Source organism: Falco peregrinus, chromosome Z (assembly GCF_023634155.1).
Source record: "Falco peregrinus isolate bFalPer1 chromosome Z, bFalPer1.pri, whole genome shotgun sequence".
NCBI lineage: Eukaryota > Metazoa > Chordata > Aves > Falconiformes > Falconidae > Falco > Falco peregrinus.
The window spans coordinates 58190506-58316430 of NC_073739.1; the positions used below are offsets into that span (position 1 = coordinate 58190506).

Sequence of the window (125925 nt, forward strand, 5' to 3'; positions counted from 1 at the left end):
TTTCACCAAGATATCAGAAGAGACAGGGCTAGGTTTAGTTTGAGCACAGCAAGGTAGAAATGAAGCAATTGCAAGAATGCCACTAGAAAGCAGGCACTAATGTAGGGGTTGGACAGTAGCCACTAATTTTCCTTGTAATGAAAGTACATTTCATTAAATGCAGGGTTTGGTTTAGTGAAGTACAAGCTATACAGAGATGTGAAGATTACCAAATGAAAACACAATGATTTTAACAATATTTGGTATATCAGTGTGATATTTGTGATTTTATCTCTTAAAAAAAATCAGAATGACTACAGCAAATTTACTTTACAATTCCATTCAAAATGGCACCATAATGTGATCTCATAACTTCTGTTTCTAAGAAGTAATATTAATCCCAGGCTCTTTTCTGTCCTGAAACATTTCCTATACTGGCACTGAAAACCTAAAAGTTCCTCTCTTCAATTCGTTCTGGGTCCTGTTTCAAATTCTGTACTACTTCTCACACCATACCTTGTTTTTTAGTAAATCCTGAGCAGAAACACAGCTATTTAAAAAAAACCCCACCCGAACATCTCAATGATCAGGTAAAAGAAAGCAGTCCTAACAGTGTCGTAGAGAAACCCAGAGGCTACAGTCTACAATTCTAAGGTCAACTACCCAGTTAAATGGTTAGTTTGACTACTGCTCTTCAGATTTACTGAACACCAACATTTGAAAAAGGTTTACACTATATCTACTAAAACCCTAGAAAGTATTTCCAAATTGTTTTAGATACATCATGGCTGGGAGGGTAAAATTCATTCCAGCTCTGTGAAGCTCATGACCCCATAACTTGTATTTATCTGAAACCCAGCATAAACTATAAACGTGACCCAAGGCTTAGACAGGACTCAAAAATTGGGAAATTTTTCATCAGCCTGCCCATGAAAAACATGATCACTCCACCATCACTGATAGTTCCTCAGAAATCAAGTGAGGACGATCATCAATAACATACCCTAGTTCTCCAGTTAAGCCCTGTCCTGCTGCAGCCATTAGCACTCTTCTCTAAAGACCCCTCCAGTGGTTAGCATTTCAGCAGGCCCCTTAAACCAGACAGAAAAAACTTGGTTTGGTGTGCTGCCAACTACAAGACTGGGGCATCCAGAATTACGGGTGGAGTAGCACAGCACAGAACATTATCCTTGGTAAACACCAGACCTCTTGGTGGAAGTGTGGAAGTGAGTAGCCGGCTGAATGGCTTCTCACTGTGATCTGTGTCCAAAGCCTGGAGGGTTCTCATGTCGCCTCTCAAAAGGTTTGTGTTTGATGATTGAGATAACTGTGATAAGATTAAGGAGGGGATTAATATTTCTGACTGTACATATCAGCCTAATCGCTAATGCATTCCCTTCCTTTTGCTTTCAGACTCTGTGTCCTCTTATGGCAGAAGGAAAGCAATCTGGACAGAAAGCATATCTGATTCTGCTTGTGCAATGGATTGGTCAAAGAGGTCAGAGCACGCAGAAATATCCTGAGTACAAACACTACCAAGAAGAGAGAGAAAATGCACTTGCGCAGTGCTGGAAGAAAAATAGCCTGTACATTCTCTGCAATGTTTCTGCATTGGAAACATGAATTTTTCCTTTTTAGATCCCACAAAGAAGCACTGGTTAAATTAAACTTGAGACTCTGCATGACTCCTGCTATTGAAAGTAAAAAAAACATTCTTCTGCACTGCCAGATATCCTGACACATCTAGGAATCAAAACTGTCACTTAGAATATGTCTATACTATATCTAACAGCATGAAATTAAACTTGACTGACTACAGCAATATAAACACATAATAATAAGAGAATTTGAAACAAGCAGCTTGTTACAAACATCACAAGACTTACACTTTTATGGACAGAATGGATTTTTTTCTCCAAACCTAAGAACATAAGGACTATAAATATTAATAGTAGTGTTTATGTTAGGAGGTCTTCAAATACTTTGCAACAGAGACACAGCTCTCCAAATATAACATGCTAGCCAAAACCATGCTAACCAAGTGACGGAGATGGAACACTCCCAAGGCTGAATCCGAACAGCTGCAAATTATATGTCAGATAGAACTGGCCTCATCCTCAGTCTTTAGAGTAATGCATTCACCTGCATCCCACTATCAATTTTTATTGAAAGCATCTGCAAGCTCTTACACACTATTGTCCAAGAGAAAGACAAGTGTTGTTGAAAACAAAACAGTATCCTCAAAGTTTAATCCTCTGGGGATATTTCAATATACTGTTATCTATGTTATTGCCTAAACCACAGGGTATTCCTTTTGCAGTTCTTGTGAAATCCAAGGAAAAAATGGATATCCATCTATCTTCAATTTTCTGGACTAGAAAATGAGTCTGCCTTTTATGTACTCTGGGTCTTGTTTGCATACATGCTGTAATCCTAACACATGTTCTTGTTTCATTTTATAAGGACCAGCGGAAGAGTTTGTATCCACTGGCTTCTTTACTGCTCCAAAAAGCATGCCTCTTCTGTAATCAAAGTTTATGATAAAAATGAAATGAGCCTAAGGAGCCTAATTCATACCTCCTTCTTCCACATCCCACATCCACTCCATCCCGCACTAAGGAGTCTGTATTTGACATTGGTTTAGGTTATTTTCTTCTTAACAGACTACCTGCATGCAGATTGCTAACTTTTAGGATCACAGTCCTGTTTTAAAATAATGGAAAATCAGTAACAATTTGCCAGCAGTGAACAATGCGCCAGACCTAGTTTGGCAACGCAGTAGAACGCATTAGTGGTGAGCAATACAGTCTGAGTTTTTGGATGTACAGATACCAAATAGGTATCGTAATAGAAGCAACCCAAACATTTTTGGAGCATCTTTCACTTTTACGTTTTGCTAACCCCTTTCTTAGGCGATCTCACTGCTCTTGATCGATATGGGACTTTACCTCAATAGAAAACCTGGTGTAATACACACCCCCTTTTTCTTCTCTTCTGCCCTCCCTACAAGACTTACTCCCCTTCCAGGCCCACATAAACACAGTGGTAGCTCTCCTCCATGTCCTGCACCCTCCCTATGTCAGTGCACCAGGGCACAGTCACAATGACGCTGCAGGGTCTCTCTCCACCTGCAGCAGAGAGGGGCATAACATGGTTGGGTGGCATAGAGCAGCTGAACCTAGTTAAGGGTATCCAAAGAGGACAGAAGGCAGTATCGTTAGGGTACTGTGTCTAATAACTTTGTACCTCATTGATCAGTGCATATATTTAATTTAACTGTAGTATATGTTATAGATCTAATGCAACTAGCACTAAGCCACAGTAGCGTTGATCAAAGGGTATCGGCAGGAAAGGACTTCTGCGCAGAGTGGACTAACGCCAACACCAGATAAGGTCAGCCACAGCTTCACCTGGCCAGGCTCACAAGCCCCTGTGGATGAAACACTATGGCCTCTCCAGGTAGCTTGTTCCAGTGCTGGGCCAAAGAAGTTACCGGCCTGCACTCTGACACACTTCTTGTCACTGAAGTCCACGAGTTTTCTGTATGTCTGATCCTCAAGTTTCTCAAAGTCTCTCAATAGAAGCTCTGCCTGTAGGCATGTCATCCTCTTCCACTAAATTGTACTGCCACAAATTGGACATCTCATCGCAACAGACCCAGCACAACCCTTCCTAGAGAACTGGAACTCCACTTGAAACCACTATCTGTGTTTGTAAAATCATTAGGAGGAAGAGATCAAAACTTCTCCAGGGCCCTGGCATTTGAATTCATCCTAAGTCTAACATTTTCACCAACAGTGAGGAGGGAGGCAGGAATAAAACAAGATCCACTCAGGTCCTGAGAAACAATTCTGTTTCTCGCCTTTCTAAACAGCTGGTTTAGGGTTTTGCTACTGGAAAATTCCTTTAGTGTCCTTAAAAAGCATGGGCTTACCACAGTGCATTGAATTTTGCCATCTCAGAAGCTGCAACAATTACACAATTAACTATTATCCTGCAATCTGTAATCAGTAAATTTGAATGTTAACTACTCAGAATACAAGTAATCATCAAGTAGGCATCTGATTTGCATGGATTTCTTCAGTGACAAAATGCAGTATTTATTTTACCATATACGCATAGCACGGAGGAATACAGAAAAAAACCTATGTGTGCGGAATCCCGGGCAGTTTTTAATCTGCTAACAAAAGGTGCAGACGAGACTAATTGCTATTTCCATCTCACCTGTAGTTCCACTTCCAGAGTGATGTCCCTCCGGAGTGAGTGCCAAGCGCTGATTCACTGAGAGCATAGCGCCACCTGCTGCCCAAGTTAGGCTTCAGAAGGAAGACGTTTTTGCCATCTTTCCACGTAATATTGCTAGGTTTAACTAAAAAAAAATAAAAATAAACTACCTCTCTGTATAGACCTTATCCTCTGATTATTAAAGAAGTCTCCAACATATAAAACTTTCAAGGTTTCTGCACCTCAGACATTGTGTGGATGCTCCTACTAGGTGTTTCTGAGCCATTTCAATTATTTTGTCATGTTCACATTCAGTGCTGCCAAGGTGCTTCTCTAGAAAACATGCCTTATAGCTTTTGTACACACAGGTAGTTTAGTCTAGTATAAAGCAAGGGATGTAGAAGGATCTGTGTCTTCAATGTGTAATTTATTACAATGATGCAACAAATAAGTGACTAAGATGCTCTGACAGTAATTCAACCTCAAACAAATATACAGTAGTTATGTCTGTGTGGGTCTGCCTTTGGTTCATAACACATTAGCAGGTGCCTTCCTGTACCGCACCTCTTCCTGATCCACCAGCCTACTCATGTGGATGCATTCTGCTCTCCTGACATCTTAGAAGCTTGGTGTCACCTCTCTTAAAAAATGCTGCTGTGCAGCTGGGAATATTGGGTTTGCATGGCAAGGTTTTTGTAGTGGGAAAGCTTCTGTGAGAAGCTTCCAGAATTTTTCTCCATGTCTGACAGAGCCAGTGCCAGCTGGCTCCATGATGGACCCACTGCTAGCTGAGGCTGAGCCCATCAGCAGCAGTGGTAGCGCCTCTGTGGTGTATTTAAGAAGGTAGCAAAACCCCTGCACAACTGCAGCTGGAGAGAGGAGTGAGACTATGTGAGGGCAACAACCCTGCAGACCCCCAGGGCAGTGCAGAAGGAGGGCAGGAGGTGCTCCAGGCACCAGGGCAGAGATTCCCCTGCAGCCCGTGGGGAAGCCCATGGTGAGGCAGCCTGTGCCCCTGCAGCCCGTGGAGGTTAGCGGTGGAGCAGGTGGATGTTCCCAAAGGAGGCTGTGACCCTGTGGGAAGCCCACGCTGGAGCAGGCTCCTGGCAGGACCTGTCGGGGACACATGCTGGAGCGGTCTGATCCTGAATGACTGCACCTCGTGGAAGGGACCCATGCTGGAGGAGTTCATGAAGAACTGTAGCCCATGGGAAGGACTCACGTTGGAGAAGTTAGTGGAGAACTGTCTCCCGTGGGAGCGACCCCACGCTGGGGCAGGGCAGAGCGTGAGGAGCCTCCCCTGAGGGGGCAGGAGCAGCAGAGAGTGTGTGAGGGGCTGACCGCAGCCCCCACGCCCCGACCCCTGTGCCACTGAGGGGGAGGAGGAGATAGATAAATTCAAGAGTCAAATTAAGCCCGGGAAAAAGGAAGGGATGGGGAGAAGGTCTTTTTAAGATTTCATTTTATTTTCATTATCCTACTCTGATTTTCATGGTAATAAATTAAACTAGTTTTTCCCCAAGCCAAGTCTGTTTTGGCCATAATGGTGATCAGTGAGTCCCTGTCCTTATTTTGACCCACAAGCCTCTCATTACATTTTCTCTCCCCTGTCTGGTTGAGGGAGTGATATAGCAGCTTTAGTGGGCACCTCACATTTAGCTAGGGTCAACCCACCATGCTGGGCTTGGTCCACTTCCAGAAGACAGAGCACCTAACTAGCAGGCTCGGTTCCCGGTTTATGTGCTATGCTGCCTTGTCCTGTTATCAGCTGGAGCTCTGGTGTGATCCTGGATTTTATTTCCCCCAGGAAGCAGCAAAGAGGCAGGATGCCCTGAATGCTTAACATCAGAAAACTTCTGAGGAAATTACTGTCTTGCACTGCTATCATAGCTATCTTGCACAGACAGCCTAGTGGCTCTGTCTGAGTTCCCTCTCCTCCCTCTCACCACCTGAGTTGCACCCTCTCTATATATGCACAAAGAAGCTCTAACATGATTAGAAGTTTTGCACAAGAGACCTTTTAATAGCTCATGACTAAAGGAATGCAGTTGCAGGAAACCAGACAGATAAGGGGCTGGAGACTATAGCGCATAATTATGAGGAAGCCTGCCCAGAAGTGAAGAAGAACAACTGGAGCTGTTTTGAAGGACAACTTTTTTTAGCAGGCCAGAACCACTTGAATGTTTGGTCTGTAGTGGTAAAAGACCTAGAGATCTCCAGAGAAGTGGTCCTAGAAGTGTAAGAAATTCTTCTGCTTGAATAGTCCTTATTTCTCTGTGCTCAAATTAGTGACTCATTTGCTGACTACCTTGCTTCTAATACAGGACAACTCTACCATGTCCTACCCTGCAAAACTGTTGTGCAGTGATGGACAACAGTCTGAGAAACCAGCAGGTAATGAACAAGCACAAATCACTACTCAAAACAGACTGTGCCCTTATTTGCTTCAGCCTTTTCCCCCATCTGATAACTCATTGCAATCACTGCAGACCAAAGAGCCAGGGCTGATAAAACTAAAGACCCCAGAGCTATCTACTTGGAAGCAGTAGTTCTCCACCAGAACAGGAGACTCCATTAGTCTGAAGACCCCAAACCCAGTGACAACACTGCTTCAGACCTCAGAATTCCCAGACAGCTGTGAAGCGAAAAGAAAAATCAACAAAAGACCACAAGGAGTTTTATAGCCAGCCAGTAGACAAGAATATTTCTGCTGTGCTGGTGCTTTCTCCCAACATGTTTTTCACACCTTCTAGGGGCTTAAATACCGAAGCCACAGACTTGACTCAATACCAGAATCATTCAGGTTTTCTTTAATTCAAACAACATAGCAAACACTGAAACACTAATCACACAATAACACACAGTGAGGCTGCCATCGAAACCACAATTCCCTTTACAAAACAATGTGAATATTATATGTGCTGTGTCCACAGTTTGCTTTGTAGGTGGTTCACATACTTACACTCATCATGTGTCTGGCATGTGCATCCATTCACAAACTCTTGTTTGAGGCAGGTTTGGCCTGTGAGTTTTCTTCAAGTTACACCAGTTAAACATCCTGTTTTGGTTAGTTCTCATCCCTAATTACTTATGTATGTCAACATCAGTACCAGCAGTCTCAGTGTGTAGCTCACACACAGCTCCTGTATAATCTTCTTCCATTTTGAAATTCTCTTCAGCCAACAAACATACTTGAAGTCAGCTGGTCCTGAGCTCATAATTCAAGCACTCTGTGGTTACACACAGGATTTGTAGTCTGCTGGGGGTTTTCAGCCTTCTAGATCTAACAGGTACCTGGACACCCCTGATACATAAAGGATGTCCTTAAAAATAAATCTGTACAAAGTAGCCAGAATAAAAGAGAACATACATCTGGCAAAATCTGGGCATACAATCACCCTACAGAAGACTGTGTATAAGCTAGGTTAGGAATTTACAGTGCAGCAAATGACACCCTGCTAGAAGTTTATTCCATTTTCAAACTGCAGAGTCTTCACAGCTTTTCCCTATAGGAAATTCATGTATGTAGCTACTTGTAGTATGGAATTATCTACCTATCTTAGTCATAACTCCTCCTTGTACACAAGTCCCTCAGCTGCAGTACTCTATGCCATTTACATAGAGAGTAAGCTACTGCATGTAAAGTTTCAGGCTCGTCTGCAAAAAATATGACCACGCATACTTAAAGGACATGTTCCACTACTAAACAAAGTCGAACAGCTCAACTGCTTACAACCAGGGTGAAAACATTTAGCTGTAATTTAAGTCAGTTTCAGTTAACTTAGGAATTTAGCTTAGCTTGGAAAGGCAGCAAGTAAAGTATCAACTGGTTTCCAAATAATGGGAAAGTCACACTTCTTGCTAACTGTGATAAATTTATTTCAAAAATTAACCAACGGGCCTTCAGCATACTCTAAAAATGTCTTCAAGAGACACCAATGTGGAATTCCCAGTCTGGTGTCAATTCACACCCTATTTTACTGGGCAGTAACATCCCCATGTGTTGGCCAGACTACAGAGGCCACAGAATTATTACTCAGTGATAAGAAGTCACTATTTCCTCTCTGCTGCTTTGTTATTTCTCAAGTAAGAAGGGGAGTCAAGTGCAGAGACTATATGGTAAATTTCTTTGCACACCTGGAAACACTGCTGGGAGATCTCCAATCACTTTGAAGTGACTGTGGTAGCCACAGCAGAACTGGAAGAACTGGGAGCCAACTTTACCACTTCCTCCTGTAAAAGCTATGGCTGTCCACTGCTGGGAGATCTCCAATCACTTTGAAGTGACTGTGGTAGCCACAGCAGAACTGGAAGAACTGAGAGCCAACTTTACCACTTCCTCCTGTAAAAGCTATGGCTGTCCAGCCCTCTTCCACCATTTTGGTTAGCAAGATGAACCTTTGAGATTCCTTAATGTCCAAAACTGCTTTTGTTTTTTTCTCCTTTTTAACACAAGGGGGGTGATGTGTGAAAGAACCTGTACAATTCTGTTGTAGAAGTCAAGCTCAGCTATATTCATATCATGTTTTATTTTTCACTGCAGAAATTTTTTCCCCCTTCAGACCTCCCAGAAGATAGGGTTAAACCATAACTAATTGACGCTTAACTTTATACCTTAGAGAATGGAAAAGCCGTCACTGACAGAACCAAGGGATGCAGATTCCTTATCTGAATATTGATTCACATTTTCACTGCTGAGTTTTTAAAAATGTCCACAGAAATGCAAATGTACTTCTAGTACTCATACACTAGGTATTTATAAGCTATAAAGTTGTGTAAGTCTTTACAGGCATAGATAAGCGTACATTCTTGTTCTACACAGTTTACAATCTAAGCAAAAAGTCTACAGTAACAAAGGATCAAAATCCAATCCTCTCAGGAGCACGACATCAAACATACAGACAGGCTAAGGATAAAGCATGATAGATTTCCAAATCCAAGACTTTGAGTTGATAGTGGAGCACAGTGATCTGTAAGACTTACTGCTTGTCCAGGTTGTCCTATGAATTAGAGGTATAAAGTCATAAAGCACAGATACTTTAAAACAGCATTTGCTAGTCATAGTACAGTCTGGAAGCATTAACCTTTAATGATAATCTGTTATCATTAAAGTCTTAGTTATCACTCGATGTATCAGCTTACTGACAGTTTTCAAAAAGAAAATTCTCCCCCAAATCATGATATGTCTTTAATCCACTATAATGAGTATAAAAAATAAGGTGTACCTCATACCTGAAATCTACTTCACTGTCAAAGCCTCCTTACACAAATGAGGTGTTTTTTCCATCACTGTCCCCAGCTGTTATGGCCCCATTTCCTTATTTCTACAAATAGCTGCAAACTATTCCTTCCTTCCCAGACTCCTCTTCAGCCTCATTTACTATATCTCATCCTGCTTCTCTCCATTGCCAACATACATATCTGATTCTATAAAACAGGCAAGTTGGAGGCAACTACTAATTCTGTCAAAGACAGAAAAGTTACTCAGGAATTAAATCCCACAGTGCATATTCTTCAGGCAAAGGAAATGACCATGCCACATGTTGCCACTTACATGTCCTACTAAGAACTTCCACTAAGAAAGTCCTCACGTCCCAGACCCCTCCCCACAGACTAATAGGAAATAACACAGCACATACCTTCTATTGGTGTCCTGCTGTCCCCCGAGAACATATGGAACCATTTGTTCTGCCAGTGCATGCAGATGTGTTTCCATCACTGACACCAGGGTTTCTCATTCATGTGGCAGAGGGTGCATGCCATGTTTTTTTAGGGTAGTAATGGGGCATGGTTATGAGGTTCATAAGAGACAAGGTAACTGAAACAGGCTGTCTGGCCAGGAAGCCTGTCATGTCCTTGGCTTTAATAATAATTTAAGTGTGGTTATTTTCTCTATACCCCTGTGAATAAAGATTTTGTTTGGGGGATTAATTAATCTCAAAGAAGTTGCCTCATATTGACAACTGATTTACGCCATGTGCATATTTTCTTTCTGTTAGCTGTCTTCAAGGAACTGAAAATGTCAACTGTGTGTGCTTGGGATCCACTCAATCATCCAGATCTTGTGTTCATTCCCTACCAAGGAAGTACAGAGGAAAAGGACAGACATACATCAGTCTGTGGCTGTCTAACCTCAGACTCCATTCCACATCTCTGCAATGCTAGCCCCATGTCTTTATTGTTTTAAAATTTCCCCTTGTTATGTTCCTTGAATTGACTGGGGTTTGGGGTTTTTTTTTCCCCTAAAGAGCATGAATCACATTGATGTCTTCTCTCCTTGTGCACATGCTGGAAACAATTACAGTCCCAGCTCTGCAATTTCATCAGTCTGCTATGCTCAGCGGAAACCCCACTGAAATCAGCAGGCCTCTGAAGACAGACATACTGGAGGACTGCAGGCTGCGGTCAAATACTCTTCAATTTTGCCTCTCCCTGCTTATCTTCTACTTCTTCCCTGTGAGCTTAGAACCAGTCCCCAGATGCAATATAAAACTGGGTTACATTACAGCACTTCAAACGTAAATAGTGTCTAAAAATACCAATGCAAACTCAGACTGCTTGTGGTTATTAAAGACTCTACAGTCAGGTTTCCTCAGAAAAAGAGGATAGCACATTCATGTCTGTCTACTCCATGCTCCCATCCAATAACTTTTAAGTCCTAGTGGCCAATTTCAAGCAAAAATGGCAGAGAGCTAGATGTCTCAGAAGTACTAAGTTCCTGTAAGTTCATTGAATATACAGATGAGTAAAAGAAAGAAACTATATTCATAGACTTAAACAAGGAAAGGCTACCTGTTCTCTTCATTGATTATCAGAAAATCTACCCAGAGAAGAAAAAAAAAAAAAGCCAAATTATTTAATTACTTTTCTGTGCACAGAATTGCTTATTTAAAGAGTGAAAATAATAAATAAATAGGTCAGTATTTATTAGGTGACTAATAAATATACATACTTATTGGTATAGAAACTACAACCACTGAAAACGGAGCTGAAAGCAAAAATGCTTAGTGTGTCTATAGCCACCAGCATTTTCATAGAATCATAGAATAGGTTGGGTTGGAAGGGACCTTAAAATCATTTAATTCCACCCACATGCCATGGGCAGGGACATCTTCCACTAGGCCAACTAGGCTACTCAAAGCCACAACCAGCCTGGCCTTGAACAGTTCCAGGGATGAGGCATCCACAGCTTCTCTGGGCAACCTGTTCCAGTGACTCGCCACTCTCACAGTAAAGAATTTCTTCCTAATATCTAATCTAAATCTACCCTCTTTCAGTTTAAAGCCATTAGCCCTTGTAAAAAGTCCCTCTCCAACTGTCTTGCAGGCCCCCTTTAGGTATTGGAAGGCTGCTTAATAAGGTCTCACCAGAACCTTCCTTCTCCAGGCTGAACAACCCCAACTCTCTCAGCCTGTCTTCATAGGAGAGGTGCTCCAGCCCTCTAATCGTTTTCATGGCCCTCCTCTGGACTCACTTCAATAGGTCCATGATCTTCTGATGCTGGGGCTCCAGAGCTGAACACAGCACTCCAGGTGGGGTTTCACAAGAGCTGAGTAGAGGGGAAGAATCCCCTCCTTTGACCTCCTAGTCATGCTTCTTTTGACGCAGCCCAGGATTTGGTTGGCTTTCTGGGCTGCAAGTGCACATTGCTGGGTCATGTTGAGCTTCTCACCAACCAGCACCCCCAAGCCCTCCTGAGGGCTGCTCTCAATCTGTTCTCTGCCTAGCCTGTATCTGTGCTTGGGACTGCCCCAACCCAGGTGCAGGATCTTGCATTTGGCCTTGTTGAACTTCATGAGGTTCACACAGGCCCAGCTCTCAAGCCTGTCAAGGTCCCTCTGGATGGCACCCCACCCTTCCAGTGTACCATACTACCAGCTTGGTGTCATCAACAAACTTACTGAGGCTGCCACTCAATCCCACTGTCCATGTCACCAACGAAGATGTTAAATAGCACCAGTCCCGATACCAGTCCCTGAGGAATGGCACATGTCACTGGTCTCCACTTGGACACCGAGCCATTGGGTTGAGTGCAACTCTCTGAATGCGACCATCCAGCCAATTCCTTATCCACTGAGTGGTCCATCCATCAAATCCATGTCTCTCTAGTTCAGAGAAAAGGATGTCATGCGAGACAGTGTCAAATGCTTTGCAGAGGTCCAGGTAGATGACATGAGTTGCTCTTCCCTTATCCACCAACGCTGTAATGCCACCACAGAAGAATATCAAATCTGTCAGGCATGATTTACCCTTAGTGAAGCCATGCTGGCTGTTACCAATCACCTCCTTAATTTCCATGTGCCTTAGCATAGTTTCCAGGAGGATATGCTCCGTGATCTTGCTGGGCACTGAAGTGAGACTGACCAGCCTTTAGTTCCTTGGGTCTTCCTTTTTTTTCTTTTTAAAAATGGGAGTTATGTTTCCCCTTTTCCAGTCAGTGAGAACTTCACCAGACTGCTATGACTTCTCAAATATGATGGATAGTGTCTTACCCATTCGACCTGCCAGTTCCCTCAGGGCCCAGGGACGCATCTCATCAGGTCCTATGGATTTGTGCACCTCCAAGTTCCTTAGATGGCCTCAAACCTGATCTTCTCCTACAGCAGGTATTTCTTCATTCTCTCAGTTGCTGCTTTTGCCTTCTGTGACTTGGGTGGTGCAGCAGGAGCACTTGCTGGTGAAGAGTGAGGCAAAAAAGTCATTAAGTACTTCAGCCTTCTCCATGTCCCAGGTAACCAGGTCTCCTGCTTCCTTCTGGAGAGGGCCCACATATTCCATAGTCTTCCTTTTATCATGACGAGCCTATAGAAGTTTTTCCTGTTGTCCCTGGTCAGGTTTAACAGGACTTTAGTTTTGCTAACCTGATCCCTGGCTTCTCAGACAATTTCTCTGTATTCCTCCCAGGCTACCTCCTTGCTTCCACACTATGCAGGCTTCCTTTCTGTGTTTGAGTTTGTCCAGGAGCTCCTTGTTCATCCATGCAGGCCTCCTGGTGGTTTTGCCCAATTTCCTCTTTGTTGGGACACATCACTCCTGAGCTTGGAGGAGGTGATCCCTGACTACTAACCGGCTTTCTGGGGCCCCTCTTCCCTCCAGGGCTTTATCCCATAGTACCCTACCAACAGATCCCTGAAATGGGCAAAATTCTGCTTTCCTGAAGTGCAGGATAATGAGATTGCTGTGCACCCTCCTCAACGGCCTAAGGATCTGAAATCTACTGTTTCATGGTCACTGCAGACAAGACTGTCTTTGAGCTTCATATGTCTCACCAGCCCCTCCTTGTTCCAGCATAGCATCTCTCCTCGTTGGCTCCTCTACCATTTGGAAAAGAAAGTTATCAATGTGTTCCAAGAACCTCCTGAATTGCTTATGCCCTGCTGTGTAGTCCCTCCAACAGACATTGGGGTGGCTGAAATTCCGTGAGGAGCAGGGCTTGTGAACATGAGCTGCCCCTCTCTGTCTATAGAGGGCCTCATCTGCTTAGACTACCTGGTTGGGCAGCCTCTAGCAGACCCCCACTATAATGTCACCTGTCCCTTCCCTCCCTTTGGTCCTCTCCTGTAAACTCTCCCATTGCTCTTCATTCATCCTGAGGAGGAGCTCCATGCCCTCCACCTGGTCGTTGACATAGAGAGCAACATCGCCTCCTTGTCTCTCCTGTCTGTCTTTCCTGAAGAGCCTGCATCCTTCCATCCCAACACTCCAGTCATAGGAGCCATCCCACCACTGTCTCCATGATGCCAATAAGATCATAACCCTGCAGGCATGCACATGTCTCTTAACTCCTCATGTTTATTCCCTGTGCTACACGTGTTTGCATAGAGGCATTGAAGTTGGGCCCCCATGAAGCTGACTTACCGGCTGGAATGGCTGGAATTCCTTTGTGGTGCTCTTCAGGTGCTCTCCTGCTCACCTGAAATCCCTCTCTGGGCATCTCTTGCTGGCACTGGCATCAAACTGGTAGGAGCAGGATGGACTGAGGTTCCTCTCCCCCTGCAACTTTAGTTTAAAGCCTTTGGGATGGCCAGGCTGGTTAACACTTGCCTGTAAACAGCAGACCTAGTTTAGTATCTTAGAGCTCCACAGCAACTTCAGCAACTCATGTTTGCCCTCTACCTCCCCAACAGTTTACTGATCTCTCAGTTGTGCAAAAGAAACCTATGAAATAATCCAGATTTTCTAAATATGCCTAAAAAGATGAACAGAGGTAGGCAACACGAACAGCTAAGTCAGCACAGTTGAGGAGACAGCCACACCAGGCAAAGGGGAGGTGTATCTAACAGGCAAGCCCAAACCTCTGCGGCCACTTGAGCAGTGAGGTGTAACCATTGCCTCTGACAGGGCCAGAGAGGCTGCACTGCCATTTCCACATACCTCACAGTATGCTGGGAGTGGGAGAGGAGACGTGCAGGCGGTGTGTGCTGTGTTACCTGTTTGGTATCACATAATAAAGAATTGCTTTTTACTTACAGCATGACAAGGTTAAATAACATTCTGCCACGGACAGGCTGCATCAAACTGTTCCATCAGGCCTTCACACTCCAGCTGCATGAATGGGCACAGTGAATGACAAAACAAGGATGTTTTGTGAGTCATTCCCTTCAGGTGCGTTCCACAGTCTAAACAGGCCTGGCACAGTCCCAGCCTTCCGCTCATCCTGCCATTTATTCCCTCTCTTTCCAAGGCACCATCACCTTTTTGGAGGGGGGCGAGGTTAGATCAGCCCCCCAGACCTGCTGACTGTGCAATCACAGAAAGCGTGACCGGGAGCAGAGCGGGCAGCTGGGACTCACCTCTTGAACTGCTGTGCAGCCCAGGCCCACAGCGATTCACCACGTGGGTGAGGTGCCAGGGTCTCCCAGGGCTTCTTGTCAGTAGGAAGAGCCGCTCCTCCAGACTTGCAAAGCGACAGGCCAGAAGAGGAGGACAAACCCTACTGAAGAAGAGGGGTTTGGCTTCTTGGTAATTCTGCAGCAAGACGCCTGTGTTCTTTGCAAAGAGATGCAACCTTCATTATGGAGACACTTTTTTTTCTGTTGTGTGGTTTGGTTTTTTGCTTTAAACTTAAGAGTCAGTTTTGTAACCCAGAGCACGCGACCACAGCCAGCCTGCCGCAGACGGAAGACCGCTGAGGGCGAGATGGCTGACCAGCTCCTCAGTCACGCTGCACCGACAGCGGGCAGGTGCCAGCTCCCTGGCACTTCAGTGTTTGCAAGAACTGTTCCATCAGAGGTGGCTTAAAGCCTGAATTCCTGCCACGGTCACTTCCAGTTTTCAAACGCTCCATCCGTCCCCTGAGCACTTCACAACAGCTTCCACAATTTTGTACTGAGGTCTGCCGAAACACCCAGTTTATTCGGTTAAAGCTCAGAATACTTCACTGCGACTCGGACTCCTGCTCAGTCACAACGCAGTTTGTGACACAGCCGGCAGAAAGCCAGTTCAAACGAAGTTTCTGCTAAGGCTCAAACTGCTCTGCAGCAGTGCGAGAGATGCGTTCGTTTTCCCTTTATAAACACGTAACCCAACCCACGCCCGTTCCGCACAGACATGAACCTGGCCAGAACTGCCGACCCAGCAGCGCCCGGCCCCCGCTCCCTCAGGCGCCCCCACCGCGGCGCAACCCACCCCCCGCCATGGCGGCGGGGACGCACCGCCCGCCCCGCCGGGACCCCGCCCCCGGGCCCGCCCTGGCCGCGCAGGCGCGGCGGCCGCGGAGGAGGCGGGGCCGGGGGGTGCGGGCGGGCGCGCAGGCCGCCCCAGCCGGCTCCGTGATGGCGGAGGCGGGGCCCGGCGGCCTCGTGTGACTGTCGCCGCGGGCTGCCGGGGGTGCGGGGGCCCGCCGCGGCATGGGCAGAGCCATGGGGCTGGCCGGGCTGCTGGCGGGGCTCTTCTTCGTGTCCGCCGTGTTGGTGAGCACCAGCCTTCGGCACGGCGCCCCGCGGAGCCAGCCCGAGCCGGCCGAGTGGGAGCCGGCCTCGGGCGCCGTGCCCGCGGAGGACTCGCTGTGGCCCCCTGCCGCAGAGGCTCCGCACGTCCCGCCGCCAGCTGCAGCTGGCCCCCGACCGCTTCCAGCTGGTACACGGCGCCGGCTCCTCGGCGGGGCCGGCCTGCGGTCTGCTGGAGGACGCCTTCCGCAGGTGAGGGGCCGCGGGGCCGGAGGCGCGGAGGGGGGGGGGCGGCGGGCGGCCGGAGCGGTTACCTCAGAGCCCCGCCGGCGACTGTGCTTCCTCGGCAGGTACTACGAGTACGTGTTCGGGCGGCCCGGCCGGCGGACGCGGGGCCGCAGGCAGCTGGGCGCCCCGGCGCGGCCCGAGCTGTTGCGGCTGCAGGTGGTGATCGGGTTCCAGGACCCCGGCTGCCGCGGCTTCCCGCACCTCTTCTCCAGCGAGGCCTGTGAGTACCGGCTGGCGCCGCACCGTTACCGCTTGCTTCACCGTCCCGTGCCCGGTGTCACAGTAGGGTGTTTTTTAAGGAACTGGAAGTCACAGGCTCGCCGAGGCACTCGGGAGCATTTCACAACAGTGGCAACCAGAAGATAATCTCAGCCCACAGTGAATAATGAAGAAAGGGCGATCTTTGGCTACATGCAGATCTTGCCATACATACATAACCAGGTAAGACCTCTGATTCTTAACGACTGTTACCAGAAAGGCTAGCAGCAGAAATCACAGGTTAGCTAGCATTCAGCTCGTTCGCCTGCTGCTAGCCTTTCTGGTAACAGTCGTTAAGAATCAGAGGTCTTACTGTGTTGTGCTGTACCTGGTTATGCATGGTGAGATCTGCGCGTAGTCAGAGATCGCCCTTTCCTCCAGCACAGGGTGCTGAGCTGAGTGAGGGCTGGCGCTGCTTGTTCAGCTGCTTTCCTTAGAAATAACAGCATTTGAACTGAAGCTGCCAACACTGGCTTACATACATGGTATTTCTGTTTTTTCCAGCAAAACTGGAAAGTGTTTGTTGAACTTCTTGTTATTCATCTTGCAGTATTATATATCCCCTTTCTTTCTATCAGTAGGGTAATAAGAATTTTCTTAATTACAAGAAAGGATTTAAAAACACAGTGGTTACCTTGGATTTGTTCTGCTATGTTGCTTCAGTACTGTGACTGGAATCCAGAGTGGAGAAGTACTCTAAATCAAGTCCTCATCACCAGAGAAATTTTTTAACAGAAATAAGGACGAGTGGGTAATACTGCTTTCTGTCTGGACAGGTTATCACAGAATTCAACATATTCAGTTAATCTTGTTCTGTCTTGAGATAATCTTCAGTACTTGGCAAGGCAGTTTTTTGGTATCCAGGATACAGGTCCTTAGAAAAAGATCCTTTTAATCTTAAGTCATATATCAGCAGCAGGATTAATTCTACCTGACTTGTAATAGAATGTACTGATATTAAATCTACTCAGTCTTTTGGGGACACTTAACCAAGTAGCTTAATTTTTGTGGGCAAGTTTATCATGCATTTCAGTGCAAATAGGTTATAGCAGCAAAATTGCTAACGCTTTAGAATTTTCCTGTCACAGGCAGGTTGTTATACTGCTTTACAACTAGTTGAACTTTGATGTTGTTTGTGAACTTCAGATCTGTGCTAAAGCTGGTTCTTCCCTTCTGTTAGGGAATCTGTCAGATCATTGGATTCTTAGGTGGCACCCTTCAGAACACTCAGAGTTTTTCCCTCTGCTGTAGGAAAGGAGTTTCCTGTTAAAAATGACATGGAGGTTTCCTAATGTAGTAAGCTGAGCTCTCCAGGCTTCAGCAAGATTTTAATTTTCTGTTAATAGGATAGCTTGTTTAGGGAACAAATACTGAAATACGCAGTTATTAGTCACTTGCTGGATTGAGCAGCTTTGCTCCTTTTCTTAATAGAGAGGGTATGGATCAGTTGATGACTATCCTATAGAAAGAGTAATAATAACTGAAAGAGGGTAGATTTAGGTTAGGGATTAGGAAGAAATTCTTTAATGTGAAGGTGGCGAGACACTGGAACAAGCTGCCCAGAGAAGCTGGATGCCCCATCCCTGAAAGTGTTCAAGACCAGACTGGGACTTTGAGCAACCTGATCTAGCGGAAAGTGCCCCTGCCCATGGCAGGGGAGTGGGACTAGATGATTGTTAAGGTCCCTTCCTACCCAAACTGTTCTATGATTCTTCATATGTTCTATGAAGAATATTGGATATGTAATCACAGTACAAGTTAATTGCCCTTCTCCCTGCTGGCTTCTTGCCTGCTTGCGTAAAAGGTTCCAAGCAGCCATATAAAATTTACTGTTCAGTGTTCATTTAAGGTTATATGTTCAGAAAAAAGCCTGCTGTCTTGGAAGTAAATCCCTGACTCAGCTACAATTTACCACAGAAAGACCAGTGGAGATTGCAGTGGTCTTCTAAGTTCTCCTTCTTACCCAGAACTTCCAGTATATACAGTCAGTGCTTATGTTAAAATGGAAGCGTGAGGTACTTTCTTAATGTCCCTGAACGGCTTTTCTCTGGTAGTTTAGATAAATGTTTGAACCGTATAACTTACAACCCACCATTCTTTCATACTGAGGCAGATCCAATAAAACATTGTACAGCAATTTACCCTTCTGACTTTTCCTCTGCTGCTTCAAATGTGTGACTCTGGTCAGTTTATTACTGCTTTGATGTTTAAATATTAATATGGATCCATAGATTTATAGTGTATTTCTATACATATATATGTATGTGATTTTAAAAAAAATAATTAACATATTTAAAATGTATTTGTATTTGTTCACTGAAATTTACCAAATGATCTTAAATGAAAAACCAAAATTATTTTAGCTTTTTTTTTTTTTTTTCTTTTAGCACTTTGTACTATACTTCGGTACCCAAACTAAAGGGAGGATTGTTATGGATACCTTCTGATACCGTTCTTCATTTTACTTACCTGATTTCATTTCACTGTCCCTATACATGTGCTTATTAGATGGTGGGGTGGGTTGGTTGGGTTGTTTGTTTTTCTTTGGAGTTAGAACTTTACAGTAAGCACCTAACAATATTACTTGACAAGGTAAGCATAATCTCTATAAAAGGTAGGTAAAAGGAGGATTAAACTTTTGCAGTTAGGTCTGGCTTAGTTACCCAACTCTTATCACTTATGTCTTAAATGCAAAAATATCATCTGATATGTTTTAAATCAGTTGGGTTAGACTTGGCTGGAATTCTGGCGCATTAACATTGCCATTAATAAGTACTATATTTGTTTTATCATCTTACTGATTAACTGTTTACTGTCTGATTAGTAGCTTGCATTACTTCAGAAGCACATAAGTGAAAAATAGTTGCATGATACCACCATTAAAAACAACAGTAGTCAGAATTTAAAAAACAAAGGGAGATGTGGGACTCATCCTCCTTAATGCTTGTTAGCATTGTCCTGTCAATCATGCTTTCTTAAGGAATAACTTTTTTGTTTGTTTGTTTTTATTTAGATCATTTAACTATAACTGAGCCTGTGGCTGTACTGAAAGCAGATGAAGTATGGGGTGCTTTAAGAGGTAAGCTGATAATTTTCCTATAGAGCTGTTTGTTCTGGGCTGACACGGGCCCCATGGCAGACTAAGAACCAGCTGACCACTGAGCCTTGCCTGTCTTCAGTCCTTAATGGGAAGTAAGCTTGTGCGTAGAGGCCAGAAGGATACCCAGATGCATGTTGGTCAGACCCTCAGTCCAAACGCTCACTATCTCAGATCCAGTAGCATGCTGTAAGTTAACTCTGCTGTGCCTGGAATCAGCCAAGCCAACCAAATCCTGGGTGCTAAAATGCTGTCTGATCTACAGTGTGAACACATTATTCTCTTGGTGCACCTAATAACTGGACATGATAGACACATCACCAGGAAGACCATAATGCTGAAGTTTCAGTCTGCTCTTCTTACTGTTAGTCTAAATTAGCAGATTTTTCATGCTAAATTAGAAACTTCACCAGCTGCAGAAATGACCAGCATGTTAACACCTTTTGATGAAATTCCTACCTTACCCTCAGTAACTTCCATGCTATTCAAGGATTAATTTGGTACAGCTGAGCTGTAGTACTAATATTCAGTATGTGTGTATAATAGAGAGTTTGAGTAGTTCTGTCTTCAGAATTTCTTCAACTGTGGTGCTTAAGCAATCAAGGAACTATGCTAAAGAGAAAGAAAACTCAGCTACAGAGCATTCTTTCTAGCTATATGAGTGTCTGTAAATAGTTCTGGTCCTGTTTTTAACTTAACTAAACCCGGACAAGTGCTAGCTTATACTCCTTTTCTCTTTCTTGGATTTTTTACCAGGCTTGGAAACCTTCAGCCAGTTGGTTTATGAAGATGACTATGGAAGTGTGAGTATAGCTATTAACTAAAACCACAGTCCTGATAACAGACAACCATGTTCTTTATTAGGTACTTTTCTAGAAACAGCAGTTCTACTAGTTTCAGTAAATATTTTTTCAGAAAATGATCTTTGAAAAGCTGATAACAAAATTAAAAGTAAGTATTTCCTATTTGCAAATATGAATATAAAGCAGGAATTCTGATTTTTATATCTCATAGTTTCTTGTCAATGAGTCTGAAATCGACGACTTCCCAAGATTTGCTCATAGAGGAATCTTACTAGACACCTCAAGGCATTATTTACCATTGAAATCTATTCTTACAAACCTGGTAAGTGGGCAGTTTTATATCATTGATAATGAAATCTTTAGGTAGCAACTGGAGCTGGTATGTAAGGACAGCCTGTCTTCTCTGGCTGACTTCTAAAAGGACAGTGATCTCTGCTAAGTAGAGGTCAGAACACACATCAGAGAGTAATTGATAGGCGAGAGAGGAGTTGCGTGAATCTGTAAAGGAGGCTGGGATTTGTGGTACCTTGGGTTTTCCGTATTTTCTGTTGCCTAAACCAGTTCACATATTTCTTGGAAGCATGTTTTGAGACATTCAACTGTCACCAAGCAATACATGGGAGACCTTGCAAGTCCTAGCTTCAGTGCCAGTGGTTGCAGGAAAATCCCAGTCCTTTCAATAACCAGGCTTTGGTAGTCCTGTATTAGGCTGCTAAAAGCAAGCCACTAATGAAGAAGTACAGAGCAACGGGGGAAATCAGAAGCATTCATTGGAAGCTACTGATTTCTTTCACTGTGTCACTTCAAAAAGAAGAAAACCAGACAAAAAAACCCAAGAAAACCTTCCTCTGAAAAGCCTAAGTAAGCACACTAAGGACTGTGTACTCCAACCTTGATGGGAAGGTGGTGAGTTTGTATAAATATAGCAACCAAAGCTGTGAGTTTTTCTGTTTTGTACTCCCCTTTTCTGCTGTTGAAATCCTTGTAGTGTAGCAGGGATTATTTGGTGGGTTGAAATGGAGGAGCCTTTGAGTAGAGGAACATGCAGTTTCCTGTCTTGACTCTGCAGAGCAGGCTTAAGATGCGCAGGAAGAGAGTGCAGGTAAAACCAGTCTTCATTTCTGAGGTCATCCTTGAACTATGGTCAAAACCTGCCCCTCCATGGGTATTTACCACTTTTATTTACCTATAAGGTCAGTCCTTGTTCAGCAAGTAGTGTTTGTGTAGTGTTTCATTTGCAACTGAGGGTGCTTCAAAGACTCAGGTAGTTACTTGTATCAGTATTTATTGTCTTTTCTAAGAGACAACAAAGTCAAAAGAGTAACCTGATTTTTGACACTTGCATTTCTAATCATTCTTGTGTTTCTGTAACTGTTGCTATTCTGTTTTCTTTCCTTAGATTATGCCTGTCACTCTAATACTTTTCTAGAGCTGCATTTTATGGCATTTTGCTCGTTTAAGGACAAGTGTGCTTTTCCTCCCACCTCTGTGCCTGCTTGAATCCAGGCTAACCTAATAAAAAGCAGCAGTAATCCCTTCACTGACGTGTGGTAATTAGATGCTTAAGGCAGCAGTTCAGGTACATTTCTTGTTTGTGTTCAGCTGCTGTACTGTATTTCCAGGAAGGGTGTTGTCCACCTTGTGGCAGAGGTGAAGGTCAGGAGGTAGAATTTTCTATGTGGAAAGATGTTAATTTGATAGAAATGCATGAAGACATGTGGTTAATTAAAATGTAATGCTGTCTGATAAAACAGGTGAGATATTTTGGGGGAGTGGACATAGTATAAATCTTCCTTTGGATTTGGTGGGAATTCCTGAAGAGATTTCATCACTTTTTTAAATGCAGCTTGGTGAAAAAAGCAAGGCAGAGGGGTGGAAATAATTGTATTGTGGCAAGGGGTTGGAAGCAACTGTGTTGCAATTACTGAGTCATGAACAATGTAGAGAACATTTATTCTGTCTGCCCATAGCACACACCACTTCTAGCGACGGACAAACTTGGGTAACTTGGGGTATGTGTGTAACCATCCATCTGGAGTCATAATTTGAAATATGTGTGTTAAATGTTTATCTTGATTATCTTCAAGAAAAGGGAAGTGCTGACACTAATGACTGAAAACACAAGGGGAACACTATCTTCTGCAGGGAAAATGCGTGGTTTATTTTGCATGCATTTGAAATGGATTCTGCAGAAGTCACTAGTAAGTAGGAATGTATGAAATAGTAGGGAACTCGCTTGTGTTCTTTAATTTTTGAGTCCAAAGTATTTAGGTAGAAAAGTTCAAGCTTTTCTGTAAGCTGAAATAGCTGATGTTGCATAGAGAATTACCCAGATATGTTTTGAAGTGGAAGAAATTCATAACCATTTATAGTAGTTCCTCTTCAGCCAGTGTAAGCATAATCAGATCAAGAGCTTGTTAACAGGAGTGGTGCAAATAGATGGCAGAGGAATGGAGTAGCAGTATAAACAGGCTGGTGCATTTTGTTGTGTGCTTCTAGGATTTGTGGAACACTGTATGGCTTATTGGTTGGTTCCCCCTCCTCCCCCCTTCAGTTGCTTTAAGCCTGTAGGATGTACTGGGATAAAGCCAGCTTTTTGCATCAGTTTTCTGTGAGAGTGAAGTGCTTAACTAGACTGTGTTGCATTATTTGTTACAGGATGCCATGGCTTTTAACAAGTTCAATGTTCTCCACTGGCATATAGTAGATGATCAGTCATTCCCTTACCAGAGTATTTATTTCCCTGAGTTAAGTGACAAGGTGAGTAAACATCATTGGAGCAGAGTGGGAGGGCAGAAATCTGGCACTTATTTAATGGAAATAAAATGCAGAGCCTACCAACAGTTCAATACATCTGCCTTGGCTGATTGCAAAACAGTACCAGAGGACCAGTAATCAGTAGGTCCAAACTCAGGATCCTACCTGAGTGTCTATGTGGACCATGTTCAAGTCTTCCTTAATGGATGCATGGTAAATGACCTTCCTAACTCTTGTGTGCAAATTTGCTAGTGATGCTGATCCGCAGTGTCTGCAGGCCTTCAAGCAGTAATGGCATGCAAATAGCTTGATGTGCACACTTCTTGGATTTTTGTTGTTTTGTTTGTTTAACTGGTAGACTTCCTGCCACTCAAACAAATATAAGGGAGTTTCCTGTCAGCTCGAGGCTTGGAACCACTGCAGTAGTACTTTTGCCCTGTCTGAGACCTAGTTAACTTTACAAAACACAACATACCTTATAAGAGCTCCAAAAGTGAAGTTGTTTTCTCAAATAGATATAGTTGCAATGTATCTCTTTATTTCAAGATTCACAGCAAATTTTGCTAATTAATGAAAGCCATCATGAGGTTATTGCTCAGTCATGGTACAGTAGTAGCCAAATGAAGCACGAATAATTAAGTAGACTGGACCTAAGCATGAGATTTGTGATTCTGTTTTAAAATGCTTGCTAGAATCTGACCCTCATAAAAATTACTTAGGCAGTGGTTGAGCAGATGCCATGAAGAGTTTTATAATTCAAAAACTGTAAATGTTGCATGGTGCATTCAGATTATTTTTCCTAGTAATGGCTGTGGAATTCTGTCCTGTTCCTCACTGACAGCTGGAGAGGGAGATGGCCAGTGTCTCAATAGCCATCTTTTTGAAAGGCTTTTTGTTTACCGTTATCTGTTTTTGAATAACTCGGCTGTGGAAACCATTTCCAGATAAATGGAAGCTTAAGGTGCTACTAATCATGAGGAGTCATGATGCTTTTCTTTATGTAGTTTTGCTCTTTGGCAAGCATCTGTTTCACGGAACTGTAGGAACTGTAGCAGTCTGGGCAGTTTGTCATGGTCCCTGACTGTGTGGGAATGGAATAATGCCCAAATTCAGTGTCACAAAACAAATACACCTGCTAAATTGGGTATTGTATCAACTGACAAGCAGAGGTGTTGGAAGAAGACACCATTCTTTCTGACTTGGCAGAATTTTTCCATTAGTCTTTCATGTCATGTAGCAAGGGCCCCTATGTTTTGGAACTAATGATACAGAAGTGGAGGGAATACTAACTTGCCTCTGTACAGAAGAATTGAAAAATGCATCTTTCAAACATCTGATGGAGTAGAAGCTAGCTTTTCTGTTTCTTTCAGTAACTATGAGCTAAGGAGGAATGGACAGTCTCAGGAGATTTGTCTTAGTGTGGAAAAAGGGGTTAATTTTTGTTTGGGGTTCCCCCCTTCCCCCCCCCCCCCCCCCCCCCCCCCCCCCCCCCGCAGCTAGTCAGCTGAAAAGTTCATTGCAGCTGCCCATGTGATAAACCAGAAAAGGCCAACTTGTAAAACTGCTCAACAATCTAAATTATAACATTTTAATCCCAGTTTTATTAGCTGCTGGTATAATGTTTTGTAAACTGTCTCTGAATGTGAATACTTTACAGGGAGCATACTCCTATAACCACATCTACACTCCTACTGACGTCCGTCTGGTGATTGAGTATGCCCGGTTAAGAGGCATTAGAGTTATCCCAGAGTTTGATACTCCAGGACACACGCAGTCTTGGGGAAAAGGTATGTCCAAGAGAATATTAATGGTTAAAAGACTGACGTAATTAGGGTGTAGCAAGCAAGTGAACTTGGTAAAAACCAGCCTTTAAAGTGCCTTGGAAGGCCCTTGATAACAGGTAAGCAAGGGGCTGACTTGGGAATGGTGATGACCTTTACGTATCAGAGGAACTAAAGTGAATGGAGAAAGCTTGACACTTGCTGTGCTGCATGTGTGTGTGAAGGCACAGATATTTTCTGTCTGCCTCAGACTTCATGTTATTGTTATGCCCCCATCCAGTGCTGGGCTTTCGAGTAATTGGGCAGTAGCTAGAAATAATGAGTTGCTGTCTCTAGAGTAGATATTTCTGCTTGGGGAGTGTTCTTTCAAAGTGGTTGATGTTTCTGGATATTAGTAAAGTGGTAATCTGTCAGTGTACAAAACAGAGCAAAGCAGGATGCTTCTTCATGCTCTGTCCTCTGGGTTTCAGACTAATGCTTCTCTTGCTAGAGAGTGCTTGAGTCCTGAAAGCGGTGGTGTTTACATGTACTCGAGGACCAGGGAATCTTGTGCCTTAGTTCAGGGTGCACTGACTGTGATTTGACTGCAATTAATATAATATGGTTTTGGCTAAACTGGAAATAGTAAAGATTTTTCTAGTGCTTCATAGCATTAGCTTTATCCACAGGGTGAGTCTTGTGCTCATCCTGTGGAGATATGACCATAACGTTGCAAGATGCCTCAGGCTCTTTCTCACTAATTTAAACTGCAGAGGAACAAGACAAAAAGTGAATTTGCTGAACACTCATTTCCGAGTCTGTCATCTTATGGAGTCTTTGCTGTTACAGAGCACTAGTAAAAGTCAGCTTCTTGCCTGATGATATGTGAAGTGGTCTACATTCATATTAAGAGCAAGGTTCAGGTCCCTTGCCTAAAAAACAATTGTACCTGATTAACTTCTTGTATAATAGCTTTTTTTTTAATGTGATGCACAGGAGCTAGTCCTGGCTTTGCCTGTGAACCTGGGTAACTATGCTTTGTTTGCATTAAAATTCAAGATACTGCAGAGAAGTCTTAAGGCATGCAAGGAGGGCAGTTGAAGCAATGTATCACTAGGGCCCTGTTTGGGGGAAATGTGCTTAGGGCAGGAAATGCACTGCCAGGAAGCTGATGCAACCACAGTTTACCAAAGAAACTGGACTTAGGAATCTCCAACCTAGAAATAATAACTTTTCCCTATTTTGTTATCCTGGCTTGTGTTCCTTCAGTTACCTTGACCCAAGAACCAGTGCTTAGTTTTGATGTCTGTCTAGCCTTCCTTGTGTAGAGGTAAATTCCTAGCAGATTGACGTAGGACATCTACCTTGAACCATGTACCACCTACTTAGGTGTTAACAAAGCAGAGTAATAAAAAGAGAGGAGAGGCCTTTGGAGCACACTCATTATATTTGGCTTCCTTCTAATTGGCTTCCTTCCTAAATCCATTAAAGCTTTTTTTATTCAAGTAGTCATCCAGAAGCTGTTTTCCAGATATAGTGACTTGTTCCATAAATTAGTATGTGTTAAATCACAAATCTAAAAGTCAGAGTCCTCATTCCAGTTAGAGGGTTCTTCAACCTTGGCCAAGTTGTTTTATTTCATCCTGCTTCTATTTGATTATAATTAGAATGATAAGCACTCAAGTCATAAATATTAGCCTTTTAAATATGGCTAACTGCCTCTTCCCACTAGCAAAGCTGACATACCAACGTGGAACTGAATATCCTCTATTAATTGTTTCTACTAGGTCAAAAAGATCTTCTCACCCCTTGTTACAGTGGAGAACAGCCAACTGGGTCCTTTGGACCTGTAAATCCCATTTTGAATACAACTTATGACTTCATGACTAAATTCTTCAAAGAAATCAGCAGTGTATTTCCAGATGCATACATTCATTTGGGAGGAGACGAAGTGAACTTCGATTGTTGGTATGGTGACAGTTCAAAGAATAAATATCTAGTGCCTCTTAAACTTGCTCAAATCCATCAATTAGGGAACTCAGTTGCATGGGACTGTTTTCACTGCTTAACCCAAAGATCTCCACTCCTACTTCTGTAGCTATTTACAGGCAGAACATTTGTGATTCTTAACAAGCAAGTGATGTTGTGCAGAATTTTGCTTTGATTAGCAGTTTCGCAAATGTTCAGGTACTCTAAAGGATTTCTTTATGAAAATTAACATGGCAGGAAAGAGAACTAGCAGGGTAGAAAAGTACCATGTAAGATAATGAATATTTAAATGCTTTGTGTTAAAGGAAAAGCAGTTCTTTCCATTGAGTTCTGTCTTCCAGAACATCTGCTAACATTAAGTATTACAGTACTGACTCTTTTGTGCTTGTTATCACAAGCACGGCATTTATTAATAGGGTTCTTTAGTTAGTTGCAGATTTTGAATGTTTTGGAGCATCTCTGCTGGAGTAACTAATAATACAGAATTTGGAGCAGATCTAATTGCATGATATTCAAATTGATCTAGTTAGTTTTTGTCTCTTGTAACATCAGATCTGAACACTTGCTTTAACTTTGAAAAAGAAACAATTTCTGACAAATGCTTTGTCACAGAAGTACCTGTTAGCTTTGGGGAATCTTCCCAAATTCTTGATGTCACTCCTGCAGATCCCCTGGTACTATGGCTGCCGTTTCCAGACCTGCTGGCAACCTTCCCACAAAGTTGCAGAGAAGCCAGAAACTCCAGAGCTCTTAGAAGCCTGAGTCAGCCTGCCAGAGGCTGCTTCAGGACAGGGCCTCCAGTAGTTCTACCAGAGAAGTAGGCCTATTGGCAGCTTTATTTCTAATTAGCATGAAGCTGTTTCAGTATATCTAAATCACGTTAACCTGCTGCTTCTGCAGGCTGTGGTGTGCCTAAGGCACCAGCTAGGGTGCTGTGCGTAGGTGGAAATGGTTGGGAAGTCTGGTTTAAAGCAAAGCAAAATTATTCTTGTTTTGTTGTTGTTATTTAAGGAAATCTAACCCTGAAGTGAAAGAGTTCATGAAGAAGCAAGGATTTGGCATCGATTATGCTAAACTGGAATCTTACTATATTCAGAAGTACGTTCTTTTCGTTAATTTTTGCTCTGCTTTTCACAGCTGCCGTCTGAGGGTGGTGGTCAGGTGCAGGTACTGAAGCTAATTTAGGTTAGCCTATACTGTTTTCAAAAACTGCTTTGTATTACGGACTACCGACTTTAATACACTGAATGTTAAGTTCACAGCTTTAAAAGGTGGGACACAACAAGGATGTGTAGGCTAGTTCTGTGGACAGTATGAACGCATGGGGTATGTTAAGCTAGGTATCTGCTGTGATGTCAGCATGCAGGGTGGGAAGGGAAAGTCCTATTGTTTTTGTAGCTATTTATTTCTCTGTTTCTTAAATAACATGGACTCAAGACACCTGTATGAGTTGCTGGTAGTTCTGAACATCACTTTGTGTTACTGCACATGCATACCCTTCTACATGGGAGAACATGCTCTTCGAGGCAGAGCACTGAAGGCCAAAACGAGAAAACCCTGTTTTTTCTTGGTCCCGTATGCAGTGCTGGGAAAAGCCTGATGTGACTTAGGGTGGAAAATGTCACTACGTGATGTGCCTGTACTGATCTCACTGAAGTTCACAAACATGATTTTATTTCTAAATTCTAGGGTTTTGGACATTGTTTCCTCCTATAATAAAGGATACATAGTCTGGCAAGAAGTGTTTGATAACAAAGCAGAGGTAAGATGGGAAAGTAAGTAAGGTACTCTTGCATAATCATATTGTGGGAGGCTTCCAAAGGGGACTGTTGAAGTAGTTATGGTTGTGTCTCTTAAGAGTTAAAGCAAGTCTGCTCACTTTAGCAAGTCTCCCCAGGTATGGGGCCTGCCTTGAAATTATCATTTGTTGAACATGTAAAACAGGTGGAACAGGAACACCAGCACTGAAGTGCTTTCTGCAGGTGAGTACATAATACAACATGTTTTAGAGCATCAGAGTAAAGGGTAGGGAAATTTCTGTAAGTTTTCACACCTTTGTTTTCTCACATAACTGCATCTCATCTAGCAACACCAGGTGCTCAGCTTTTTGGAGCTGGTCAGATAACTGGTGCATGTAGGAACCCTCTTAGGGCATTAACTGTCTATAGTATAACCTAGGCTTCACTCTAGTGTGAGGTTTTTAAAACCAGCAAAGAGCTACTTGCTTTTAGACTGGGGGGTGGGGTGGGGTGGAGAACGGAAAATTACAAAAGATAGCTTCCAAAATGTTCCTCTTGAAAAAAAACAAAACCAAACCATATATTTGAAATCTGTCATCCTTTCCTGGGAACAGCAATTAGGGTTGTCTTTAATGTTTTGGGGTTTTCTTTTGTTCTGTTTTTTCCCCCCTTTTAGCTGAAACCAGACACAGTAGTTCAAGTGTGGATGGAAAACAACTATGCTCATGAACTGAGCAGTGTCACTGCAGCTGGGTTCACTGCTATCCTGGCAGCTCCCTGGTACTTAGACTACATTAGTTACGGGCAAGACTGGAAGAAATACTACAGTGTTGAACCACTTAACTTTCCTGGTTTGTTACATTTTTTCTATGCATGTTCTGTGCATTAAAAGTCTTTGGTTCATAGTAAGGTGTAAATGGAAAGAATAAGGCTATTTAGAGTGGTCATGCAGTCACTATGATCAGATACACTGTAATCAAAGGACTTTAATTTCAGCTAGAACTCTGGAAAATTCTCAAATAAAAATACGCAACTTTCCAATTCTCACAGGGAAAATTGTTACCTTCCTCAAGCATCTGGCAGTGGTGCTTGTATGAGACAGGATGCTGAACTAGGTGGGCAGATGCATCATGCACTGGGGGCAGAGTTGTGCAAAATGTTTGCTGGTAGACATTGAGTACATACATTAGCAAGCTTCTAGAGCGTTAGACTGTTACAGACAAAGACATGTTCTCTCCCTCCAGCTAAAGCTGATACAAACATCTAATGCTTTCCCCAGGGCTTGAATTTTGTGCAAGGTAGCTCTCAGACCTGATTAGGGAGAATACTTGAATGTAGCTTTTTCAAGGAATGTTCTGTCTGTGATAGAATGAACAGTTTTAATCAGGATTGAAGTCTTTGAAGAATGTCAGGAGGCTGAGGAATTTCTTCAGAGGATAAAAGGTAAAATCCTTTCTGACAGAGAAGGGAAATTGGTTCTCTGGGCAAATGGGCCAGTGGTTCTCATATTTAGTAACAAGACTACCAAAACATTAAGTTAGTGCTCAGGATAGATATTTTATATCATAAAACGAACAACTGAACATCAGTCCCCTCTCAGTATTGGAAAAGGAAATTGCTGATACATGCCCATCTTCCAAGCAAATAGAAATTCTAACTTTCTGCTTTGAATTCAGGATCTGAAAAACAGAAAAAGCTTTTAATAGGTGGAGAAGCCTGCCTGTGGGGGGAATTTGTGGATGCAACTAACCTTACACCAAGATTATGGTATGGACTGTTTTATTGTTAAATTTTGGAAAGCTAGCTATATGGAGCATTAATCCAACAGGACTGTATGTTAGTGGTAACCGTGCTCTGTGCTGAATGTAAGCAGCTATAAAAATGGATGCTTCTTTCTGTTTAAGACCTGGTATTAAAAACTTTTATCCATTCCTGGTTATAGACCATACCTACTCTAAAATTTAGTATATCTTTACAGGCCTCGAGCAAGTGCTGTAGGGGAGAGACTCTGGAGCAGCAGGAATGTAACCAACTTGCAGGATGCCTATAAAAGACTGACTAATCATCGATGCCGCATGCTCCGGTAGGATTAATAGTTATAGTAATGCTTGGTTCTCATGCCTTATAACCAATGGAGTTCAAGTACAGGACTGAACACTGGCCTGGAGATGAAGGGAGGAGAGCTAGCTGTCATCCTGTGTGGTTTTTGTATCCACAGAAAAGGTGAGGACAGATACATTAAGACAGGAGTTCTAGACAGGCCTGCAACTAACATTTTCAGAACTTAACTTTCTTCAGTGAAATACTAGAACTCATCTATATCTCTCTTTAAAGGAAAAAACAACACCGTGATTGACTTATTTAAGATAAAAAGGTTATTAAAGTGTATGTGGGAGGAGTACACAGGAGAAAAAATAGACTTTAAAAAAAGTTTTAGATTATTTATTATAAATCATAATTAAAGACCTGCAGCAGGCAATCAAGTGGAGCTGTGCATGAGAGGTGAGCTTTAGCAAGCTATATTCTTTCAGGTATTACCTTAGCATAGGGACTGAAAGAGGTGGATAAGGAGTCTGATAGATTTTAATTCATTTATGGCTACTGTAAACAAGGGCAGTTCATAACATATTTTTCTCTGCAGTTCTTTCCTGAAAAGTACCTAGACAAGTTACTGGTTAATTACTGCTAGTGCTTTGTATATTTGCACTTTTAGAAGTCAGTGATTTCTAGGTCTGAAGTCCAAGTTTGACTCCACTTTTAGAAGTATACAGTCAGAGAGCCTTTTAGGTTTTCCCAAATGCTGCTGCAAAGTTGGACTGCAGCAAGAACATGTCATTTGATTTCTCTGCAGAAGTTTATGACAGGAAACTGAAAATCCCAACAGTGTGAAGTATTTCAAGGGAGATACAAATCAGCTATTTAGAGTACAAGATACAATGGCAGTTAGCACTTAAAACTTAAGCACTCTGCTCATGTTCCTGTAGATATCTTAGCATGATTATGTTGAAATCACTGACTTTGAGCTTACAGTATAGATAGTGATATACACAGAGTGACCAAAAGACTTGTAAATTTTGACTTGTTGGGTTTATTTCAAGGTGGCGAAAAATAACCATATGTAAATTATCTCCCTCAGTCATGAGAAAAGTAGATACATGAAGAAAGAGTTAACAAATACATGTTAAAAACAAGATCAAAGGGCTTTAAAGACTTAGGACCTAGCACTTAACAGGATGGTACATCTCTTGGTGGGGCTTAGAGAAAACATGGATAAAACTGAAAAGTGAAGCGTACAGGGACTGTACCTCTAAGATTAGGGTCTTATAGTTCCTGGGCCTGGTTAACTATTGCTGCATCTCCATCTTCCTTTAATGCTGGCACTTGTATTGCTGTATAAGGAGCTGATCCAGGTGGCTGCAGCTGCTCTGGTAGTGCAAGTGTGAGAGATGGAGAATGCAGGGGCAGACTAAGGGAAAAGTGCACGAGTACACGGAGCAGATCTTAAACTACTTTGTGGTGCTAAAACTGCTTTGTTGGCGTAAAACTTGAAGTGAACAATTCCTGTTACAAACAGACTACCTTAATAAAAGGACATGTCCTCCTGAAAATTATTTCTTTTATATAGGCTTTGAACCTGAAGAACATTAGAGAAACCATTCCCTTACTGCTGATTAAATGAGCCTTCCTTGGAGCAGCAGTTCTGTTGCCTTTTATGTATACAGGGCTTCCTCATCACTGTGTGAACTCAAAGAGCTGATTTAATCAGCCAGGTTGTTGTAGTCTTAGAGTGTGGCCAAAAAGGCTATCTCCTTACTAACATTTTTATACGTGGTATATACAGACCATGGCAGCTGTGGCAGGCCAAGGAGCTTTCCAGGTAGAATGAACAGCTCTGGTTTGCTCCAGAGCTGGGTACCAGGGAGTGAAAGAGCAGGTATATAGAGCTCCCTAACAGTTGGATCACAGTCACTATAAGAACAGTAGCTCTGCCTATCCAAGGTCACTGCTGTTGAAATAGTACCATGAAAGCAGAAGTTGCTATTCAGATCTAAACTCGGCTTCCTGTAGAATACAGCAGCCCAAACTGCAGAGAAATGGTGATCAGAGAAGGGAAACAAAAAGGTGGGCATATATTCCAGAGACTGAGACAACAACCCTGTCATTTACTAAGAGCAGGTCTTGCTTGGGGGCAAGCAGTTCAGCTGAGCCATTTCATTATTCAGTTTCTTCCACAGCAGCTCATAAGTGCGGTTTAAACACCAGTGTGTATTACCCTACAAATCACTATAGCAGTACTGTCTAGCTCTTAAATAGCCAAGAAGCGGAATTTTGACTGTAACCACTTTAACCCTGAAACATCTTTTTAGACTATCTTCCTGCACATCATAAGCTACAGCGTTTTTTTGCTTGTTTGTTTTTAAAGCCACAGAATAATTTATGATAGCATAGCTGGGGAAAATCTTGTTTATTAAAACTGGGTTCCCTCAAAAATTAATGAAAATTACTTAATTAGAGCTGCATATGAAGGAAACTATTTGGGTTGGTGAGTGTGCAAATGTCAACCGATTGATATTTTCATCTTCTTATGACTTTTATTCAATAAAAGCAATAGATTTTGCAGAATGTAGAGACAACTAGCCCCTGAATGTAAGCTTTTAACCTGTTTTCTAATACCCTGGTGCATCTATTTCTTCATTAATCAATCACTATTAACTTCAGTGAAGTACAGTTCTCTGTTTCAATCAATGGTATAGGGCCCTTTTTTCTCCCTAAACAGGCCATCTGTTATTTCTTCAAAACAGTTTTGCTTACACAGAGTAAGATGGAGTGCTGTTATCTGTCCACCTACACAGTGGGCTAGTTGTTTGATTTAATCATACACATTCTACTTTATTTTAACAGCCGTGGCATAGCAGCCGAACCTGTGTTTGTTGGATACTGTGCCCATGAAGCAAGAGGGCAGTAATTACTGCAAAGACTTCTAGTCAACAACCTGAAGTGCCTCTGGGGGGTGAATCAATATATGTACCTGTGTTGTATTTGAACCAACAGTTAAAATTTTCACTTTAAAAATAAAGTTCTTTGACATTCTTGTTGGAGTAAAAATGGTGGGGCAATAGGAGTAAATTAAAAAAAATGGGAGTAAAAATAATAGCTTTCATTAGAAAGAGGGATTCTACACTGTTAAGTCCTGAAACTTGATGCCATGGTTACTAATTCCAGTTTCCTTACACCTTCTAAAGCTGAGGAAAAATAAAGCTAAGATGCTACTTAAATAAAGAGCAAACTATTTTTTTATTTCCAAATATCTTGTAATTTTTCACTTCATTTGTCATTGTAGCACATAATCAGATAATTGCAAATTAGAACTGACTTGTAACACATAGCAATTCAGAAATGTTACAGGTTAAATAAAAAAAAAAAGTCAAAAAAATCCTCCCTCAACATACTCCAAGGTGGTAGGTAGAACTCACCGTTCTGGGAGACTTCTACTTTTCTTCTGTCTTTTGCACAGACCTCAGGCAGAAGTTACACCCAGGCCTGAACTCTGGTACAAATTTGTTTCTAACAATACAGGAAGTAATACTTACAGTTGTACAGTTTAAAATGCTTATTAACCATATTCTTTTATTCAGAAAAAAAAAAAATCAAGACAGACCACCACAACTGTAGTTACTTCATTTATAGACATAAACTTCACAAACTTCGGTTACTGAAGTAAGAAACAGTCCTAATGGCACATTAAGGTCCAATTAATGCTCATTTCTATGGAGAGGATTTGCATCACTTATAGATATGTACAATGATAAGGTAAGAATTTGCAAAGCAGCAAATTGTGGTTGCATCTCTGCTTCAGCTGCTTTGCAATTACAAGTTTGTGCCAGAAGAACAGTGTCTCTTAACCTTCCCTTGGACAGTTAAAAGCAGTCTGCTCATACAGCTGCTCATTCACAGCAGTAAATTCAGCATTTTGCCACAACCAGCTGGTCCCAGAAGACCACACTGGTGTACATAAGCAGGCTCCTGAAAATATTTAATAGGGAGGACAGAAAATACCATCTTCGTTCTACAGAGTAAAGCAAATCACACCAAGCCCATCCTCCTCTGAAGAAGTGCGCTTTGCTCTTGGCTATTCAGGGCTTGGTAACTGGCAAGCTCCAAAGTGAAGGTTGCTGAGCCTGATGTTAGAGAACGCAAAACGGTTGAGTAGCCCTGGACAAAATGGACAACACAAGTCAATTTAGGATAAAGGGAAGCTAAGTTAGCACAGAAAGCTGCTTAGGTTGAGGGGGGAAGGGGAACATCAGAAGTATACTGCAACATAAAAATAAACACAGTAAGTTTGTTTTTATAATATTACTGTATTAAGAGTGCAATACATTTATCAGTCAGCCTAATAACATACTTTTTAAGCAACTACTCTCTGTAAAACCTGTTTTAATAGTGTTTACTACTCCTCTGACTTAACAGTTGAAAACATGCTCATTTAACAATGTGAATCAGGCACACACACTACTAGATTTGTGGGCACTTGCTTCAGGCCTTCAGTAATCAAAATACAATAAAAAACATACAACCATCCACAACAACAGGAAAATTGAACTGAAGCCTGATTATTTTTAAGAATATAAAAAAATATCAATTTGCATTTTACCATTAGTAAGATAATCACATACCATCATTTCTGCTAGTGGAACAGCAGCAACCACAACTCTGTTATCTTGACGACTCTGAATTTCCTGAATACTGCCTCTCCGCTGTGCAAGGTCAGCGAGTGCTACACTGAGATGATCTTCGCTTACTGTGATTTCTAGATTCATCAGAGGCTCCAGTACTTGTATACCAGCTTTTTTCAAAGCCTACATGGAAAGGAAGGATAGTTATGTTTACTCCCACACACACCTTTTTTTTTTTTTGTTAGAAAATTGACATAAGTACTTGCATAACTCAAGCTAACACTGCCTCTCAAATTCTCTACTTCCAAAAGCTATGAAGTCCCCAGCGAGGGCATTACACTGTCAAGACTAGAACAACTTCCAGATATCGATAACACACGTATTTTCCCAGTAGTGTAGCATGCTACTGTGTTCAGCATCTTACAGTTTCACTGTACCTTTTGCATGCAGCGGGAGACACAGGCTGATAACATGGTGTGGGACGTGTCAGGATGCACTGTCAGCGACTGCACTGTCACATCTATATCCTGCACTGGGAATCCAAGCAAAGGTCCTAGGAAAAAAAAAAGAAAGAGATAAAGTTCCCTAGTATGCACATTCATACCACCGTTCGCAAAAATGACGTTATTTTTTAATACATTGCAGTATGTAAAACTTGTCTATTGAAACCAAAGCTCATCTGAAACAGTGAAAGCTTTTGTTTAACAAGAAGCCAGAATATCTTGTATTTTCCTTTTAAACACAATGTTACCACACAAAACCTGATACTAACCCACTACCAGAACTGCAGGGTTAACTATTCCACAAGGGATGAACCACATCTAGTGTCCCGGGTAGGTTATCTCCCTCCAACGCAGGACTTTCAGCCAGACCAAAAACTGTATTAGATCAGATGGGACACCTGAACCACATCTGAGGAAAAACACATCCTATATGGCTAGAATTTTTATTTATTTATTTAAAGCATTTAGTGGCATGAATTTTAGGCTGGAGACAGCATCATTCTGAAGTTTCTTCAAGGAGCATGGATAAAACACACAGTCAACACTCACTCCACAGCCAGAGACAAGAGATGCCTTCAAACTTAACAAAGCAACATGGAAAAAACACCTCATGCTTCTTCTAGAGTAATTCTCATTTATCAGTCCATTACCTGTTAATTTTGTTGTAAGGGCAAAATTTTTCTTTGGCCACAAGTTATTAAATATTTTTAATCACTTTAAATTCTCTAGAAATCCCACACTTTGCAGTTAGGTAAGGCTTTTTATTGTCTACTTTAATGGATTTAACGTATTTGAAAATAAAAACGTCAGTGACTCTAACAGAAGTGGTATGCACATGTTGGCTTCCCAATCCATTTCTCTTACATCACTGCAGTTTACATGATGTCATCAAGCAAACGCCTCATCTCTTATACTAGATTAAAAAGCAAACCAAAAGAACCCCAAGCTCACTGTTGAATGAGAAGAAAACCTTAAAACCAAAGGCATGCTGACTTCCATTCCTGGCACAGAGAAAGGAGCATTTGGCAAATTTGTAGTTAAGGAAATTTTAGAATTTTCCTTTGCATCTAATGTTAATATGTACTATCTTTTAGTTTTCAAGCTGCCCAGGAGTTTTTCCTCCTAGAAACATACTAAATTGCTTTTTACAGAAATGTTAGACCAGTATAGCTGTCGTAACACTTTCTTTACCTTGAATGCATGAATTCATGACTCCATTTTCTATAGCTCCTTGGAGTTCTTTGGGTAGTACTTCAATGACACTTGCAGCATACTTGATGACAGGTTTTGTCATTGCTTTCTCCCCCAACCTGGGCCTCACCTCTAACTCAGCAGTTACAAAGTGTCGTTTATCTCCTACTGTTTTGTCCAATGTATCTGCAGAGGGGAAAAAAAGGCAAAACAACCATCTGTGAAAAAAACTTACTCGTAAAATTCATCTGAAAAGTTCCTCATAAGATCCTTTAAAGTAAATCAAGCTACAAAACCAGAAACAAGATGTTTTTTCCATTCACCCATTTTACCTGTAGCTTGGGCAGCATTTAGGATGGTTTCTCTGTATGCTATCTGAAGAGGTCCCAAATAAGTCTCAATTCCATATTCACGTTTGATTCGGTCATGAATGATCTCTATGTGTAGTTCTCCCATGCCACAAAGAATAGTCTAGTAAGAAGAGAGTTAAGAGAGAAAAGGAAAAACATGCAAAACTCAGGTTTTAACACAAACTGTTTAAACAAGGACTTTCATGCTCTTAATAGTCTCTTAGAAATATTTCAAATTTTAAGGAGCCTAGACTGCTTTAGGTCATCTGACATAAACACCACAGAAATGAGAGGGTAATTACCAGTACAGAGACCACTATAAAAAAATGTCATCTTACATTATCTTTAAGACTGATTCAAACTTTTTTAAATACAGAACTGTCAAAAACATGCAGAGCACAGGATGATTGCCTCTACTTGTAAAGCACAAGTGCACAAGACTCTATTTTAGTTTGATACACAGAACTTTGTACGTATATGACACAAACATTTAGAGTCCTTTTAATGTAAGAAAAGCTCAGTATACAAATGAACTAACTGAAAGGTGGTCTTGACAGTTTTAAAATAAAGCTTGGTTATAAGGTGAGCAGTGGAAGATTCATCTTACTTGTCCTGTGTCAGGATCTGTCTTCACTTTTAAACTTGGATCTTCACGCTGAAGGCAGCTCAATGCGTTATCCAAGTCTGCACGTAAGTATCAAACAAGAGAATTCAGTAACCTGAGGATCACAAGGAATGTCTAAACATCACTTTCCTCATAAGGTCAGATTCTCAGAAGGAATCAAAAGGGCCTCAGAGAAGCACAGATTTTGGCAAAGTCAACTCAAATCACAAGCAACTTGCATCTTCAATTCTCAAAAAAAAATACCGCATGCTACAGAGCGCTTTAACTTACTAAAAATATTACTTTCAGAGTGATATTTTGTAGTTGTATGAAGACAGAACATAACCAATAAATGCTTCAAGTCAGTAAAAAGTAGTAAGAAAAATTTTCAGCTAACTCTTGTATGACTTGCTTAAATATTTGATTACTCCAACATGTGTCCTGGTTTCAGCTGGGATAGACTTCTTCTCAGTAGCTGGGACAATGCTCTGTTTTGAATTTAGTATGAGAATACTGTCAGTAACACACTGATGTTTTAATAGCTTCTAAGCAGTTTACCCTAAGTCAGGGACTTTTCAGAACTGACCTGAACTAGCCAAAGGGATATTCCATACCATAGAATGTCATCCTCAATATATAAACTGGGGGAGTTGGCCAGGGGCTGCCAATCGCTGCTCAGGGACTGGCTGGGCACCGGTCAGCAGGCGGTGAGCAATTGTATTGTGCATCACTTGTCTGCCTTGGGTTTTCTTTCTCTCTTTTTGTTGCCTTTCTTTCATTATTTATTATTATTAAATTGTTTTACTTGAATTATTAAACCGTTCTTATCTCAACCCATGGGTTTTACCTTTTCTTTCTGATTCTCCTCCCCATCCCACTGTGGGTGAGCAGAGTGAGCAAGCAGCTGTTTTGTACTTAGTTGCCAGCTGGGGTCAAACCATGACACATGAAAAGGTTCAAATGCAAATTATTTTTTGTGATTCCCCATTATCTTAACTGCTGAGGAAAGGAGGTACAGAATGATAAACTCACAGCTGAGGCTGCATTTATCTTACACTCTTCGGCGAAAAAACCACCCAGACACCACCCCCACCCCCCCAAAACTAAACATCCAGATTCCCCCAGAACAGGAACACCTTACAACCCAGTGCCTCAGCCTGCAGACATGTTGCTCCAAATCCGCATTCTACCTTGTTCCATTCCATCATCTACACTGGTACTTATCACTCCTCCTCTTCACACTCAACCAAGCTCAGTTTTGTTGGAATGATGATAGAGAGTTTGAAGTATGTATTTCCAAAAAGAGTCAAATAACCAAGTTCTCTGGTACAGATTCTTGGGAAAGGCAGTAAGATTACAAGTCACGCTGCACAGGTGAACCATAACCAGACACACAGAAGTCTTGGTAAGTGAAGACTTCTACACCATAAAGTAAAACTGTGAGTGCCAACTGAAAAAAAAACCAAACCCAAAACCACATTTCAAGGTTATTTGCACTTGGAACACTATGTACAGCACACCAGCGAGTCTGCAACAAAACTAGGCATGACAGGAGGAAACGGAAGTGCCTCCATCTCTTCTCTAAAAATGAGGAACTACTACTTTTTTAGATTCAAAAATTAGAAAAAGTTCTAGTACTAGTACTGCTTGACATAGTAATAGCAAATAATATTGACAACCACAACCTAAAATGTATCTTCTTTGCAAAACGCCAAAAAGGCCCTTAGTAGATCACTGATTGATAAGATTTGTGCAAGTCACTCATGTCAACCAGGTGTGTACGGATTGGGGACAAGCATTGTTCCTTACACATGAGAACATGGTAATGCTTGAATACCTCTTTTGCAAATATGTTAATCATATTCTTCAGTAGTTACGTTGTACCTTGTTGTTTGGCCACTGAAGGAGGTTCAATTGTGCAGAAGAAGACTGGGTCAGGGATCTCAACACCTGCCAGCAGAAGGCTCTCTATGTCACTGCTAGACCTCTTCTCTCCCCCAGCATCCCTTCCAGCTTGGCGTGCTGCAGCTGCTGCTGAAGCCTTTGACGACACTATGGTATCTCCAGTGGCACTCTATAGATCAACACCCAGTGACCCAGGAGACACAGAAGAGAGGATGGTATATGGAAGAAAAATCCCCAAACCAAATAGAAAAACCCAGAACCACAAACCCTGGCCATTTCTCTTCCTCAAAACCACTTGTGCTAAACTCCTTAGTTATAAATAAATAATTATATAAAAAATACATATACTAATATATGTAAATATATAAATAAAATAATAATAATTAAAATATTTATTAAAAAAGTAAAAAAGCCACCTACTGTAACTTCTCTCTTCAAATAACTAAAATTACCTGAAAAGAGGAAAACCTGCACTCAGATTTAAAATAACATTTCTTTGTCCAGTTCACTGCATTTTAAATCTTAACTTACCAGTCAAGATATAAAGCCACAAAGAACGGTATTGGTAAATGAAAATTTATGTTTATGCATGCCAAAGTTGTTTACATTTTAGAAAATCTATGCAAATGAGATTATGCAGCCTGCTCACACAATAAAACACCGAAGGAGTAAACTAAAAGAAGCAAGCATGAAATGAACTTATTTGAACTGAATTAAACTGTTGCTTTCAGGTAACTTATTTGGAATATCACTGTCCTTTCCCACAGGAGGTGTCTCCATGCCACTGCATTGTATTTTAAGTGTTACAATATTGATAGAAGCTCAGAACCCTACTGAAATACACCTTCAGTTTTCAGTTCTTTCCACATAATCAGCACTACATCTCCCACATCAATTACTGACATTTGTACATTGTAGTACCTCATTTTAGAGGGAAGTACACGTACATGTACTTCAAATAAAGCAAGTTTACATATGTCACAATAATCAAAACCACATCTGAGATACAATACCATAGAAGTAGCAAACACACTAGTTGAACAAGCTCCCTTTCAAGTTGCACCAGGGGAGGTTTAGATTGGATATTAGCAAAAAGTTCTTCACCGAAGGGGTTGTCAAGCATTGGAACAGGCTGCCCAGGAAAGTGGCTGAGTCACCATCCCTGGAGGTATTTCAAAGACATGTAGATGTGGTGCTTAGGGACATGGTTTAGTGGAGAACTTGGCAGCCCTGGGTAAACAGTTGGACTTGATGACCTTAAAGGTCTTTTCCAACCTAAATGATTCTATGATTCTTACAGAATTAGTATTTTGCATTACCTGTTTTAACCCAACAGCAAGGGCAATGTTGCCAGGCATTAGTGATGGTATTTCAACCTGCTGATCAGCAAAAGGCAGCAGCAGCCGGCTCATTCTCTCCCTGAAAAAGAAATTCTTGTATTAATCGGGACTTTAACAGACATTCCAATGCTACACTAAACCACACCCCTAACTTACTCACGTGCAATTTTTGTTAATGTTATATACAGCTGACTGAGGTTTTAGTGAACCTGAGTAAATCCGAATGAAAACTAGTGGTCCACGGCATTTATCATGGAGAACTTTAAACGCTAGGGCACACAGGTCATCCTTGTACCACTGTCTGCAAAATAAAAAGTACAACAAAAAGCATTCTTGTATGATTAGTCCACTCAAACTTACATTTACCTAAATTTCCGCTCATTTAAGAAGTGATAAGTTTGTTATTGTAATATTACTAGAGACAGATTTTTAAAAATAATTCATACTAAAAATATTAACCTAACCAGTTTCAGCTCCAGTAGGACATATAAGATATCATGTGACTCGTCCAATACTAAAGATGATCCTAAACCCCAGTTTTGTAAAATGGCAATATCCTCAGATTAAAAATAGATTTTAGAAATCTAATATGCAACTTCGACAACTGGAGATAAATGCATACAATTCCAGTAGCACTGACCAAAGCAGGTTCAGTAGTCCAAGTGTATTTTCATGTTCACACATCTCTATTGGTATTTAATACCTAAAACCAGTAAACATCTTTAAAGATGTGAATGCTTTGTTAATATTTTTCATTTTCTCCTTTTATGCTTTCCAACTTATTTTTTCTGACCCTCCTTTTCTCCCTGTACTTACAGAAAGTCATATGAACGCTCATTAGGTGCAGGCAAGTACATAGTAACAGCATCCAGTAATGGCTGCACTCCTTTGTTCTTCAGTGCACTACCACAGAGTACAGGTACTGCTTTCTGAGCTAGCGTGACTCTGCGGATAGCAGACTGTAACTGCAAAAAGGAATTATCTTCTGTTAACATGTGAACTACAATTTGGCCTTAAATTGCATTGCAGCGATCAGATATTGCTAACAAATCCTCAAAAGTTAAAAAGTACATTTACAACTGTAACTTCACTCATTCAAACTGCTTTCACTGCTTTTCATGAGCTCCAAACCATAAATCCAAATGTTTAGATGCTAAATCACTGCTTTTAAGATTTCTAAACATTTCATGCAGATCTGCACCTGTTCTTGTTTTTCTAACAGTCCTTTTAATTCAGAATGTTGTATCTCCCCATTTTCAACATGCAGTGCCTGAAGATCCAACCAATTCATAGCAGTTGAGATGCTACTTCTGTTAAGAAGAATCAGCAGCTTGTACACAAACTGCACCAAGTCTATCTGGAAATTTCATTCACCTTTCCATAAACTCTTCTGCAGCAGCCTAACTTAAAAAAAGCCCAAACAACAAAACAAAAAACAACAAACCACCAACCACCTTCCTGAACAAAGGTACCCTACTTTTACTCATGCCTAGCATGTCTGAGAATCATAGTTAGCCCATTATCACATAAAATTCATACTAAAGCTTGAATATACTTTGTCCTAAATTCACAGTACTGTAAATTCACTACAAAAGCTAGTGTGATTTTTTTAAAATAAAAAAATACACATCCGCAAAATCATCATCTGCATGTGCCAAAAGGAAGAAAAATGCAGCCCTGAGAATAAGAACTTGCAAGAACTTGTTTATAAATAATGAAATTTAAAAAATACCTTGTCAGCTGGTATTAAGTCTAAATTTTCACTATATTCTCCTAGAACCAGTTCAGCAAATTCATCATCCAGATCTGCAACCTTCAACAGAATATGAATATACATATGGCAGTTTCACAGACAAGTCACAAATCTTAATTATTTAGGATATATAGCTAAACAGAGCAGGAACAAAGCCTTTAAAGACATCAGATCATAAACCCATACCATGGAAAATTATGGAAATGAAGGTTTCAAGGAAGGATGGGGGACAGGGGCAGGAAATAAATCAACTTATAAAGCTGCTGTCAGGTAAAACATCAGTGGGAGAGCTTGTACTTCTCCTCGAGACTGAAAAAACCTGCAGTCATACAGTGACAGCCATGAAGGGTATAACGGAGTGTATTTCAGATGTGCAAACAAGGCGAAGTCTAAAGTATGCAGCAAGTAATCTTTATGAAACAACAAATATAGAGCTGGAAAAACCAGACAAGCCTTCAGGGCATTTTGACCTTCTTCATGTCAAAGGCTTGTAGGTCCAAGAGCTGATCTGGTTTTCAAGCTGTACCACTTAGCTTGACAAATAACTATTCTTTAAACCTCGTTTCATATACACTCTTGCACTGTCACAGACTCGGGACACCCTACGTGCAGCAAGGCATTTTGCCCCTCTAGTGGCTACAATAACCGACGACATGCCGAAATGAATTGCTGATAAAACAATTAGAAGTCTAATCAAGCTGATAGTTACAACATGAGAAAGGACAGCTTTCATTTATTTAAGTGAAAGCGAAGTGTTCAAGATGGCCAGTATTCGAACTACTAAATTTTACAGTGTTTCTGATAAGAAGTGTCCATAGTCTAGAAAGCATATAAAAAAATACTTCACAAACACAAGGTTATTTCAATTATCACACTACTGGTCCACCTCTTCCTGCTTCAGAAAAGGACCAGAAACCAAAGAAAAAAACCCCAACATTGTTCTTACAAACCTTTCTGTCTGACAATACATTTCTGAAGATAAATGGGAGTGTTACTACTCAGCCTCTTAAAACCAGGAAATTTTGAAAAAACATTGTTTATGGGTTTTACTTGAACTCAGAGCAATATAAAATGGATATCTGATTCTGATATTTTAAAGGAATCATAGTGTTATTCAAAGTTGTATGGAGGGCAGCCCTTTCAGCAAAATGGATTGATATCTGAGAGACACAGTTGTTAACCTCCCACATTTTTGCTTATAAAATCATGCATTCAAATGTAATCACTACAACACTTTTAAGCTGTATATAAGCAAACTGAATGTAATAAGGAAAACTTTTTACTTGGAGAGAGGACTTGCTTAGTCTCTCAAGTATAACCAAATCTTCCAGTATCATCATGTCAATTACACAAAATAATGTGGGACCTTAAAATGCCAGTGAAGGGAGAAGAAAAACACTCTGGACAAACTATTTCAAATGTTCTGTACCTTTGAATGTACATCTGTACATTCAACAGGCAAATTATTATTTTACTTCCATTAATCCTTCCATTCTTCACCCCTTCTAAACTGTCAGCTGCGCAAAACCTGGTAGCAAGTAGGTCAAGTTTCTGTTATCTTTCCTAGTTTCAGTAGGACAATATATGCTAAACAAGTATTTATACCGTTCTTTCCTCATCTCTCCCATGGACTTTTTGGATGGATCTGGAACAAGATTTATGGTGTGATTCAGCTGCCTCTCACACAGTATTTAGTGCCACTTTGACCAGCCTGCAACACCCCATCCTGCTTCCAGCTGCCACTCCAGAAAGTTATGGATATCCTGCAGGTTCTGAGTCACATCTACCAGGCCTTGTGTGAGTGCCCCACATATCTTTTGACATCTAAAACAGTACAAGATGCCAAGTTAGCCAACTGACTGTGAAATTTAGCTTTCGTCAGTTCCCTATTTATAAAGCAGGGAGTATTTTCCATTTTACACATGTATTGTACAGCCAGGGAGTCCAATTCTCTATATTCAGCATATTTTGCCACCACATATTAGCATTTACAAGGTGCATTAAGTATCTGACAGATGGAAAGGAAGCGAAGAAAATCTGAAATGAGTTTGATAAGGACAAATGCATAATCTCACACCTAGGACAGAACAAATCCATGTGCTGATACAGAGTGGGGATCAACTGGCTAGCAAACAGCTCTGCAGAAGTCAGCCAGAGGGTCTTGCCGGACAAGTGAGCTTGAGTCAGCAGCATCCCCTTCCAGTGACGAAGGCTAACTGCACACTGGGCTGCACCAGGAACAGTATAGGCCAGGGAGCCTCAAACTTTTTAAACAGGCGGCTGCTTGGTTTCCCCCCCCCCAACCCCCAGCGGAGTGGGGGGGGCAGGGGGGGTCTGTAAATACCGGGGGCCAGACTGAGGACCCTGGGGGGCCGTATCTGGCCTGCGGGCCGTAGTTTGAGGACCGCTGGTATAGCCAGTGGACTGGGGCAAGTGGTTAGTACCCTCTACTCTGCACTTGTGAAGCTGCATCTAAAACACTGCTTCTACGCTCCCCAGTACAAGAGAGACTGACAAAGTGCAGGAAGTCCAACTGAAAACCACTGAGATGGCTGGAGTGCAGCTGGAGGGCCAGAGAGACAGGCCTGTAACTCAGACAGGCTATGGCAGGATGTAAATCCATCTCTTACTACTTGAAATGGGGTGGTGGTGGGCCTGCCTCAGGGACAACAGAGAGTGCCAGATTCTTCTCAGAGGTACACAAGGAAAGACAAAGTACCACTGCTGCAGGTTGCAACCCGGTAAATTCCCTTTGAACAAAAAGAAGTATGTTTCGCTACAAAGATAATCAAGCACTGGGACAGGCTGCCTAGACAGATTGTAACCATCAACCTTAAAGACTTGAAAACTCAAGGGAACAAGGCCTGAGCAACCTGACCTAATGCTGAAGTCAGCTCTGCTTTGAGCAGGTCACTGCACCAGACACCTCCAGAGGTCCCTTTCAGAGGTCCCCTTTTTACAGTTCTAAAAAACAGTGTTAAACATATTATATATTTACTTTAGAACTTTACTTGTTCTATTAAGGTATTTCTGGCATCATGGACTTCTTGGAATAGGTTGGGATCATCAGGCTTCAGCAGCAACTTTCGCTCAAAATTTTTTCCATCATCCAAATCAGAAGTAGATTTCCAAACTATTTGTTCCTTAGTCACAACATCAACCAGTCCTCTGAAGGTCTTGGCTTCCCCAATGGGCAACTGCAAACAGAGTGCTGATTTTAGATAGCTCCAAAAAATGACGAAAGGAATTCCATTCAAAAGAAAGCAAATAAACATTTAATTTCTAGGCTTACCTGTAAAAGCAAAGGTTTCGTCTTCAACTTTTGTTCGATACTTTCAACAGCATATGTAAAACTATATACAAAAAACAGATACTAAGTTACAAAAACTTAATGGCATAATAGGTTTACCATTCCTTATTTACTGCAAAAATTACTCCTACAATTACACAAAAATACACATATGCATAACCAAAGATGTATATAATAAGTATTAACATAACTGGCTTGTCTACACTCAACAGCAAAACTTATTAGATACATTCCATTACAAAGTTTTTATTAATGATTACAATAACAAAATACCTTGCCCTGGTTTTGTCCATCTTGTTCAAGAAGCAAATTCGTGGTATCTGATGTTTGTCCGCTTGTCTCCACACTGTCAGAGTTTGGGCCTAAGGCAAAAGACAAAATGGAAACACTAGTGCCAACAGCTGAACTATACAGTCCCCAATACCGCTGAGGTACTGGGTTCAGAGGACAGAAAGGAACTGTGCTGGGTGTGTTGTGACAATCCCATTGTGAACTTCACATGCAGCTTTGTCTCATCTTACATCTCACCTGCCATCATTCCTCCTCCTTCACTAAGGGCAGACAGGTATACGGTCAAAGGAACACGGGAGAGAAACTAAGCATTACAGGGGATATATACAGAAAAAACTCAGTCATGTAGAGACCTCAGACTTTATTGACAAGCTACTTAAGTGTACCAGGCAAGCATTTCTGTGGCTACATGTACAACTCTAAAAACTACTGTGGTTTTGCTAGTAATCTGTGTACTGCTGAGCCACTTATGATATGCATTGTTATTTGAAAGTTAAAACAGGTACATATGAAAATCAGTTCCGATTCAGAAACAGTCTCTTATCAACATATGGAAATAATGCAAGAATTTCCTACACAGTTTTAGCAAAAACACAAGCAGATCTAATTGTTTTGTTCTTGGGTGTGGTGGGCTGTTACTCAGTTCAGGTTCAGGTTTATATATGACGGCACCTGAATTCTAAGTTAAATAATGTGACTCACACTGATCAAGCATTCTCTCATGCCTCATCTAGGAAAAAGGGATGTCCCATAGAACACCACGATTTCACAACATGTAACTTTTCTACAGGATTGAACATTAAACCATCCCATGCTACGAAGTCAAATTCCACCTTTTCTGCACTATGCCCCAAAGAGCATGTTAAATAGGCTGTTGGGGAGGGAGAAATTCTGGCTCAAATTTACTCATTTTCTACATGAAATCTGAAAATGAGAAATGAACAGATATTTCTTTCCATTGGTACAGGTAGCCAGAGGCATTCAGCTTAATCAATGTGTATAAAGGACAGCAACAAAACAAAAAAACACCAGACTTTAATGGGAATCCCACCTATTTGCCCCTTATTACCATGGATATCCCTGTACAGTACAGAACTTGAAATTAAATGCTCAGCTTCTTGAAGCTGAATTTTGATCAAAGCATCAAAAGAGATAATACTGAGCAACATCTCTGTGCTATCATTATTATTATTTTGGTCTGATTTAAGTCATTACACAGAAAAAAATAAATATCTACCAGTTATTTTTACCTCAACACCAGCTGAAGCATCAAACACCGCTACTGCTCCATCCAGGACTCTCAAGCAACGCTCAACTTCCACTGTAAAGTCCACATGACCTAAAAAACAATCTTCCTTTTACACCATCATAATTCAAACAGGCAACATTAACAGTTTTACATTTTTAAGTTTTACATTACAATTTTTTTTTAAATCATGTCAAAACAGCCCTGTCTTTACCTGCAGAGAAATAACACCCATCAGTCCTTTAAACACAGAAGACTGTTACACTGCAATCCCAGAGCTGAGAGCAATTTAGTGTGGAAATGTCTGAGTTCACTTTAAACAAACTAGATTAGGCACCAGAAAACAAAGCTGAACAGAGCTCAGTATAGGCCTTTTCACTGATGCAATTAAACCAATTAAATATTGCGCTACGACATTCTACGACATCCCACCTCATCTACTCTCCTCTAATAATATGAGTACTGCTAAAGTGTAGTACCTGGGGTGTCAATCAGATTGATTCTGTAGTCCTTCCAGTCAAATGTAACAGCAGCAGACTGAATGGTAATACCACGTTCTCGCTCTTGTACCATAAAATCTGTCACTGTGTCCCCATCATCAACATCTGTGAACAGGAGGCAGGACTACAGTTAGGTACCTAAATTATTCAAAAGCTGAAATTGTCTTGGAATACAGACACTGAGAGAGATTTGGAAACACTGTCCCTTTTATATAAGCTATGAAACTAGTCTTTTTCAGAAAATTGTAATGTCAGCCAATTTACCCAGGCTCCCTTTCCAGGGAACAAATGCTCTGTAAGTCAAAGACAAGCAATTCTAACAACATTTTTGTTGTTCTTAATCATAACTAACACCACAAGAAACTTAAAAACCAAAGCAAAGACCAAAATCACGAACAAACTACAGTTTTAAATAACATGGCTCCACTTACTGTATCAACGTGACTGACATTTTAAAATTTAGTAATTAAAAGGTAATTAAGTTAAAACTAAACTGAAGTCAAAAAAAACCCCAAACAATTAAGATGTTGAGTTTTACTTCTGTTTTTTCTTATTTTCATTAAAAAGAGAAGCAGTTACAAATTTTTAAACAAGCAGGCCACCAAGTTCAACCACTCCACAAGCCTAACATCATCTACCATTCTCATACACAGTAGAGAACAGGAAATTAAATTCAAAAGTCAAGAAGTAGCACAAGCGGAGGCTGCTGTGACCCCTTCAACCTTGACGAAGTTTGTGAGAGTTGTCGAATCAAGGAATTCTTCATGTGCTATGGCTTTCAAAAGAATGGTGACTTTTTGTTAATCTGGTTTCTTTACAGGTTAGGAAAGAACTGAAGGAACAGCTTTACCAGAAAGGCCAATAAGTAGCAATGAAAACATGGAGATAACTCTAATTAAGTGTTAAACAAAACATAATGCACTGAAACTAAAAGAAATATATGAACCTATGACCTCTCAAAATACAAATGCCTTAGAACATAATGGAACGTGCATTAAAATGAAATTTTACAGAGCACAACTTTGGAACAGCTGGCTTTACGCTAAGTGTAGCAACCTCTAACTGCGATGCATGTTACTGCATACTATTAAATCTCTCAAAGCTACTGAAATACAAAAAATACTCCTAACCTCCAAGTGTTCTTATGTATCCAGAATAATACAGCATTCTCTCTGTTGTCGTAGTTTTCCCTGCATCAATGTGGGCCATAATGCCAATGTTTCGGATTCTGCATAAAGTGAAAACATTGCTTTTACTGCGATTTTTTTTTATTCATTGATACTGTTATTTGTATAAACAATTACTACTGACTGAGAATAGCATACCAGATGAATAACATTTTCCCTCTGTTGCATATACAGTATACCTTCTGATACTGAAGCACATTAGTATTGAAATTGTGAAGTCTTGAAGTTTTGATGAGGTAAACAAGAGACAGTCCAAGACTTCTCTGACACCAAAACTCTTACATATTGAAATGTCAGAAGGCTAAAAGTAAGGAAGTACTAATTTTAATTTAGAACATGCACATGACCTATGCACATAATGGGCACGCAACCCCTGACTTTTTATCACATCAGTTCCTCTGACTGCCAGTTACACCCAAAAAATAAGCTAGCATGACATACCTGGATATATGAGGATTAATGACAGAATGTAGAGACTTAATATCTCCTGGAGACAAACAAAACAAAACAACACAACAATCTGTAAGACTGATCCAAATGTAGAAATTATAGATTTTAACAAAACTAAATATATTTCAGACAATTACAGAAAAAAAACGATTTAGAACCACAACTCATGACAATCTGTAATTTTTAACACCTCAGATATGTACATCTACAGATATGTACATGTTCATTTTCAATAAATTTCACTCTCTCTCAGATAAAGATAAATTCTCCAGAACAGCTGTAATTTATAAACAATAGGAAAAAGCCAACACAGAAAAGCATCAGCAGCACAGCAAAATCTTACTGTGCAGGAGCAATAACAAAACATGCCACAGTTCAAGACAATTCTGATGATGACTTTCACCTGAACCAGCTATTAGGTAACAAATTTCAAAAGTCATTTCTTCTTTAAACACTGAAGCTAAGACAGCATAACTCTCAGGGACAAAATGCAAACTGACCTAAGTTAAGAAAACATGGTACTGAGGAGTTTTAAATGCGTATTTTCCTGAAAGATATTTCCTTTCTCATACCCTGTTTAGTTGTAAAATAAGCTGCCAAGCTAAATTTTTATGAAACTAACCATAATTCAGTAAGCCCTGGCAACGCCCCCAGAGAAGGTATCGCTTCCCTTGGCTGACTAGTGTCTCAGCCACTCCTGCAACTGGAGCAAGAGAAGGTTCCAGAAGTCCTGGAACTAAGGCCAATAAATAGGGGCATGTGCAAGCCTCTGGGGTGCTCTCCATACTGAACACCCCTGTTGGCAGGTCTGGGGCTGGATCCAGGACTGGTGATCTCCCTCCCTCTTTAGCTCTAGCTTCTGAGTCACTCTCCCCTGCCTGCAGGTGGGATGTGACAATTCTAGCACGCTTCACAACTCACCTGACTTCTTATACATCTGTATCTTTTCTTTCTCTTATTTTCTAAAGGCTTTATACCATACATCTACTGAGAAAAGAGCAGCAATACGAAACACCTCTTTCCAGTCCCTGAACCTTTTAACTGTTCTGTTTGTGCTTCAGACACCAAATTCTATAAATAATGACCAAAAGATAAACAATAAAACACAATTTAGAAAGTATTCTCACTCATTTTTAGAGTAATCTTTACTATTACGAAAATAAACTTATACCTGGTGGAGAACTGTACTTTCTTAGACTGCAGTCTTGCCATGTTACGCTTACGAGTCTCATTTTTGTCTTGCTGAAACACACACGCTTAAAAGGAAAAAAAACACAAACCCATACAGAATACTTATCACTATAAATAATTACTTCGTAGCTACATTTTTGCCAGCTGTAAAAAACTAAACTGAAAAAAATATCTACAGGAACAGATACTGTTGTTGGGTATTTATATAAGCTCAAAATACCAGCAATTTGGAAACAAGAAGCATGAAGTTGGTAGCACCGTGGTTTAAATCAAGTCCAATCCCAATGTTATTTGGGAAGTCCAGTAAAAATCTGTGATGGCACTAAAACATGCTGTCAGTAGCCACAATATTTTAAATAAGTCCAGTGATTTGTGTCAATAATATAACTTTAACAATGACAAGTGTTAGGTAATTAGAATCGCAGAACACTAAAAAAGGTTTACAGAAAAATTACAAATCCAACTTTCAAATTCTGACTATGTGAAGTCCAGTTCCAACATGAAATTATATCTTCAGTTCAGATTACTGAATTGTAAACCAAAACCAACAAAAGTGTGTTTACTCTGAGTAACCAAACTACTTCTTTTGCTCACAGTGGCAGTATCAAAATTTGAGGAAAGAGTTTACCTCATTGCACAGACTTGATGACTTGAATGCGTTCACCGAAAATTTCCTCACAAACCTCAACATTCTGACTCCTGTACCTAAATCTGTTCCCTGCCAAGACAGGTAAGGAAACATTGTACAAAACATTTACATGGAAGTAATATAGCTACCGGTCATAAACAAGTCATGAAACTTTGCTATTTTTCAAGTTAGATCAGGTTACTATTCTTCACATTGCTGCTTTGCAGGTTAAATCGGTGTCAGATCTGTAAAAAATGTTATTAAGCCCTAAAAATGCCGCTTAATGCATGCCCACAAACACTAAATATATTTCTCAAAGAAATCTGTGAACAATAAAGCTGCAAATTCACCATCGGAGTTTACACTCGCGCTCAGATGAGCTCCAGGGTATCGATTACCAATCACTGGAGCATAAACAGGTCTCCCGATTTTGGAGGAGGAAAGGGGGCAGGGAGAAGCACGTATTTGGGATAGAAACAACACAAAATATTAAATACTATGCGCTTTCAAGCGCTGCCAAAACCACTGCGACACAGAGGCCAAGTGCGAAAGTTTCAGGAATAATCCTAGCCGGCTGCGCTTTTTTTACGGAGGCGATGTCCAGCTCTAGCGACCTTACGCTCCGCGGCAGTTTCGCGGCGAAGGAAGGCGCCTGCGTGCAGGCCGCGCTCCGGCCCCCGCCGCCGCGCCGAGCGGGCGGGAGCGGCGCCCTCACGCTGCCCCTGACGAGCCGACGAGCCCCGCCGCCGCCTCGGCGGCCGCTCCGCAAACCGGCGCTGCCCTCCCTGCCGTGCTGCGAGCCGCCGGCACGTTACACCGCCGGCGCCCGCGTTACCTTCTGCCTCCGGATGAAGAGTTTTAACGCGACCACGCTTGGGCGGTCGCTTTGGGCCCAGACCGGGCGCCGGCCGCGACGGCCACCATGCCGCCGGAAGGCGCGCTCCTTTTTCCCTTCCCCCCCAGCCCCGGCACCTAGCCGCCCTCCCGCCGTTCCGCCTTCCCGCCCCCACCTGACAGACCCAGGCGGCAAGACAAGACCCTCTCCTTCGATCTTTCCCCCTTCGTTTTTCCGCTCTTCGCGGCCCCGCCAAGTCGGAACAGCCGCCCTTGGGGGACGCGGACCGTCGCCCCCTCGCCGGCAGGAAACAAAGTGCCGCGGGGGAGCGTTTCCAGCCGGGGCCGCTTCTCGGGCGGCCCGCCCTTTTCGCCGAGGAGGAGGCGTCTGCGTGGAGGCGTCGGTGGAGCGTGGGGAGACGCCGCGGGGCCTCCGCCATGGTAAGGGCCGGGGTGGCGGGGTGGCATGGGGGCGGTGGGGGACGGGGAAGGGGGTGAAGGCGGCCGAGGGGGCCCCGCGGTCGGGCTGCGGCCCCCGTCGGGCCCCTACCATGTGTCCCAGCGGCGCCGGGCCTCGGCCGCTGCTGCCCGCTCACCGCGCTGCCTTGTGCCCTCAGCCGCAGAACGAGTACATCGAGCTCCACCGCAAGCGCTATGGGTACCGCCTGGACTACCACGAGAAGAGGAGGAAGAAGGAGGGACGCGAGGCTCACGAGCGGTCCCGGAAAGCCAAGAAGATGATCGGGCTGAAGGCCAAGCTCTACCACAAACAGCGGCATGCTGAGAAGATACAGATGAAGAAGACGTGAGTACCCGCCGCTTCTGTGGCGCCGTCCAGTCATCCTGACAGCTGAAGGATGAGATGAGACGTTTCAAAGAGCTACTCATTACTTGGAAAAGTTCTGCTTCTAAACAGCACTCGGGTTGTAGGAGGGTGTGGGTTTTACCTCAGCGAAGACATTTCTGATTTCCTCAGTGGATAATTCTGCTCCTAAAAGCCATCCATAAGATAATGCGTTAATTAGCAATAGCAGTGACTAATGTAGTTATGACACAAACATGAATGCATTTACTTAGGTCTTTTACATCAACTGATGTATTAGTGTAGCAGGAGGCAGCAGGCATTCTCACAACAGTGTTAATAGGAACAGTACAGTAACGTATGCAGTATTTGGGCAGAACATGAAGCTTGTATTCCAGGATAATTGCAGCATAGGTAAACAAAAGCATTTTTCTGAAAATCTCTTGTTCAGAAACTGAAATCAAAGCTGTTAATGGTATTCTCTTTTATCCACCGTGGTGTTCTTGTTGTTTTCCAAGTGTAGATAGTTATTTTCCTCTGCTACTTGTTAAAGTATTTGGCTTGTTAAACAGACCTACAAACTAGTTATTTCCCCCTAAATAGCCTCAAAATTAACAAAACACAACCTCTTTTATGCACATGTGTTCCTGGTATTTGTACATGCTGCCATCAAATCGTGGAAGAGTAGTAGTTTGTTTTTTGTCAGAGGAAAATTTCTATCTCTCAAAGTGCTTGGCTACTTGTTTTAAGTCATTCAGAAATCCTTGAAAGTTGCATGTCTTGTGTTCTTGCCTTGTTGTGAATTGGCAAGCTTTTATGCGCTGTGCAGCCTGTCAGTTGTTACATTAAGTGAAACTACTGGTTTACCTTGAAAATTATTTAGGATTATTCCTCAAATATAAGCATGTACTTGTTTACAAATATTTCTTAAAACTTTGAGCAGACATGAGCTAAGTTAAAATACATAAACACGAACCTTTCTTTTTTTTTTTCCCCCCTGCTTTTAATACTGGTTTTCTTTCCTTGCAGCATTAAAATGCATGAAAAGAGAAACACAAAGAAAAAGAATGATGAAAAAACACCTAAAGGAGCTGTACCAGCATACCTGCTGGACAGAGAAGGCCAGTCCCGGGCTAAGGTTCTCTCTAACATGATCAAGCAGAAAAGAAAAGAAAAAGCCGTAAGTAATTGTATTAAAATTCAGATACTTACAATTACTTGTGACAGTGACCACTTTGTGTTGCTGATGCTCAGGTGTCTTATAGCCTAAGTAAAACCTGAATCCTTGAGTAACTGAGTAATCTAGGACAAAGTAAGCAGATGCAATATCTTGATTTTCATAACTTGTAATTGCTAGTTAAAATAAGTAGCTATGAGTTATATAAAAAGTATGTTTACCACTACACTCTACATAAATTTTATTTTATGTTTTGGTTGTCCCTTTTCATTCAGCAATGCAGCATGTAAGATTACTGACTTTTTTTTCCTCACCTCTTCCAGGGGAAATGGGAGGTTCCTGTGCCAAAGGTCCGTGCACAAGGAGAAACAGAAGTTTTAAAAGTGATACGTACAGGAAAGAGAAAGAAGAAGGCCTGGAAGAGAATGGTTACAAAAGTTTGTTTTGTTGGAGATGGCTTTACGAGGAAGCCTCCTAAATACGAGCGATTCATTCGACCAATGGTAATGTTCTCCAGCCTTGAAGAATATTGAAGTAACGATTATTTTTACTTACTACTTTGAGTTTCTGTGGTGAGGAAACTTTCTTCTGTGATAATGCACTTGATTACTACTGATGCAGAACATTCCTTTTAGTTCCCTTGCAGAAACCTAAACTTCTACTAACTTGAGGGTGGGGAGATGCCCCTGCAGTCACAGTCTCTGTTGAAATCTCTGCTCTTACACCCATAACTGAGATGGTGCCAGTAAGTTAGAGCTACGAGTTGTCTAATTAGCATGGGAATGTCTCTAGCAAAAGCACTTCGAATAGGTTTTAAAGTTGGAGGCTTCTGTTTCAAGCTACTGTGATTCTGTAAGCTGCAGAAGCCAACTTTGTTGTAGGAACTCATGAACTCCCTCCTCCTGGCCTGTTAAATAAGCTTGCAGCACAGTTCAGACCGTAGGCAAGGGGAGTGCTGTGCTGTGTTCTTACACAGCTGCAGGAACAGTGCCTGAACTCTAGCAGCCTGGCAGTGCACAGGAGATAAAACTAGATTCACTAAGACTGTGTAATTTTTCTGTGAATAGCTGTTCCTGTTTCCTCACAGGAATCAACAGAATCACTACGCAGGCTGTGTGTTGGATCGTACTTCATTACTAGTTCAACTAGTTCAATTACTAGGTCTTACACAGAAGCCTTGGATAGATTTTTATTGACACAGAGAAGTTTATGGTACTTGATGGTAAAGTACCCTTTATGAAGCACAGGTCATTAGATGGAAGGTGCTGTAAGAGATGGGTATTTAATATTTCACAATATGTGAAGTGTTTTTCTGTTTTACAAGAAAAAAGGAAAAATTCATAGTCTTAAAAACTAGTAGCACTGTTAAATGTGTTACCATAAATGTCTTATTTCTTCATGAAACAGAAGCCATCTGAGGTAACAAGTATTCTTGTACAAGTATTAAGAATTGACGTCCTGAATATATGCGTGGAAAGCTTTATCTTGCCACTAATCAGGTTTTTAAGCAAACCTGGCATTATGTAGTAGGCATTCAGTATTCAGTATTCGAAGTTGTTTCATTTTTCCCAGTGTCTCAAAACATCTAAAGCTGAGGACATAATGCTTAAAGTGTTAAACTAGATTAGTCATGAGGGCTTAAAGCAAATATTAACTCATTCTGTCACTCCTTATACAACAGGGCTTACGTTTCAAGAAGGCACATGTGACACATCCTGAACTTAAAGCTACATTTTGCCTACCTATCCTTGGTGTAAAGAAGAATCCTTCTTCTCCTTTGTACACAACACTGGGTGTAATTACCAAGGGTACTGTCATTGAAGTGAACGTGAGTGAGCTTGGCCTTGTGACACAAGGGGGCAAAGTCATCTGGGGTAAGTAGTTAAGCTAGCTGCTTTTAAAAGTTTTCAGTCTTCATTGCCTGAGGTATTGTTAAGACAACATCCTATAGTCATAATTGATCCATTGTTAAATGTTAGGTTTGGGCTGTAGCAGAAGCAACTACTGGGCAACTCTAAAAATGCAAGTTTTCCGTGTTAATCTTAGGCTTTCTGTTTACACTTTCAAAATCAAATTAGGTGAAGTTCAGAACAAAGATTCAGTTTGTTTGCCTGTGTCTCAGATTAAGCAATGCTACAAGTCTAAAGACCTATCCACGTGAACAATGAACAACTGTATTATGTTTTTAGTGGAAGTTCTGTGTAGAAGCTTCTTTGTAGGATTAGGCTGACTTCTTTTAACAGAGGGGTTGACATAGACAATAGCAGGACCTCTGATGTTATTTTTTTGTTCACCCAGAACTCTAAATGGTCCATTTATAAAAAGCAACCTGCAAAAAGTTATTTTGAGAACTTAAGTTTTGCAGCTCAGCAGAAGATAGATACAGATTTCAAAATGCATTTCAATTTTGGAACAGGAATTCCCTACACTTAAGAGACTTGTGGATTGAACTTGCAAACATAGAAAAATCTAATTAATTATATGAACTACTTCAAGCTTTTGTAGACATTTAATTCTCTTTTCTCTCTAGGGAAATATGCACAAGTAACAAACAATCCAGAAAATGATGGCTGTATTAATGCAGTTCTACTTGTTTAAGTTGTGTTTGATACTAAGCATCGGACGTGGGCTCCTGCAAAATCAGTGGTTTCAACAAGTTTGCAAGATCTCCGGAACTGTCAACCATTCAAGACCATTGACCCCAGAGGCTGGTGAGGAACTTAAACATGCCAGAAGTGACTGCTCAGGTTTTAATATGTATTATGTTTGCTCAGCTGAACGATGTCCAAATAAAGTGTTTCAGTTTTCATGTTTTGCTGATGTGGTATGGATTTGATTAAAATTTGTTTTTTTCACAGTGTTTTCACAGTAGTTTTTTGGCTTAGATATATTGTGTAAAAGCTTAATTCAGCTCACACTCTACTGATGGGAGATACAGCCACTGTTTCCCGTGATGGCTGCTGTAACAGCTAAAGGTGCAGAAGAACATGCTAACTCGGGAGCTGGAAGAATGCAGCTAGAATCTTACTGCAGACTGACAACAGAAATTAAGCACTCAGTTTGATACTTGCCTCTGTAGAAGCATGGATGTGAGAACGTATTAGGAGCATGGGGCTGCAGGATGGGAAGATAACTAGGAGGGCAGCTATTCTCTTCAACCCCGTCATCCTGCCTTACCTCATGTCTTTCTCCCCTTTGCTTCCATGACTGCATTAATGGAAAGAATAAGGACTGGAGAGTGTAGCACTGTAGTCCCAGCAAGAAAAGAACAGTTTCAGAAGTTTACATTGGGGTTTAAGATGTGAAATTTGAGAATAGTGTGATAGGCCTGATACTACAACTACTTGTAGATATTTTGGTGACTTTAAGAAACATTCAAGAAAAACTAAAGGTGACAAGCATCAACTGATCAATATATATTAAGGTTTTGTCCTTGAAATACAAGAAACAAAAGCTGCTTCTAAGGTGGAGCCTTTCAGCAATCCTGTATGTAACTACACCAGTAATATAATCAATCAAGAATTTGGTGGTAAACAAACAGCACAATCTATCACTACAAATAAACATCCTCGCCATTTTATATTCCTACTCTTAAAACAGTACTTCACTTCAAGCCAAGGAGCTTTTAACACAAAATCCAAGTCAAACCCATATAAGCTGTCTCCAGTTGATGAGGGCACTCCTATCTCTCAACACTGTAAGAAGGAAACTTTTAAACAAAATGCTTAACATATTTCAGAAGCCAGAATGTAAATAGGAGTGCATGGGTGTGGTGGTGTGCCTTCCCCCCACCCCCACCCGAGCTTTGTTTCAGTGGCAGTGCTCAAGTAGCAACTGCCTGAGGCTGTCAAAATGGATGTGTCTTGGAAGTGGATGTGTCCGGTTGTGATGGCTGTATCTGACTCAAAGTGGATTCCAGAGAGACAAGTAACAACAGGAGCCAAGGGCTAATTTGAACAGTGCGCCCACCTAGCAGTGCCAGTCAAGGTCCGAGTCAAGCCAAGTCTGAAAGAAACGAACATCTGTAATCAGAATGCAAATATGACTATTAGTCAATTATCTTACTCCATTAAATAGTGAACAGCCCAAAGCCCGTTGAGCCCTCCTGCATGGCAGCAGGCTGCATGCCAGAATCTCCCCTTGGGTAGGGGCGCCCCTCAAGGTTACTCCCTGGGGCTGCACAGATGATTGGCAAGTGATTAATAGCATGACAGAACTTCGAAATCTTAGCTAAGTGGTATAAGGGATTGATTGTGCACATGTAATATTTTAGACATAAACTGTTGATTAAGGCTGAGACTAAGCCTGGATCCAGGTGCACCTAAACTGCCTGCTGAGAAGTTCAGAGCACAAGGGGGTCCTTTCTGAACCTCAACTCAATGGGAGGGTCTCCCTGACAGTTTTGTCTGACCTGTCTTCTGTGCAGTAAATAATAAGGTGTACCTTGCCATCAAATCTTGTTAAACCACTGTTGCATTTACTATCAAACCATTAAATAAATAAATAAATAAAACCACTGTTTTATACCAATAAACATATTGCTGCTTCTCTTTTACGAGCGAAGTGCGTCATCCTCCATCTGTGACAGTGGGGGTTTTTTTGCATTAACAAAAGTCTAAGCTAGAGGTGGTCACATGCAATAAGCAGGTTGAGTAGCAGATTATAGAATCACTGTTAGTGTAGTTACGGTTGGAAGGGACTCGAGATGGTGTAGTGCAAGCCCCCTGCTGAAAGCAGGGTCAGCTACAGCAGGTGTCCAAGGGCCACATCCAGTCAGGTTTTGAGTTTCTCCAAGGACAGAAACTCCACCACGTCTCTGGGCAACCTGGTTTGGTGTTTGACCACTCTTAGAGTTTAAAATGTTTTATATTTAAATAGAATTTCCTATATCCCAGTTTGTGCACACAGCCTCTTGTCCTGTCACTGGGCCCCACTGAGAAGACTCTTGCTCCACCTTCTTATACCCACCCCCCATATTTATACACAAGGTAAGATCCTCCTGAGCTTTCTTTTCTTCAGGCTGAAGAATTGCAGCTCTCACCCTCTTGTATGACAGTTGCTTTAATCCCTCAATCATCTTCCTGACCAGGTCATGTTTTAGACCGTGAACTCTGGCCAGGAAGTCAAGCTAGCTGCTTTTGTACCGGCTTTCAAACTTCTCTTACACTATCTGACAGAGACAAAACAGATAAGCCTCTGTTTTAAGTTCTTGTTGCTTTACCCTTTACTGCACATTAACAAATAACATGAACAGAATAATTTTCTACAGCTGTCTCAAGAACATCACTACATTTTGTGCTCAAAATACATGACTTGTTGGCTGAATAACACAATTGTTGCACATAAAATGTTTTAATACACCACACTGTAGGGAGCTGGTTACAGCATTTCTAGTTGGCTTGTCTGCAGCAAACTACACCAGTAACTGCTAAGTTTACATCATCTTGCATAGGTCGTATAAACAGCAGAATGCATGCTGTAACATTCAGAAGAGCCTATTCTGCACCCTTTTTCATAAAAGTCTTACACATAAGCTAATTAAGTACAGGAAATTATTTTAATTAATAGAAGATTTTTCCATTAATAATCTTTGACCTTTTAAAGCTCCTTGGTAGCAGGTTGTAACATTATGCTAGTTCTAGTGAACTGAACCACTTTAAAACATTCTTCCTGTACAGCAGAAAGGACTCAAATACTAAAACCCAAGAAAAAAATAATCACAAAATATAAGTTTAATTACTACTTCAAAATATTCCAAAAGCAGCCAAGACAGTACTAAAAAAAGGAAATCTATCACTGTAGCAAGACTTAAGTACAATACTCTAGAATAGCAATACATCTTCAATAAACAGAGTATCACTAGTTTAGAAAACATCTAACAACGCGTTTGTGAACAGAAATCTAGAGGTGTATCATCCTGCAAATAAAATTTTAGAATGGTCATGTAAAGCAGAGAAGCTGAAACTTAGGCCTATTTGTTGCTATGTTTAACTTGGTGCTGATGACACTGTCAATTATCAATTTGATTACAGACATCTACAAATGAAATGGTATTTAAAAAGCAATAAACAAGGGTCAGACATAATTTCAGGTAAGTTAAAAGCACATTTGAAATAAAACATGTACGTTTTCATGTAAAGTGCTATGAAGCATGAGAACAGCAAACAAGAATTCTGCATGAAATGAAAACAGACCAAAAAAGAATGGGGGAGAAGCAAATCAAATCCTGTTAACAAGCAGTACAAGAAACACATTTGAACAAATGTTGGATTCAAACACAAAACAATTTATCATTGAAGTGCAGTGCTCAAGTTACAAATGAATGTTCTTTAAACTCTATTCCTAAACTATATAAAGCTCAAAAATAATACTGCTTGCTTTCACTGTACACATGTAGATCTACAGCATGTTGTAATAGAATTTGGTACAAACTTGTATAAAGTTGATGTTTTAATCATTGGTTGCTGGTGCAGTAAGATCTTAAAAATCTTTTAAGTATTTCATTGTAATAAGACAGACAGGTAGCAGACCAAAAAAAATTGCCCAAGCCTAAAAACCACTGGTTTTCCCAAGGTAAAACACTTCAGTCAATACAACTGCCAGGTAAGTTCCCTTGCATCAATGTAAAAGAAGGTATAGACTATTAAACTGCTGTTCCAATGGGACAGTCAGTACAGCAATAAAAACTATTATTTAAAATCACTGTTAAGATTTTGCTACAGTCTTTACTGCAAGACGATTGATGCCAAAGAAGTTGTTACAGAAATAAATGATGCCCTTTAGTTCAAAGTACTGCTGTGATCACAATTAGAACAGTGTCGAGTTTTCAAGAGTGTACCGGTTATCAGAATTGCTAAATGCATCCCAACTGTCCACATTCTTTACCAAACTGGCTATCAGCTACCATTTCAAGTACCCCACATCTACAGAGGTATCTACTTAAGAGCATACTTAAAGATATGAATATTTAAAGATGTTTAGTATTTAAAACTGACTCACTGAAATGAGATCAGAAATCTGATTGTTCTCAGTAGAAAACAAGACCGTCCCAATCTAATAATCTTGTTGTAATATTTACGTGTTCAGTATGCAAATGTATTAAAAGAAAGATACTAATGGTATCAGTTCCAATTTAACCATGAAAAGTAAAAGCCAGATGACTGACATTACCTTCTCAGAAACACAGTTTTCCAACCTCACAGAGAACACAAGTGATAACCACACTTCTCAAAAATCCACCCAGAAGTAATTGAAATAACTGGGACTTGGTTTTCATAAGCAAAAGAACCCTTAACTTTTTGGAAGTGGATATATTTATATCAATTTGATGAGAAACAGCTGAAGGAGGAATGTGAAATGATCCAAGGAACTGATAAGGCTAACAGAACACAGACACAGTGACCCTGAAGAGTCCAGCAGAACACAGTGACCCTCAGGAGTCAATGCTGTGGAACTAGGATAAAAAAAAAACATTTGCAGACCCACAAATTGCTCAGACAAACTACCCAAAAGCAACCTGTCCTCATCATAATATAATCATAACAGTAAAAGTATTCCCCTTGAGGCAGAAACTTTGAAAAAGTAGCCACCCTGAACCTCTGGAGCATGTGCATTGTACATAAGGTAAAAAGTTATAGCCGATCATGTTGTACAACTCGTGTTTGTTGAACTGTATGTAAACCTCCTAAAACCAGGAAAAGGTGCGCTAGCTTTGCTGATTTACCGCTCAGCACCCATCTCTGTGCAGGCATAAAATAAACAAATGTCTCAGCTCTGTGTGTTAATCAGCTTTTGCATACTGGCCGAAGAACCCTCATTTTGGGACGTTTTTGGTGATCCAGATGAGACAGCCATAAGGCCTTGCCTGGATTGTCTTCCCATCCCCAACAGCGGACCAGACCGGACAGAGCTCCAGCATGCGCCACCCTACTGACTGGGGACTCCTCCAGATGCTCTCTAAAGTCAAGGTGACAAGTGACTCAAAGATAATTTGTAATTTGCAAACAGAGATATTTGCATAAGGGCAAAAGGGGGTGAATTACTTACAAGTAAGTGTAAAATTTAATTATAAATTAGATTGCTTCTGTGGAAGATTAGGTCACATGTAGAGGCTTGGCAGGAGTGCCCTAATTGGCCAGGGAGTCAGAGATGAGTGCACACAAGGGAATTACCGACCTGGGGAGGGTGGGCAATGAGACCCAACAAATCTGAGTACTGGGTTGAAATGGGATCAGGCCAACCCATAATTACACTCTGTAGTCCTTTGGGTTGTATTTTGAAACATCGGAGTAAGTTTGGGGGTGATACGATGACTACAGATAAAGAGATACTGTAATGACTAGTGGCCAAACTATAAATTGGACGATGATGAACAGGGGGCCAGAAAATGGGTCTTTATAATTTAACACCATATTACAATTCATACTCTTTTTTTCATTGAGGGGGGAAGCGGGACAAAGTGCCTTTTACTGATACCTTTATGACTTTGTACAGAGAACTAGATATTCAGAAGTGCCAGCTGGGGGGGAGATATATTGATGCTGTGCGGGCCAGAAAAGGAGTGTATGTGGAGACGCATGTATATGCAGTAAGAATGGGACTGTATGTTGTAGTGGGGAGGAACCAGAGGATGTACAACTGCTGGTGCCCACAGCCCCACTCCTACAGGGTACAAATTCAGAAAAATCACCATTATTTCAAAAAACAAAACAGATGTGTGATAAAAATTTTAGTCCTGTTCCTAGCAGGACCAGGGGGCAAACCCAATGAATGAGTCAAGCACCTCTGAGATAAGCAGTGGGGGTGGAGGGCTTACAAGTTTTTGTACATGCCGTTTACGACCTCTTATTTATTGAGCTGGAAACTGTCAGTTCTTACTAGGAAAACCCTGACAGAATGTGCTCGCTTTTGGGAACTACAACATTGATGCATAATCCCTATATAAGGTGAGACAGGGTCCTAAAGAAAGTCCATCAGATTTTTATGAAAGTTTTTGGCTACCACACACAAAGTAGATAGATTTAAATCCAGATGAGGAAGCTAAATCAGAAAATGTTTAACATGTTATTCATTGGACAACCATCACAAGAAAAAAAGTTGCAGAAGGTTGACAGGACAGGAGGAATGGTCTATCTTGCAGTTGATAGAGGGAGCATATGAAGCGTGTAAAAACCTAGAGGAGAAAACAGATCAAGAACAGACTAGGATGAAATTGCAGACATCTATATTGGCAGCAGCTGTAACCGACACTGCTACAGGTAACAGAGGAACAGGTAGAGGAAGAAAAGGGGAAGAGAAAGAAGGGGGTTGGGAAGAAATCTGCAAGGTCAACAGAAAAACTAATGTCCCCACAGGGCAGGCAAAAGCAAAATCAGTCAGGAAGCACTGATCACGTTGGAGGGTTCAGATAACAAATGGAGACCAGGCAAGAACACTTAAGGCCTCCCCAGCTGATCCCCTGTTCCAGTAAAGCTGGGGAATGATACCATAGATTTTTTAGTAAGACAGTGGGGCCACCCACTCAGTTGCAACAAGTTGTAAAGAGCATCTCAGTAAAACTACGATCCCAATTGTGGGGGCAACAAGAAAAAGGACTTTACAGCTGTTCTTACAACCTATGGAATGTATGATTAGAAATACTAAACTAATTCACAAGTCTCTATATATGCCAGAATGCCCCCTCCCTTTATAGGATGAGACTCACTATGCAAATTGAATGCTCAAATAATTTTCTCTGAGAACTCCATACAGCTCCATATCCCACCTAATAAGGCTTGGCAAGCTCAAGTTTGTTTGCTGACGGATAAAAGTTCAGAGGAGCTTGAAGAGAACATCCCAGATGGTGTATTGAATATGGCAATTCCTCTGGGTATGGGCTTCAAAGATACCAGGTAAAGCAAAAAATTAATTAAAATGGAACTGAAACCAGGAGTAAGACTGGTAAGAGTAATAATTTACTAGATTGGAAATATGTAAAAGATCTGAGCCTCTGAAAAATACTTTTGTACTGTATAGACCGCTTAGAGAATGTCAGTCTGAGTTCCATACACCAGTTCCGTCCATAAGGAAACCTCACTCTCAAGAATATTGACTAGTACAGGATCTAAGAGTAATAAACCAAGTAACAAAAGATACACATCCCACTGTACCAAATCCTTACACCTTGCTGGTCTCGGTACCTGAAACCAATGCTTATTTTACTATGCTGGATCTGAAAGATGTTTTCTTTTGCATTCTGGTGGATGAGTGTTTTCACCTTTGAACAGGGAAACCTTTCTACAAGAAGGCAGACACAGTTATGTTGGACTGTTCTGATACCAGCAGTGCCAGAGGGTTAATGTATAACCTTAGCATATGTATATCCTCAGTATATGTACAGCCTTAGTATAATTATTAGATTGTAATCAAGAAGTCCTTGTACTACTGTAATTGTTAAGATAGTCATCAAGAAGACGTGGTATTGAATGGACAAGATTTATGATCTAACTTGAAAGGAACACCTAGAATGAAAGAAAAAAACGACTGAATCTCACGGAAACCTAGCAGGTTTTGCCAAGCAACATCATAAAAGGATGAAGATGACCGGGTCATGAAGTATTTAGACATTAATTTGGGTTGCAAAAGCAGCCCTTTGACTCAATTCAGAAGAAACTATGCATGTGCAAAAGGAGAGAATTACTGTAAATGAATCCAGGGAAGATAACTGAGTATGTACGTGACTTTGAATAATTTAATGCATATGTATGATTATACAGAATATAAGGAACAAGTATTTGAGTATAAGGTGAGCCCATTACCTGTGCTCCCAGCGCCATAATAAATAATGCTGCTTTTTAAACTTCAAAACAAGTCTCAGTTTCTGTGACTGGTCTTTCAGCAACACTTCCTCAAGGATTTAAAGACAGCCCTACTTTATTAAGTGAGCCATTGGCTGAAGCATAAGAGCAGTGGTGAAGAGGTAGTAACAATGCTACTCTTTTACAGTACATGGACACCATTTTGATTGGAGTTGACACTGAACAAATCTGCATGGAAGCAACGATAAGCTTATTGAACTTTTTGGGACTAACAGGATACTGAGGACTAGCAGGATACTGAGTTTTTAAAAGGCAAGCTCAGAAAACAGAAGTTATTGTTTAAGGGCTCTGGAAATCGGGAAGATCAAAGTTAATATTTATATGGGCTCTAAATATGCCTTTGAGGTTCTACATGCTCACAGAGCTATTTGGAAAGAATGAGGACTAATGAACTTCCAAGGATAATGTTATGAAGTGTGGACAGATCCTAAAACTATCCAAGCAACATTGAAACCAAAAAAGTAGGCATAATCCACTGCAGAGGCCATTAGAAAGGACTGGGAGAATTAATTCAGGGAAGTACAAAAACTGATTTCACTGCAAGAAGGGCAGCCTTGCATGAATAGGTAATTGGAGCCCTAACACCAGACAGAAAATTAACATGAAACCTCTCCGGCACTCAGAAGGAAAACCAATTGGCAGAAAACATAAAATGCTCAAAGAATATGGAAGGATGGTGGGCAACTCTGAACCAAAAAGCCCTCACTACAGCCAAAATGATGAAAATTTTCCTCAAGAAGTAACATCAAGAACCTCACATGGGAGCTGATGCTATGTTAGGTGGCACCAAGAGGTATGCCACAGGGCCAAAAGTTCGGTAAGCACAGACACAACAGTTAGGAGATGCTAGATTTGCTCCACAAATAACCCCAAGATCCACAGGAAGCCACCAGCAGGCAAATTAAAAAGGGGCATAAGCTCTGGAGAATACTGGCCGAGACTTCTCTGAGTTACCAATATGTGGACAATGTAAAGTACCTGCTTGTCCTAATAGATACATTTTCTGGATGGCCAGAAGCTTTCACTTGCCGCAACAACTGGGCTGTGGCAGTGGTTAAAATCTTTAAAAAGTAATCTCTAGGTTTGGAATCCCTGAAAGTTTAATCCCTGACAATGGACCTCAATTTTATTTCAAAAGTAGCCCAGTGAATGTAAAGAATTCTCCAGTTTAAATGGGATCTACATACCCCTGGGAGGCCACAGTCTAGTGGAAAGTAGAAAGGATGAATTAAACCCTTGAAAGGCAAATTTCAAAGTTCTGTCAGGAAACCCAACTTAAACAGGTAGACATCTTAACAACTGCCTTAGCCAGGGTCAGAATTACCACCCAAGTAAGCGAAGAAGGAAGCCCTTTTCAAGTATTTTATAGAAAACCATACCCAGTTAGTAATATAAAAATTGGAGCAGCTAGATGCATATCAAGGGAGAAGGAATAATGTAGGATACTTGCTGTCTAAGTGTTATCATCTTTATACAGTAAAAGCAGCTCCCTCACTCAATCATGGACATTAATCCCCATAGGACCATTAAAAATAAAACTGACTAAGACTAATGAAAAACCAGATTCTTAAATTGAAAAACTGTTCATACTCATGTAAGATTAGCCCTTATTTAAGATATATTTTGAATGTGAAGAGCAGGGACCTAGAGATGAATGGATTTTACATCTTATTGTTGATCTTATCTAGACTTGAAATAACTAATACTAACTTGATTTTACAGCTTATACAACTTTAGAAGAAATCTCAATGTAACCCAGATCACTACTTGTTTGCCTACTTCAAAGTCTGCTGAATCACCTGTGCTGAGGAATCCTCACAACAATATAGGAAAATATGTGATAAAGTGGACCTAATTTAATAAAGCGGTCTTTGGTCTCAACAATCACAACACAATGATGGTAGGATTAGAGAGAATACATAAAGACATTGTAATAGAAGACAGATTAATAGGATATATCAGAAAATATATCTAAGTCTCAAAGAGGTGAATTGATAAGCAGCTGAAGGAGGAATGTGAAATAATCTAAGGAACTGATAAGGCTAACAATACAGACAGAAGACAGTGACCCTCAAGAGTCAATGCTGTGGAACTAGGATAAGAAAAACATGTGCAGACCCACTAATTGCTCAAACTACCCAAAAGCAACCTGTCCTCATCATAATATAATCATAACAGTAAAAGTATTCCCCTTGAGGCAGAAACTTTGAAAAAGTAGCCACCCTGAACCTCTGGAGCATGTGCATTGTACATAGCAAGGTAAAAAGTTATAGCCGATCATGTTGTACAACTCGTGTTTGTTGAACTGTATGTAAACCTCCTAAAACCAGGAAAAGGTGCGCTAGCTTTGCTGATTTACCGCTCAGCGCCCATCTCTGCAGACATGAAATAAATTTCTCAACTCTGCATGTTGATCTGCTTTTGCACACTGGGTGAATAACCCTCATTTTGCAACAATGAATTGAAGTACTCAGCAGACAAATGTTTAGTAAATCTTGCTCTAAAAATGGAAGACAAGTCACAATATACTGTATGCAACCACCCTTTAAGCTACTAGCCCACAACACCCCCAAATTCTTAGCAATGCAAGAGGTGTTTTCTAGCAATTTTTTTTAACACAATAAATCTTAGCAGTAGAAGAGAAGCCATACAGAAGTAAACAGAAGATTTGTCTTATGTGCCTTATAGAAAGTACTTGATTAGTTTTAGAGATGAAGGTTCACTTGAATGTTTATAAACAATCACAAAAGATCTTGAACAATTACCAGTCATGGCATTCAGGAGTACCTGTATGTACACTGATAAGGCTACACAGCTACACGCAATAGTTCCAAGAAACTCAAGAGTTCACTCAGTAATCCTGTGCACTATGAATCTAAAGTTTTCATATAAACTGTTCTTAACAGCTTTAAAAAGAAAGTATAGTACTTCATCAGCTGAAAGAAGTACAAATACATCTTAGACTGTTAAAATATATTATAAATACGATTCAACTGCATAAGCACAAAATGCAAAACCAGATTCTTGCATCACTTCATAAGAGGGATAAAAGTTAAGACAGCATTGCAACTATTCAAGTGAACCTTGTACTCAGAAGTCCTGAACAGCAATTTCAAGACACCTGTATTTTTGAGACACTGCAGGAGACTAGTTCACTCACATTCAAAAAAGCATATAGCAGGACAAATAGTGGTGTGACTTCCCATTCTTAGAACCACTGTTCTTTCTCCTGGATTTTTTAACCCATTATGAGAGGAGCTTCATTTATTGGAAGAAACACACTGCAAACTAAGAATAACTTACTGTTTGACAATTAAGTGAAATATATGATTTTCAGGAGAACCTCTGAAGGAAAACATGTGAAAAGCCTGTTTTATTTTTGTTTGCATTCAAAGTTTAGTTGCTGCTTTTAAGAAAAGCTGTGAACTAGGAAGCTATCATCTCAGAAGTGCACCCAAGATAGGAAGAGAAAGTGGGAATCAAAGTTACTTGCAAGCAGTCACCTGGTAACTCCTAAAGGTGTAGAAGTTTCATACTAATGAATGTCACAACCATCTGAAAAACAACTCACAGGAGTCACACCTGGCAGACAGCATTTTAATAGTTACCCCACAGCACCCGCCTAGTATTTGGAAAATACAAAGCACTGCTTCCATTCAGACCAAAACGAGATAAAAAGTTGTCATACCCTTTTCCTGTAACATAACAATTAACCAAGTAACCACTCAAACACATGCAAGTAGTTAGGAATGCAGTTCAGACTTCTGTATATGTACTGGGAAAACTTAGTTTTACCAAGATGCTCACTTTGGAAACTACAGATTGTTTACTTTGTAGGCATCTCTTAATCTTCACATAAAGAACTTCATTATTAGAGTGCTATGGCAGAACTGCACTGACCATGTTTCTACTGACTCAGCTGTTCCAAGTTATTCTCAAAGAGAGAAGCTGTTTTAATCTGCTGGATTACACCTTCTTGCATATTTTGAGACCTAGAATTACAGAATCTTACATTCTCTTAATCTCAATATGCAAACTGTTCCCTTTGCTAGCACAGTTGTATTTATTCAGCATGTATCCTTTATAAAAGGAGGAGACTGGCTATTTACTTTCACACTCAGATGAAGCTTAACATCTAGTGGCTAAAAATTCAAAAACACTTGAGGAAAGGTGATGAATCCCAAGAGGAAGTCCAACCCAGAATTTTAAACATGTGTCCATGTCCCATATGGTTTAGTTACACCCTAGTGTTTTACACAAAATAATAACTTTCTTATAAATAAACAAATTAACAATCAGTATTTCATTTCTAAGCTGGCTTTCCTTTTTTCTTGAGTGGACCTTTGTAGCCTTTGGCCTTTCTTCGCAAGGTTCTCCGATCAACAATGGGCACCTCAATTTCTGCTTCCTCAGAGCTGCTGTCAGCAGCCCGCTCTGTTGTCTGCGTGTACTGATCCATCTGCTCAGGAGACTCTTCTGAGTGCTCTTCCAATTGGTTCTTCGGTCCTTCCTGTCCAGGAAGCTGCTGAAAAGAAACACCTTCAAGTTCAACCACTATCAAAGAACTCTGACTCAAGCCAACAGGGGCCTCCTGTGAGTTGTGCCCTGCTTCCTCATTTTGATCTTCCAATGAGGAAGTTGTTTTGGGCAACATGTTTTCAGAAACAGATTCATCTACTGCTTCAGTTACCATAGAGCTGGGCAGGCCATTATCAGAGGGCTCTTCCTTCAATGCCAAAGCAGCTGCATTTTCAACAGCGATCTTTTCAGATTCTTGCTGCTCTTCAGTACCCTCCTCCTCTACTAATGTACCTCCTTCTGCCAGCACTTCTGAATCAGTTGCATTTGAAACCTGAGGGTAAAGGGGAAGGGTGCCAAAACAACCAAAGGGAACAATCAGTTGAAGATACAAGAGGCTGAACAACTACTGCCCCTAGCTAGCAACCTCAGAAGGTATTTTGGCATTCAGCAGGTTTTAATACTACATGTACAGTCAATAAGTCAGTTCTTTCCTCCTTTTTGCATGAGACTATTTTGTGAACTGCTTTTGACCCAGAGTTGCTCTCCTATTTTCAAATTATTGAAAGGATGATTCAGGTACAGTAAAAACATTCTGAAATTACTCCCAAGAAAAAAGATGTGTTTTATGTTTTAGACATACATAGTTATTTTGCATTCATAACAATCTGCTTTTGCACTATAAACAAAAAAACCCAGTAAAATCTGTGCCCTAGAAGGATATTTTGCCAGCAATTAATTGCTTGTATACTTCTTCAGGGTAGAATTACTAGACAAAGAAAGAATGTGGTTTTCACTCACATCCAACTAGTATTTTAGTGAGAAAGAGCTGTTTCATTACTGCCAGGGCAAACTGGAACAACATATCTTTTTTTCGTATCACATGCATACATGTCCCCCTTCTGCATATTAAGACACAAAACATTAGTATATTCTATTTACATCATCTGGCCTAGTAATTGCTTCTCCCAAGATTTCATATGATGGTAGGGGCTACTTTTTATCTGTTAGTTAACAGAAGAAAAGCCAGCAAGGTATGTACACTCTGAAGGAAAGATAACTTCACATTTTGCTTCAATTCTCTCACCTTCTCTGATACAGTGTCTTCTGAAGGTTTTGCCTCAGACTCAAGGATTAATGGAACACACAGTGTTAAAGGTTCTTCCCCTTGACCCTCAGGCTGCAATTCTGGTTCACCACATAGAACTTCATTTGCTGTTTCCTCTTCAGACATAAGTGGGGTCTTACCCCCTTCTTCTGTTACCTCACCATTATGAGGTTCTGATGGAGTTTCCTAAAAAAAATATATATTTTTTTTAAATACCACTTTTCTAAATCAACCTTATGTCCAGCCATTGCTCCTCAACACTAGTGGGTGTATCTGTGATCTACATTTGCAGCTTAATGTGAGAAGCAGATAGCTCAGGTACCTAGAAATGCATAGTAAGATGGCGGAGCACCTAACTTGTCCTGCATGAAACTTCTGACCGTAGCTTATATACTGCCAGGAGCCAAACCAAGCTGTTTTTGTGTCTCGAGCATACATCCTGCAATGGTTCCCTGAACCTGACATAGCGCGAGATCTACCTTCTCACCCACCAGTAAGATCACCACCTTGAAGGTATGGCTAGGCACAAAGGGTACTCAGATTTAAATTCAAGCTGTTAACAAGTTGTAGATAAAAGTTGAATTTAAACATCAAAGCAGGTAAGCTTTAAGCAGAGAACCAAAAAGAGCTTACAGCAGTCACTAAAGCATGCCAGCTATTGGCTTCTTTTTAAAAAACTTAATAAGAGATACTGGATCAGATCTTGACGTTACTCCAGTTCTCCAGAATATATGAGTAGAAGAAATCAAATTAAGAAAGTTAGGTTGGTAGACAAGCTAGAAATCCACCTTACTGAAGATCATATAACTATTATTCAGAGAAAGTATAATGAAATACACCCTAAAAGTAATTCTATACTGGCCTTAGTTTCTCAGATATACTTTTCAATGAAGCATCACTATGAAAATCAAAGAGTTGATAGTCACATGGATTAAGTAAGCAAGGACCATATTTAACAGAAACTGTAGTTGTATTCCAAATATCTGCTATCACTATCACATCCAGCTCACCTCCTTCTCACTCTGCTTCTCAGGGGGTGATACATGTAGCTCCTCTTCTGATACAGACAGGTCCTCATCTTCAGCAATCATTTCATCATGCTCCACAATAGCAGAATCCTCTAATATCACTGACAAGCTTTCAGACCTTCCAGATGTGCAGGCAGGAAATTCCAGCCTGCAGGAAGTATTAAGATATATGTTAATCCAAAAGGATTAAAGGATGTAATTTTGGTGATCTCAGCAGGGAAATTCTTTCATGACCAATTATAAAGTACTGCATCACATGCTTGCCATAGGCAGTCAGAATCCAGAAAATTAAATGTCTAAAAATGGCTACCTCCTCATTAAGAAAAAAAAAATAATCAATTAGAAAACATTGCTTTGGCCATTACGAAGTGTAGACATCTATCTCAATTCTGTTTTATGGAAATAAAAGTTAGAAATTTAAAGTTATTTTAAATTTAGAAAGCAGTAATCTATTGCATATTTGGAAGCCACAAAGGAGTGAGAAAGGATGCAACTTCTCACACTCCTACTGTAGAAACAGGCTAAAATCAAAGAGTTAAAGGCAAGTATGTTTGCATATTCAATGAATATACAATATACTACAAAGACCATGACTGGAATTCAAGGCAATAAACACATCATGGCCGAACAAGATAATATTAGCTAGAGATTAAATGAGCAAATACCTAAAAATGAAGTTCTGATGCACCTGATAGGTAGGGTGTAACACTACATCAAATATTCAGTTCTCATTTTTGAGGTAAAACAGATGAACTGGAAGTATTGCATACAAGAAGAGAAAAAAGTACATGTAATAGATTTGCAGTAGGCTGATTCACAATCTCATAGTAAAGGCAGTATTGAAGGGTTTTATCCCAGGTGCCAGTCTTGACATGAAGGCACTCTATAGGAGAAAGTCTCTGACAGAAGACCCTGCTGCATTTGCTATGTGCACAGAAGGACAGAACCAAGCCAATATCATGACCTGTGGCCGTCAGGATTCCTCTTAGCTCTGCTCACAACCACCATGTTACACACCTTCAAAGGAGCAGTGGCACCTCATTGACTTCATCTTGCAAGGCCCAAAATACTGACACTGAGTAACAGGCTAGTCCTCTCACATGCCAACTAGTACCACAGGTTGAGAAATACTTTGCTGTGTCAGTGTTAAACCATGTCATTGGGCCAGCACACCCAAGCTCTGCTTAGTTCCACAGAGCAATTTAAACACAAAGAGGTAGTTGTTTCTAGCTGAAGACCACAACCTCATGTGGAACCTTCCCTCCAAACTGATTATCTTTAAAGAAACCTAGTGGAACAAGTTTGATGGAAAATCAGGTTATCTTCAGTTCTTCAGATGATGTTTTTGGGGTTGCAGTGGGTTTCTTTGGAAAAGAATAAGAGGGGGAGAGACATATATGGGGGGAGGCAGGGAGTGTGTCTATGAGCATACATATACTCACACAGAAAAGGGGAAGAAGGAACAATTTCTTTATTTAATAGCCAAAGTTCTGTTTTCTGGATGGAAGACAGTGCAAATTAGTACTTCAGGCCTTGCATTGTACAAATTATGGCACACAAGTGGTATACATCCTCAGATCCCCACCTGAGAGTTATTACAAAAGGATAATATTCTTTAAAATAGACAACTTTTTTCCAGGATGTAATTTTGGATATTATTGTTTTAAATCAGAATTTGTCTGAACAAAGCACTTTACTTTGAAGACTTGATTGCGCCCTGTAACTCTTTTGTTATCAAGTGAGAAGCAGTAACCAGCTTCCAAACTAAATACTTCTTTTACTGCAATATGCCACCATAACAAGAGGTTGGGAAGGGATACCTCTCCAAAGATCACACATGGCATTGTGGATACATGTCCACTTATACTATCACATGAAACTATGCTGTATGAATGCAGATGTTTTTACTTTCATGCAGACTCTGTTATAATAGAACACTGTTAGCCCTCACTGTTTTCTTACTGTTATTTCCAGTATCTGCTGAGTTTTCAGAGACACTACTTTCTGGTGTAGTCACCCTCCAGGTGTGTCTCTATTTTCCTTAAATCAGACTATTTTTTACCACTTTTAAAATCAAGCAATAAAGTAGGAAGAAAGGAGAAGGAGTATCAGTAGGACATTGAGACACTGATGTAGTTTTGTGATTGCCTGAACAGAATAAGAAGTCAGTAGAATAAGGGCTCCTTTACCTGCTTTTTGACACATGAAGCACTTTCTCATGAACTCGTGTTGAAGTTCCAGGTTCCCAGCTGCTTCCTGCTATCCTGGGACGTGTTAAACTACTGCTTTGTAGCCAAATGGCACCAGGAGCTTTGTTAGAGTCTTGGGGGAAAACCCAAACAAAACAACAAAATAAGTGCCAGTGAACAAATTAGTCTAAGACCTGCATATAATTTTCCCAATATTTCATTAAAGGAACTGAGTGCAAGTAAATTTCGTTGTGGTACTTTTTTCCTAAATACACATGTACAATATTGTTACCAAGACACTCAATTTTATCTGAAGCCCTCTAAAAGTTAAGTCTCAGCACACTGTAGAGCAGGGCATGTTTTCATACACTTTGAAGACTAAAACGCTGATTGAAAGTGTAAAAGAGTCTAACCTATTCATCCATAGTAATCACAATACTGATAATAAAGGTTATTTTTACCTCGAGATGTGCTTGCACAGACATGTACTGATTCTTCACCTTTTTGAGAATCTGCCTGTGAAGCAAAAGCAAAACTAAGGTTATTCCAAAGACTTCTGAATTGATGGAAATATCTTCATCTCCCTGTCTGTGATTGCATCTTTCTAAAGCACTGCTTCACAGTAACGATCCTATGAAAAAGCAACTGAAACCATTCTTAATATCTGATACCTAACTGCCTCTTATTTCTCAGTTTTTTTAATATTTTTTTTTTAAGTTACCTTTATTGCAAGGATGAATATATTTTCTGCATTTTACTTCTGGTCTCAACACAGAAGATAAGACCTGAAAGAAACCTGTCACTATAAACAACACTACCAAGACTTTTCCTAACCATTCTGTTTATAACTGGTATCCATATAATTAAATGCTATAAGTCTTTTACTTCCCCTTTCTGTATAAGCCCAAAGAACTATACTATAGTAGCTGATAAAATTTAACAGGGAAGTTTTATTTTCTATTTGTATTTTATTTTGTAGTCTTTAATTGTGGCATGCCACAGAATATGGCAGCCTATGTAACAAACCCCAGAACTTAGTGAGTGAGCAGTAATGCAGGTTACATGCACTCAGCAGAAGAGGCTGCTTATGTCAAAGTTCCCTCTCTAGAGCTTCTGCCTCTTGTTCTTTGCCACCATCCCCATGATTTAGCTGATGACTCAGCGGTCAAGCACTTTATATTCTGAAGTGGGTATAAGCTGGACACATTAAAATAAGTTATGCACATTGCTCTTTCTTAGCTTCTGGTAATAACCAGCATCCAGGTGTTCTGTTGCCTTTCCAGCCTCACTACTATCCATGAAGGCCAGCAAGAAGTGGCCATATCTACATTCTGACGCTTGAGGTAGTTTCAAGCGAGTTTTGAGTACCTAAGAATTTACAGACTCACGACAAATTCTAGCATTAAAACACACAAAAACAGGGAGCACCAAGTACAAGGTGAAAATGAGACTTGGGGAATGTGTTTTCCTGGCTTGAGGGAAGGTGGGGTATTTTATTTTGTTTGATGGTCCAACAGTCTCTGAAGCATTGCAGAATGGCTTACAGTTAGTTCACGTGCTAAGAAGAGAGCTGCTACCAATTCTACCAAGCTATGACAAGTTGGAGCACTCTGCTATCTAGTCTTTGTCTTCTGGAATAAGGCCAGGGACATGGCTTGAGTTCTTAACTCATGGCAAGAAAAATCCTAAGAACTACTACCCCTCTGGTATTTTCTCCAAGTATATCCATACAGCTATACAACCAAAACATGCAATTTTTTAGATAACTTTGCTGGTATGATCATTACTGGAATCTGAATCTAGAACTCAGTGATGATGGTAAAGACGCTGTTACAAATGAAAGAAAACTGCTTCTTTCATTTGCTTTTTCAGAAATGAAAGAGTTGTTGCTTCCAATCATTTAGAGACTAAAAACATCATTACTTTGCTGTCAGTTTTGCTTTGGGAAATGCTCATTTTCTCCACTAGGAAAAGTGACATTTGACTTAAATCTAAACTTCAGATTTAGAATATAATAGCTAAGAGTATCAATTGAGCCATTTCTTCCTATTTTTAATTAAAGCATTGGCTTCTACAAGACCATGCTCATGTTGATACTACAATCTTTAAGCACACAAATTCATGTTCATGGTATTTGGAGCTACAAGTTTTTCCTCAAGCGCATTCTTGTGTGGCCTCAGAACACAAATGAGAGGGGAACTGCTTTGTAATATTCAAAGACACAAATATATTCATGACTTCATATCTATGTGTAGCTGGAATCTGGTTGATATTTCAAATATGCACGAAGAAAGCTGCAGTCATACATGGACAATGTGTAGCTTTGAATGTGAACTGAACACCTTCCACTGCACTGAACTGTGATTTGAATATGTACTTCTACAAACACTTTTCCTCATTCCTTCTGCTCTTATGATGACTCTACTGTTCAACAGTTTTTCTAGACAGGTGAGTCTGAGCCATTTGAGATCCTCGCAAACGGCTCAGCTCAGATTACAGACTGACAGCTGTGGCACAAATCCTCTACATTCATGGAGTCACACCCTCACCCTTGCAAAAAAAACCAAAGGAAACAACCAGTATTTTTAACCCCAGCTTGGTCATTGGTGTTGCACCAATAGGAAGCTAACATCCACCCAAAAAGCAACAAAAGCGTTTGTCCTTTATATACAGTGTAGACTTGACAATTCAATTATGAGATGAACAGAAACCATTTCTCATACTTTGTTTTTTAGTAACAAAGCAATAAAAAGGTAACTGTGTACCTACATTTAACTGTGTTTCTAGCTCAGTCTTCTGTCCACTTGCTTTAGATACTGTTGCAGTCTTCCTGGCATACTCCTCTGCTTGGACACTCTGATTTTGTTTCATGGAGGCCTCTGCTTTAAGATTTAAAAGAGGAAACAGAAACTTACAGTACCTTTATATAACAATTAACCATTCCAAATACAACCTCACAGATCTTGTGACCAAAAAAAAGTCTTCCTGCTAGTTGCCATGGGCACTGTTCACAGAAGTCACTGTTGTAAAGTGTTTCTTCAACTCTTACAACATGTCAGAAAACTAAACAAAGCATCCTTACCTGCAGTTTCAAAGTTTTCCTTTTCCCTTATAGATGTAATAGAAGTTCTCTGGTACCAAAGTCCTGGTCCCTGCACTTCCCACAAAAGGTTACAATCCTGAGGGTACTTCTCAAGGTATTGCTTACAAGCTGAACAAACATAAGAAAAAAAACACTCTATCATATATACTCAGTTAAGCCTCCATTTCTGAAGTTTTTCTGCAATCAAGTTAATTTGCAATCTTCCATCATACACAAACCATGACAGAAAGACCTGTTCAAGAAAACAGTGAAGTCTGAAATAAACATAATATTGCTTTACACTACTCATCCTTCTCCAAATCCTTTCTTCAGGTTTAAAACACTTTCCACTGCAAACAAAGGTGTATGGGATTTTCTTCTCTAAGCATCTACTTGAGTTTTAAAACTTTACTGGTTACTCTGTCCCTGCCAAACACAAGACCCAACCCATGATGGAAGGGCTCTTAGGCAGAGTATACAGCAAAGTCATTTTGTCACTCCATGTCGTTACAGGCACGAGTGAAAAGCACCCTTTGGGAATGCTAACATGTTACCATTGCATAAGTCATCATCCACTCACAGTTAACTCTGGAGTATTTTTTCTCTGTTCTCCTACCTCTTTTCTCCCAATACATATATGAAACATGCATGTGGAGAGGCATGTTTTGACATTATTCTACAGTAGCTACCAGGAAAACTACTGTTTTTCACTTTATTCACTACTGATGCATAATATCAGTGGACAAGACCCCTGCCATATCATTCCTTGACCAGGGAAGCAGATCAGTCATTAAGTTTTGCTTAAGACAGTTTGCTGGTTCAAGCCAAACAATCCAGATCTAGTCAGATCCAACAGACACTGGTACTTGGAAAAGCAGAACGTTTCCAGTGCCTAACAATGCCAGATGAAAATGTTCACAGAAGAAATCCTGGCAGATGGCCTGGGAGTAAACAAGTCTTCCTTTGCCCTCCCTCTCAAGTCTGCTTCTTGCCTGAACCCAAGTCCCAAGCAGCATCATTTCCAGAATGCAAATGATTTCCTAGATGACCTAACTCTTGGGTTGCTAATGGAAGAGCCATAAATGTTTTCCTTGTACACTACAACTGTGCCTTCTCATAACCAAGTTAAAGCATAGCTTAGTATGTCGTTTTGACCAGAAATTCTAAGAAAGCACAAATTAAATGACCTTGTGAGGCTTAGCTGTGAGCAAGAAAGAGGTGCTACAAATACATTAGATCACACACAAACACCTCAGTCCAGTTCTGGATGCTTTGTGGGGACACAGTGGTAAACTTCATGGTAGCACAAAGCCAATGGAGATCCAATAACCTAATCTCATGTAGAAGACTAGATTTTTAATCAGGAACTAGATCTTAAATCAGGATTATTAGCCTTCACCAAAGAGTAGAACATTTAATACAGCAGCTGAGGATGCAGCCACAAACATGAAGCTTTAGTGACATTACTCATTTGGACATGTAAAGAAAGCACAAAGATGGTAAGAATACATTAAAGAGCTTGCCTGTGTACACAAATGACGACAGTGGATACTGTAGGCCAAGACAATCATCACTAAAGGAATCCACGAAGTCTTCCAATATGATTAGCCCAGAGTCTTTCCCACGATGTTTCTTTCTTACGAAGATTGTGTCTAGCACTGGCAGCTTGTAATTCTGATAATAAGACCGGCAAACACTTCCTGAAATAACAGGAGAGGAAAAAATACCTGTAAGTACTTCAGCACTGACATGCTGCAGCATGGATTTTAGCTTTTTCAAATACATTATATAGTTTGGTATAACTTATAAAAATTACAGAAGTCTGTATACTACCAAAAATAAAATTATATATAAACTATTAAAAATAGTGACTTAAAATTATGTATAACATGCATAAAAAATAATTGCTATCAGTCATTTAGTGTCTCTTTGGGCAAGCTTCACAATGTTGCCAAGATATATCAATAGATTAATATGGTAGAAAAAAGTCTGTAGTACCAGAAAATAGCAGAGATAGTGAGATTTCAAAGTAAGCCTTTCCTCTCTATACATTTCCATAGGATAACTATATTAAACAAAGCTGAAAAAGGGAGGAGGAAAAAAAGGAGACAATGAAATTCTTAAATTGCAGTTTTACATAGATTACATCACTCAGGACAAATACGAGGACTATAATTCAGCCCTTGTTTAAAAACTGAAATAATTTAAATGAAACCACAAAAAATTCTAGGACACTTTACACTGGAATTCTCATACCAGCAACACATTATCCATAGTTAACAAAGAACATATAGGTACTTCAGTATCAGAGATTTAAAGGATAGCTGTGGACTCAGTGGTGAGAAAGGGCTGCCATATTGATGGCATTAAGACAGCCCATCAACTATCCAATCTGGTTTTAGGCCCTCACTTTGTGAGTCAGTGTGAACTACGCCTGAAAATTGCCCTTTCCTCTAACAAGAGCAAAGGGAAGCATACAGCTGTCTATAGAACATAGTCTTTTCAACCTTGTACTTTTGAGACGAATGTAATTTTCATTTTTCAAGCAAGAAAACATGGACAGGGAGGTTAAGTTTACTTGGGTTTGTGGTACCAGTCAAGCTCCACCACTTTTTCCTAACCATCTGCTTCCAGAACTGTCTTTCTCCACACAGACTACTCCTTCGGAGAACACAGCACAATCAGACATGGATGAAATATTGATAATGTCCAGAAAGATTGGCCTTCACTGTTTGCTGACTCAGGGTAAGTAAGCAAGAGGGCGTCATGAGCAATGCAACAAGTGAGCACAAGTACAGCAGAAATTCAATGCCACATAAAGAAGCATCCCCATTCCAGATTAAAAATAGAACCACTACTTTGAATTTCCAGCAGTATAAGGCCACAAAACCACAACTACTACTTTGTGACCACCATACTACAGCTATTTTGACACTGAAAATACTGAGACATACACAAGTTATGCAGTGCATAATTTCTTCAAGAAAAAAATTGCGACAAGATAACAGAACCAGAGAAAACAGCCAGTTGCTTTCCTGTCTCGATCGCCAGACCAGAATGGGTCAGTGACCCAGACAGTTTACTATTTTACTTTTAGCAGTTTGTAAAGGCATACATGTCTGTTAGATAGTGGAAGTCTCCAGCATGTCTCCAATACCATCATTAATCCTGAATTAGTTAATACCCTCCAGAGATGAAACAAGAATGCCAGACTTTCTCCTTGATCCAAATACTGATACCCCATGAAGTGCTATCAATGTGCTAAACAGCCTACTCGAATACTGAATTTTATTCAGCAAAAAGTGAAAATATATTCCAAAATAACTAAAAGGAAATTACAATGTTTAAGAAAAACAGCAAGCCTGTAACATTAATAACAAACCTGCCAGCTCAATTGTAATCTCTGAGGGAATGCATGTGTAGAGGGAAAGGCAATCTTTTTGTCATCACCAGGTACAGCTAAGTCTTATGCCTGTGAGCAAGATTTCTATGCTATCATGCTATAAATGTTTAAGTGATAATGACATCCAATTTGACAATGATTTCAAATAAATATCTGAACCTCTGCACTCTGGATTTAGGTCAACCCTCCTCCCCCGCCCCAAAACACCACAAAAACCAAACCACAGCCCAATTCAACCATGAATAATTTTTCTACAGAAAAAAATAAAAAGCTTTCTGGCATACCTGATTTTTACAGTTTTAAATATATTTTGTAGAATATGAAGAAATCTATGAACTTTTAGATTGCTAAAGCACATAATCATTTCAGCTAGAAATTTTAACTGCAATCTGACTGCTTAGGATTTCAGGAAAACTCACTCCGTCTGCAAGGCTTATGAAGTCTACTAAATACAATATTCTTCAAATAATCTCTCATCTCACCCCCCATGCTCCCAAATCCCACAATACTCAAGTGTTTTACCTGTAAGTTTAACAGAATAGAACCCAATGGCCTCTCCATTTTTCCACATGATCTTTGCATATTCATTGCTACCATGACAGAGAAATGGTGTCTCAGCTGCTCCCATTTCTTGCGTCCGATAGATAATTCTATTCAGAACGTAGAGAACAATCCTCTCTCCAAGAGATTTCACCTAAAGAAACACAGAAGAATGTTTTAGAAGAGTGGTCAGATTAGTTAATACTCACACATCAGGGACCTTACTTTTCAAAACTGCCACCTAACACAGCTGCAGACAGACAAGAGAAGCTTAAAAGTGCTAAAGCAGAATGAAGCTCTGGGGTTTGAAGGCAAGGAGATGCTTGGAAGCCATAGCAATAGGTTAAGTATAAGCACTACCATAATAGAGGATATTTCACAACTTTAGCATCGCTACTAATTCAATGTGTAAAAGCTGAGACAAGTGCTGCAAGTGGGATAGGGGGAAATATTTTTAACTTAAAGCTATTTTTTGATTTAAGAAACATTCACCACACAGCAGTACACCAGCCTCAGACTTCCTAGGCTAGCAGGTAATGGGGAATCCTACAAAGGAGAAGTGAGCCTCATGGGGTAGCAAGACTTGGCACAACTCAGTCACTGCTGATAGTAGCAGACAAAAGGACATGATGCAGTGGAAAATCCTACTGCAACAGTTTGTGGCATGAAACAAGGAACTCAATAACCTTTTCTGTCCTGCAGGATTCTTTTCACACGCAAATTTTAAGTTCACTACTATCTTACCCACTGTGAAGGAAGAATGTGGGAACCATGCTCTCTTCCTAATGCCCAGTCTCAGCTACCCTACCTGTAAAAGATTCAGCTCTCCTGATTTAATCGCCATCCTACTAAGAAGCACATGGAAAACAAGACTACATGCCAAATTCTCTAGAGTAAACTAAAAAAATACAAAAATTCAAGGTGTCCTGATTCCATGATCAGATACCAATTACATTTCTGAAAAAAATATGCATTTCTAGTTCTGGAAAAAAACCTCAAACTCCATACTACATAGGTGTCCATAATGGTAACAGAGGTCAATGAGGAGCAATAAAGCAGATACCAGATAACTTTCCCAAGCCTCACGTATTGCCACTGCAAGCCACCAGCTCCAACTCATTTCTACCAAAACAGGTTGCCAACAGTATTTTTAGCTTACTAGTCTCCCGATAAGATCAACAGCTACTGCTACGGTACAGTGCACCACTAACTTTTCAATACAACCAGGCATAAGATGTTCTAAAGAGTGAACAAAAACTCTTAACATTGTTAAGAATTAAATAGCTTACATACGAAGATAACTGTACAATAGGCACTCTTGCTCTAGACACTATCTTCAAAGTTCTTTCCCCTAGTACCTATTCTTCTGTGTCCTCTGAGTTTACTTTTGACTGGAGACAGCCAACTCATTTCTGAATAAAATGAAGACATGTAACTTCTCACACACTAGCTACTTGTCATTACTTGCCATTATCTTGAAGGATAACTGCTAGGTGGATATTGGAGTGCTTTACCTGTTGAAGGCCCTCTCTGGCAGGGACAGATGTTTTCACAATATCATCAACTGACCACCACTGGTTACCAAGGTACAGGGCCACAGCTTGAAAGAAACAAGGGGAAGTAAAGAGTCAGTGATTCCCACCATTCTGAAAGAAACGTTCATTAAAGCTGCTAAACAATTAGGAGTAACACCTGTAGTAAACATCTTCTAGTCAGCACTGTATTAATGCAACTCCTACTACCCTAGCACAACAAATGTGGTGCTATACACACACCCCAAATGCAATGCTCCCTAGTCCAAAACTTGTTTGAAAACTGAGAACAACAACAAAACACAGATTTTGTGTAGTATAACAGAGCAGCTTTTTTGGACATAAGCACTATTCTTCATCACTGTGCTCTGATACCTCCTACTACAAACTGGGCCTGGCAAGGCAAGTCTCATTCATACATGTATTTTAGTTTTGGGTTGCTAATGGATATTGAAACTGTGCAAGTTTTAGTGAGTCAGATGAATTAAGAAGGTTGATGGCCATATGATTACCAGTCAGGAAAAGCGTCATCTATGACCATTTGCAGCAAAATTGGCAATCATGTAACAGCATTAAATGGAAAGAGAATGGAACATGGGAGACTGGAAGGGAAGGGAGAAAAATCCCACCAAAACTAGTGAGACATCATCTTAGCCAAAGCTATGTTAGGATCTAAAGCTAGAGACAAATTTACACTAGAGACTGATCAGTCACTGCTAATAAAGAGCATCTAAAGTCATGAGCAAATTAATGCATTCTATGAATGCTCAATAAATTCCTTTTGGAGAGATGAGGCATACATTGAAAGATCAAGAGATATGTGCTGTACCAGGATTCAGACAAGCACCATGTTATTTTGCTATGCATCGCCTAAATTCAATGGGTCCAGTTTGGCTCTGATTACTGTGCAAAGTTCTATCACTTGTGTATATGAATACAAGACAAAAGTATGGGAAGAAGAACACAGTGAACAACAAATGCAGAAGTGCCAAAGTTATGAGCTACACTAGCATGGAATGAGCAAGGGCCTGGTTATGTGTATGTGTCACATAGGAAAACAGCAACACAGAGATTAAAATCTTAAAATGAAACCTGTGAGCAAGTCCTCTGGTGCAAACAAAGCAAGAACTTTGTGTGTCTGCTCTTCACCATAAAGAGGAACGAAGCCCACAGCTGACAAGACAATAGGAACCTGAAACAAGAGTGTACAATACTTCAATAGACTCTTGCTAAAACAACATTAGTAAAATATACAGAGAACATTTAGCAGGGTAAGGAAGACAAGTGTTGGAAACAGAATGCTTAACAGTAAAGGACAAGCATCAGACCCCAGCCCTTACTTCACGCATTTCTTTGTAAAGACTACATTATGAAGAGCTCCGACTCTCAAGCTCTGGCAGATACAGCTACAGTAATTTATACTGTTACAGCTCTCTACTGTCAGCAGTTTGCATTTATGTGCAAAACTGAAATAAGTTGTGCAGAGAGCCAGCAGTATGCTCACTTCAACTGTTCCAGCTATGCAAGCTGTCAAAGCCAATGGAAGAATGATGCAGGCAGTTAAGCACAGAAACAAACCGGCACAGCAAAATTGCTGTTTGTTAACATAAGCTCTAGTGTGCTACAGTGGGAAGGCTGGATTCAAAACTTTTCTTCCCTTAAATTGCACACATTTTAGAAATTCCAGAGTGGTCTGCTTGGCTTCCCCTCGGGAACAACATGAGAAGGCTCAATCCACCTCTCAGAAGTCAAGTACCTTTGTGGAAATGCATTTTGATATTTAAATTCACATCTTTTCAATATTTAATTAATGCATAAAAATTAGACAGACATTAAATGCTGTGGTAAATAGACTTGCTTACCCAATTTAAGAAGATTACAATATGCTATGCCACATATGAGGATGTTAATATGAACAAGAATTTAGGCATAAGCACCTGCAGAAATGCAGAAAAGTGCTTAATACTATGCTGCCAAGGAATCTGCAGCACTGACCTTTTGCTCCCACAGAGAATCCTCTCAGCTCACTCACTCTTCATTAAAGCTATACACCATTGCTTTCACTGGTACTAGTTATCTAATAGAAGTATTCATCTAGACAGAACCAACATTGACCAAATTATCATGCAAGGGATAAGTGTTTGTTTAAAACAAAGTGTTACAGCCAGCCTCTACTACAACTCCCAACCAACAGCAGTGAATGCTTCAGAGAAAAAGAAAATAATTACTTCTTAAATTAGTGAAACTTGCTGATCAAGAATTGAACCCAACCACGAAGAACACTGGACTGAGATACAAAAAGAGCCAATCGATTTAAGTCATGAACTCCTTAGTTGTAAGGACAGATTTTTGAGAGTGTGTGAGGTAATGCTTTTTAAGAAAGAGTTTGACTCAGTTGAAATTAAGTTTTTTTAAATTACTTTATGCACACAGACCCATTGCCTAAAAGCAGCAAATAAGTCACTGATGCCCAGATTTCAACCCAGTTATCAAATAAAAAAAGAGCTTAAGACACAAACAGGAATTTGGAAAATACAAAAGCTTTGCTAAATCAATCATGTAATTCAATAGTTATGGACTGGATATTTTCTACACGTATATCAAGAAAATTGGGACCAAGATATTTGCGAGTTCTTACTTTGCCATGGCGTGGCAGAGACAGGAATTTGGGAAAGTGTGGATTCTGTCTCCGAAGGTCAGACAAATACTCTTCTGCTGAGGTCTCCAAGTCCTTATGAGTGCTGCTGTTCAACATATCCACAGGGAATGACATACTCTTGAGAAATAAGCAACATTATTATTGTAGGTAGTTTGAAACATAGGATGCATATTTATCACATATTTCTATCAAACATGTAATTAAGACTGTTCAACACCCACCTCCGCTGCTCTCTTGAAACCGCTATATCCAAGTCAGAAAGGAGAAATGCTTCGGGCATTTAATTAGGATGGTGCCTATTAACACCCAGTCTGTAAAACAATACATTAACCCAATCTGTGTTGATATGCAGAAAAGGAAGGGTTCAGGCCATAGATCCCCCCTAGACCCAGAAGGGGCAGACTTCCACCATACAAGCTCCCCGTTAGCAACACACCTACAATACACCGCATGCTGCCTTGAGGCAGCAGGCTCAGTAACCTCCTCCCAGCTGACGGTTTTGAGGCCACAGATTTAAGCAGTAAGTGGCCAGTCAAAAAGTAAACAGCCCAAAAAAGGTAACAAGAAATAAGTTCATTTATTCCAGATACTTTGTATTTAAATCCATCTCTGAAGAAAACAAAGCATTGTTCAGAACTTCTCTCAACTGGCCAGTTAGCATGCCTACCAGCTGATTGTTTCCAAAAGCATGTTCTTTTGATACAAGAAAATAAAGTTCAAAAGAACATTTTATTTTGACTCACCCAGCAGCAATTTAAAAGCCTGCATTTTAAAAACTTTTTAGCAGCAATAATATACTACTATTAAGTTACCTGAATAAACAGAGGTGCTCCTTCTACAGAAGGCTTTTTCAGTCAAAACTGAAAAACAAACTTGGGACATGATTCCATTGGCATTTACAACTGCCACCTTTAACACTTTTGCTGATGAAATTGCTTTTCCATGAATGCTATTGTTTAGCTATACACACACACACACTTCCCACAGCCATTTCCTTTCAAATTCAGCTCATTCCTTCCCCTTCTGTTGTGTGGATTTTCTCTTGCCTTCTCTTCCAGCCTCTCACATCCCTCCAGCTATTACTACTCATGGCCCCTTTCAGACAGATGCTTAGCTGCATCTCTCTCCACCTGTTCCTTCCCACCTTCCAGGTGCTGCCCTTACTAACAGGGCAGAAGCAGGGAAGAAACTCAACAGCAGCCTTCCCTGTTTGCAAGAGAAGGGACTTGAACAGCCAAAGGTGAGGCATGCACACCTCTGAATGCAGCAGCAATGCACAGAGCAGCTGCTGCCAGAGAACAAGTTCATGCACCACGGGTCTCCTCACTTTGAGCAGATGCCGTTTGCCCACCCATATTAAGCTCTGAAACACACCAGCAGTACGCAAACAGACTAGCCTGCTATATTACAGAGGAACAGAGGTGAAGTGCAAGACTACATGTCGCTGCTTCTACAAAAGGAAGAGGATATATCACCCAGTTAGCTGCAACAGGCCCAGTAAATTCTGCTTTAAGCAAATACAGACACATGAAAAACACAAAACTTAATTTTCTGTATGCTGGCAGAAATGGGAAACCCCCCTCCAGTATTAAAGAAATACTTAAAGTGCTCAGATAACTGAGAATAACAAAAGCTCTGCTCAATTTGTCTGTTATTACACGACAGACAAGGAAGCCACAAGCTATCACTGAAAGCCTCTAGGTAGTAATTCCTGACATTTTTGTAGAATAAAATAACAGATGATCAAAACAAAATATGCAATGAGAAATTCAGTAGATTATCAGTTATAAACCCTACAACACTATGAAAATAAAAGCAACCACCAAATCTTTGCTTATAAGCAAACACAACAAAAACCTCTTTCCCTCTAATTCATAAATTCATTGAATTGCCCTAAGAAATCATTCAAAGGCCTCCTTTCTGTTTAGCTGTTTGGGTTACTTAACACTTTCATATAGCATACTTTGGTTTCATTCACTCCCAACTCACTTATATTAGTCACTTTTGACTTTTCATCTTGTATCATTTACAGAGAACAGGTTATGCAAAAAACCCAATACAGAGCAATGTTCAACACTGAACTGAAGCACATCTACTCAGCACCACTGCTGAACAACCATTTATCACTAGTACTAACCGTACGTGTTGCAGATTCAACATGTAAAGTGACAAGCTTTCAAACACTTGTGTTATGTAATTTGTCTCAGTGCTGATGACATCAGAAGTATTTCACAACAGGTAAATTCACCAGATCCTTGAAGAAATCACTATACACAGAAAGTTCAGTTATATTAAAAGCATTAAACAGGTGATGAAAGGCAAGTGTCCCATGCCACTCTACAGCAGAGCATAAGGAAATATTCAACAGTCCAAAATGCAAGCATCTTCATTTCAAAAGGCAAAATAACCTACCAAAGACAAGCCAGATAGCTTCCAATACTAATACATTAATACATTTCCCTCACAAAACCACAATTGGTTTGTCAGTGTTTTTAACAAAGTAAAAATACAGATGGTTCCACATGCAGCCATTCTCAAGTAAAGCAGGAGAGAGGAAAAGGGAAGGAGAAAAATAGCTTTTCAGTTTTCCTTTGCAAAATTAGTACACTTTCTTTTCTCTAGGGGTGGCAGGAACAGTGTAAGTCTCAGCCACACAGTCCCTCATACTCCTTTTTGTTGCTTTAAGACTCTGCATTGCATGACTGTAAAACACCCATGTTCTTATCATCGGGTACCACTCCAACTGGTTGGCAGTCAGGTTGACTAAGCACATGCAACGTAGCCTTAAACAACCAAAATCATCATGACCATTTGTACAAAAGGCATATTGGAAGTGTGTGTTTAGGAGGGGGGAATAAAGTCTGTTTCTTAAATGAGGCAAGTTAGGCTTTTCATGTTTCAAGTGAAAGAGAGCAAATCTTGCACTCCTCATAACCATACCATTTCCAATAATAGCATTAAAGAATGTATGTTATAAACTCACATGAGCAACTTCTGCTCTAACGTGGAATTGCATGACTTTCCCCTTTGTCAACATTATGCAAGCTACTATGCGAGAAACAGCACGTCCTTTTTTAGGAACAGCTGCAGCACCAGAGGGTAATGGAGATCAATTCAAGGAACATCAACAAAAAGCACATTTAACAGGATTAGTGAACATGTTCCTGTGCAAATGAGGCAGCTCCTTATTCACAAAATCTTTATTACTATAAGTATTAAGGTTAAAAAAGTATAATAAGTGGGCAACATTGCTAATTTAATTATAAATTATAGCTGCAACTCCTATTCCATCTTAGAAGTGCATGAGGGAGAAATGCACAATACATACAGCTTCCAGCTCACACATGCATTTCAGCAGGAATTGACAGATCTGTTCATCCTCTTGCAGACCTTCAATACTGAGTGCTATGAAATAGCAGCAAGATATGCTGTAGGAAACAACAGAGCTTTTGGCTTGTCAGAGGGCTTAAATACAGCTTAAAACTGGTTTTGGGTGCCTTTGTCTCAGGGCAGCTGAAGTCTCAGTGGTTAGGCTGCCAGCCAAGAATTTAGAAGAATCAGGATGAACTACCAGCTCCAGCACAGACATGTTACTTGATCCGCCTGAACTTCCCATCTACAAGATGTGAATAACCATTAACTCAATATGATTCTCAGTATAAGAAATGCTTTACCAAAATTATGAGATACTTGAACACAAGATGGATCAAAACTTGACAAGTACTGGAAGTATGCAATTACTGACACAGCAAAACTTAACTGCACAACTCCTTTTCCTTTAAAAAAATAATCACAAATAATTTACCAAGAACTTTTCAACAAAAAAATAACTGGGACAGATAATCTTGCCTGATATTAAAATATGTGCAAAATTTAACTTCATGCTACTTAGCACATGAACAATCTTCAGATTAAAAGCTTGTTTAACAATAAATAATTGTAACTTAATTACTATTTGTTTTTTTGTTTGGGGTTGGTTTTGTTTATTTGGGGTTTTTTTGGGGGGGGTGATGGGGGCCCCCATTAATATCTGAAGTTTAGAGAAAGGACACTGGGGTGCTCAAGCTATGACCTGCAGCATTCTTCTGCTAAAACAGGAAAATTAATCCAGTCTGTAGGACACACATCAGGTCCAGCCCCATGATGAAGTACTGGCCTACTCAGACAAAAAGTAAACTGCAGTAGTGTCTGACCTAAGCTTTAATCTATTTAAAGGAGTGCTGAAGTATTGATCACAGAAAACCTCAAGGACTGCCGTGCATTTCTTATGCATCATCACACACTTGAACCAAGGTCTATCTTAAAAATATAATCCTACCATGATCTCCTAGGCTAGCTACAAGCTACAACTGGGGTAGCACAGTGAGAAGAGAAATACTAAACCAATATCTCCATTTATAGACTAGCTGCTGATGTTTCAGACAAAACTAAGCCAGGACACTGCAGCAGTCCCAAGCCACACTCCAGAGCCAGATCTGATGATGCACCAAACCAGCAGTCACATCCTCAACCAGAACAGCAGGAACACAATTTCCATTTTGTTATGTTGCTTTCCCACCTTGCAATGTCCAATTGGTGGTTTGGTGAAAGCTGTGAAAAGACATAGAAGTTGGAAGGAAAATAGAAGTTTTTTAAAAAGCAGTGTTTTGAGCCTTTCAGCTTCAACTACACACACAAAAAAAATACCACATCTGTCACTTCTAAAATTGTTAAGTTCTACCAACTCTATTAACAGACAAATTACATAAACATTTCTTTGCTTAGACTACCAGCTGTCACAAACACAGAACATTCTTTGCTTTTATTTCTTCAAGATCAAATGCTTTAAATCAGGAGGGACTGTTTTTAAATGCTTTTTCTTGCTTCTATCCAAATACTTGGAAACATTTAAGTAAAAAGGTTGTTCATCCTTTTCTAATATAAAAATAATTTAAAAACTATGCTAAGATAATTAGTCCAAGTCCTCAGCTTCCTTCTCCTCAGGTGACTGGCCAGCCATCTGGAACACATCCAGCCATGCTGCTCTTGTCCCTGGTTGTCTTCCACAGCTAGGTCCTCCTCATGCTTCTCCAGGCACCTCTTCAACAAGATAACAAAATATGCCTCCTAATTTTTTGCAGCTGTATTTGCCACTTGCTATCAGAAGACTATCTCCTATGCCCACCTGGCACCCATGTTACTCAGCAACTTGCTCAGTTTTCAAGCCTTCATATCTTCTTCTAACATCCTTCCAGTCTGGAAGGGCCATCTCAAATACTCTAGTGATTTAAGAAGTAAGAAAACTCCTCTCTTGATGATACTTAGATAAAACCCGCTGAATGTGGCTAGACAGCTGGTGGACTATCAAGCCTAATGTAACTAACCTAACACCACAGTGAGACTGGTGTGGCAATAACCTATGGGTACATTTGCATCTATTTTTAAAACACTGTTACGCTGTCCTCTCCCCTATCCTCACAACTGGGGTGGACTTAAAAGCACAGATTAAGTCAGCCAACTTCAGACACATTAGAACAGCCTAATGAGTTACTGCTCACCAGCCAAACAGCAACTCTTCATGACTGCTTTGAGAGTATTCCATAAGCAAATTCAAATGTGATGGTGATCATGGTTACTAATGCTGAGCAGCAGGTCCTTAAGCTTTGCAATCATACCCTCCATACCCAAAGAGTTACTAAAACAGCTGCCTGAGCTACAACTATGCCACATGAAGTCTGTGTATGTCATAGCTTTCAGCAGAGAAGCTATAGGGAATTCAATGGCTAAGGAGAATTCAAGCTCTTCTCGCCTTTGTCTTGTTTTTAATGTAATTTACAGCTGAAGACCTAGAACTAAGAAAGGAGCAATTGCCTTGGTCTTGTGGGAGATTCAACTGAAAATGCAGAAAGGGAGGTTGACATGGGATCTTCTCAGCAGGAGTTGATCACACAAGTGAAGCAGGGAAAGCAAACAAACAAAACTGCAACAATAGCTCCCTATCAGTCAACCCTAAAGCTTTCTTCCAGACCAGCAAGTACATTGAATTGAGAAGTTTCATAGTCTGACTATAGGGCCTTATGGCCCATTTACAATAGTATGAGGATCAGAATCTGGAAATCAGCACTACAGCAAGTGTAACATTTGGAAGCAGTAAGAATTTAAACCTTACAGCAGATTGGGGGAAAAAGTGCAATTCTTAAAAGGAAATAGGCATCTATCTCCAACCATTATTACAGTGTTCTTCAGAAGATGACAGATGGTTAAAAATATGGTGCTTAATAAAAGAAAATTCTGAATTCTACCTGCTATTTGTGCTTAGTGTTCTACAGTAGCAAATTCTTTCAGCTGCACACAGCTAAAGGCTTGACAGTGTACAACAAAATTATGAACAGGCAATGCAGTTTGTGGACTTACCACAACACGGTGGAAGCAAAAAACCAGACAAACTAGGGACAGAGATAGCTAGAAGGAACTACCTTCCCATTCAAGGGAAAGATGGGTGAAAATTGGATGACAAGATACCACAGACTTCCAGCACATTCAAAGGAAGTAATTGTGCTTTCAGATACCATGCTTGGGCAACAGACATGAGGAAGTCATAACTGAGTGTCAGTCTGAGCCCAGTCATTTCGTAAAGAGATATTTCAAGCTACCATCCCAGATGAGAGACACCATTCTCACAAATACAGTGGTAGGTATAATCATTTCCATACGTCCATGCAAAGCAGCACCAAAGGCCACACAGACAGACAACCCCAATCAAGCTCACAGCTGGGCACAGCAGTGAATATGTTTTTCCTCCTCATCCTATCTTCAGAAGGATGGAAAAAAGACACATATGAAATAGAAAACTGGAAGTAAACTCCATCCTCTGATAAATAAGCGTTCAAGAAACAAATTCACACCTAGTAACAATACGACTACTAAGCTAGGAAGGAGTCAGGCATCTTGTAGGCTGTTTCAGCTAGAATGGAAAAATAAGGAGCAAGGTCTAGTATTTCTTGTTTATGTAGAAGTCCTGATCCAAAACAAAGGAACAATAAAACAGAGGAGTGTATTTCACTGCTCAGAACTCTCAGGAATCTGTTCAAACAACCCGATATCCCACTTCTCTAAGCTTTCCAAAGGGATGACACAAATGAGCAACAGCTCAGGGCACACTATATTTCCCAAAATGAATCACTTCTACTCATACCTATGCCATCATGTCCATACCTATTGCCATCAGAACCAATATTTAACAAACTCCTTAGCAGACAGAGAATATTCCTGATGGCTCTGTATGCCTTTGCTTTCAGCAGTCTCACACTTGCAGATAGTTCATTTTTTTCCCCACAACTGTCTGAGTATAGCCACTGCTGTTTTATTTCAGCTTATCACAGCTGCATTATATATAAACATTTGTTAGCGTGCATTCACTAGGTAAACATGTTACTGCAGGACTGACGTTCTCAATTTTAGCAAGAATGTCTGTAAACAGTGGAAAGGAACTTGTATATAACCTCCTCCCTGGTATCATCCTGTCCTTACCTCCACCAACTGTTCCTGACATCCTTCCAAGAACTTACACACTTCTTGAACATAACACTGTTTCCTCTGCTTCTCACTGTTACATACATTTGTAAGAATCAAACTAAGCTAAACTCCTAGTACCTAGGCTATCCAATTTTTGAAAAAAATGTCTTCACTACAATAACTGATCTTCACTAGAAATACAGACATGACTTGCTTGTTTGGGTGGAGGGTGGTTAGAACAAAGATAAGCAAGTTAATCATACCTCTGAACCTATCACCACACCATACTACATAAAGAACTGGAACAGTACTACCACTGCCAGTTCATGATATTAACCCTGAAACAGTGTTCTGCTTTAAGCCTCAGTGGCAGGAATCAGGTAGTTACCTCCTGCTTCTTCAGAAAACTCCCTTCTGCAGCTTCAGCGTAAAGGTTGACAACAAACTCTCAATGCTGCAGTAGCAAAAGAAATACTTCAACACTTTAAAACCCTGTTGTCTGCGCTGCACTGTAATAACATTTACATTGTTATTGTTAACATCCCAAATATTTTATTAACTCACAAATTAAATTTCTCCAATTATTGCTGGCTAATTCTACAACAGCTGTGAGAAGTGCTATTCAAGCCTTTCTATTTGCAGAAGAGCTAGATCAGGGGTCCTCAAACTACGGCCCGCAAGCTGGATACAGCCCCCTGGGGTCCTCAATCCAGCCCCCAGTATTTACAGAACCCCCCCCCTCCGGGGGTTCGGAGGGGAAGCCAAGCAGCTGCAGATGACTGCCTGCCACTGCATCCGCGTGCCGGCCCCCTGGTTAAACAGTTTGAGGACCCCTGAGCTAGATAAAAGATTGGTCTTCTACCAACATATTTGCCAACCTAAATAAACTTCACATTACACCCGTTGTATTAAAAGTATAAAGTCACTTAGGACTAATACAACATTCCACACCATTCAAAGTTCATCAATACTCGGTGCCTGGGAAAGGCTGGTGCAGCAGCAGACCCACCACTGCTATGCTCAAACTCCTGAACAGGGTGTATTCTTCCAGCACTGCCTCAGGGGCTACTGATTGACAGAGGCCACACCTTTACCAACTATTCCTCCTCTTCAGTGATCCACAGAATTAAGGAAAACTATTTGACCACCCTTACTTTACATGTTTTGATGAAGCCTAGAACAAAGAGTAGCAGTGAATTCAACTCATATGGCCCCTAAACAATTTCTAACCATAAGTAGAAGGGAGAGATGCTGGTCCTGTGAATCCACAGGTCCCCGCACTACAGCAATGGTAAAATCATAAGATGTTATTTTACTACAAAACCAAGTACAGGACCAAGAGAGGAACAACTTAGATTTGAAAACAAATCAAAACCCTAAAAATGCTATTTTGAATAGCTGTACACCACACAGTTCTGATCACAATTTAGACTAATGCAACTTCCTAGACTTCCAAATCAAGGAATCATTTAGTACATACAGATGCATCATTTTAAACACCAGCAGGTTTTCCAATTAAATTTTAAAACAGGCAAAGATATGTTAGCCCTGACAGTTTTCACTAATTTTAGTGACATTTTTAGGGAAGATCTGAAAGCTCATCATTCCCCTTGGGCAGGATACTTTTACGTATTTTAGGGAAATGTTTAAAAGCTTCTTTGAAGTCTCAGCCTCACTGGAGAACACCAACTAACTTTATAACAATTAAATATATGTTGTCACATCCCATTGTTAAAAAAAATCAGCAGGCAATACTGGAAAAAACATCAGAGAAAAGCTATCGAGACTGCATATGCCATTTCAGTCATTTAAAACAATGCAGCAGAGGAAACATATCAAGCCAGGCTTTTCCTCTCAGGATTGTTTAATTTATACTCTAACAGCTGGACGCAAAAGTTTGAGAGTATTGAATTTTGCTTGCTTGATTTTTAAAAAAAATCCATTTCTATTGTATGAAAAAGGGTTTTGTTCTTAAACAGTTTATGAAATGATTACCCAAGAGACATTCACCGATGAAAGCAGTTACAAAGAAAAGTATGCATCTCTACCATAGCTGCCACAAACTCCATTTCACAGATCAAAGGATAGCTATGGCTTTCTGCAATGTATAGCTGATACAATTTGATGGCTAGGTTACAACCCCATGAGTCTGGAGGAAGCCATTTACCTGTGAGGAAGTGAGAAACTAGTAACTTGACTAGAGAAGTATCTAAGGAATAGCAATGTTAAAATAAGCATAGTACACATTGCTCCAGCTCTAATATTACTACTTGTATTTGAAGTTTAGAAGCATAATTGGTAATACCTTTCAATGATTACTACTACCACTTGATATTCATTGATTGGTACAAGATGTATAATAAGCTTGGTATCAATATCTTATAAGAACATAAGCAAAGGCCTCTTCTAATCTGATTAATTTCTCTAATACCAGTAAATTCCATGTTCTTCTTTTAGTGATTTTGTAGCAAAGATTTCAATTTTTCACATTTAAAAATGAAAACAAAAGCATTAATAACCATCCACTTAACACTGAAGTGAACTTCCTCAGTCTTTCTCCAGTGAAGATTCTGCACAGTAATACGTACACAATCACAACTATTTAAACCAACCTGCACAGCCAGGATGTTTGGGTAAGTAAGGAGAGTGCGGTGGGTTGAACTTTGGCTGGACACCAGGTGCCCACCAAACCTCTCTATTACTCCTCTCCTCAGCAGGACAGGACAGGGGAGAAAGATAAAAAAACCTGCGGGTCAATACAAAGGCAGTCTAATGAAAGCAATAGTGAGGTCGAACAGGGTGAAGCAAAGGAAAACAGAAGATGTTGTTCTCTACTTCCCATCATCAGGCACTGTTCAGCAACTTCCCAGGAAGCAGGGCTTCACTATGTGTAGCGGCTGCTCTGGAAGACAAACTTATATAACAAATGCCCCGCCTTTTCCTCCCCTCCCCCTTTCCCTTAGCTTCTATATCTGAGCAGACTTCATATGGTACGGAATACTCCTTTGGTCAGTTTGGGTCAGCTGCTCTTGCTTCTCTCCCAAGATCTTCCCCAGCGTCCTGGTGAGGGAGGGAAGGTTGAAGACAGCCTTGATGCTGTGTGAGCACCACTCAGTAGGCAACACCCTGGTGTGTTACCACCACCTTTCTAGCTACCAATACAAAGCACAGCACTACAAGGGCTCAGTGAGACCCAACACAAGTTACCTTTACAATACTAACAGACGTAAAAAACACACACACACAAGACCTGGTTTTAATAATTAAAAATGTAGAGATATTATCTGCCTTAGTATGTGTGCAGAAGAAATTAAGAGTACTTTTCAAGTAATTTCTCAGAGTAATGTTTCTTTGTAAAGGAGCTAGTTATGAAACACTCCAAAGAAACTTGGTACTGTGTGTCTTGATCACACATTGCTGGAGAGATTATACTGGAAGAGTACAGCAGAATCCCATTTTAATTACTCATCCTCGACAACAGTAACGAAAGGCACTTTCTTCCATATAGAGCAGATGCTAAGAAAGATCAGACTGGGGGAAGGGGAACGGGTGAGCAACTTTAACACCTGTCTGCTGTATCACAGTCCTCAGCAGCTTTTCATTCATTACTTCAGTGATCATTGCAATGAATTTTAATACCTGAATTTATAGTATAAAACCACACTGCCCTAATGTTTTTTCCCCCCTCTATGAAATACATACTAAAATATTTTACTAGTGACCATTAAGACAAGAAGTGACAAGTTCTTCAGTCGCTAAATTAAGCTACTGAATCAAACAAGAAAGATGCAGGTGTGGTTAAGGACACAGAAGATTCACTCAGTTCCTAGGGGAAGAGTTTGAAGGCGAGACCATGCTCACTCTGATCTGCAGCAATTTTTTATAGATCCTCCAATAAGGCAGCACTTCTTTTCTTACACTGATCACCCTGCCACAATACTTTTCCCCTTAAAAGCTGCTGGGTTATATACCAGACTATGACCAACGGTGCAGCTCAATTCTTGCACTCCTGCTGCTCCAACTTCCCACCTCCCTCCTGCACACACACAAAAGCTCAAGTATCAGCTGGGAAGTTCCTCCTCACCACAGGCTAGCTTTCCAAATTTCTCATCATTAACACTGAAAACTCCACAGCCCAGAACAGCCTGAAGATCACTCTTCAACGGTTTCCTCTAAACAGGACATTATTACGTAAATAAAAATAAGTGAATCAGTGGATCTGGTTTTTCATTAATGCTAATAAAACCTCCTGCTCCAGCTCACGGAATAACCCACTTTCTCAGGCTGGATTTAACACTCCGTAAGCAGGATAGCAACGCTACATCAACAGATATCTTAGGCAAGATGCTTCCCCTTGTTTTAAGGGAGGGAATCAACCCCATCTCAAAATTAAATTCCCGAACCCCACACATCACACATAGGGACACAGAAGAGCATGTGTGTGTGTCACTGTGCATGTCCACACGCATCTGCACATACACGCACACACAGAGCCATCTTTTGTGGGAGGCACCTATGGTAGCACTGCAATTATTTTCATATATATGCAGAAAGGTAGATGCACGTATATTAGACGTTACACACGAGTGTGTCTATAATACGAAGAATTGCACAGCTACAACAGACGCACCCACAGAAGATGGCTGGCCCTAGCCGACACGGAGTGGCCTGGGCCGAAACTCGCACCAAACTTAGCACCGCGCTAGCCACGGCCCGCACGCCGTGGGGGCCAGGCGAGGCCGGAGGGGCCGGGCCGGGCCGCCCCCCGCCGCGGGAGAGCCTGCGCGACTCTCGCCCGGCGGGGCTGCCCCCAGCCCCCGGCGGCCCGCACGGCGGGATGGGCGGGCGCCTGCCCGGCGCTGCCACGGCCGCGGAGGGGCCGGGCGCTGCCACAGGGTGGGGGCGCGGGTGGCGGGGGCACTGCGGGGGCACTGCCGGGGCCTGCGGCGGGCGAGGGGCCGCGGCCGCTCCGGCCCATCCCCACTCGGGCTGCACGCCCCGCGCCCGCCGGCCTGCCTTTCCCCGGCCTCTGCCGGCAGCCGCCCGGCCCTCCCACCTGCGGGACGCCCCCGCAAGCTGCCCCTCGCACCCGCCGCGCCTCACCTCAGTCGGCCGGGAGCCCCCGCGGCGCGGCAATGAATGGAGACCGAGTGGGCGGCGCCACCGACTCACCTCCGCTTAGCACAGTGCCGCTGCCCGGCGCTTTATAGCCTCCTCCCCGGCGGCCTCCCCGCCCCTTGCCGCTGACGCACTCCCGCTGCTACGCCCGCGGTCGCCGCTGCTTGCCCCGCGCAGCCCGCCCGCCATGGCGGCTGTCAGCGCCCCTCGCTGTCGTCCCCGGCATGCGGGTAGCGGCGTACCCGCGCCATTGCCTCCTGCCGTGGCGGCGGGTGCGGGGGAACCTGCGCCATCGCCCCCCACCGCGGCAGCCGGTGCGGTACCTGTGGGTACCGCTCAGGCGTGGGGGTGGTGGCACCTGCGCTGTGGCCCTGGCACGCAGAGGGAGCCCGGGGCTGCGCCCCGAAGATCGGTGGTACCCGCGGCGGAAGGCGCAAGGCCACGCGTAGTCTCCCGGTGCTGGGCGGCTCGCCATGAGTCTCGGAGTGAGGCGCCCCCTCTGCCAGAGGTGGCCTCATGGCCCACGCCAGCATGGGCTGCATCCCCCTCTCCAACAGCCAGCCCGCACTGAGGGCCAGCCCGAGGCCTTACCACCGCTCCTGTTCACCAAACGGAGGGGCCAACGGAACTGAATTACGGGCAGGAGCGTGTTTCCCGAAGGAAAAGGGCCAGCCCTGCCCGCCATTGGCCACGGCACCCGAGCGGCCGCTCCCGAGAAGACCTTGTGCCAGGGAGCTGAAGAACAACAAAATCAAAGCAAGGCTCTTGTGAGAGGACAGCACTTGCCCTTGACTCGTGCTGCACAACATACCAGTGCTCCATAGCGTGTGTTCCTTGGGAAGTACAAGGTGCACAGCTATGGTGACATTGGTGGGGTAGAGGAGGCTGGGCATGAAATAGGGTCACTGCCCAATTTGGGGGACAGCAGTCATTCCAGGGACTTCGCAGTGCTATCTGCCAAAGATAGGTTTGTCATTCCAGGGGCCTTAGGAAGAGGGATTCGGTGTATTAATAATGATTATGTGTGTGTCTAAAATGATGTAACTTTGCTGAAACTATCAGATTACAAGGGGGGTTGAGACAGCACAAACAGAACTTTAAATTCAGTGATTACCTAAAAAATCCTTTTATGATCAAGCTTTGACAAATGTCTGCTGCCTATGGAAAAGGAATGGAGATGGGAATATCAATACTTTAGGTCATACTAAAACACTTAGTCCATGAAGAAGCCTTGTGATCTCAAAGATCAACTTATAGAGCTCTATGTGGTATAACCAAGGTTTCTGCTACCTTGACATTTTTCTCCTAATTAGAGTAATACTGATTATATTTTGCACTTGCATTTCAAAGAAAGACAAATATTTTTTACACAGCATTAATGAAAATTGTTCCGCTAACGAAGCATGTTAATGGAGTAAGATTAGAATTTAACCATGCCAGAAAATTCTTAAAATTAGTAGCTCTGCCTCCTGTATTTTTTGCTTTCCAGATGAAGTAAAGAACCTAGAAGCTGGTTGTGGGTTTCTGCCTTTATTTTTTTCTGACAGTTCCATGGAAGGACCAAGAACCTTTGGGCCTTTTTTGGTGAAAGATTTTTCATCCCATTTTGTGTTACAGTTTTTGCTAGTTATTTTAAAGGAGATAAGGAGACTTGAACTTACATAATGCAATTTAATAAAAATATTTCCCTTCTTAGTTGCTTAGGATATGGATGTGCTAATAAAATCTTGACCTTCATAGGTCATCTCCAATAGTATTTGGAAATAGATTTGCATTTAATTTTCTTCTTTTTTTTTCTTTACTGTTGCTACTTCTTTCATATTATCTTTCATGTCTGGAAGAACCTCCATGCAAAACCCACAAATAAATACACACTTCCTGCTGTCTTTTTAGCTTAGGTTGTGAGTCTTGCAGGAATCTTGACAAAAGGTGCTTGGTCATAAGTAGTTCTTTTTCTAGTAATCATATTAATCTCACTGTAAGTTTGTGTATCCATTCCTTCTGTCCTATATTGTGCTTACATTGCAAATATTTTAAAGTATGTGCAAACTTACTAATAAGACTACTCACACCAATAAAATTAAATATATGTAGTGGAGGATCTTACAGATTACATTACAAAGAACTGGGATGTTCCCCTGAACACATATGCAGAGATCACACACACACGCTTACACACTCACACTTCCCCGCCCTGCTACCCCCCCACCCCCACCCCCCCCCCGCCACACACTACAAGAAGGGGGCCTTTAGCTCTCCTTCAGCATTTTGGATTGCAGTGGTAATTTTTACAGCAAAGACCATATGCTATCATAGCTGTGGTAGCGTACAGGAAAAGGAGATGCCTCCCACAAGTCAATACTTCTGTAAAACCTTTGCATTAAAGAGAGAATGTAGAAGTGGAAGTTCTAGCATCTTACCTTTTTTTCACATCATCTGTGTGGTCTCTTAGAGCAACTGGTAGTTTCCAAGAAATGTGACATTGGAAGGAACCTCACCCATTGTGGTGTGAGGCAAGACTGTGGCTGGGAGATGTTTGTCTAACCTGATTTTTCTTAAATCTCCAATGAGGGAGATAGCCACAGCCTGCCTAGGTGGACTTCTGTGTTAAGGGTTTTTCCCATAATGAAAGACTAAAAGGACAAGTAGCAAGTTCTCATAGTGTCATGATTGTGAATATTATATGCTAAATGACAAGCACACTATGTGGCATGCCAAATACTAGCATGCTGTGTAGCTGCAAGGTATACATCTGACCACGCATTCGCACAGCTTCTGTAGCTTGTACTTCAAACATATGTTCCAGTGATGTATAATATACTTAGAAACAGAATCATAGATTGGCTTGGGTTGGAAGGGACCTTTGAAGATAATCTCGTTCAAGCCTCTTGCCAGGAGCAGGGACATCTCTCAGTAGATCTGGTTGCTAAAAGCCCTGTCCAGCTTGACCTTGAACACATTCAAACATCAGGCATCCACAACTTCTCTGGGCAGCCTACCTGTCCCAGTGTTTCACCACACACATTATGAAAAATGTTACAAAATATACTCATTAGCAGACGTTACAGCTAGTGATCATGGGGCTTACCACTAATTCAACAGGCAAAATACTGGGGTTTACCAGTGGGAGACACGGGTTTGACAGACAAAGAACCAGGTAGCACATATTGCTGGGGTAGCACTGGTGGCTACACACCTGTTGAAGTGCACAGGTAGGGCCAGCAAGATTTGGTGTCCAAGAAGGAATTAGTTGTTTATTGTTAATGACTTGGGAGTGGCTAATCCATCCAGAAAGAGGGACAACCTGCTCTTTTCAAGATTTATATAACAGACCAAAGCATAACAAACCAAGCATATAAAACATCCAAAATCACAGCCACTGATGATCCCACTGTATTTCTTTCCTTTCACTTCTAGAAAGGGACAATCTTCGGGGTGTTATTAAATCAGGTGTAAAGAAAGAAACATGCATATTGCAGTTCCTTTTACTAACAGGTTTTTTTTAAAGCACATGAAGCAGCTGTGTCAGGTACATCCAGGTACTCCAGCTTTCTTTTCTTTAACCCCTCCCACCACCCTTTCACAGCATTTAGCATCCTTTGCAGAGCCATGTTCACTCCAGTAAAAGTGATGTTACCTTGTCATCTCTATTGATGAGATATTTGGTCCATCCGTGTGACTTACCAGCAAAAGTCTGTGTGTTCCGCTGTGGTGGGCTGACCTTGACTACTGCCTGGAGCACACCAAGGCACTCTTATTACTTCCCCTCCTCAGCTGGGCAGGGGAGAGAACATATGACAAAAGGCTTGCAAGTCGAGATAAGGACAGGGAGTCATTCACCAATTGCAGTCATGGGCAAAACAGACTTGGCTCAGGGATGTTAATTTAATTTATTACTTAATTAATAAATTAAAAAAATTACAAATCAGAGTAGGATGATGAGAAATAAGAACAAAACTTAAAACACCTTCCCCCCACCCCTCCCAAGGCTCAACTTCACTCCTGACTTGTCTACCTCCTCCTCCTTAGGGGGATGGGGAACAGGGGATGCAGTTAGTCAGTCCATCATGCATCATCTCTGCTGCTATTTCCTCCTCACATTCTTACCCTGCTCCAGCATGGGGTTCCACCCACACCACACAGTCCTCCATGAACTTCTCCAGCATGGGTCCTTCCCACAGGCTGCAGTTCTTCACAAAATGGTCCAGCATGCTTTGGCAGAGGGTCCTCCCTGGGCTGCAGGTAGATAGATATCCACTCCATGGACATCCATGGGCTGCAGTAGAGCAACCGTCAGGTCTTCACCAGGGACTGCAGGGGAATCTCTGCTCCAGCACCTGGAGCACCTCCCCCCCCTCCTTCTTCACTGACCTTTGTGTCTGCATAGCCTCTCACATCTTCTCACTCCTCTTTCCCAGCATGCTGTTGTGCAGCAGTTTCTACCCTTTCTTCAATATGTTTTCACAGAGGCACTACTACTGTCGCTGTTTAGCTCAGCCTTTGCCATTGGTGGGTCTGTCTTGGAGCAAGGTAGAAATGGCCCTGTTGTACATGGGAAAAGCTTCTGGCATCTTCTCTCAGAAGCTACCTCTACAGCCCCGCTGCTACCAAAACCCTGCCATGCAAACCTGATACATCCACACTTGCATAACAAGGTTTCGCTCTTACGTTTCTGTAGTAAAGCTAGAAACACCTCCCTTTCCTGTCATTTTATTCCACATGTGAAAGGACTTTTCTGTCATCAGAAGTTTCATTATCCAGCAGCATGTAACAGAAATAAGAGTTCCGTCATTAGCACCACTTTTTCAATTTCCAATTTCATAACCTGAAATCTCCCTTTTCTCTCCAAGTACCATATAAGTTTTTGTGTTCCCACTCTGAATTTATTTTGCCTAGCCCCTACTCTCTCAAGGATTCCATGTTCTGTCATCTGGTATGAGAACATTTTTGTGTGGCTATAGTAAGTTTTACCAGGACATGAAGATTTTTGGATCATTTTGGGAGTATTTTGTAAGCTTCTTTCATCTACACTTTCCATTTTTTGACAAAACCTTCTTACTCCCCAAGTACAGAATGGGCATTTATAAATAAACCAAAGGCGCTTTACATGAGCCAGACAGAAAGCTTTCTCTTGTTAAAAAATGGGAAGGTGAGAATAACATCTGGATTACATTGATTTGAGGAGTCATGTCATATATACGGAGATCTTCTGACCTCACAGAAGTGGAACTGCAGTGTAAACCATCAACATAGACCTGCTCTTGTACCATGTTGATATTGCAGTCAGATGCGTGATTGCCACACAGGCAGACATATTAATGTGCAAACAGTGTGCAGACCTGTAACCACATCAGCTCTGCTATTTTGCTATATCAGCAAAAGGGCATTAGTAATGCAGAGACCTGTAAATGTGTTAGAAGAAGATGCAACTTGGAATTGCATATATAGGAAGTTCTCTAGGACAGCTCTACCATCACAGAGCAAACCCAGAGAAAACACTTCATGAAAGCTTTGCTATTCTAAGACTGCCCAGATTTGCTTGCTTCATTATTGTATCACCCTTCACATCTTCCACTATTAGGACTGCCTGCGGTCAGTAGTCTGGCCTCTGCAGAGTGCATATCTCCTATCCCCCTATTTCCCTGCACAATGCTCTTATTATGCAGTTAATTTGAAACCTGGCCACGTGGCCCCTGTCCTCTTACTGGCCCTATGACTTACTGCTGCTTCTGGTCCTAGGCTTATGGCCCCTCACAGCTTTCCTAGTGTGAAGTGAAATACCACAGCAGTCCCATCTGCTCTGTGCAGCAACAGTCAACGAGGCATTCACTAGTAGCAGTCTTTGGGAGACAGAGAGGCCCTGTGCAGGGCACATATGGGAAGAAAGAGGGAAAAGACACAGATGGAAAAAAATTGCAGTTAAATTTGCACTGAAAAACTTAAATCAGATTCATAAGATACTACTTACATGGTGAAGAGCAGAAAGAGTTAAGTTAAGCAAGCTCAATTTATCTTATCTCAATGTGTAGGGACAAGAATAAGTTACTGTGAAGCAATTCTTGGTGTGCATTTAACTAATCTAGTAACCCATGAGAGTACTGTTACCCAATGATGAGTATAAGGTAATTGCATGGGGGTTACCCCTTTCAATTTTTTAAAACAAAACTAATTTCTGCTGTGCTTTTACCCTAACTTCTGGCAGAAATACACACACTTCCCTTGCATTTTAGAGATTTTTCCAATAAATACCAAAGCAGCTTTCCGTGGCTCCCTTCAAATCCTTTCTTAATATGCCTTTTGTCTGTGATAACTGTAAACACTTGATATGCAGACCACTGATGGACTTGAACCGCTCCTTATCAGGCTGGTCACTGTTGTGTCCCTGTTACATTGTGCTGCTTCTGTCAGCCCATAAAACCTCATGTTTTCTTTCTTACCACGAGAGTGTGAACCGTCTGAGCAGGAACCATCTTCTGGTCATAGATAACACCATTCCCTGTCTATGGCAGGATTAACATTTTACGGCAGAGGAGAAAACAGAAGGACAGCCTTTGGCCCAAAAAACCCACACGTCAATCACCACAGGCAAATGGTAATCCTGAAGGCAAGATTTCATCTCCTAGCTTCAACACACCCAAAAGAACGATAGGCTGTTGTGCGTGTGACAGGAATGTTGCCTGGACTATGCTTTTGCAGGTAAAAATTTTCTTTTCACCGGTCTAATACGGGATTTTTAATCTGGATATGGATGCCAGTGGGTTTGTGAGAACTTTTAAAGGACTTCTGAAAGATAAAAAAAAAAAACCAAGTTTACTTTTTTAAAGTCTTTAGACTTAATTTCACTATATAGAAGTGAACATCACAAAGCAGAAGTCTGCAACGTGGGAAAGAGTGAAAACAATTGCTCTACTTGAACACATTTTTAATGTCAAAGAGTTAAAACCCAACAAACTCTGTCTTTCATCCTCAGATATCTGTGTGTTTATTACTACAAAACATTAATTTGGTAATTGGTCTAATTGGTTGTTAGCACTTTATTTGTTCAGGGTTTTTTTTCACTTGAAAAGCAGTGACCTCGCCTATTGGACAGTCACTTTTTCAGAAATAAACTATTTTCTGCTTTTTTACACCCAAAATTCACAGCAAAAAATGCTTTTAAAATTCTCTTTTAGTTCTCCCTATGTTCCAGTTGTTTCCATAGACTGGTTCCTCTGTGGCTGGGGGGTGTGTGTCTGTACTGATGTACAGGACAGTGGTGGCATTGACACTCACTGCTGTGTGACCGCACCTATGTTCTCCTGCTCCAGAGGAAGTGTCCATGTGAGCAGAACAGCTGCTGCAGTTTGTTTCTAAGGTAAATGAATACCAATCCCAAGTCTTCATTTGCTGCAGTCACTATCAAATAGCGTTCTCTGTGAGGAAGAAGGGGGACTTGTTTGGGTGATGGTAGGAAGAGCTTCTGGAGTTGTGTCTGGAAAGGTGGGGAATCTCCCCGAGGAGCACTCTGAAGAGGAAGCACTTAGGTGACAACATTCTACAGAAGGGAAAGTCCCCATAAAGGACAGAAAATCACCAATGGGCAAGAAGAAATCCACTGCATCTCTAATAACGGACAAGGAGTGTCAAGGTCACAGAGATAAGCATTTAAGACTTTTGTGGGGGTGTAAGAGGAACAGAGAGGCTGCCTGACAACCTAGTAGTATTTTTTTTACATCTTTTTTTTCTTCTACATCTAATAGCAGCAGGCCCTCTCTCAGAAACATAGGATGAGAAGGACCCTGAGTCCATCCCTTTGTGCTAAGGGGTGAATGAGCCTGGACACAACTCTGGCAGATACTTGTCTAAACTTGCTCTTTTAACTTCTAGTTAAGAAGAATCCACAGAATTTGACTAGTAGTTTTTAAAAATCTTTGATGATGTCTGACCAAACTTCACATCGATATAAGTCCATTATTTTTTGTCCCTTGTCATTGTGTCCATGAGCATGATTGATCACAGTCCCCTTACAGCCTAGAAGAACATTTTTATGTGCAGTGCTGTACACTGTTTTTTCATTTCTTCACTAACCACCCCATCCTTTTGTGTTTGCCTCAAGGATTATGTTTCCAGTCCTCTTTTCACCCTTTATGGTTCTCTCAACACTGCAACTTGTCAGTATAATTTAAAGTACAGTACACCAAACTGGAAAAAATATTAAACTGACAGACTAAAGCTGAGACTCCACCAGCACAAACAGACCAAAAGAATTACCATAATTATTTCTGTTAATGCATCCTGGAAAATTGAAATGAGAAATTCTGACAGGATATGAGGAAAGACTTTTTAAATGATGAAGACAGTCAAACTTTGGAACAGGTTGACTGGAGAGGCTGTGCAGTCTCCATGCATGGAGGTTTCCACAATGAGACTGGGTAAGGCCCCCACCAGCCTGGTCTGACCTCCTAGGACACCTTGCTCCAAGCAGGAAGTTGGACTAGAGGCCTCCTGAGGTCCAACCTCAATTACCTTATGGTCCTGCAAACAGAATTGCTTCTCTGTCAGTAATACCATTGCTGACCCTTATTCAGTTTGCAATGTACTGTAATACTCAGGTCCTTTACTAAGGACTGCTGCTTACCCTATTAGTTCCTATGTTCTAGGTGTGCAATTTGATTTCTCCTTTCCATATGCGGTGCCTGTTCCTCTTACTATTGCTCCCAAACAGCTCCTCTTTGCCATTTTATAAGTTTGCTGATGTTTGCTTTTTCTGAGGTCCACTCATGATTTTGTTGCTACTACATCTTAGCCTTGCAAGAATCACCCATTTTTAAGAGCTTTCTCCCATACTGCAGAGAAACTGCTTTTGGCACCATATTACATACAAGCCACGTTACTTGCAAGCCTTTTGCTAAGTCAGCTTAGTGGGTCTCAAGCACAAAGATGGAGAGATACTGCAGCCTGGGATGCTCTGTGGGGTTTGCTGAGAAGCAGTAGTATCTTCACAGGCAGGCAGGGGCTGTGGGCTCAGTGGTCCAGGCTTGAAGGTGACAACTTCAATTTCAGTCTCAAATGGATCCTCATGTTCCATTATCCTTAAATTACATACACCCTTTGACATTTCCAAATAGCAGCCTGAGATTTTTACCTTGCAAAATCAAATGTTCAAGAGGATGAGCAAATGTAAATATAGAATGAAATCAAACTGCTGAGTAAGTGACTCTGAACATGCCTTGCCTTCAAATGCTATAATACCTTAAAATGCTATACTACCCATAACTTTAATTTGGTCTTCATTTTTTAAGGACAAACTCTTAAGGAAACTTTGAACAGAACCTTCTCACCTGGGAAAAAGCAGATCTCACCACCTGCCAAGGAGTATTTTTATGCTGAGAGCAGTAATCTGGAAGAAACTGTTCTGCTTTGGAACATTTGTGATCGAGAACCCTAAAAGTCAGTTTGTCTACAGACAAAGGAATTAAAGTTTTTCTTCCTTAAAACAAGGATAATCTTGATGGATAGTTGTTCTGTAGTCAATATTCACAGCAAGCTGAACAAAATTAACCTCTTTCTTGATTACTAGGAGCAAGTACAGATTTACTACCTGTGTTCAGTATTATACTTGTTCAGAGTGGACAATATTAAGTAATTAAGTAGCTCTGTATCTTCCTGCAGGACCAGGAGCTATATTTGTTTTAATTCTTTATGTTACACTCTTTGTACAAATAACAGTTATATTATCCAGATAGAAAAGCAGTGGTTCTTCAGCAAGATGTGATTTTTGCTGAGAAATGCTATTTTTTGCATATTTCTCAATTTGTTTTTCATTCATACTAGCCATTACAAAACAGGCAAAATACTTCAGTGAACGGTATGACCCAGATAACTTCCAAACAGAATCCAAAGCAAGATTCTTCTTAGTAGCTGGTATGGAGCTGTGTTTCGGATTTATGATGAAAATAGTGTCAGTAACATAGGGATCTCTTCATTACTGGTGAGTAGGGCTGACACAGAGCCAAGGCCTTTTCTGCTTCTCACCCCACCAGCAAGTGGGCTGGGGGTGCACAAGGAGTTGGGAGGGGGCACAGCTGGGACAGCTGACCCCAAGTGGCCAAAGGGATGTGCCATAACGTATGATGTCATGCTCAGCATATAAAGCTGGGGGAAGAAGGAGAAAGCAGGGGACACTCAGAGCAATTTTGTCTTCCTAATTAACCATTACATGTGATGGAGCCTGACTTTCCTGGAGATGGCTGAACACCTGCCTGCCAATGGGAAGGAGTGAATGCATTCCTTGTTTTGCTTTGCTTGTGTGTATGGCTTTTGTTATACCTATTAACTGTCTTTATCTCAACCCAAGAGTTTTCTCACTTTTTTCTCCAATTCTCTCCCCCATCTCACTGGTGGGGAAGGCAGTGAGTGAGTGGCTGTGTGCCAGCTGGGGTTAAACCGTGACAGGGACACTGGAAAGAACATTTGAAGGTTGTTTGACACTTAGGTTCTTGAAGATTGTTTAAGGGAGTTGGTTGTTTAGGAGAGAAGGTTGTTAGGTTGTCTTCAACTTGAAGGTTGTTTAGGGGAGAAACCAAGGGTAGGAAAAGCAAGGGATAAAGGTGGTTTGGGGAGGAACAAGTGTGGGAAATAGAACAATAAGGGGATAAAAAGGGTGGTGACACATAAACACATTGCTGCTCAGCATGCTTGTATGGCCATGTCATGCACCTGGTCACCACAGTCTGTCCTACCTTCTCACTAAAATCTGTTTCTAAGCAGTTTCCTGAGTGAGGAACTCTCTATTCCACACTCACATGCGGGTATGGGTGTCTGAGTGTCAGCAGCTGGAGATGGGACCACACGCTACAGGGTTCAATCCATCCATGGTGCCAGCAACTGTCATGAGTGCCTGTGTGTGAACAAGTATGTGTTCTTGTTCTAGCAAAGATCATGCTGGACTATGTGGCAGGGAAGGGTGGCATGGGAGCTGGGCGTGCATGTGGCACTGAATGAGCCCACAGAAGGTTCTGGCCACTGGAGGGAACAGGGGTCCAAGCTCGACCGTGGGGGCTGAGAGATTCCGTTTGCATCTATATGCATGTGCATGTGTCCATCCCTATGAGGCAACTGCAGACAAGAGGATCCAGGTGACGCTTACTGGGGGATGCATACTGTGCTTATATCTGAGTGGGGCTGCAGGCACTGCAGGCTTGTGTGCACAAGTGCTAGCAACTGTGGAAACTGAGGATCCAGGATCAGTTAGTGAGAGTCTCAGTCAGCTGCCAGAGCAATCCATATTTTGTTTAAACATATAGGTATGTTTCCCACCAGCTCACCTGAACCCTGACGAACCAGAGAAGGGAACTGCACAAGGCCATTGGTGCAGCTTGTGTTTGTGTGAGCCTGTGTTCATCAATGTGGCCAGCTATGTGTGTATGTATATCTGTATTTTATATGTGTGTCTGTGTGTGTGCCTATTGGGACTACATACTCAGCCTTGCTCCTGATTGGACCTGGGAGTGTGGAGCTGTGATGTCTTCACCTCTGTTGGACTTCCAGATGTCCCCTCTCCATTGCAAGGCTTTGACATCATAAGAACATTGTTTTCATCCCATTGCAACAACAACAACAAAAAAATTTCCTTATAATAATAAAATCTTACGTCAGTCTCAGACTGCTTTGATTAGGAGAGACTTTGGCTTCTCATTCCAATTCAGAACAAGAATCCCAAATATGGGATTTTTAATGGGGAAAATAATTCCTCATCACTTGTATGTCTGGGAAGCTCTAGCAATTCCAGAAAGGGTAAAAAAATGACTAGAAATTTTGCATCTGTATATGCTTGTTAGGCTGTATTTGAAATCAGAAAGAATTGTCATAGATTGAACCGCACTAAGAACCCCACGGTTGTTATGAAGTACTGGCATCCACATATCTGATCATTCCAAAAGGCCCAGGATGACCTGAGGAGAATATCCTCATTTTACCTCAATCATTTATGCTGCAATTGAAATGTTGTCCTAGTTCCACTGCAAATAAGGTTCCGCTCATTAGTCACAGGGAAAATTTCTCCTCTTACAACTACCCTTATGTGCTATAATAAATGAGGAACAGACTGCTCTGATGTTGTATTTCTGTTGTAATGGGAACCTATACACAGTGGGATGCCCGAAATCCTCCTGTTGCTGCTGGAGGATTAGGCCATTGTGAACAGCAGGTTTAGGACAAGAAGTATTTAACCTCCTATCTGGCTGGAATTGTAGGGCAGAATTTAGATAGGCAGAATTCAGCTATCCAAACTGGTATAAGATTGGACCAGTAAGAAAAAAACCCAGCCATTTTTTCCACAGGGCAGATATGGAAACATCTAAAAAGCTTTTGTTAAGATTATCAGAAAAAGTTGAACTTTGCTTATGCTTGTAGATTTTAGATTTTTCCAAGGGCATTTTAGGTTTCTGGGGTACTGCACAGATTTTAAAATGAGGCAGGTGTAGAACACAGTAGTTAAAAATTTCAGTTCACCATTTAATTCTGCATCTAGAGCTCATCTGAAAGTCACAGTGGTCTGTCTGAAGGGACTGATTCAAGAAGATAATCATTGTTGCCTTAGCTAGAATAAAGTGTGTTAACAAAACAGATCTTTACAACCTGATAATTGATAAGGTCTGCAAATTTAATGGCAACTTCAGTGATGACCAAAATTAATCCTTAAAATCAAAAATTGAAATTTAAGTATTAATACAAAATATTACTCTTGCTTAGCTCTATGTCCAAACATGATCTTTTAAAAGTAGGTCAATGTTATTGTAATCAATATTTATAGATTGAACATACTAGTAAAGTTGTCTTTAACACTACAAACTAAGATCTAAATGGAGGCTTTCAAATACTTATGAATATAATGCATGCACTTAGCTGTTATTTATTTCAGTACTTTGCTGATCATTCCTGACTTCAGTTACGCTCCCAAGAAATTGCCAGAGCTCCAGGATACGATAGTGCCCATAGTGTGATAACTTTACATGGAAGCAGGGGAATTTCCTGAGACACAGATCACTGGTCCCTCTCCTCTAAACAAGAAACTTCCAAGGGAAGTGATTGTCCCCTAGCACTGGTGAAGCTGCACCACAAATCCTGTGTTTAGTTGTGGGCCCCTCACTACAAGACAGACGTCAAGGTGCTGCAGTGTGTCCAGTGAAGGGCAATGAAGCTGGTGAAGGGTCTGGAGCACAAGTCCTGTGAGGAGCAGCTGAGGGAACTGGGGCTGTTTAGTCCAGAGAAAAAAAAGGGGGCTCAGGGGAGACCTTATTGCTCTCTACAACTGCCTGAAAGAAGGGTGTAGGCAGGTGGGGGTCTGTCTCTTCTCCCAGACAACAAGTGACCCGACAAGAGCAAACACCCTCAAGGTGCACAAGGGTGGGTTTAGAGTGGATATTAGGAAAGAATTCTTTACTGAAAGGGTGATCAAGCATTGGAACAGGCTGCCCACGGAGGTGGTAGAATCACCATCCCTGGAAGTATTTTATAAAATGCATAGATGTGGTGCTTAACGACATGATTTAGTGATGGACTTGGCATTCCTGGGTCAATGGCTGGACCTGATGATCTTGAAGTTCTTTTACAACCTAAATGATTCTATGTTTCTATGAAATCTATCCAAGTTTTTTCACCTTAATGCTGCAGCTCACACTGCACTCTCCCGCCAGAGCTTGCTCTCTGTCTCTCACAGCTGACAAAGCAACCATTGCTTTCCTGCTACTGCCCCTAAAGCAGTTTGGTTGGCAGAGAGGAAGGATCACAAAATGTAGATCTGACCAGTTTCACAACTGAATTTGTAAATCAACATCTTCAAAAGGCCCATTATGTCCCTCTGCACCAAAACCAAAATGACCACACAGTGAATTGTTGACACCCTCCAGCATTATACAGGTCACTTTATGCTGTACGTAAGTGATAATGTAGGGAAGGAGGGAGAAATTAAAGTGCCACAGAAAGGATAAAATTACGTTTTTACATTTCTTCTGCTGATTGCCTTTTCCCATCTCCAGCAGGTGCTGTGGGCACAGGCCTGTTCAGCTCACATTTCTCACTTGGCAGCCTTGTGGCTTCACAGCCTGTGGGTCAGCCATCAAGCAGAGAGCACTGTTCTCCATATATAACACCAGCTTTATCATTGTACTTAGGCTTTTGTTACATACACAGTACCTTGCTCTGGGACTGCCTTTCAATATTTAAGAGACAACAAGCCGGGTTGTTTGCTGTTTGTCACCAAGGAGATCTTTTTTTGGGCTGGTCTGAAAAGCATTCACCTTCCACCTCACTCTATTCCCTGGAAACAGTAAAGAGCTCCAGGAAGAAGGCTTGCGTGTGTAACTGATCAGTTCCCTTAAACTACTTTTGCTTAGTGTGTACAAGAAGGAGGTAGCTTCAACCTTCATTCTGCTTTTCTTCCTGCCTCCCTATCTCAGAACAAGCCAGCCATACATAGTTGCAACAGAAATCATGAAGCCAAGAACATTCAGAGACCTTAGCAGCCAGCATCACTGATCACACCCCTCTGCTTGCTTGTCCTCTAGGAATCTCTAATGTACTTCTCTCCATGCATCATCACTCACACTGAAAGGTCTCTAATTAGGTCCCTAATTGAGAAGAGACAGTCTCAGTGGTTGCTGATGAAAAATTATGGAAGAGGTTACCAATAACAGGCAACACATGAGAGTACTCGTTAGGTCCCTGAATATCTTGATGTGTGTTGATGGGACTAGTTGTGTTGATGGGACTAGTTGTCCCCATTTCAGGTTTCTTTAAGTCTGACCTGGACACACTGCCATCAGGATGCTTCAGCAGGAGAATAACAAATCCTGTACAGGAAGACATGCAGAACAGACACAGTCAGAGAGATCATTTTGTTATCTGGGTGGCAGGGCACACAGGACACACAGGTCACTTTCTGCTATTTAACAACTTCTCAGTAGCTGGCAGCCACTGCAATTTCTCTCTTCTTTTTAATAAATATGTTTATTTACTCAGTAACTACATTTAGCCTCCCCAAGAAAGGACAGTTGTTTCTAGAAAGACTTTGGGCATAGCAACTGGATAAGTTTCCTTTAAAATATTTTTGTTTCACCTAGAGTGAAAACAAGCTCTATTCTCTTATCCTGTACCAACAGCTGTCTGACCTCCATGTTCAACCCACTATGCATCCGCTGTTGTGAAGTGTGGCTAATTATTTTCCATCACTGGTGGAAGGTGAAGGGTGTTGTTTTATTAAGCAGCCTGTTCTTTCTGTAAGCCACCACTTATTAGCAGGAGCAAACATAGCACATATGACTGACAGTGGTGAAAGCATTAGTTGAAATCGGATTGACCCTGGGTTTAATTTTAACCTGATTTAACAAAGACAGATTGTGAGCTTGACTTGGAGAAAAAAAATAAAAGGACAACATGGATTGGAGCATTTAACAAAACTGTTTTCCCTGTTTCTGAAAGAAAACAAAATACACTTTTGTTGGAAGTCCCTTGTTTGTCCTCAGTAATTTAACGTTTTGTGGGAGAGGTGTGAGAGAACAGAATGCAGATAAAAGCCTTCTGGGAAGGGCCCAGCTGAGATTCACAGAAACAGAAGGATGAGAAACAGAAAGAAGATGCAGTATCAAAGTGCAGAATTGAAAGTTATAAGTATGAGATCCCAAGTGAGTTAGTATTCATTTATCAGTAACGACTCATGGAAAAAACACGGGAATTGTGCACTTTTCTCTCACCTGTTTTAAAGGAAGCAGAAATCTGACAGTATTTATTGATAGGCCTTGAGATAAGAAGGATTTTCTGGTTTTTTCAAGGTACTATTTAAGGCCATGCAAAGCCCACATGCAGATCTGTGTGACTTAATACCTGAAACACAGCCTGGTTGACGCGTTAAAGCTAACAAAGCAGAGCATCTCGTCCTGTTGCTGCAGCCAGCTGCTTGATCTTCAGGCTAGGTTTCATCTGGAAAGGAAGATGTTTAGTCCTGTCTCAAGCATTAAAAAGATCTATTGGGTAATATAAGGAATGGTCTTCAATTCAGAGCATAAGCAAAGACGTTAAATTGGAAACTTAAGATAACAGCAAAAGAAAAGCTTTAGCAAATCAGTTTACTACCAGGAAAATTACTCTTTACTAGTGAGCAAAGTGTGAATTTTGCTAGCCCTCAAGGTGGTATAAATACAAAAGGCAGAGAGCAACACTTGACAGGAACAATATAGGCAAGTCTAGATTTCAATAATAAAATTGTCCATATTCTCAAATGTAACATTTCCAATTGTATTACTCAGATTATCCCCACACTTTTAATACTTAACTGGCCATCAGCTAATTTTCAAGAGGTTTGTATGTGTTTGTATGATAAGTTATATGTGAAAAAGCACTGTTGTGGCAAAATTTGCCAGAGGCTTTTATCTAAAATATGTGTCTGTCTAGATGTTATCTACTTTAATGTCTGTTCAAGTGAGATAATATTGGTGTTCCTTAAGAAAAAAACTATTACTGTGTGTCGCATTAAAAGTCTGACAAATGGCCAGGGTCTGGTGGGTGAGGTAGCAGAGATAGCCCATTGAGTCACGAAGTTCAGAAGGGATCCCCTTGCTTTATACATTTCTTTTCAGAGAGGAAGGAGTGTAGGTGTGGCTGAATTCAATCCTAGTCTCAGATATGGTCAATGGTTTTGAGTCTAAATCATTATATGTACAGCCACTCATAAGAATCAACATTTGCCTGCCAGAGTCCAGTTTAAGAACTTTCACTGAGAACCAACATTTACCTGTCAGAGCCTGGTTTAAGGACTTTCACTGAAACAGTTTTGTAAAGCTGAAAAAATAGAAAAATAGATGAATTATTAAAGCAACAGACATATATATACACATATATATACACACACATATATCTATATCTATATATATCTATATATATATCTCTCTATCTTAGGACTAAGGCATCATCCAAACCATGGGTGACCTGGACAGATAAAATTCGCCTATTTTCACTCTGGGTATCTTTTTTATTCCAGTGGAGTATTATTCATAAGCTTATTAACCCAAAGCCTATCTTCCCAGCACCACTTACAAATGTCATGTTCACCAACCCTAATCACATCCTTCACCTCACAGCCTACACCTTTGTTTACAATCCGAAGTTATCCTACCCAAACCCAGTTGTTTTATATACAATTACCAAACACACCACACATATACATACTAAACTTACACAAATCTTCCTAAAACTACTCACACATAATAATAGGACTACTGATTGTTAAATGGCAACCAAAGTTCTGAAGCAATCAAATCAATACCTAAATATACACACAAGTTATTACAACTTACTATCTCAAACAATATCACAGGTTTGTTAGCCATGTGCATACTAAAATTTTGGTTTCCAGATAAGTACGAGGATTAGAAACAGAAATACCCAACAAATAAAAAACAGCAGTCCTTGGTTTCAGGTGCAATTGCATGACATTTGGAGCACTTGTGGACACAAAAAGGAAAAAAGGTGCTCAGTCATCATTTGGCCAGCAGACATTAGGGTAAAAGGTGGGTACTGTCCATCTAGTACTGATCTGATGCAGTTTTCCAGAACTATCTTTTACTTCTCATGTGTAAAGGTACTTTTGGGTTATTAGGACCATTGCCACTGTTCCAATATGAGGCATTTTAACTAGGACAGACAGGAGAATTATAGGGGGAGTGCACCTGAGTGATGATACCTCCTTTTTCTATGTCTGTTACCACCCTGTCAATGCCTGAATGTACAGCAGCTGGCAAAGTAGCTGTTGAGTTTGCAGTGTTTGGTACCGCAGCTGTTAGCAGGGCTGTATCAGCATTCAGGCACCGATAATCAATTGTTAAACACCACCTCCCATCTGGTTTCCGAACCCTCCAGGTTGGTGAGTTATATGGGGAGCAGGTCTTAGAGATACTTATAATTTCTCTAGATCACCTGTGACTTCAGAAATTGCATTTCATGCCGCAGCAGGAATCAGATATTGTGGTACATTAGTGATTTCTGGGTCAGGGAGTGCAGGGGCTGTGTGTAACACATGCACTGCAGCCTCCAAATTTCTGCCAGGGTTGGGATCGATGTTTGAGCTGAAGGATTACATGCTGCCGTGAGGCAAGCCCCAGGTTCATTCACTTAAAACATCAAACCCTAAAATATTTTCATGATTAATTTAATTGCAAAGTGAGTAGTGAACATGTGCTTCTCGCCTGGGAGCCATATTGTTCGATACAGAACACTCGCTCTGTGCACACCACTGATCTTAACTCTGTCCTGTCCAGATTGCATGCCCAGCTCCTCAGTATCTTCTGTTGGAGTTGAAATTTGTGCTCCTCTGTCTGTTAAAAACTTCATCGGTTGTCTCTGAGGATCAACTGGAATTACGAGCCATCATCACTTACCCACTGAAAAGCTTCCCCTTTTCTGGACAGGCAAGCCCAATTGCCTTCTGGATGTTACTCATTTTTTTCACTTTGTGTCCTGCTATTCCTCCCTAAGGGGGAGGAAGGGGTTGTCTTCCTTTCTGGGGACTGGTGCTGAAGAAGTTGAAATGTGCTCCTTCCTTTCACTATTATCTTGTTTCTGGAACGTTTCAATCAGACTCAAAGTAGTGCCAGTAGGCAGACCTTGAATCACAGCTCTGGGAATGCCTAGGACAACACATCCCTCTGTAATTCATTCCTCTGCTCTTGAGATTCTAATCACGGGTTTTTAAATTTGTTTACCTTTGATCTAGTTTCTGTCCCCTGTTTCAAGGGTCTGTCTTTGTGTTCTCCTCCCTGGGACTTCAGGGGGTTTTTTTCAGCTGTGCATCGTCCCAGCCCATTTTGCAACTGCAGGTAACAATGCCATGCATTAACTCTGCACACGTAGGGAGTTGCTTAGGAGCATTATTGCCCTGGATTTTATTTTATTCAGTATTTCTTTTAATGTCATCCTATTTTGCAATTGGATTGGGTTTAAGAATTGTCAGGGCTCCTCTAATCACTGGTTTTAGCATTGCAAAATCTATTAAATCAATTAAATTCTGCTGCGGGGCTGAGGGCACAGGTGTATCAGGAATTGATTTATTTCCTGCCAGGTGACCTCCCCCTGCTGAATCAGTTCTCTGGCTTAGGCTTAGTAGTGTGGACCTGGAGGTCCCGTTGCATGTGGGGGTTCTGGTGGTTTCCTGGTGGTTGGGCCAACCCAGCCTATTCAGCACGCATAATTCACTATGTCTTGCACAAACTCGCTCCAGGTGGTTACATGGATTTGCTCCCATGAGGGCTGTGCAGCAGCTGCAGCAGCAGTCTTAACACTGGTGGTGAGATTATAGTCCTGGGCACTGGCTATAAGCTTTTGAGCTGTGTGGGAGGCCATGAATAAAAAGACTTAGTCTTGCCGGACCTATAGGAGCCAGCACTGGGGATTTCAGTAACACGTTTCTCTCATACATTGCTTGTATGCAGGCTGTCTTCTGCACAGATGCAGCCAAATCAGAGAGTCCTGAGGTTTTGATAACAAGAGGGTCACCTCGCTGTTGTGGGTCTATACCACCGGCCCAGTGGGTGGCTCGTGTGGTGTAAGGGACAGGGCCCAAGTGACTGTACTGTGAGCCCAGGCAATGCCCCGAGAGAAAGTTCCAGAGGTAGCACAGGCAGTCACGAGGCAGGGCCTGGTGTTGCTTCCTGTGACTGACTGGTGTCTCAGCCACTCCTGGAACTGGGGCAAGAGGAGGTTCCAGAAGTCCTGGAACTCAGGCCAATAAATAGGGGCATGCACAGGTTTCTGGGGTGCTCTCCACACTGAACATGCCTGTTGGCAGGTCTGGGGCTGGATCCAGCACTGTTGAGCTCCCTCCTCCCTCTTTCTCCCCTCCCCTCCTCTTTTTCTTTAAAGTTATTAAGTAATGCAGGGCCTACCTCAGCTTCTCACAAAGCCACACAGCTTGGTTGAATGTAATTGTGAAAGGGTCAATGTTTACTGAATGTTCATTCCATTAAAGCTGATGTTTATGTACAGACCTTCACAGTGTTACCTCACCTTAATCCACACCAAGGGGATCTGCAAATCTGAGTCACTTTCCCCTTCCCGTAGGTGGGACGTGACATATAAATCGGCATCACAGGCAGGATTCCCTCAGTGTTGGAAGGTCCTAAGGGACAACAACGCTCCACCTGGTGAGTGTGGGTGGGGAGACCCAGGAGGTGACCTGTCAGTGATAAGGCAGGAGAGATCTGAGCAGTGGCAATCCATGGCTGCCCAGGAAACCTGGTGCTTGATGGCTCCTGTTACTGAAAAGCTGAAGGAATATAAGGCGTGCCCTTCCCCACTGGGAATGGCATGGGCCCATATTAGTTGGCTCGGTCCAAAAGTTGTAGCAGCTAGAATTACACTTACAAAGGAACAAGAAGCACGACCAAGTAGAGAAAAAGCCACAGTGTGTGCTGTGTTGGGAGCAGCACTAGTAATGGCCCAGAAGGAGAGGCACTTGATTAAACAAACTGATAATAAAATGGTTAAATCCTTGCAAGAACAAATAAAAACCCTGCAGACTTGACTAATTTCTGAATGTAATACCTCTCAGTGACTCCACATGGCTCTGTCAGATGTGCTGGACCAAAAAATTAACAGTCCAAATTAGAGGAAAAGGGACAAGAATCTCTTGATCGGACAGATACTAATTCTGTTCTGGATAGTGTGCCAGGATTTACAAGCTTGGCACAACTGGCCAAGAAGCCAAGCCTAAGACCCTTGTACCTGACTAAGGCATTAGAAATTGACTGAGAAATATGAGATGGTGGTGATGAAGCCAGTGATTAAGACAGAGACCACTGATAATGGCCAAGGCAGGGGAGCCCCACAAGTTACTATCCAGACAGTGCTGTACCCAGTGGCTGAAATGTTGAAAATCCAGGAAAAATACGCCAGGTTAGCTCAAGAAACTGAGGCAGAGTATGTATGGAGGGTATCACTGACGAGTGGCAATTGAGTTCTGCTGTCGGAAGGCGAGCCCCAGGGGAACTGGGAATCAGGGTTTTTCCTAACTACTGGTGACCCAAGAGAGCTGTGGTCATTAACTCAGTGAGCTGACTATTGAGCGGAGGGTCTGGACCCTTTGGAAACGGGGGACCCACTATGTATCGAGACCCCAACTATAAAACCTTGACTGTAGATTTGCTTATCTTCAATTAAAGCATGATAGGCCTTTAACCCCTCAACAACCTTCCTCGATGCTATTAATTGCTGACCCTGACAGTATGACTACCTTTGAACAAGCAAGAATGCCTGGAAATAAGAAGGAGCTACAACATACCCTAGGCCTTCTGGTATTTTGGAGAAAAGGCATTCCAGATTTCTCCATCATACCCTGCCCCCTTTACAATTTAACACAAAAAAGGACCACCTGGGACTGGACCCCTACCCATGAAGAAGCCTTAAAGTTGTTAATCTTCGAAGCTGGGGTATATTGGGCCTTAGGGCCTATACACCCAACAGACCCACTTTGTATTCAATGGGGCTTTGCAATGCATGGATTATCCATACTTATGTGGCAACACACACCTGACTGACTTGCCCTATCAGGTTTTATTCGCACAACTTCAAAGATGCAGAAAAACATTATTCAGTTTAGGAGAAGAGCCTCTTTGTGTTTAGTCTAGCTCTACAGGAAGGTGAAAAAACTCTATGGCAACAACCAACCATTCTACAAGGACCTTTTAAGGTCCTGAAGCTGGTACTGTCTGGAACCCCAGCCCCTCTGGGGACTGTGCAGCGAGAAACAGTAAGAAAGTGGTATGTGCAATTAGGTCATTACTGCCACATGAGCCAAATAGAGGAGGGAACACCTGAAATACCCCAAATAGAAGAACTGCCCAGCAATCAACTGGACCAGAGACTTCCTCCCTCGTGTATAAAAACTGGCCCTCTGTTTGAACCACACCTAAAAAACATACTGTTCACTGATGTGTCATTTAGAAGAGAGGGAAAGGTATGGAAATACCAAGTGGTAGCTCTACATGTTGATTCAGGGGGCGTCAATCATGACAGAGGAGAGGGAAATGCTCAGGTGGGTTATTAGAGAGGCTGAAACTAAAGAACCAGTGTTTATTTACACAGATTCTTTCCCTGTGTTCAAGGGATGTACTGAATGGCTCCCATTTTGGGAACAAAACCAATGGAAGGTCAATTGGGTAACAGTGTGGCAATGAAGAAAATTGGAAGAAATCTTAAATGTCGCTAAACAGAAGTCCTTTCTAGTAGAATGGGTTGCTGCACACCTGGCAGGGGATCACCAGTTGTCTCTAAAATGCAAGTCCATTCCTGGTGTGCAACAAGCCAATCTTACACACTGAGATGAGATACTGCCGTGTTAAAGAGTTGTGCAAGTCTGGATGCTATCAAACAAAGCTAACATACTGCAGTACAAATCTACAAACATTATATACAAAATCTTATCACATTTTCCCTGCCCAGAGGGCAGGTCCATATAGAGATTTGCTACATATTTGCATATCCATTATCTAACTTGCCTTACTGCTACACATGCTCTCTGAGGAAGGGTCTTTTAGTGGGCCTGGGTCTTTCCCTTAGGGGGTGTGATTTTTAGTATTATAGTGAGGATAGTTCACTTCTAGGGCAAGGCTAAAGACCATAAGAGCTGACTAATCAGAGTTTAACATAAACAAGGTAATCTAAGTGCGCATGACTTACATCATGAAGACAGCATGTTCTTTGTTTTGTCTCTCCCAAAGCTGACTGCCTTGGTTAGAAGTCCCTTCATTTGTCATTCTTGACAACTCTAGAGGGTCAGCTTGACCAAAACTCTGTGCACGTGTAGTTAAGCACTAAATCAGAGTTCAAAAATTTGGGAGTTTTAGGCAACACACCAAGTTCACCTTTTGAATAATCGGGTGGATTCTTTGACCTGCTTAGCAGGAATGGCCATGAAAGGTAAGGAGGGGAAAATGGGAACATTTGTGGAAAGGTTGCACTTAAAACAGGGCCATTCAGGAATTAAAGATCTGGTCAGGGAGGCAGTTAGCAGAGCATGGTCTGTAACCAGAGTTGTGTAAAACCATTATTTCTGCACACGGCCTATGCTGCACTCAATTAGGAGAACTCAACGCTCTTAAGGACCAACCTTTGCACTTACGAGATAATAAAGGGTTGTGGGATAATTGGCAGTGGACTACATTGGTCTATTTTGGATCTCTAATGGAAAATAATTTGTACTACTAGGAGCTGAAGCAGTGCTGGGGTTAACCCAAGTGGAAGCAGTATGATGAGTGATAGGACACAGTACTGTGAGGTCTGTGAAGCTGTGGTTTAGCTGTTTACCCAAACCCCAGTCAATCCAATCAGATAATGGAAGCACCTTTACTGCCAGGACGGTTCAAGAGTGGGCACAGGGTGAAGAAATCCAATGGATCTTTCACACCCCATACCACCCCCAGGCAAACGGCATTGTTGACCGTGCCAATGGGCTCTTGAAGCACATTCTGAAACTTCACAAACCTGGGTGGGCTTCACAAACCAACAAGGGTGTCAGGCAGGTCATAAAGTCAATAGCTGCTGGGGAATTAATGGGTGCCCATGACTTACTACATTGTGTCCAAGCTTCTGTCCATACTCCCCAGGAAAAAGGAGGCTAAGGACCCTGCAAACCTGATCCATTTTCTGGGACAACTTACTTTGGTGGATCCACCAACAGTGGAAGCAGTACCTCTAACTTTAAAAAAATGCTCAGTCTTTATACTTGGGTGGCCACTGACACATATGGGAAGGATCACTGAATTCATACCCGATGGATTGTCCCATCCTTCTAATCATTGTTCATTATTGTGTGTATATTTTGTAGGTTGTCAAAAGCCCACCATGGGACTTAGGTTTTTGGTTGTTGAGTCATTATTTGCATTGTTTTTCTGATTTTATTAAGCCTGTTTTGTTACTTTACTAGGGAAACATGGTGTGGGAGAAGTTTATGTTTTTACTTTGTGGGTGTATAATCTTGTTTCAGTCAACTGGGAATTTGGACAACAAGCCTAGCTTGGCATGGGAATCGTTCATTGTTTTTAGCCAAATCTGGAATCAAACAGACCAAGATCTTTGTGTGGACCTCCCCATGTCCACATCAGTGGGCTTTAGGTTTGCCATCATTTGGTTATATTTCTCATGAATTTTAAATCTGAAGCTAGAAATGCTAAACCAAAACTGCATTCATAATACACACAGAAAGGGAAAATGCTGGGGGGGAGTTGACTTACTCCCATCCCAAGAGTATAGTGGGACAAATTGTTATGTACCTTCTCCAGTGGTCTTCTCATTTCCAGCTAACATGACCTGGCGAGACATGTGGAATGCTACCTGTTGGAAGCAACACCTCTGTTTGGGAACTACAAGTAAGATCCTTGCCACATGAAAGAATCGGACACAGTGTCCCCAGAAAGTGTGGACTGCCTTTCAACATGTACTGAACATGGCATGGTGTACCCACAAAGACCCTCTGTAACCTGGTACATTGGTGGGACCCCCCCACCTCATGGTGAACCCCTGCACTTCAAATAGAACTTCCCATTCTCCCTTGCTTGATGTATGCAAATACCTAACAAATGGGGTGACTATACGCACCATAATCATTCTCATGATAAATGTGCTTGGTCCTTAAGCAGTTTTTGTCCAATCCAGATAGGATAGTTGATGCACAGGTGATCCCCTACCCCATGAGAATATTCCCTTAATGAATTGTTTGTGAACCATTAGTTGTGAATTGTTATCATGGGACCCGACAGAAACATGGTATATCCCAGAGCTGCAAACATTTATTTGTATATGTGTACTTGTTGGGGTTTAAACCTGGAGATCCCATGTGATATTGAAAAATTACCAATCGAGAAACTGCGTTAAAGTGTGGAGTTACACTCACCCACAAAACAAAGTTGAATTTTGTGTGGGAAAGGGAAACCAGGCATGACCCATTTGCATGATCCACTGTTGAATATCTAACCCTTCTGGTTACTTCCTGGGCATGTTCAGATGGGAAGATGTACTTGCACCTGCATGTACATGAAACAGTGGGTTTATGATATACCATTGGTAGTCCAACAATGTGTCCCTCTAGGACATTTGACTTTATTGACCCCAAATATAACTGCAGGAAATGGGATGTTCAAACACCTCAGGCTGCACTGAAGTGGGTAAGAGGGGTCTGAGCACCCAATTATTATACTGGGGAATGAAAATGGCCCTTGTGCTTGAGGCCCCAGGTGTGCTTCTACAAAGACACAAGTTTGTATTGGAAAATTTGACCTGGCAAGTTGTCCTGGTTTCAGGTGGCATAGAGTTAATTTTCTTCTTAGTAGCTGGTGCAGCGCTGTGTTTTGGATTTGGTATGAGAACAAGGTTGACAGCACACTGATGGTTTTGGTAGTTGCTGGGTGATGTTTATACTAAATCAAGGACTTCGGTTTCTTGGGCCCTGCTGACACAGAAGGCATTCGGACACAACTTGTAAGATCAATGTGATCAAGTTAGTGCCAATTTATTAACAGACTTACAGCAAATTTTTACCCTTAACAAAAGATACATGTGCCATGCATATGTTGTTATTCAAAGGTGATAGGCTAAAACTACTTGTCCACATGTACTCTAGTCATCTATGATTGGTTCTGGTGTGGTGTCCACGCGCTGCTCTCTTGTCACGTAGACATCCTGCTTTCACATCTTAGCTCATCATTTTTCAGTCCAACTTCCTTATCTTCTTGACGCGTATGCAGTTTCACAATCTCTTTGTCCTTGTACACAGTTTGTCTCTTTTAGCCTTGCATATGTCCTCCGCAGCAGCAGCAACTTGCTACAACTTCAGCCTGCTATCACAACAAAGTTACTCGGTCTGGATTGCTTATAGTATGCCCATTGTCTTCTAGTCACTCCACACCCTGCCAGCCAGAGGGCTGGAAGGACACAAGAAATTGGGAGGGGACACAGCCAGGACAGGTGACCTGAACTAGCCCAGGAGCTATTCCATACCAGATGACTTCATGCTGAGTATATAAACTGGGGAAGAAGAAGGAAGGGGGGGCATCCAGCATTTATGGTGTCTGTTTTCCCGAGTAACTGTTACGTGTGATGGAGCCCGGCTGCCCTGGGGATGGCTGAGCACCTGCCTGCCTGTGGGAAGTGGTGAGTGAATTCCTTGTTTTGCTTTGCTTGCATGCGTGACTTTTGCTTTACCTATTAAATTGTTCTTATCTTAACCCTTGAGTTTTACATTCCTTTCTGATTCTTCTCCCCGTCCCTCTGGGTGAGGGGGAGTGAGCGAGTGGTGGCATGGTGCTTGGCTGCCAGCCCAAGTTAAACCACGACACAAGTACGTATTTTGGGTAATTGGACTGCACGTGCTTTTGGGGAACTACATTTGCAGGTTCAATGGGTGTCGATGATGGGCTTGCAAAACCACCTGGCCCTGGAGATGTGTCCTGTTTTTGGCTGGGATAGAGTTAATTTTCTTCTTGGTGGCTAGTGCAGTGCTGTGTTTTAGATTTGGTGTGGGACAGTGTGGTCCAGGACTTTCTGGTTTCTCAGGCCCTGCCCAATCAAAGCTTTTAGGTACTGTAGAAGGGGATAAAGTTCCTGTAGTGCACCTTAAAAACATGCTTGGGAAAACAGTCTGGGTCCTTCCTGCCTCAGGCAAAGGCAAACCCATTCATGGGATTGCTTTTGCTCAATGACCTGGGAGCCTTGGTGGGTAATGTGGGAGGATTGGGAAGTTCAATGTGTGCCTCAAAGGGATTTGATTTTGGGTGAAAATAGTCAATGAATTGAGCTGTGTGATGTTAATTGTTAACATAATATTGTATATTGTCACTTCCATATGTTTGTTATTACACTGGGTATCTTGTGGTGCCCATCTCTACAACTTGGGATTTGAAGGTCGGAAACTGACTACTTTTCAACTGCCACACCAATGAAGAACAACTTTGATGAAACCAGCTCAGCACAGCCGTAATAGAATCAGAACTGGCTTTAAAATGCAACAATCCAACACCTCATACAATCCTCCCTGCCCAGAAAGACTGTTGTAACAGATGGAGCCCAACGTCATGGACTAAATGAACTCAACGGACTGTGTATTCATGTTAAAGGACAGGAGAGGTGATTACATATTGGAAATTGTAGTAGTTTACCTTCAGCTAATACTCCAAACTACATGAAGTTATAATCTTGTTTCTTGTTAGGTAATTCTGCTATTTGGTGTGATTAATACTGTGAAGTTCTAGCTTAGATTGAACCTGTTGTAGCTATAACAGAAAGTTGCTAAGAGAATACTCCTCTGGATGTTGAGTGGTTCAGCAGTGCAATGCATTGACTATGGAATTAGGCTGTGACATGATCAGCACGTGAAAGGAAGGAATAAGGGAATGGTAAGTATTCTGCTATACTGGGACAATCCTGGAAGACCTCTGTGGGGTGACATCCGCTGTTAATGAGGTGCTTTGACCCTGGCTAGCCACCAGGTGCCCACCAAGCCGCTCTATCACTCCCCAGCCTCAGCTGGACAGAGGGAGAAAATACAGTGAAGGACTCATGGGCAGAGGTAAGGACAGGGACATCACTCACCAGCTATCATCACAGGCAAAAAAGGGTTGTCTTTGGGAAATTAATCTAATTTATTACCAATCAAATCA

General features: G+C 41.3%; 4 protein-coding genes and 1 long non-coding RNA gene across 10 annotated transcripts; 2 read left to right on the forward strand and 3 right to left on the reverse strand.

Annotated features, from left to right (window-relative positions):
• Nucleotides 1-6997: 6997 nt before the first annotated feature.
• LOC129782792 (uncharacterized) lies at nt 6998-15768 on the reverse strand. The gene is made up of 2 exons (XR_008744911.1): nt 14674-15768; nt 6998-14247 (listed from the first exon to the last, which is right to left on the reverse strand). It is a non-coding gene; the product is annotated as an uncharacterized LOC129782792 (long non-coding RNA).
• A 181-nt stretch (nt 15769-15949) lies between these two features.
• On the forward strand, nt 15950-33873 carry HEXB (hexosaminidase subunit beta). Its single transcript, XM_055791595.1, is given in 15 exon segments — nt 15950-16214; nt 16216-16343; nt 16442-16599; nt 19651-19716; nt 20491-20537; nt 20749-20859; nt 23196-23297; nt 24952-25081; nt 26842-27022; nt 28055-28141; nt 28733-28805; nt 29459-29633; nt 30459-30549; nt 30761-30865; nt 33685-33873. Coding segments are annotated over 15 exon segments (1680 nt in total). The 5' UTR covers nt 15950-16052; the 3' UTR covers nt 33749-33873.
• Nucleotides 33874-34053: 180 nt separating this feature from the next.
• GFM2 (GTP dependent ribosome recycling factor mitochondrial 2) lies at nt 34054-53037 on the reverse strand. 2 transcript variants are annotated; one of them, XM_055791587.1, is made up of 21 exons: nt 52919-53037; nt 51909-51998; nt 51261-51345; nt 50081-50126; nt 49583-49680; nt 48432-48557; nt 47957-48045; nt 46689-46777; nt 46398-46458; nt 46117-46302; nt 43085-43165; nt 42169-42317; nt 41513-41653; nt 41332-41431; nt 39992-40181; nt 38111-38187; nt 37486-37624; nt 37154-37339; nt 35897-36012; nt 35460-35642; nt 34054-34995 (listed from the first exon to the last, which is right to left on the reverse strand). In XM_055791587.1, exons 2-21 carry the CDS (start codon nt 51969-51971, stop codon nt 34867-34869), a joined length of 2334 nt encoding a protein of 777 aa, XP_055647562.1. In that variant the 5' UTR covers nt 51972-51998; nt 52919-53037; the 3' UTR covers nt 34054-34866. The 2 variants fall into 2 exon arrangements, with proteins under 2 accessions (XP_055647562.1, XP_055647561.1); XM_055791586.1 differs by lacking the exon at nt 52919-53037 and adding an exon at nt 52744-52866.
• Nucleotides 53038-53051: 14 nt separating this feature from the next.
• On the forward strand, nt 53052-57530 carry NSA2 (NSA2 ribosome biogenesis factor). The gene is made up of 6 exons (XM_005244380.4): nt 53052-53183; nt 53360-53547; nt 54574-54724; nt 55045-55224; nt 56403-56595; nt 57252-57530. The coding sequence occupies exons 1-6, from the start codon at nt 53181-53183 to the stop codon at nt 57317-57319; spliced, it is 783 nt and encodes a 260-aa protein (XP_005244437.1). The 5' UTR covers nt 53052-53180; the 3' UTR covers nt 57320-57530.
• An 11630-nt stretch (nt 57531-69160) lies between these two features.
• On the reverse strand, nt 69161-98329 carry FAM169A (family with sequence similarity 169 member A). Of its 5 annotated transcripts, none has more exons than XM_055791594.1 (14): nt 98234-98329; nt 85616-85753; nt 84070-84169; nt 82960-83045; nt 81428-81599; nt 79026-79202; nt 77503-77631; nt 77190-77302; nt 74882-74936; nt 74421-74553; nt 72214-72379; nt 71183-71389; nt 70268-70429; nt 69161-70099 (listed from the first exon to the last, which is right to left on the reverse strand). In XM_055791594.1, the coding sequence occupies exons 2-14, from the start codon at nt 85748-85750 to the stop codon at nt 69887-69889; spliced, it is 1848 nt and encodes a 615-aa protein (XP_055647569.1). In that variant the 5' UTR covers nt 85751-85753; nt 98234-98329; the 3' UTR covers nt 69161-69886. The 5 variants fall into 5 exon arrangements, with proteins under 5 accessions (XP_055647569.1, XP_055647566.1, XP_055647564.1 ...); XM_055791591.1 differs by having other exon boundaries at nt 69161-70102; XM_055791589.1 differs by having other exon boundaries at nt 69161-70429; nt 77190-77299.
• Nucleotides 98330-125925: the final 27596 nt, after the last annotated feature.

Coding starts and splice junctions, on each gene's coding strand:
- FAM169A (XM_055791588.1), bottom strand. CDS start 85,750: ATGTCATTCCCTGTGGATATGTTGAACAGCAGCACTCATAAGGACTTG. Junction 81,600..82,959: donor CCAGAGAGGGCCTTCAACAG/GTAAAGCACTCC, acceptor GTGTTTCTTTAG/GTGAAATCTCTTGGAGAGAG. Junction 77,632..79,025: donor GTCGTCATTTGTGTACACAG/GCAAGCTCTTTA, acceptor ATGTTTGTTCAG/CTTGTAAGCAATACCTTGAG.
- GFM2 (XM_055791587.1), bottom strand. CDS start 51,971: ATGTTGAGGTTTGTGAGGAAATTTTCGGTGAACGCATTCAAGTCATCA. Junction 43,166..46,116: donor GAAATACCTTAATAGAACAA/GTAAAGTTCTAA, acceptor ATTCTGTTGAAG/GTTGCAGATCTGGATGATGA. Junction 36,013..37,153: donor CATGAATTCATGCATTCAAG/GTAAAGAAAGTG, acceptor TTTTTTTCCTAG/GACCTTTGCTTGGATTCCCA.
- NSA2 (XM_005244380.4), top strand. Junction 54,725..55,044: donor AGAAAAGAAAAGAAAAAGCC/GTAAGTAATTGT, acceptor CACCTCTTCCAG/GGGAAATGGGAGGTTCCTGT. Junction 55,225..56,402: donor AGCGATTCATTCGACCAATG/GTAATGTTCTCC, acceptor CTTATACAACAG/GGCTTACGTTTCAAGAAGGC.